Raw genomic sequence first — 139,918 nt, 5'->3', positions numbered from 1 at the left:
GGGATGTGACGACCGCTCGGGATATAAGGCTCCAACCCCAAGCGAGTTTAATTGAATTGTTCAGTGCAGAGAATGGACATGGTCGGCAGAAAACTCTTATAAGAAGGGATCAGGTTTGTCAGTTCCGGGGTTTCGGTTCTCGTCGGGTACACTAAGCGAGGCCGGCGTTTTGGAGCATGGTCGACTTCTGGCTCTGACCCAGTGTTAGGGGGGAAATGGAGAAGAAGGCTCTTGATTTTTGAATGAGGCTCCAAACCTCAATCGCATTCCTCCGTCGATTTCACTCGGAGCAGAACTCACTCACGAGGAGATATTTTCGTGGCCATCAATTGCCTTCAGATCCTTCTGTTTTTTTCTCGCCTCTGTTTTTTATCTCGTTCCTCTCAGTTTTTTTTTCACAGACAAAGCTCGTAAAGAGCGGAATTCACTGAGGAGGGAGGCACTCCGTGGGGAGCAAGAATTTCTCCGGGCCGGCGAAGTCTCTGTAGACGAAGTGCCAGTGGACGACGAAGAGCGGGACGGCGCGTCCTCGGGACGCCGGCGTACGAGCGAAGTCCGCCGACGGCTCTCCGGCGCTTGGTCGGGCGACGCTGAGATTTAATTCACACAGCGACGGCACGGGCGCCTCACGTTTCGACGACTGGCAGCTCCACTCGCTCTTGACCAGGCACGCCTTAGTCAAGCAGCCAACACACAAACAACTAGATTGTCGGCACCTCAGACAGAGCCTGCCTACCAATCATCATCATCATCATCGACACTAAAGGCATCGGTTCTTCTACTGATCTGCCGTTTATCGCCGTGAAAACGAGGATAGGAATTTCGCCGAGGTTGAGATTCCAGACAGAAAAGGCGGAGGACATGGAATCTCGAGGGGACTCCGGAAAAAAACAGGAGGAAAATGAATGAGCGGACCGAAAAGCAGCCGAATAAAAACGGACACCGACCCTTCACCGCCAGACGCCACAACGCAGGCGCCTACGACACCCGAGCATCACTAGCGCAATCGTCATAATCATATGGCATCCGAGGTGTTCTGTCGGTCTATCGTTCAAGGGTCACATTGGCCGTCAGCTTCAGTACACTTCCGGCAAGCCGAAAACGTCGATTATTTTCCCACTTCAGATCTTCATGATGACGCGACGCCGACATTGGACGCGACGACCCAAAGAAGATTTGGAAGATCTCTCGGCGGCTCCTGGGAACGTCCGACTGACTGGCTGAGCGAGAAATGCAGTACCATGACTGACGAAGATTGGGACGACAATGCATCGGCATGACGTTTGCAATCGTTGAGATGACGCTAAGCACGATTTTCAGTTAACGAATGCCGTGTGTTCCGACGCTTCTCAGTCAAATGTTTGACAAACGAATGGACACACGGCGAATTATCGGAAACTTCGGCAAAAGCGTCAACGGTGATGACGACTGGGGGAAATGGCTTTTCCGAGTTTCCGTGAGAAAATATTCCCCGATTTTTTCTCTCAACTGATCCACGCTCTCGACGCAAAGAACGCTTTTCACTGGATGTCCCGAGGGAGAATCAAGATGGAATTTCGAACCAACCGCTGATCAATGAATTCGACTCGGTCACGATCAATTAAGCATCGCTCCAACGAAGCTGTACAATGAGATGAATCGTTGGCAATTTCTGCGGAATCATGAATAATTGAGACCCCTATACCGATTCATTCATTTCACCACTGGGGCGATGAGGGAAGGATTGTTGTTATTACGGAGGAATTCAGCTTTTGAGGAGGGGCGTGGTCGATCCAAAGCGACTCAAGACGTCGACCCCGTTCATATCGATGGCCGAACAGATTATGTCCGATTGATGCCCATGACCGCGGTGCGTGAACCCCTCAAAGTGCCCCAAGCTACTGAGACCCATCAGGTCGCTTAGTTAGTATAAGCATTGTTCATATAATTATCGTAATTTCACAAAAACTCTTTGAAGAACTACCGATCGCGCTTCACATCGATCACTAGTCTCTCTCCTATCCCTGTTCTCATTTTTTTTCATGTTTTCGATATCGCAATGCTTGTATCGAGCTGCACTCGGCGGTCGACTTACTCGAACCCCTGAGGCTTTCATCCGCTGATGTTGTGGATATTCTAGTCGAAGAGCATGCTCGTCTACTTCCCGAGCCTCCATGAGCTGCCCGTTCGACAGAGACTGCTCGTAAGTTCGAGGCCGCCCGTCTATTTTTCCACTTTCCACGATAATGACACAGCGAGTTCTTCTTCGGGTGCTTCCTTGTGCCGACTGAGTCGTCCGAATTCGTTGGCGTTTCGGAATTGTCAATCCCAGCCGTATGCAGAGACCTCTCCCAGTTTTGAGGACGTGGACACCCGTCTTTCGACTCGGGTCGGATTGCTCGTGTGCTCGATACTGCCCCTTGATTAATTTCAAGCTCCCGAAAACCTGCTTCTCTGCGGGAGACTGCTCGTATGTTCGAAACCTCTCTTGGATAAAAATATTTTCGGTAATCTCATGGCCTGCTACCACGGTGTCTGGAGACTCCAAAATCGAAACGATCAGAACACAATCCGAGGAATCAATCTTCTGCGGTCATCGGTGATTTGCTCTGCTGCGGGCGAGACGCCCCTCGGGGTGAAGACTCGGCAACGTAGCAAAACGTCGAGAAGTTTGAAAATTAAATTCGAGAAGGCAGTGATCATTTCTCGCTTTCTCGAAGAGATGAACGCATGGATCTGTCAACGGAGCGGCATCGAGTCGTCTTCAGCGTCTGAACCTTCGTTCGAGCTATGCAAGTGACAGCGTACCGATTCAGTAATTCTCCAATTTTGAGGAGAATGCGTCTTTCTAAATTTCGACTCGATGACATCTTGGATGATAATGGTTCGGCAAGTACCTCATGCTCCGTCTCGAAGTCCCGTTGCGACCTGGTGGTCATCTCCCCAAAAATCGGGCCCATCGAGCAGATGGAGCCTTCATTGTATCCTTTGGCGATTGCCCATTCTTGACGAGCGAACCAAACTTGGATGCCCTGGCTCGACACCCGAAACAAAAAACGCTCCCCTGGTCACAATGAGAGGGTGCGTGTGCGTTTGTTCCGTCAGAAGTTGTACCGGAACTCTCAATGTTTCATTAGCTGACCCAGATTGCATTCATTGAGGGGCCGACGAATCCCGCCCGCCTCGCAGAAAGTGTCCCTTGGGACAGTCCCGCCCGGCGAGGAAACTCGTCAAGCATCAAACGTCAGCTTCCTTGAGAGCGGGAGCTCCTCAAACATCGAAGATTCCAAGCTCGCAGTCGAGGATAATGTTCTGAGTTCTTGATTCTAGCCTTCAGCTCAATTATAGATATTCCCGACTTCAGGCCTGAAGTCGGCAGAGCTCAAACATTGAATGAAGCTGTCCAGTCGGGCAATCGCGCATTTTCGAGCCCGGGAAAACCCTCATTCGCAGCACCTGTCGCACCGCATTCTAACGACCAGAAAGTCTGGTGGGGAGCTGCTCCCAGCGACCTGCTCTGGACCTGTAGAAATAGAGGTCACGAAATGCCTGACTGACTGTGTATGAATAGGTTCTGAGCGAGTGACCCCGTTTTCGGTGGAGAGCTCCTAATCTCACTTTCTGTTGTAAGCTGGACATGCCGTTACACGCTATGGCGGAGTTCAGGTCGTCTTGACCTCGATTCCACTTCACGGAAGATGTGTAGAAAGCTGACTGCCACCCTGGTGGGGAGGGAATCTGGGACTCTTCTCTTCAAGAAAAAAACCCTTCGCCGAGTCAACTGGGTTTTGGTCCATCGCAGAAGGAAGAGGCGGGAATGATGCTATCTGCGATATGCGTCACGGGTACCAGAACTCTTACGGACTCCTGCTTCCGGAAGGTCTTATCAGCTGTTTCCCAGTCTTTTCCCTGCAGTAATGCTCTGGAATATTTGCGAAACCCGGAAGACCAAACGACTCGAGAAAGAATATTCAGTGACTCCGTAAGCCCGTGGTTCAACTTTCCATGTTTGTCGCCCACGCGTTGCATAAGAGAAAAAAAAAGCAAAATTGGTGCAGGAGTTCTTCATCGTCGGGAAGGCACCACATAGCACCTTATCTTGTACATTCCAATCCTCGCGATCGAGCTAGAATGAACATGCGAATGATCTTTTTCCTCATACGACGAAAGGACCTGAGGCTTGCTTCCCGATTCCCCGTCGGATTTTGATATGATTACGCAAGGTTCGGCGCGGCGGCAAGGGATGAATGCGAGCAGAGAAGAACAATAACAAAATCAATAGCGTCCATCACAAAAATCCCATCATCATCAGCGATGGCAATAAGTCCAAGAAGACAAACACGAGAGTGCATTCACGGGACACGTATCGTGGGCTCGGTGCCGGCGGCGAGAAAAGACGTCGGATATGCAGCTTTCAATGAATATTGGAAGACTCGAAGAGCGGAAGGCCTTCGGCACTTTTCACGAATGTCTTTGAACCACCCAACCAACGAACCCCGCCACCATGGTTGGCTGGACCGATCTTTTTTCGTTTCTGAATCAGATAGGAAGACCGACAATAAAGCTAAGCAGCTCGCCCGCGCGGATAGACGATCGGTGGTCAAGCAGGTTCTGAGTCAGCGATTTTTTCGAGCATTGTTTCGCATCTCGGCTTCTTAGTTTTTTTCCCTCCTAGGAGGAAGCGCATCCGCCCCCCAAGATCGACGCTTCCGCTGATAAATCGGAGGTGAATCGACAATGAAATTAGACGCCTCGGGGAAGACTCGGAGCCTGCGGGAGGTCCGGGCAGTAGGATAAACACGAAGCGGCTAGAAATGAATTGATTACAATCTACGTATCGGCTTCAGTGTCGAGCTTCGGAAGATCAAGTCGGAAGCAGGGGCGCCGAGGCTCGCGCCACTGATTCACAGGAGTCGAAGGATTCGGCTCTCGCCGGAAACGTGTTCCGGGAATAATTTGTGATGGAACTCGGCTCCATCTTTTCAGATGCGAATGGAAAATAACCTCAATGCTCTGGAATTCAAGCCCAGAAACTTGGTGAGGCTCACCCGGGAAGTCTTCCAGCCGCATCGTGGGTCTGTAGCTTCCGATAGACTCGAGCATGAAGCTCGGTCGCTTGATCGACCGCTCGATGATACGATTCTCCGCGATGCAGACAATTGAGACGGGATATGTCCCGCATGATACAGCTCCCCCATATAGATTGCTTTCTCACCCGACGGGCCTCTTGGCGCCAATACTCAATCCTGGGCGTCTTCCTCTGAATGTGTCCCTTCGTTCTTGAACCGATAGCTCCCCAACGCTGAACTCGCAGCTCTGCTCTCCGCAGTTCTAGCCTCTCTAGCTACAAATGATAAATAATAATCATGATAAATAATAATCATCAGGCAGCTCGATTCGCGAGATCACAAATCCGAACCAGCCTAGGAGGACGGATCGAGGTGTGATTTCATCCTTTCTCCCAGAGCGACGCCGCGGAAGAAATACGGGAGATACCGTCGTGCTCTTCTCTCCGATCGACTTCCAAAACGTAGGGCTGAGGGACTCTGCGCAGTATTTCTTTTGTTGACTCAAATCGGTCGGGGAATTTTTCTGTGTTCATCAGCTCGAGAATTAAAAGATTCAGTCCGAAACGCTGGTGGTTCCGTCAAAACATCGCGTGGGCAGCCCCGGCTGCCGTCGCTACAGTTTAGCGCGTCTTACCCGCAGAGCGTGGCGTAAAAAAGTTGTTGATTCGCTTTCTATCTTCAAGTAGGCGATTAAAGACCGAGGAAACAGCGACGAGAGGGGTAAGAATACTTCAAGCATCAAAATTCAGAAATTCCAAGGGAATAGTACATCCTCTTCTACAAGATATTAGAACGAGGCTTCGCGTCAACGAGAGGGGACCGCAGTCAATGAGCAAGAACCGCTACGGTCGGAACCCGCCGAGAAGTCGTCGACGAATCGAAAAATCCACTACCGGTGGAATCAGCTCAGGAAATTTAAGCCTCACTTTTTCCTCGAGTTATGCTCTTGAGTGTAGTCCGAGACGAGAATCAAGCATCTCAACTTCAGTCTCCGGCAGGCGGGAGTGACTTTCTTCCCGGCGACTGCTCGAAAGCCTCAGACCCGATCATCGAAACCTTCCGTTCTCCGAGCAGGAAAGCCCGGAGTGATGGAGCTTCGGGATTTCTGCTGCGCTCACCTCGGCGATAAACACGGAGGACGAATCGGAAAAACGAAGAAAGCCTAATTCCACAGAGATGAGAGAGGAAACTCTCCGGAGTAGACAGTATATCTGAGGCTGATCGTGGTTCAGACGGTAATATCTGAGGCTGATCGTGGTTCTCCGATACTGGAGCCACCAATCGGATGAGCTGCGCGGAATCACCAAGTTTCGAGGAGTTGAAGTCGAGACGAATCGGTTGAGATACGTGACGGCTAATGACGTACGCGAATCGCTTTAACGGTGAAGCGAAGAATGAGGAAAAAGACGAGCCGTGTCCGAATCTCCTTTTAACGGTTGTACGGTACACCTGGCTGAAGGCACCTTGTTCGTGCGGTGGTTGGACGCCGGTGCCGATTCTGTCTTATCCTTCCCATCTACATACGAGTGGCTGAGCGTACGACTCGCGAATGGATTCCGAAAGACAAGAGGAGGAAAAAAAGGCTCTTCATTCGACAATATGTAGGTACATATGACGAGAATCCAATGACTACGGTGAGGGACAAGTCTACCGCCTGAGAAAAACCATCTTAGCACGCGGGGAATTCTCTGCAATGATCCCGGGGAGTAATTAAAGTATCCAGCAGATTCCTTCAGAGCATCCCGCGCGTAATTTCCTCTTTATATCCTGAGTGCCTTCCCGAATCCGCGATTTATCGCCCTCAAAGGCTGCTCGACTGTAGGAGCCGCTTGTGCCAGGCCCGACGTAATGCCCATCTCATTAAAACGACTTCATGCGTGCGGAGCAATCCTGAGAGGAAAGAGGAAACTGAGAAGTCGGAGAAAGGATCATTCACGGAAATCATTAGATCAAGGGATAGATAAACCGAATATACCGTTGCCCGGTTCCGACACACTCAACCTCCTTCAATTCGCGAGTACGGCTCTTCATTATCCTGGTCTCTAAACCACAACATTTGTTGATTAAAGCGCTCCCGATGGTGACGCTGACACATCTGATGATTGCGGTGCTGACAGAGCCAAAGTAGAGAACGATAATCAAACACCGACTGGAGCAGCTTTAGCATCATGGAAGTGTTTGGGTGGAAGCGATCGAGGAGAAAAGTTTTGAGATAATGATATTCACTCGCTTGCTCAGCGAGCTACGCGCGATCATTGGTCGCCATTTCTCTGCAAGGAATCTTCGCAAGAAAATACTAATTCCGCGCGCCCATAACATCAGTCTGAGTGGACAGTCGGGTACATTTGTTCGCGTTCTGTCGTCGGCATAGCTATCAGTTCGCTTCATCTGTGTCCATGGAATAGGGTCCCTTCCTCTGGATATCAGCGCTCGGCAAGCCCGGATCATCGTGTCATCGTTCGTTTACGTGAATCCCCTGATATCTATAGCACCTCCTTTCATCGAGCTTGGCCTCTACTGATGGAAGAAAAAAACCGCCGCCGACCACATCAGAAAAATCAGAGGCGACGCACAAGTAGAGATGATGCTTAAAAGCGCCACCGATAGTGGCTAGGGGCTTTGTTCTGAGGTCTCTCTCATCCATTTCTTACGTGTCATCGTCTTCGTCGTTCTCTACGGATGTCCGAAACCGACGAAGGTGCCACGAGGAAGAAAGTTCGTGAGACCTCGCGAGGTTCTAAACGGACTTCCGTCGACGAAGACGACAGCACGAAAGAGGGAAACAGCGAGTGCTGCAGTGAACGGAGTCGAGGAAACGCGAGCTAGCACACGAATCATTGTGTGAGACGAAGAGGCGCTGCCGCCGCACAAAGCAGCGATCTACAGAAAAGAGGAACGCAGTCACAACGGACCATGGACAACAAGAAGAGATCTCTTCCTTAAAGGTCACCGAGCTGCGTTTGACCAGAGGGCGCAGTGTTCGAGGGAGCTTATGTTTTCTCGCTCTTCATTTACGTTCCATCGTTTCCTCGAGTTTTTTCCTACAAAAACATTTTCCTCTTTGGATAGATCAGAAGTCAGAGGGAGATCCGATGTTCGAAACCAGGGACTTCTCCATTTGTTCGCGCCGGCACCATCTCAGAGGATAGAAGAACGCTCTCCGTCCCGGTACACCTGCTGATAGAATGGCGGGACAAAGATTCAGAATCAATGACGCCGTCGGAAGCCCCAAGTCAAACACCTGGCCGCCAGTCAACGGTTTCGTCGGAGTTTGACTCTCGGCACGTCATGCTTTCCAGAGAATCGATCCGGATCATATATACACAGAAAATAAACGAGCCTGTTTCACGAGGCCCCGTGCAGCACCGCGTTCGGAAGTGCTCCAACGATAGGGAAACGTCGACTCGATGCTCAAAAAGCTAGCTGGATTGCCACTTCCGAGCTCATCCATCGATTACTCGAAAATTATACCATTTGAAGGTACCATCGGCGAACGACCTGAATGTGTCAGGGATATTTATTCTAGGCGTTGTGTTCGTCGCTCCAGCTCGAGCTGTCCCTTCGTAGAGTCCCGCTTCACTTGGCATTGTTTTGCCTCCGCCGACGACGATGACAAAGAGATGTCTAGTGTCTACTGTTTTTTCAGCTGTCGGAAGGATGGAGAAGGGAAAGTTGAAAATAAAAATACTTCCATAAAGAACGCTGCATTGACAGCACGAGCTTTCAGTCGGAAAGACGTACGCACAAACAGACGTCACGGGAGGCCGGAACATCGGTCGACTAAGGCTCCAGCTCTAATACCGGCTCAAACAGACGCCCATAACCACGACACCAGCGACACCCAGATGCCGCTCCGGGATTTCTACACAATCGACGCTAATACGACGTCGGAGCAATTACCCCTGCCAGGCTAGCGCTCGCTTGTCGATCGGGCTCCACAGGTCTGACGAGCGCACTATCATTCTTTTTTTTAACCGTATTCTCGCCGATATTCGCAACTCCGTTTGTCTCCTAGGATTTCGCGACTCCGATCGATACAATCACGAAGAATGCTTCACTGGCTCCTACACGGCAGCGTTCGCCGTCTGACCATGCGACAGCATGAGATTACAAACTTTTACGCCGCTTGCGAATAATACTGTGGATCATCCGAAACGTCGAAAGTTCCTCTTGGAAAACATTTCGTTTCGCAACGCGTAATCAAAACTCACGACTCGCATTGAATCTCCATCGTTGAGCGACAGCTTGCGGAAGATTTCGGAAACTTCACAAATCAGGCCCTTGAACCCATCATCCTGATATCTTCCGTTCCTAGCACTTCTGAATATTTTCCTATGAAATCCATACGGAATCGATATGGAAATATTTTCTCATCGAATCTGTATGGAATCGATGTGGGAATATTTTGTCATCCCATCCGTACGGAGTACGGAATCGACATGGAAATATTTTCTCATCAAAATTGAAGTGATAGCTGATTTCAAGATCTCGAAGGAGAGATCATGAATCATGATCCAGGAACCGATATATGTACCTATGTATCTCTCGGGATGCCAGATGAAGCTAGTCCGGGATCGAACGACGCGCGGCGCCTTGCGTTGTGACGTGCCCCGGCAGTTCTCAGCTCGATCGACCACTATGTTCTTGACCGAAGCGCCTTCGGAAGCAACTCGTGCCGAAAATCACTTGTGAGACAAACGAATGCTTATCCTCTCGTCTCGCGTTTCATCACCGCCGATATCACCGCCTGTTCTACCCTTCGCACTAGGGTCGAAACTTTCTAAAAAGTTCTTGGCTCGCCTTCTTTGCTCTACCTTTGTTGCTCGGAAGAATGACGTTCGTTGTGCCTACCAGGACGAACTCCCGTCATCGCATTTTTAGAAAAAACGGCGGACTTACCTGCAAGAGGAAATATATAGTGAGCGAGAAGACTCGATGCTTGTTCCATTCAGCGCATTTAGATTGACGTGCGGCGTTGACTTCCACGACGGATCTCGCTACTGAGTAGAATCGAGGAATTTGGATCTAATCCCTGCCATCTCCACAGACATCATCGTATCCCGAGGCATGCCTCGGAACACGGCGGGCCCGAATGCCTACAAATCGAAGGCGTCTGCGACCGCGACCTCACAAGCGACGAGGATTCGACGCTGCCGCGCTGAAGCCGATTCCGAGCTTATGATATTTATTCTATCGCCCCGGCCCGTCGACTCAAAATATCTGGGTTCTTCTCATCGAATCCCGGATTGACCACCAGGATAGACCTCAATCGCTGCCGGCTCTATTTCAATCGGAGCGATCTTGCGGCTTCATTTCGGATTCTTGTGGATAATTTGACATCATCGGCTGATGCTCAGTACACCATGATACAGGGAAGGATCCGTGATGAGTTGAACTCTCCACGTTATGATAACTTCTCCTCACTGCTGGCGCGGCTTTCGCTGCATCATGGCAGCCATAACCTCGGTAGAGAAGTTGAGGGCCTCTCAAACACAGACTCTCGCGCATTCACACATGTCCGATTGAGAAAGAGTCCGCGACAGAGGAATCCGAAGGGAGAGATAGATAACTAAGCGGGCACGCGTCGCGCACTGCCGGTCGCTGACCAGATGTTCCGCTGTTAGCTTGGGTCGCCGAATCGTTCCTCCGTTCGATAGATGGGTGGATGGGAAGCCGGTCTAGAGGACAACAAGGCAATATGCCGGTCTACATGTACGCATTCAGGCCTGCACGCGCTTGGATGTGTGCCAAAGTCCTTCTGGTAGTTACGACATGCGGTGGGGGAACTCTCCGTTCGATAATGCGCGTCGCTCACGCAATAGTATACATCTATCCTCCACGATTCATTTGTTGGAACCCTGGGAGAACCTTCTCTCCCAGCTTCATCGGTGTAGCTGAATTCCCGATCTAAGCTCTATTCATCCATTCATTCGGTAGTCTGAGGAGACAGGGGAGCGAAAAACAGAAACGATGCGTCTGCAGCTCGGACCAAGGAAGAAAATCATTGATGCCGACGTATGCAATGGGAGAAATTCGATTTCGTTTCCGGAGTATGATTATAACCTCGAGGAAACGGCGCAACATGTCAGAAACCGAATCTTGACATGAGGAGGAGGATATGATCTCACCCCGCTACGCGGACCGCGGTCGATTGTTCGCCAGGCTCTTCATATGCTCTACGTCAAATCAGCTTAGCTTTCGCTCAGAGTGGAGTCTCATACTGGGAACATTCGTGATTCCGCACGCACATGTCTGAAGTAGGCCTTCGAGTAGCTTTATCAGGATTTCGGAGATCCCCGCACCAGCGACAGAGTCAACTCGAGATGGAGGCTAGCGACGGGACTCGTCACATACATCACTCTCATCATAGAAGACAATCGAGAGTCCAAACGGGGCCTCTTTCAACATCAGGGCCTCCCAGAGTTTCGGAGAATCAATTCGAGTCAGTCAGTCAGTCGGTCGCTCGGCGGGGAAATCGCTCTCACGATGTTCCTTCCACTTTATTCTACCACGTCCTCAGCGCTCGTGTGAGTTGAGCTGTTACTAATAATTTTTCCCGAGAAACCGCCCGTGGCGTATGTACTCAACGAGGCGCCCGGAGTGTCGAGACGGAGTACTTCCACGGAAAAGTCTCTTCGAATGCACATCCGGAAGAGGTTATCCCGATCCGCGCCTCGGGAGCTACTCCGCTTGCGCAACGTGAAGCGGAGATTCATTTCCATATTTTCCTCCATGTTGGGAAGACTCTCCGAACATGCGTCTTAAAGGGTATACGAATACTGGTTCCATGACGAAGGCGATGAAGACGGTATCGACATGACGCACAGCAGGGAGATGCCTTGAGGTGCTCGTTGGATGTACTTCTGAGCACAGCTAGATAAATTGCTTCAGCATGACTTGCGAATATTCATCGTCAGAACTTGTCAAGGGGTGCTTATGAGCTTGGGCGCTGATGCGTCAAACTCGACAGAACCCGGTAATTGACCTGCGCGTCACCGAGCTGGCGCTGCTATCAGATTCGTCGTACTTCGAGATCGAGACTCGAGACGAAAGTCATTATGGAATCGTGCTAGTTGAGGGACACAAACATTGTCGCCGACCTGCAGAGTGCAATCGAGGCGCGAAAGGAAGAGGTTTTGCGAAAATGTGACAGCTATCAGCGGTCGACTCTCGTAATAGTTTGATGGCGGACCGTTTCTCTTTATCGTAAGTCATTACGTTGATGCGGCTTTCCAGACAGAGAATTAGGATCCATTGAACGTCTTCCGAGTGAGTGTGTTCTCTTGCAGAGAATCGCTCTCATCTGACTGAGCTCGACCCGAATACAATTGACGACACCGCCTCCGACAAACTCCTCAGAGTGGACTCGCAGCTCTTGATGCGACGGTGCCTTGTCTCGGAATGGATTCACGGCGACAACACTCTACAGATGTAGGAACGTTCAGATTAGTATTAGATTGGTTTCGTCAAAGATTAGCCGGACCCGGTTACGTTCGCGCAGAGAAGCACAGGAAGGAAGAAGCGAACGCCGTGGCAGATCAACACGAACGACGGACCGATCATCTGATGGAAGTCCGATCGCACACTATCACGAACTGCTCGCAGTGAGGGACAGAATTTTTCGCCGGACCGATCAAAATACCGATTCCGTTCCTCGAGAGCCCGCTCGTTGGAGTCGAACACGCTAGCCATCTTGAAAATTGCTGCTTGGCGCGGCCGATGCAGACCCCTTTCGATTTGAACCGTTCAATCGAGCGGAGATATATTGGGAATCCTCAGAGATTCGAACTGCCGTAATTTGCTACAACGGTAAGTTCCAGATCGAGAGCTACGATCGGAGCTAAACCCACCCATCGTGAGACTCCTCGAGAATTCTGCGAGGCACTCGAGTGGAAGGCGCAATATCGCGATTTCCTCGTGCGTCGTCTAGAATCTTCAGCCGACCGCCGTATGAGTCTCGGTCGTTACTGTATAAGAATCGCTCTTATGGAGCCATCCACAGGCCTGAGAAAGCCGACGTAACAAAGACGAGCCACCTCCGCCGTTGCGTCTATGCTCTGCTTGTACGTAGGTAGGTACTGGGCATTGACATCGTATTAAAGATTTCATCAAAGATCAGAAGACCTGACGAACGAGAGAACGGCTTTCGATAGGTACTGCGATAAATTTTTCCAAGGTATCCCATCCGCTCTGCTGCGAATTCCCGTTCCTCACCGATTCGCGCTCGGATCAGAGCGGTCGGAAGACTCACGATGCCATTGAGTTCCAAATTAGCCGGGACATCTTTCAAAGAGACAGTTTAGGTTTCGTGACTCATTCAAAGCAAAACTCTGATGTATGTCTCGTAGACTATCGTGAGACGGCTCCTCTAGATAGAACACATGCTTCGTAGCCGACCATACGGGGCACCAATGGACCTCGACCGTCTTGAATGAGCGCTTGGAATAACAACACTGTAGACGATCCCCGCTGTGACAGTGAAACTCAATGACTATTTATGTCTCCTCGGTTTCCGATAGCTCAAATCCTATTCATGGAGATGAATGCCGTTTGGCGAGTCGCATGCATGTCCCTCCAGCGCGGGCGGACGCTGCTCGAGCGTCGTCGCCCATCCCATTAGGGAATATATGGGGTTCTCGACTTTCCGTCTCGTTCTCTATTGATCGTCTCGTCTATATAAATAGAGTATTCTAATCGACGACTCTCTTCACCAGACTCAGGATCCCTACGTGGGCGTCGAGCCTTAGACGAGGAGATACGGACAAGGCATCTGGCGCGTTTCTGCCAGGCGGAATTTATCGCCGCAGCGATGATGGCACCGGTTCCCGGCCGAAGCTGTTTCGGACACGTCCCGGCTACGGATTCTGTAGCCGGGACGCTTTTTTCGGCCCGGGCCGCTTCCGATTCGACGGAACCGACCGACGTCGATGCCGCCACCCGCTCATTTACATCGTGGGACCTGTCCGCTTTCCAATCGCTCGCACCCGTAAATTTCGAGGAGAGTCCGCGCTTGGATCGTCTCTGCAGGAATCGATTTGGAGCCCCTTGTACACGACTTCTGGTTTGAGGATTCCAGGGAACCTTCCCGAGGGAGCCTCTATTCGAGATTGTGGCATACTGTGGCTAATTCATTCTAGTTGCCATCAAGAGCTCACCAAGACCCAGGAAATTCTCGGAGAACTTATGAGACTTCATTATATTCTGATGGGTGCTGCCGATTGAATACATGAGGTGGACGGAAATTAAATGCAATGGAGCGATCAGATACCGCTTCTTATATCGCCCATCGTGATCAAGTTCGGCTGGTTGAGAAAGCAGGCTCTGACAAGGATTATATGATACAAACAGCTGTTTTTCTCTCCTTGATCTTCTTCTGAATTCTTCTCCGTCAGAATTCCGCCGCGTTTCCGAAGCTCCCAGCGAAGTACAATTTATGAGCTCATAACACACGCGCTCCCAGACTCACAAGCGGGATTTCGCTTTTTTTCCGTGAAATTATCGGTGTCAACGTTCGTTCAAGCAGTGAGCTCGTATATTTGTTTTATACTGAATGTATGTCAGCGCGGCATCGGAGCCCCGGACACCTATGGTATCGCGGATGTCTGCCTTTCCGACTTTGAAACTTCAGCTATGACGGTAGGGGACACTTCGAAGAAGAGAAAAACTAAAAAATGATGCTGCGATGTTTTGAGCAGACTTTCAAGGCGCTGTGTTTCGAGGAAGTCCACGAGAATCTCACAGCGACGATTTCTGTTTGGATGAACCGACGAATGAGGAACCGAACAGAAAAATGATACAAAAATAACGGAACATCAACGAACGCGACGCAGTGTCTTCAGTGCCGACTCTGTCCAGTCTTCCACAAAGAGACGTTCTCTTGAAGGAAGCAATCGAGGACCGTGAACGCTGTTTCCTAGTTCACACGTCGTTTGCATCGCGGAGGGGGAGGAGGGGTCACCAACTTCGTTAGTTCGATACCTGTCCCAGAAGTTCTCGAACGAGGTCACCTATTCACTGACTCTTCCAGGCAGCGATCCGCTCTTCCGCTCGTTCCTGAGATCCGAAAGGTATCCAATTCCTCAGATCCGGACACGGCTGATGTGCGGATACAAATGTGGCGAGAAACAGCATTGGGGAATATTTCCGGATCGACGCGACGTTGACTAGGGGCCGGATTTCGTGCTCGGCCTTCAGAATGTCACGAGTCTCTTTAGGTCACAATCCCAGACAGAATCCGATCGCTAGAGAAATCTCTGTTTGACACGGAATGTTGTCCAGAGAGAACTCGAGGCATGAAGGCATTCATGTGATAACCAGTGAATTATCCATCTTCGCTCGCCGACTCATTCGAGCCCGCGGCTGATTCGCCGGCGGAGAGGATAACGATGCTTGCCTCCGTAGGCATCACGCGCGTGAGGCGGACATCAGGCTGACTTTCGTGCGGAATAGATCAAGATGGAGAACTCGGCCTCTGGAATTCCGAACGAAATCCTCGGAGAAATAATAATCCAATCGCATCCGCGCATCACGAACGAGAATTTGCGGGAGTCTATCCTAATTCATATTAGGGAGCCGCAGTCCGTTATGAATATTTCACTGCGGGATCTTCTCAGAGCTCTTCTATATCCCTGGGAAATCGCGTCGGATAGTCGATCGAGATCGAGTAGCAGCAAAGGGGATGCTGTTATTTTTCTTAGATTCCTTCCCTGACTGAGACGAAAATTCGGCTCTGAAGGCAGCGCGGGTGTAAGGAAAACTGAACGCAGATGTTATTCGCTCGGGAAGTGCTTGACAAAGCGGAGGGCCGACCAAACGACGTTGGTTAAATGATGGTCGACGAAGGTTATTTACCTCCTTGAGCGGAATCATGTGGTGAGATTACCACGATCCACGGACGTATTTTCTCCTCTCTATCGGAACACTTCGAATCTAGGGATATTCTGGCGTCCCGTCTGCGACGACCGAGGCGAGGAGCGGTGGCCGGAGTGGATTTTGGAAAATCAAGAATATAGAATAGAGATGAAAACAATGAATCATGACGTCGGCGTGGCCAAAGGTTCCATTCCGCGAAATGCCTCGAATGAGCTGGCTATCGTTGCAAACTCTTTGAATTATCCATGTAAAATATCTATCCATTCTTCTGTACCGAGTCCCGACCCGATTATCGATTTCTCTTGCCGGCTCCATTTTTCTCTTCATCCTGATGGTATATTCCAACGGTAATCATGACGCCCACAATCATTGTCTTCGATACAGCTTGGGGACTTCGTTGCCAAGCTCATCAAGCAGCAAGCGCGGATATCGAAAAGGAAGCAGAGCTAACCTCAAGAGCCTCATGTTCCGGTCTACCCAGCTTTTCGGATGCTGTTGTGGGAGGATTCCCAAGTTTGAATTGTGTCTTTTATTTCATGATTCCAGTCAATTAAGTACCTATTTTCCGGAAACGAGCGAATCGACCATGCGGGTCAGAATGGCTCCAAGGCAAGCACCAGAGCTGATGGAGCGAAGTCCTCCCTTACCCGTCACGGAACACCGGACTTGGAAGGTTTTCCCCCATCCACGATCCTATGAGAGTGTGGGCGCTCGAACTAAGCTGACTGCTCCGAGGCTGATCCTCGGGGACCGTGTCCTTAATTCTCTCTTAGAGCTATAGTGAGAAGATGGCGGAGCTTTCGGCTTGCGATTTTATAATTCTCTTACGCGACTCAATTTCATGTTCCTTAAAATCGTGCAATAGAGAGGTGGAATGTCTGGCTCCACTTTGCGGGATTTTATGGCTGCACAAATAGAGAAATGGCTCGAGTCTTCTCCTCTTACGCCGTACCGTTCTGAATAACGGCTGAGGAAGCCATGCGAGAGGGATGAATGGGTGGACGGAGAAAAACTTAATGGGTGCCAAGTTCTCGGAACGAGTTCGCGACTCTTGGCGGTGGCCCCGCTGGAGAAAGAAAACTGCCCACAATGACAAACTCATGACATCGTTCCATGCGTCATCAGGGCGCAACAGTAGCCACTTGTTCTCCCTGGGCCAACTTGAATGGTTTCGCTTTTTCTTGAAAGCTCGTTTCCAGAGGTGATATTTTATCATCCGAATTGTAATGCCTCGGCACGGCACTGGCAACGATTTGTGAGTTCCGCGAACGCATTAAACGATCGGGTTACCTCCGAATTCGGTTCCTATTGACGCGGCGTATCAAACACGATTCGGAAACAACATTTTCAACCAAAGGAAAGGGGAGGAGATGAAACATGGACCACGACCGAGAAAATAATAAAAAGATGGGATCGACATGCGCCAAAGTCGAGAACTTCCGGGCTGAGCTGCCGGCGGTGTTTGCGGCGGCGGCGGCGGGGGCTTATCTCGAAGCAGATGAGCCGCGGCGGACTGTCTTCTTTTTTTCCGTCAAGATATCATACACATACGCCGGACAGACCTCCTATTTGACCCAAAAGTGCCAACTCCGCTTAGAAACCCGAGGAGCTGCCACAGCGGCAAGACGACAAGCATCTTACATCTAAACAGCAAACAAACCACTCCTAGTTTCTCCATTTTCAGAGCCAAATATCACCCAGGGATCCTAACGGATATCTACTGAAGGCATCACAAAACTGAAGGGACCGGGCTCCGTTCGAACGAAGTACAGATGAATAATCAGCGGGTGAAGACACGGGAGACGAGAAAAAAATATTCAATCAGGGTTCCGAAAAGAGGTCTCGGGACGATTTGTCCCCGCGGAAGAGTCACGAAGTAAGTTTTCCGATTCGATACCGCCGGGCTTCGGACAGCTCCGCTCCGACTCTCGGAAGCATCCGAAACGGACTCGGAACCTCCGAGACGGGAGCTCGGACCCACGCTCAGCGCATTCTATGCATTGTGTGGGATCCAAACTCACATCGGCTATGCTCAACCTCGCGTGGGTAGCACACCTCCCTGCATGAACGGTGCTCCGATACTTCGGTGGCCAGGAGCGTTTCAACGTATAGCCACGAACTTTCCTCAGACATTCGAAGGATACTCTTTCGAGACGCATCCGAGACGGAACCCGGGTGATTTCACTTTGTTTGATGATGAAAAATCAATGGCTGCTCAACTTCGACGAGAAATGGGAAATACTTTCGCTAGCACCCGATCCATTCTCTTGATTCTCCCTTCTTGAACAGCGACGAGCCCAGCCGGAGCCTTGGAAGGCTTGATTGAATTGTTCAGATCTCGAAGGAGGGACTGCATCCAGATATCTTCCAATGGCAAGACATCGAAGCTCGTCCGCTTCGAACTCCTCAACCTTGTCGTACCGTGCTAGCCCTTAACTTCTCCTCTCTTAGCTTTTCTATCCCCTCGACTTCTCATCCAATTTTCTTCTCCATCCACTCTCTTCTCCGCCTTTTGCCTCACTGCCGACCTCGCTCAAATTACCCAGCTCTCCAATAGGCAAGACGGAAAGAAAACATCGCTTCGGCAAAGGGCGACCCCACAACCGCTGAGTCATGAGGAGGCGAGGACGCCGACCAACTCGTCTCTTGGTCAACCCCGAACTAAGTTCTTTCTCTCATCGATGCTTTCGCGTGTCAAAGACGTAGTATCGCGATAGGGCGGAGACGTCTTTTGCATGTTTGCCGGTTTTCCGACCCGAGAGAACACGTGGAATCGCAACGGCTGGAAAGCCAAAGTCAGAATCGGATGTTTATTCACGGAGCTACTTCTCGGTAGTATTGTGTTATGGGCACTGTCTCCTGTCTCCCGACTCCCGACACTGGAGGCTGAATGAAGCGATCTTTCTTACTTGATCACTCAATCGCCAAGAAGAGCCTCCCCTGCTCGCGAGCGGATAAAGTTTCGGATCCGTCTGCTTGAAATCCTCCGAAGCCGCACTTGTCAATGGTGGCGCCCACGTGGTCGCTTGATACCGTTTGTCACGGTTTTAAGATACCGGAGAGAATCACAGTAATGAGATTCAGAAACGCTTCACGTCCGACATCGACGCGAGATCTTTAGTGTCGATATTATTCGGTGGGAAATAGGTTGTTCTTGTGTTGATCTTTCTTTTTCTCGCGGGTTCTCTCAACTATTTTGTTTCCGTTGGACACGGGACAGATATTCCTGTAGACCACTGTTGGGGGCGGACACTTTGTCCGGGCGAGACAAAAGCGACGCGACGTTCATCTGACGATGTAACTACGCTCTTACAGTCGATTCCTGTGGCTCGATCCGACGATCAGAATAATGAAGCGATGGGCGAAACTTAGAAGCCACTCGGGAGACTGCAGGATCCGACTTGAAGGTTGAAAATTCCGAATCCATTTCTCATTGATTCGACGGCTGATCATTCATCGACGTGTCGCCCAAAAGTTCGAACGGCGATACCGCTGCGGCCCTCGTGGCTGACGGCCACGGATAGTCGAGACGACTCTACTGTTTCATCTTTTTCCATCTTCCCTGTAGACTCAGAATGTATCGCGTACTGGCACCCAGACGATAACCAGAATCAATTTAGGTTATCGACCCACCAGATAGAGCACCAGATCATCCGACGCGGATATGCGATGCAAATTGACGCTCGCACTGCGATCTCTGCACCGAAAGAAAAGAAATGGGACGAGTTTCGAGTACATCTGATTAGGGAGAGCTTGATCCAAATAGTTCTTGCTCGCTCCTGTGATTAAAAACAGATGCTTAGTCAGATTAGGTGTTTCGTCCGAGAGTCCGTTTAGCGCCCCGATTGAGCCAACGGTAGTTGTCCACTAGACACTGACACGCGCTAATCCGTGGCGACAAATGATCTCTCGGGAGAGATTCCCAACTCACGTCTCTTTAAGGATTGCTCCCAGTCGGGCTCCTCGTGTTATTTTCGTCAACGAGCGCTCAACTTGGCGGACAAAGTCTTGTTGACGTCCGCTTACCGTTGCCAATGGATCAAAGGCTAATCCAACGGCTGACGTAAAACACTCGTAGGTCGAGTCTACTTGAGCCGAATGACTGCAGTCCGAGTAGTTTTGCTTGGGGTGACGCAGAAGGATCACTATTCAACTCACTTCCCGAATGAAACAGCTGAGCGAGATCGAGACCGGGGAAGGCGTCGATAGCTTCTCCTTTGCTCATTGTCAGTCAGGATCTAGATTCCATCCGGCATCGGATTTTTTGCTTTCCTTACTCTTCTGGAGCCGACGTTCCAAGGCATTGAACTCTGCGAGACTAATGGTCTCTCGATCAGCGTCTCTAAATTCAGACAAACTAAGTAAACATAGTCCCGCGGTATACGCCGACATCAAAGTCAGGAAACCGAATACCGGTCGACATGGATTTCAACGTCAGTGCGATTCTGACGATATATTTCCATACATGGATACTCCAATATGCCCGTCGTACATGGGAAGTGTTCGCTCCCGCCGTATTGGCAAGGAGAGTCGAGTTCACATTTCCGTTCGATACGAAGTCTATCAATCATCTACTTCTCTTCCCACTGGAATCCCTGCATATCTCTTCAACTTCGCCAACCCTCTGAAAGAACAGGGGGTATACGTCACTTCATTCTAGTGAGAACCTACGTCGGAGAGCCGACTCATGACATGACCGGGATGAGCCGCAGCTCTAGTGTGGATGAATTGAATGTGTTAGTAGTGTCACGAAATTAGCGAAAGCATCCGAAGGTGCACGAACAAGCATACTGACCAGGGCATGCGTTTACTCCACCCACCCACGGGTGAAGACGCGGATGTGCCCAGGCCGCCATTGGGAGGAGCGGGGTATCCCCGGAGGAAATCCACACGCCCCGAGGACCGATTGTCTGAACGAAGCTTTCCAAGTTTCTCTCGATCTGTATATGTGCAGGAATTCGTGTTGTGCTGTGCAAGGTCTATGTACGAGTAGATGAATTACAGTCAAGTGCCGCTAACTTGTAAAATTCGGGAGTAGGGTTTGAATATTTTTCTAACTTATAAGTTAGGGGAGGGTCAATCTAGACCGGATTAATTCGGACAGATGCGCGCTGATTATTATCTGCCTCCATGAATGTAGGCATAAAATTGACGATAGTGATCATGAACGGATATCTGCTTTAATTTATTCCATCTTCTCCATGCGGATTTACGTTTTTTAACTTATGGAGAGTCCTGACTATGTACCGTACTCAGTTTCTACTATCTACCGTTCCGAACAAAGTCAGTCCCCATCAATACAATTCTCGTCTTCAAAATACAACCAAACAACTAAGGCTTCGATTTCGAAAAATAATATCGAAGATCTGCCTGTCTTTTTTCCTGTAGAATGTCACAAATAACAAGATCTCGATACTGATGTAGAGCCCTGCTGATCCCTGGAACAATATTTTGTCTCTGAGAGCAATGGTTGACCAATGTAGCCAAGGCTCGGAGAGCCTCTTGGCCGGTCACGAAACCACAACTGGGCTCCTCGAAGGGGGACCCGGGTTCTTCATCCGAGGTTTCGCTGAGGACCTCATTGTGTTCAGGCTCGAAATCATCGGAAGTCACAAGTTGCCGATCAGCCTGAACGAAGTCCCCGAAAGTCATGGAAATGGGGAAACAGTCTCGGATAATCATTCGATCCGGTTCGTCTATGTCATCGCTGTTCTCACTTTGAGCGCTGGCATTCCGAACGTTCGGGAGGCATTTCTTGAAGCAGTTGAATATGGTGGAAGTTTTGACATCATCCCATGACTCTCTCAGGAACCGGATACCCTGGAGCAAATTTATTTCCTTCACTTGACCGTCCTGTGCCATGGCCCAGTAATGTTCGACCAGCTTTTTTTTGTACAACTGTTTCACGTTACAAATGATGCCCTGGTCCATGGGCTGCGATTTCGATGTGGTCCTCGGAGGAAGGAAGAGAATCTTGACGTGATTGAGTTCGATATCCACCTCATGACCTTTGAAGTTGTCCAGGAGCAGAAGTACTCGGCGTTTCTGCTTCCTGAAATCTCCCTCAATCTTCAAGAGCCACTCGGTGAAGATCGCTGTATCCATCCATGCCCTTTTCTGCGATCGATAGTGGCAACCCAGCTTCGCGCTGTCATGGAAGGCTTCGCGCTTCGCCAATTTCGGAAAACATCGGGGGTTTCTACTGTGACCAATCACCAAGGGCAGCAATTTTTCGGTGCCCGCGAAGTTTGCACAGAGCAAAACCGTGAACCGATCTTTCGCTTGTTCTCCACCATGACAGGCTTCTCCTTTGAAATGTACCGTCCGATTCGGCATCATTTTGTAGAAGAAACCTGTCTCGTCCGCGTTGAATATGTCTTCACAGGAGTAATCGTTCAGGATCCCTTCATTGTTCTCCAGCCATTGGTTCACGTCCTCTTGATTGACCTTGGCTGCCTCGCCACATGTTCGCTTTGACGATAAGCGGTGACGCTGCTTGAAACCCTCCAACCATTTGTTCGAAGCTTTGAAATCGGAGTCGCCTTGCTCTGCTGCTAGGGACTTAGCTTTCTCCTGGAGCCATGATGAAGAAATCGGCAGGGTAGGATTGGACGCACGAGCTTCTCTGAAGGTTTTGAAGAGAGCAGACTCGACATCTCCGAATTTCGACTTCCTGAACCGCTTGCATTTCGCGCTTCGTCTCAGAGCCGCTTGTGCTCGTATCGTCTCGGCATCTCGCTTGATATTGTATAGCGTAGCCTGGGAGATCTTCCAATCTCTTCTTACGTCGAGCTTACTTCTACCTGCTTCGAGTTCTCCCAGAACTTCCACTTTGTCTTTCAAACTTAAGTTCGTGTTGGTGGGCATGGTCCTCACTCCCTCCCTTCACCGAAACTGGCCACAAAAGTAGCTGACAGAAGCTCACGCACGACGAACATCAGACAGAAGCACGTGTGCATTGAGACGTCATAGTCATGTTGGTTGAACCGACGGGTGGTCGAGTGGTTAGCGCTTTTGTCGCTACTCGTGCGAACGTGCATAGCCGCAACGACGCCGCTCGCGCGGAAGGCGGTGTGGGTTCGATCCCTGCTGCCGGAAAAATATTCCTTACGGAAACGCAGGTACTCGGCCTCGATCCTCCTGGGTACATTTTTGCTCTATGGATCCGTCCTCGGAAGCAATGTGAATAACAGTACCCGGGACGTTAAACCTTGGCTGTGTGGATCATTTTTCCGCGCTTTACAACTTAGGGCGGCGAAATCGTTCCAAATTATGAGTTAGAGGAGGTTTTATAAGTTAGAGGAGAGAGTCAACACGGGGTCTATGCTTTTACTTAGCAAACCATGAGAAAAGCGACTCTAAATTATAAGTTAGAGGAGTTTTCCAACTTATAGGAGCTCCAACTTAGCGGCACTTGACTGTATATAAACAATGTGAGGCGACGGCGGCGGCAATGCCGGGTCGACTGGTCCACGGTTTGGAAGCACGCTTCGATCCAGATGGCCACTGAACGAATTTCCGTCGGCAACATCACGAAAGGGTCACGTATCCTCCAGCCAGATTACTTTTTCCTCCATGCGGGAAGATTAATTCGATGGAGTCATGATAATGACGAATAAGAGCAGACAGTGTCTCCATTCGAGGAATCTCAATTCAGGAGCTTCTATTCCAGCCAGTGTCGAACGAAAGTCTGGATGTCTGTCCCCAAAACGATGATCTCGTAAGAAATCTGCAGGTCACCGATATCCGCTGACTTATCACGGTTCATGTCAAAGCCGAGATGTCGCTTCCCGAGTCCAACGGACGATCCAGTCGATGAATAGCGGATAGTATCAATCTTGAAACGAGAGAAGATTGATGCTCCGAAAATCCCAAGAGATAAGGATAGTTCTCTAAAGATGAATTTCGAGTATCGGAATGGAGAGCGATTCACGTAATTCGGTCCTGCTCAGCGATGGGTGGAGGACCAAAGCAACTCAAGGAGAAAGATGGATCAGGTTGAATCGACGGAAGTCAGAGCAGCTGCTTTCGAATGTTGAGCGGAGAAACATCCTCCATGGAACATTCTCTCTACCTACTCAGATAGCTTCACGGATTCGATGATGATCGATTCCTTAGTTGTTTACTCTCTTCGACATTTGGACCGATTCGAACGTTCGTCAGCTGTATTGAAAATGCACTTCTCCATCATTCGCTGAATATTCCTCGAGCCGATCAGAAGGTAGAAATAAAAGCAAACTCGTTTGAAGAGTACGCCCAGAAAACGGAAAAGATGCGCGTCGCAGTTCCAATGTGTCATTAAGCAAAGGCCCAGCCAACAGATGTTAAGATCGAGCCGAAGGCACTCTCTGAACGCTGTCGGTCGAACGACATCAGATGTCGACTCTGCGACGATTCCGTGATTCGTCGGCCATCGGAACCTTTTCGTCTACAGATTTCCATTCAATGCCGTTCCGGTCGAGAGTCTGAAGCTGCAGCGCAGGTATTCTACGTAGGGTTCACGTCGAACTCACCGAATTGACCGAGAACGTGTTCATCCAGCTTCGGATTCCAGCAGGCCGCGGTCGGAATCCTCATGTTGATAAGTGAGCGTAATTGCTACGAACGCATACGATTGCGTGTGCTTGAACTGTGTAGACGACGCCCGAATACGAACTAAACTAGTGAAAACTCCAGTGTAGTTGACTTCACGAAAAGTTTATCCGTGGAGGACGAAGTTCACCAATGCACTGAACAACTCCGACACGACGGTGTCAGTCAATGACACCTCTTGGAACTTTTTGCAGAACTTGGAGTTCACGAACGTCGAGCACTTAGGGGTAAAACCATTCCGACACTTAACGTGAGCGGCTTTTGCTGGACAGCGGCAGCCAAACTATAAAAACATCGACTCCATAGCCACCCCGGCATCAGAGAACAAGAAGAACACACATCTGCGTGATTGTGGGAGAGGACATACCCAAACACTCACATAGACATCCACAGATGTGGAGAGGGCCTGGGAGCAGAGCCTCCTGGTGGTAGAATCTCGAAGCTCATCATACTGAAAAGCGCAACGTTCCTTCCGTCTTCGATGGATAAGAAATACATATATTGGCCCCTCCCTTCGATTCCTATTTCTTTCTCCAACTCTGATACTATCGGCAGCTCAGTGAATTCGTCATCGACGATTCAAGGTCGCTCAGACTCCTCAGAGATCGTGGAATGTCCGTGCCGAATGCTCTGTGGTCGCTTGCATCAGGGTACGAATTGGGCGGCAGGTCTTATCTCCCTATGCGGCTGATTTCCGAGTCGGAAGTCACCTCCGGGGAGGCATTGACCTCAATCTTGATAACATTCTGCACCAGATCAATTCTATCATCCTGCTCGGCGTTAGGATTTTGAGTCCTTCGGCTTGATTCTCCAATCCAACCGGTCCAACCTGAGCAAAGCCACGCAGTCCGATCTTTTTTTCGACTAGCCGGTTCCTGTGACCTTGTTATTTCCTCCTTTTGCGAACTTCATACCCAGAATCTTCCTTTGAACTTGGGAACACCCTACCGACGACCGATTCAAGGTAGGAGGCTTTGCTCGCTTCCAACCCTCATCATCATTGAAATTCAAATCCAATCGAAATCTCTTGTAATTCATCGACAGGTTGATTTCTCGGGATTCTCGAGCGTACCCAGCAAGAGAATCGTCTATGATTCTTGTTTTCGAATCGGTCCTTTGTAAGGCATCATTCGAGATGCGGAGACCATCGCGCATGTGATTAGTGTGACGGATATCCGATAATCGAACTTTGGCCATGTATCATCAGAGCTCGCAATACGGGCTCCAGGGATGCTGAGCCTCGAGATCGCCCGGGCCAGGATCTCAAGCATGGTCAAACTCTCACCACACTCGAGATAGGTTGGCGACCTTATTATTCTTATCGCTGTCGAGGGAACTGTTCGCTGTCGTTTCGGAAACTTCTATTGAAACCAATTCATTCAGGAAGACAGAGCCGCAACCTCTGCCTTCGATCATCTGTGTTGCTGAATAATCAATAAGTCTCGATTGACGCGCTTATCATCCGAACGATACCTCGAACGATACCTCCAGCATGCGAACGGACTCGGAGCAGGTACTCGACCGTGTGAGAGTCCGTGCGGAGGCGCAGTCGACGCGTCTTCTCGAGTCGAGATGACCGTAGGTTGATAACGGAGTTCCATGATCCGCCGAATGCCTCCTTCTTTCCGAGAAGGCTTCGCTCACCTTGCTCGTTTCTACTAAATAACTACAAGGCGCATTCTCTAGGCTCGGAATGGTTCTGCTTTTCAGTTTGTTGCTTCTCGCCCGCTCCTTCGTTTGATCAGAGGATTCGGATCCCGGGAGAGTCTCGCCCATAGTCATCCATGATCAGAAATCGAGGCCGGGAATCCGCAAAGCATGGAGCTCATCTCGAATTGGGGGTCGCCCCTTCCGTCGGCACTCCCTCCGATGGGGAACTTCGACCAGAAGTCGGTGAGATGGTGCGGGACTCACGGAGTGATACGACCCTCGATGTGACGTTGCTACTGCGGGGGAGGATTGAGAGCTATCAGGCGAGTGTCATTTTCCGGATGAGGCTCGCTTCAGACCTTCTTCGTCATCTCGTCTCCGTCCCCACTTACGATGGCATTTTCCACAGGGAAGCCTCCCTGACCCGAGATGATAGAACCGAAGCCATCCGAGAGCGAGACTAGACAGGACATTTTCCCTCAAAGAATCTCTACAAAGGGCAGGAATTCTCAGTCTTTCGGAGAGAAATCATAGCGAATCCCACGCAATAGACAGGAATTGTTATTGGGAACTGATCGAAAATGAGAGGAGCATGGCCGCCGCGTTCTGTCGTCGACGTCAAGGAAACGAATATATCGAAACCATATGGGCATCTCGTCTCATTTCTTCCTTGAAGAACCGGCGTCCGATAAAGGGGAAGAATTCGAGTCGGCCGTTGACACTCTTTCCGGTGATCGGGAATCCGATCATAGGAATCGATTCGTGGGAGATGCCGTTGAAATCCCCTAGAAAAGCTCGAATGAGCGACTCAAAGAATAACACGGTTGGTACTGTAAAGTGGTGGGAAGGTGAAACCTGATACCAAAAGGGAAGCTACAAGCGGAAAACACGAAGCTCATGGAGACTGCAGTGTCTACAAATCGTAAGAAATAGGCGAACTTTATTCGATACCGACTTCATTCATTCGTCGAGTATGTTATATTAGCAAACACATACTCGTACGGATATACACACTTGCATCCGATTCGTTGTTTTCTTACTTATTCATTTGCGTTGCTAGCACATCCTATCCGGTAAAGCACATGCCGTTCAGAATCACTGCAGGGATCTGAATCTCTGTGTAAACATTCATCAATCAATCATCATGAAACATCCCTGTATCATCCAAATAAGAAATGCATTCATTCAGAATCGAGGCCGAGCTCGGTGAGCTCATCTACCTACCATATCAAAATGATTCTTCTAAAAGTGTATCTCTCTGTTTCCACTGCTTGTAAGGCATAAACACTCCTGTCTCAAAATTTGATGCTTTGGCAAATAGCGTCAGATCCTTGGACCGACAGCCATTCGAACAGAAGGCTCCCCCACAACTTGAACAATCGTCACTTCGGACAAATTAATCCATCGCTCATAGAGCGTCTTCCGTCCTCCCCCGTTCAGTTTGATAGCGGGAGTAAATGCAGATGTAAATGATCCGGTCAGATCGAATAAACAGATCTGATTTGACTAGGCTTGAGAGTGAAGAGATGAATCGAGAGATGAAAAAAACTTACAATCGTATACTATTCTTTCTGCGAGAGAAGGGAATAACTCCGAGAATCCCTCTCTGGAGTTCTCCCATCCGTCCGAGCCTTCCAGCTCTCCGAGCACCCCATAGTACTGTCTCTACGACTCGGATTCCCTTCAGGACAGTGAGTGGGTGCTCATTTCGACATTCGTAATCTACATAGCTAGCTATGGATCATTGCTCAGCATTGTCGGCTCTGAGTATATCTAGAATTTCTTATGTACACTTCTTTCAGGCAGGTTTTCGTAGTAGTCCTCGTCCCCCTCGTCGATCATCGAAGTATTTTTGGCAGTTCAGCTCCGGCAACCTGACCACTTTCAAATTGGAAATCTTCTAGACGAGCGTGAAAATTCTCTCTCTCACTGTACATACTCTACATTGCCGTTTCTAGGGGTGCTGGTTTCAATGAACCCGACGATGCGTTGAGACTTCTCGATGGTAAGCGTCCTCCTTGAACTTCCTCACTCCTGAGAGGCTCGAGGCTCTTCGAGAGTTCTTTCGCTCTGAGAGCTTCCTCTCGACGCCGTAGAGCCGCCTCTGGTTTGGGCTGATCCGGACGTGGAGGCTCACGACTGAAAGCCATGGCAGGAGCGTTCTCGTAGCTGGGAGCGGGAGGTTGGGGCGGCCTCGCGGTCGGTCGAGGTGGGGCAACCCTCGTCGGCGAAGGATCTAGAAGAGCATTAATCCTTGAGCTGAGGACACCAGCTCCTTTGGCAAGGGCTCGCGATTTCGAGCGGATCAAAGTGCGACATTGTTCAATGGGGCTGATTATTATTGATACTCCGAACTCACGTAAGACTGAGCCGCTCGTCAGCGGCAATGTAGCCACGTCCTCCATCGGAGTCGGTGGCGTGGGAGGCGCAGGAGGGAGTTTCTGCGTGGACTCATGGATCGGTGGTTCTGTGAAGAGAACGATTCATGAGCATCCCGAAGCACATATCGTGTAAGTCGTCAGCATGATCATTCTCGTGACAGCGTGGAGAAGGCGCGGCTCATTGATTCGCCAATGATGCGATGGAAACATGGGGGATGAGGGATTTGAATTCTGAATTCGGTGAAAATTGGGCATGATCTTGCGAGGCCTCTGCGATTTCTGAGCCTCTCTGGACTCCATCAAAATTTCCGGATCCAATGACTCGATTGATTTTATCCCCTTCTCAAATGGTGCCCCTCCTAGAAAGATCGCGATCTTTTCTTGAATCTTCGTCGTCCGGATAAAGGACGACTCTGACTTCTGGATGGAATTCGACTCTCTTCTCGCTCTTTCGACGATTCTCTTGATTCCCTGTACATGTTTCGAAAATATTTTATCCGAATGATGCGCCAGCATGAATACATGGAGGACTTCTGCGTTTTGTCGTGTCGGCCTCGCTATCAGACAGATTCAATCTGCATGTTCTCGAAGGGGGATCAATCCTTCCAGAACTTACTGTGCACGGGAGTAGTCTTCATCTCGTAGGCGGGCGCCGTGAACGTATTGTGATCCCGTGAGATCTTGCCTCGTTCACCGGCTCGCGGCCTCTCTGCTTCTATCTCTCTTTTCATGTCCAACGTAGACCCAGTACCCTGTGACCAGTCCCTGCTGTCCCTCGACTGGTCGTGATAACTGCCGGGAGTAGTATTATCGTTAATTGTGCACCAGCAAGGGAGTGAACGAAGATCTTCCCTCCATCGAATCTTAACCCGTCGTCGGCTCGATCGCCAGCTCTTCGGAAGGCCCCGAGTGTTCCAGGATGCGGTCGAATAGAATCGGAACTCACCCCTGATTTTCGAAGGTCATGTTGAACGAAGGTTTGACCAGCTCATCGATGTTGGCGTTCTCTAGTTGGGGATCATGAGCAAACTTGTCATCTAACTCATCGACGTCGCTGTAGTCCAAAGTCTGTTGAGATCGGGTGCTGAAGGGGAGTTTCGTCACGGAATCCAAAGATCCCTGCAAAGCACATGAACGTGGATACCGTTAGAAAAAACGCTGATTCGGAGATGGCTCGAGGGTGTCCGCGTGCATGGTCTTCTGAGACTAATTCGCTGCTCACCTGGTACTCAAATCCTCGGTTAGAACGTATCGATGCCCTTATAGAGTTTCGCCGCTCCATCTTTTCCAAATGCCTCTCGTGTGATTTACAGCACCAGAACAGTGAGAACAGCGCGATACCGAGGAGCAAGATAAGCAGCACCGACATCGCGGCGATGGACAACGGGTCCACGTACCACTGGTCCCCCAGCGAAATGAAAATTTCTTGCGCTGTTGAGTCACAATGGTCAGTCAAATGCGGGCATATATATCGCAGGCTGGACTCTCCTTTTTCGTGATGGGTACGTTCATGTTTAGGTTGAGACCCTGATCCAATGACTCACTTCTTTCGCATAGGAATGGTAATCTTTCCTGACAATCGTATGTCGTGATCCTCTGTTTGTAGAGCACTGCGCATTCGTCCAACGGAACATCGATAGACTGGACCCAAACCTTGTCATAGAGAATATCGAAGTCATCCTGAATACTCAGGATATACTCTTCGATGATGTCATACCGGCCCTTGAGATACGGTAAAGATGCGGCATCAGCCTGAAAGAAATCGGTGCTCATTGGAAAAAACTCGACGGGAGATATCATGATAAGATGGTCTGAGCAGCCAGCGATCTTCCCGCCATCCGAGGACAATTAGAATGCTCGAATGATCACCTGACAGAATTTCTTCGCTTCTTGGTAATTCATACGGGCAGGAACGAAGAGGAAGCAAGTATTCCCGATTTTCTTCCAGCCCCCGACGCAGTGACCGTCTATCACAGATGCATTCGAAGACAGATATCTCTCGAATTGCACCTTCAACAGCTCCGGCTCGTCAAGGGAATCCTGGAATGCGAACGCAACACTTGTATCACCACCCAGAAACTATGCCATGAGCTTCTCCTAGTAAAAGAGAGGTTGTCTGGAGTGCTCACTTTGATCCGTCCTGACACCGAGACGAGCTCACTAAAGCCCCACCAATTATTGGTGGCATCAACAAAGATTGGATCCCTTCGGATCTCGTGGAGCGGCTGGTGCTGATAGATGTAGTCTCGACTTTCCTGATCCATGCTCCTGCAAGACGGCGAAAAGACAAAATGAACTTCTCCATCGGGAAAAGTTCGGAAGACGGGTGATTCGGACAAGATTACGAGTCAACACTTACACAGATCTATTGGCGACGACCAGCTCGAAATAATTCATCCTGTTGAAGAGGTAGTTGTGGCGGTAGATCTGACCGGGCGACATTGCCAGAATCGTAGCTTTTTCTTCCGGCAGCGTTGCTTCATTATCCCAGATATAGTTCATGTAGGCCAGTTGATCGCTTGAAAGTTGTTTCTTGAATCCGTACACAGCGAGCTGATGACGGCCTCTGTTCCCCACAACGAGGTTCTCGCTGAAGTTCATCGACACCTTGTAGAACACAATATTATCGAAAAACTCTGCTTGGTTCTTCGATATGTAATTGCGGAACATGTGGACGTGTTGCAGGGAGCCCGCTTTGCCTCCCAGGAAGGCGACCGTTTCCCGGTTGAAGTTCTTGAAGAACAGGTTGTTTCGAACAATAGCTTTCACAGCGGAAACCGAATGGTCCGAATCGATCCTTACGAAGAGTCCACCCTGATTCCCGAGCACCGTGTTCTCTATGACGTCGAGATGCAACACATTCTGGACGTCAAGGAACAGTGACCCCTCGACAGAGCTAAAGTTTCCGAACAGCTGTTGCCCGTTCTGCTCGACCCTGTTGTAACGAATTCCGATCGTGGGAGTGATCTCCCCGGCAGACCTGTAAGCGACCGCGCCACGTTCATTGTTCAGAAAGTGGCACGCGGTCACGTTGTGCATGATTTCTCTTCCGGCGAGAGTCCTTGCGGGCAACGGAAGAACTTCGGCGATGAAACCATTCTCGCCGCTGCCGCCTGTCGCATGGAGCCTGACGCTCAGAGTTCGACCGAGTCGAGTTTCGTAGAAAGCTCTCTGGTCGTGATTCGGATACAGGGTTCCGAGCAGGGGTGATGTGTAATTGAAGATATCTCCGTCGTACAGTTCGATATTATCGGGGTTCGGAGAGTAATTGGTCGCGTTGAAGAGATTGAACTGAAGAACCCGGAAACCGATTGTCGCCACGTCGGTCCGGAAGATCTTGATGCAATCTACCGGTTTCGAGTCGTACTTGTAGTACAACAAGATGCGACCTTTCAGGTGGAATTCTTTGTTGCTGTCACAAATGTCCACTAGACCGAATATATTGTAGGGTATATCGATCCGTTTCAGGGGTAGGAAGTTCGAGTCCCGGTCGTTTGTCTGACCGTGGAGAGTGAGAATATTCAGCGCGGGACCGAGGTTGTTCGTAAAGTTCACGCCGTGTACGAACTGGAATCCGGGAGAGGCGATGATCTCTAATCCCACGTGGGCGTTCTGGGTGATGTTGCACAGCTGCACCGTGACCTTGCGCTGTACCACCTGGAGAGCGGCCGCTTTCTCGTTGTGCAGGATACCCGCGCCCTGTATCACTGCGAACTGCACCGAGGATGAGCTTTGACTGAAACGCGCGAGATGGTCTTGCTGCAGTCGTTGGGACTCGGCAAGATTGTCGGGAACCGAGAATCGGATACCGCCCCAGTATTCTTCGTCGGGGAATCGGTTCAGATCGCCACAGTGAACGTAAACGAAGTCCTCCCCGAGGTAGGTACACGAATAGTCTTTCACACCGTATCCGTTGAGTCGCCACTCGCATTCGGAGAGACTGTTCTCTTCTCCCGTACATTCGAGTGGATGCGTCCACGAACGAACTCTCGAGATTTCGTTGATTCCCACATCCAGACGCGGTCCCCGGTGCAGTTGGACGTTCACTTGGTTGTGACCCAAAGCCGAGCAGACTACCTGAGCTGTGCGTTCGGTGAAACGCGGGTCACAGATCGGAACCCACTGCAGGGTGGTCTTATTGAAAACCTCGACAAAGCCGTCACGTCGCTTCAGATCGTCGCAAGCCTGATCCGTGCAGAGACGGACGGACAGATCGTCAAATTCGCGGAGGATCGATTGGCGTTTCTGGACGTAACGATTGGTCAAGAGGTTCCGAGCCGGCTGGAAGAACACAGGATTCCGATCGCGACCCATCACGTTGAGGTTGCCGAGGACCAGGATCCCGACGCTGGGATAGACCTAGGAGAGGTTCACAGAATTGAGACATGGCCATGCATTCTGAGCGAATATGCGAGTTATTGTCGAGGAATTTTGTGCTGAAAGGATCCCTCTCGAGACATTAGATCGCAATGCTTCCACGGAAACAGTCTCACCTCAACAACTACCCCATCGGTGACTGTCAGGGTAGCTCCGGGCATGATAGTCAGGTCGCTCTTGACAACATAAGGACGATCCCGTTCGGTCAGCGTCAGGTTCGTGTACAGGCGCCCGCCCAATGGCTTATTGATATCCACCACCAAACGAGTGAGATCTTCGTAGAGGAGGACAGCGGTCGCGCTAGCAGATCCTGACGGGGAAAATAACCCTCTTGTGATCTCTGGCACTTTGAAGGCTTGTACGAGGCCGCATGTGCCCCGGGAGAGAGGCTTTCCAAACTCTTCCAATACTGTCATCGAGTTTGTGCTTACCTAGGAAGGGCACGAAATCCGCGATGGCGTAACTGTTCCAATCGTCGAAATCGAAGATTCTTTCCTGGATTTTCGCAACACTCGGCGTCCCCCAGTAATTGGACTTCACGTTCAGCGTGTTCGTGATGGACGATGCGGTTATTCCAGCGACGAACTCGAATTCCATGAGAGGGTTCTCGAACACATTCCTCGAGATGTTGAATTGCTGGACGCCTTTCAGAGCGAGCGCGTAGCTCTTCGGTTGGTATGCGACGCCATCAGTCTGAATGGAGTATTTCCCCGTCGAGAAAGGCGCGGTGTCCCGGATGATATTCCCGAAGAAGTTTGCAGGCACCTACAAAAGATTTCCCGATCATTCAGAGTTTTCCCACGAGGAGTTCTGACCGTCAATTCCGGGCAATCCGAAAGAATGTCCAGGATTAGACGAGAGTTACGTCCACATTGTTCTGAAGTGCTTGCGTCCTGGGCAGGAATTCTCAGTTCTTACCTGACTGAATTCTTCCGAGTGGGATTGCATATTGATCTCGAAAGCATAGCGAGCGGTGTTTCGCTCCATGACGTTTTCTGCGATCAGTAATTCCTGGAATCCAAAGTTTGCGAGTCAGCTTTGTGGGAATCGCTCAAGTCATTCGTGGGCATGGAGAGGAGGGAGAGGAATTGAGACTCTTCACAGTGATCGAACCTTTTCCATGCCGCTGATGGTGAATACCCCCTTAGAGCATTCGTTCCCGGTCAGACTGTTGGAGGTGATATTGACTCGAGCGAAGTGTCCGTCAAGGTGGATTCCGCATCTGTGGATAGTTCAATTATTCGTCAAGGGATGACCACCGATAGGAAAATACCGAAATAGATGAAGCACACACAGTCAATTGAAATCTCTCGGTGCCTTCCTGTAGGGGGCTGGGATTCCGTCTCGCTTGGAAAATTTTGGAAGAATCCACGGCTGAACTCACTTATTGTCTCGATAATAGTTGTTCTCGAAGACGATCGAATGGGTAAAGTTCTCGTTGTACTGCAGAACGTAAGGCAAGCGCAGCTGGATACCGCCTTGGTTCTCGGTGATGGTGCAGTTTGCAAAGGTCCAGTGGTAGAGATTGTTCGATGAGCGGATGTCCCGTGAATATTGCGATATACCGCCGAAGTTCTTTGAAATGTTGTTGTCGATAAGGGTATAGTTGATTTCTGCCAGTTGATGCCTGCAGACGAATTCGCTTTCAGAAATTCCATCGTCTTTTTACTCCAGAGCTTTGGTCCCCTCTTCATGAAAATGAATTAAGACGGAACCCGCTGGGCGGAATACGGCCGAGATACTCACCTAAGGGGATCCCAGTGCGGTGTCGAAACGTAGACGCTCTGTTTTCTCGAGCCTTTGAGGATGTTCTTGGCGAAGTAAATCGTTTCGTTTGAGTATCGATTGTAGAACTCGCCATCCTGTCCTTGATCTCGGTTGAAATGCGAACTCCAGAACGCATGCAGGTTGTTTTCCAGAGTGTTCCCAAGGATTTGAATCGAGGGTATATACTCCAACCAGCCGTAGTACGTGGCCATACCTGATTTTGAATGGAGGAAAACCAGTCTTAGTCGACGCGAGATACCGGGGCTACCGTGCCGAGATATGGCGAACCATCGCCCAGAAAGGATACAGCGAAGGAAAAAGGTGAAGGAGGGGTACAGAAACGATAGTCTAGCAGGGAAGAGGTTTCGAGAGTGACTGATCCGATCAGTCGCAGATGCAGAAAGAGGTGATGGGATTCTGGCGGGGGTGAGTTTGAAATCTTCCGAAGAGTGTGTCTTGCGTGAGACAAGGAACCATTCGTGCCAAGCATTCGTGACTACATCTCTGTCATGTGTTGTTGAAGCATGGGAATTTCTTTTTGAATTCCCTGTCCGAGTTTGCTACCGAACTTCCAAAATATAACACGAGTCACTCTTCCAAGAAAGCTAATCTAGCTGGTTCGACCAACGAAGTCCTACATGCTCCCTACTCCATTAGAAGCCCATTTTATTATCGTGCAAGGCTTGACCATGAGAAATCTACCTGCACGATACGATCTCTGGATCAGGCTTTGCAAAATACGCTTTTTGTTCGGGTTGTTGTTGCGGGTGTTTCTACCTGACGTTGTCCTAGCTGCGGACGCGATATTTGTGTTTCTAGAAATGGAGCTGACATCTTCACGTTTCGACACACCTACACAAAAAACACGGCAGGAATCTTCATTAGACGCACACCAACACACACACACACACACGAATACTTTTACGTGAGGGCTAACATTGATCGACAGGTCGATGAACATAAGGATCTGCACCACGTTCTTCGGGGAGAATTGCGGTACCGTGGGAAGGTAATCGGGGACTGCGTTTTTCGCCGATAGGAGTTGACGACTATCTCATATTGGGGTAGGTTTCCTTGAGTACAGTGACTGGGGAATAAGGAAGAATAGGGAAAGCTCACCCAGAGGATTTGATGGATGCAGGTAGATAACAGCGCCCCCAACAGGGTTCGGACCGCTGGAGTATCTTGCAGCCACGACATAGCCGGCTTCACGCAGCGGGAACGAAGTCAAGTTGCGCTTCAGATCCCACGTCTCATGCCATTCCCTGATCGAGCCTCGACGTCCCTTGCTGAATGTCACGTTTTCTGTAGACTCCAGTTGGAACGGACTGATGACAAGAATCCCGATCGACAAGCTGTCTCTGCATTTGATCTCGAATTCGAATTCCACGTTGGGTTCGGTGGTTCCCAAAATTAAAAATTTCGCCTGGTCCTGCTCCAAGAACACTGTTTGAGGCCGTCGATCGGCGGGAGGGATCGAGACACTCAGCTCCGTCGGAGTCCACTGCCGCATCTCAAGATGTTCGCTTCTCGTGAGCACTGGGTTATAGAAGATTCCAGCGCCCTCATTGTTCTGGATTGTATTCTTCGACAACTCTACACCTTGAGCCCGGGTTTCGATTCCGTGTTTGTTGTTGCCCTCGATGGTGCACATCTGGATTGAGGGGTTCCTTTTCTGGGCGAAAATATTGTTCCAGGTAATACCGATACCAGACGCCATGTTGTTGTCGATGCGGACATTCTTGATTTCGTGGTTGTTCATATCGATCTGCAGGGCAGGCTTGAACTTGTGCGTGGAATAGTCGAGTTGTCCCGCCGACGAGATCTCCGCGAATTCGATGGCGGACCGACGGGCCGCGGGACCCAGTCGAATGCCGGACCAAGAGCTTCTGAAACACCGGATGCCGACAAGTTGCGTGCAAGCATTCGATTCGAAAACGTCGTCTAGGGCTCGGTGTCGACACAGGAAGAAGTTCCTGTCCTCCTCCCGACACCTGACATCGGAGACAACCGCGGGTATCGGAGTGTCGGGCATGTCGATTTCTTCGAGTTGCCAGTCTCGGTCGGACATGATGAAACCGAGCTGATGGCAGATGACCGCGGCCTCGCGTCTCCCGAATCCATGACTACAGACTCCACCCTTCCTGCCGTTCACGACGACTTCCACCCGGCCGTAGGTTCCCTGTGAGAGGCTTATCGGCGAGCCCAGCGGCAAAGATTCGTCGTAGGGAATCTCGTGAGCGACCGGGTCGGAGAATGCGGTGAAGTGAATTTTCTCCTGAGCGTGACCGATGGCTCTCAGTTCCCCCTGGACCATGAGACCGATCGATTGCTCGAATAGCAGTTTCGTCTGAGGATGAATTGTGAGCTTGGCGTTCGACTTCACGTAGATGTCCCGCCTGACCAGGTAGTCGCCGGGACCGATTTGGAAATCGCCTGCGATTTCACCCCCGATCTCGTTGGTGTTGCCCTGGGTGTCGAACGACATGACGCGTTCTCTATCGTACCGCGATGAGATTTGGTCTCTCGAGTTGAGATCGTACGGAACCAACAGGTACTGAAGGAACTCGACAGCCGCCAGATTGTAGCGGTCTTTCCTATCGAAGATCTTCAGGTAGACTTGTCTGGCGTGTTGTTCTCCCTCATCCCGACCGGGAGTGCTCCAATAGTTGAGGGTGGCGTTGATGATCTTGGAGCTGTCCTCGAGATGGACCCCCAGTTCGTATTTCGAATCCGGGTTGAACAATTTATTCCGGTAGATCATTGTGTTGTTCGATTCTACCGCCACCACGGCAGCGACTCGAGAGCGTGGTTTCAGTCCGGGGAAGAGTTCCGTGGCACGATTCCGTTCGAGGACGTTATTGATGAAGAGCAATTCTTGCACGGTGGAGTCCTGCATGACACCGACCTTGGCAATGAAACTTCCCTCATTGGAGCGGAACAAGTTTTCCTTGACGATCGCGTATGCAGACCGGTTCGCATAGCTCCAGTCGGAGTCCTGGTTCGAAATCAGAAGCGCCCCATTCAGATGGTCCTGGAACAGGTTGTTCTCTACGAAGGCGTAGACGTTGTAGATGGGCTTAATCTTGACGCCGAGATACTTCGAGGCGAAGAATTTGTTGTGGGTGATGTACAGCGAGATGTTCGAGCTGGTCAAATGGCAAGACTCGTAGAAAACACCAGCGTCGCCGTTTCCGCTGAACGTGGACATCGACACGTTCCAGAGCGCGTCCGCGAGACAGTTGTTCCCGAAGAAGAGTCCTGCGAACCCGTTGTCAAAAATTCTCGAACGAGTCACATGGACGGTGTGGTTGAACGAAAGGTACTGACTCGTGTAGTTCGTGTTCATAATGACACCGTTCATGGTGTTCTTTTCGACTACGCATTCTTCCACGTGACGATAGCCGCCGGCGTACGTCACGTTGACACCGTCGCCGATATTGTTCGCTACTGTGGTCTTGTTCAGGATAACGTCGCCCACCCCGTTGTGAACGTGGACGCCAGCGATGTGATCGTTGTTCGCTACGCGCGACTTGCGCAGGGCGAGTCCTGACACGATCTCGCGTGCCCAGACGCCTCGACCGTTATTGTTGGAGATATCGCAGTTGGTACAGTTGACGTCGTGGACTTTCCCCTGATCCAGATAAACTTCGAGGGAGAACGTAACGGCTACCAGAGATGCCGCTCTGTGCACCACCTGTGGAACGAGTTTCGGCGATTAGATCGCCTGATTGCCTTGCAGCTTAGAGCTCGGCACTAGTCCGGCGTTAATTCTCACCGTAAGCTCGTTGTAGCCTCGTTTCGAGGAAAAAGTATGGGGTCGGGTATCGTTGTTGATGACGAATGTTCCGAGAAGAAACTCTTCGTACTGACGTGGTCCATCATAAACGCTCACTGTAGGATCGGCGGACTCGGGACTGTGCCTGTTGGTGGAAGTATTTGAATAAGATTGGTTCCGTTTGAACAAGAATCGGGATAACGAGCGGGAATACCGAGGAGGACAAGAGTGCTCACCGGTTGAAATAGTCCTTTAGTTTTTCATCCCAATCCAGGGAAACTCTCCGGAAGTCTTTGAACAGCAAAGTCAATTCCTCATCTTTATTCCTTTGGAACTGAGGAATGGTGATCGTCTGCAAAGTCGAGTGTGTCAGTGATGGGAGTCACCGCGGTCCGATATCGATTTGCGCGACCAGACAAACTCTAAGTCGAGTCGACTGACAGCCGAAGATATTCCAAGAGTGAATGAGCGACACGTTCGCTTCTACCGGGCAGTCGGGCAGCACAGGAGGAGATCGCGAATAATACCATACAGGTCCATATATACTCGGTATATGGATCGATTTCCTCTTTTCATCCAGGACTTTCATCGTACGTATGTTTTTCTCAGCCAGACAACTCACCCGAGTGCAACCGTGCGACGCATCTGTGCTGGTCTGCACGAATTTCTGGGGAAAGACGGATCCCATGGGCGAAGAGCAAAACTGTTCAGAAGAAGAAACGGGAGCCTCGTGATACGTGTAATGAATTCCGTCAGCTCCATTAGACGACGCTTCGACGCCGCGCAGATGGACTTGCAGTCGACTCGAGTTCACGAAGATTCCGTAGCCTGAAAGCGAGCAGAGAAACTCATGTCGCGACGTCCATTAAAATCGAGTCGAATATCGAGAAAAATGAGTTAGCGCAAGATTGGCTTCTGAAATCCGCAGGAATATCCCAGTCATGATCCGCTGGACTCCGGACCCGGGGAAGAAACCGAATTTCTCGACTGATGGAGATCCGAGAGAAATTGCTCCTACTCTCTGATCGCTTGACAGAATATTCTGCCGACCGAGAATCGATCTTTGGACAGAAAATCGGGAGTGAGTCCCTCTGTGAGACTTCAGTGAGTCTTCCGCCTGTATTCACGAGAACCGCCGAAAATCACGATGTTCGGAATCAAGCTCAAATAATAATCATAGAAACTGCGAATCGCGAAAATTACCGATAGTTTCCCCCATTGATTCGGGGTAATCTTACCTCGATTGTTGACAAATTTTGAGTCTTGGACGACAAAGTAGTCGTCAGGCGTAGTCACGTTGAGGCCAGTGAACGCAGAGCCCTCAACGCGTAAGCCTTGCATGACCGGCGGGTTTCCTATGACTTGGAGCGCTGGAACAGCTTCCCCAAATCGATCGCGACCAGCGGAACGGATTGTCACGTTGCGAAGAATCTTCATGGAAGCGAATTCCAAATAATTTAGCTTAGATTAACATGGAGGAACATCCGAACCTCATGATGACAGGTCACGGAGGCATGAAGAACACCAGAAACTTCTACGATCGTAGCAATATCACAATCCAGTGAAGCGATTCCTTGAACTCCGGAGCGAATCCAGAGAGGCGAAGGATAAGGGAAGAAATTTCTCACAACAACGCCTCACCGATTTTGAGATGAGTCTTTCGACTCGGTTGGAGAATCTCTTGCGTCTCGATGCTCGAGCTCTGAGGAAAGAAATCCCGCGCCAGTTTTTCGCCGCTTCGACGCCCAGTTTCAAAGAGCATTGGATACCGATGTCGAGGTGATAATCTGCAAGGACAGTTTCCGGAGCCATGAGGGAAGTATTTTCCTGTTCGAGTTGCGATCGAATCCTTTGTCGAGGCTCGGCGCAAGATCAACTACGGAGGTCACCTACCACAAATCCCGCTGCCGAGGAGGCGATTATCCCAGCCACCGCACGACTGCAGCTGAGGCTCGTCTCCCCTGCAGTTCGGTTGCCACAGGGAAAGCTGCTCCGTGTGATTATACTTTTCGAACCATCGATATATTTGGCCGCCCCCGCCGAATCCTATCTGTCGGCATACTACTCCGAGATCGACTTGGGTCCAGCTGTGGAGGATGGAATATTTTAGCAACGGACGTGTCGGAAAGATCATCATCAGAGGAAAATTATCAGCTCCGGACGAGCCGCGAACTCACTTTCGAGAATTCGTGCAAACGGATCTCCACTCGTTTTTGTATCTTATCTGCAATCGACCTTCGTTCGGTCGATCGCCGTCGACAAGTCGAAGATCGGACCAGCGTTTCGTCTCTAAAGATGAAAACGCCGTCAGTGGGTCCGACTGCGTCGTGAAGAGAATGGGATCCTCGTGAGTTCCCTGAAAAGAAAATAGGCAGCATGAGAACCCCGGATGAGATCGAAGCATTTGAATATACGACCGATAAGACCCTCCCGTTTTCGTTTCAGACGGATGCTCTCACAGAATCGAGGGACTCGCTGAGGGGTATCCCTGTCGACTGCGTAGCTCGTCCAACGATGCTCACGACCCTTGTGAACTTGGGGAAAATCTTTCCCCTTTCGAATGCGTTTTTTTCCCGCCCTCGTTTCGAAACGGGTGCAGGGGTGAAGGGGAGGGAAAACTCGATGCTCTACAACAAACAAATCTTCGACATGGGCTCTTCCCGAGGGCTTTTCTTTTATGTCCCCGATATATTGTCAGCGTCGTCATCGCTTCGGATCTGGCCTCATTTTTTCTTTTCGCTTCAGAAGCGAATTTCATGTTTTCTTGTTGTCAATGACTTCCCCAATCTAAGCCGAAATCGAACGGAACTTCTCTTTCGACGCCACCGTCTTCATGGCGACGAACATCTTTTCACCGCCGCCGTGTAGAATGGAAGGAAACGATGATGTAGATTCGGCAAGGGACGCCACCGTTCAATCAACGGACTTCTGTTCGACCAGAACACCTTTCGATATACTTTCTGATTCTAATCGATCGGGCATTCTCGTCACGTGATCGGAGCTCGCCGAAACGACGCGACGCAAACGAGACAAGGAAGGAAGGAGTCAGAAACAATTGCGATTTTCCGTCATTTTTTCGAGCCTGTGCGTGGAAGAAACTGCGGCGCACTTCGACTAGTCGTCAGGAACAAAGCGCAGATGAGATCTAAAATCATCGTCGGGGCGAGTGAAGCATCATCTGGCAGCGCCGCATCTTTTAATTTGATATTCCTTTAATATTCCCGTGCTCAGCCTGGAAACTCGAAGGGAAGGCTGGAGTTTGCGAAACCGGAACCGCTGCGAATGTCCGATGGGGAGAGTCTTGAGCGAAGATTAGCAGGTCACCGATTGGGCGAATCGGCAACGAGACCGGCGCGTCCGTCAAGATGTGCTGTATCGGAGGTCCAAACCATGATCGCCAGTCCTGATCGTCGTTGTCCGAGAAGTGTCGTAGTTGTCGCTCGATCACGCTGCGACAAGATGAATCTTCGGTACCCGAGAGGCACGACTCGAGGAGCTTCGGACGATTGAGGGAATTGTCACGCCGCATGCTTGCATTTGCTGCGATTTCATTCGGATCGGACCAATGCAGCGGGAATTCCAGTCTCCGGAGTTCCTGTGCCGAAGGACGACGCACCCCGCAGGTCTTGGCTTCGATGATAGCTCCGTCGTACCTATGATGAGTCCGCTTTCTTTCATTCATGATCAGTGATCAGATTGATTCGAATGATCATGACAGGGATTTCGCTCATGGAGTCATCAAGCCGGGCATCAAGCCTCGCTCTTCTTTTTTCCCTTGGCTTATCGGATCGTTTGGAGTATCAGCCGGCTGTCATCCCACATGCTTGGAAATCGATTCAGCCTCCGCGACTCCTTGATTCTTTCTCCTTTTTCATTTCTTAGGTATGGAGTGGGATTGACTCTCGATATCAAAGGAGGACGAGAAGTTGGGGCGGCTACCCGGTACAACCCCGGAATCCGAGCGACAGCTTCGGCGTTGACGGAAAGATGGAATCAGCCCGAGACAGCGGAAGAATATTGAGGGATCGTCGAGTCGGACGATGCTTGAGAGGTGATCAGAAATTACCACCATTTAGGAAAATATGTAGTCCGATGGCAAATCATCACTACTGGCTCTACTCTATTTCTTCCTCTCAATCATGAGGGGTGGTCTGAATCGGCTGACCGACACGGTGACAACGAGGCTGATTGTCGCAATCACAAGTAGCTCTCGCAGCGAGTGGCATCGGCTCCACACTCCGACGGAATCTTCCAGTTGATGTCCATGATAATGAGCGCCGATCATCGTGGACACGATGGAAATCAGTGTCGAGCTCATGCAGCGCTAATGTTGTTGGACAACCCTTCGCCGAGATTCCACGGGTCGTAGAACGAACGTTCTTTCCAGCATTAAGCAGCATGGGCAATCTTCGCGCGGAACGATGGAAAATGATCGGCAGTGTGTGTAGACGGAACAAAAAGATGAGGTTGAACAGTATGCCCGAGGAGATATGACTGATATGCGGATGGGATGACTTATATTGATGGAATCCGAAGGCGGATGGTCGATGTCGAGGACAGAAATTCGTCTTCCGTCACAGAGACCGAAGTTTGGACCCGGAGGATAAAATAAATGGCAAATCGAGCGTGTATTTGTGGTGTTCGCTGCGAAGCTCACGATGATTCTCCGTGAATGACATCACTAGTGCCGAAAAAAATCCATCGCCGAAATTGTGTCGAACGCTCGTGGGAAATTCTGTCATTTCTCGAGGCATCGATGGAAAAAATGAAAATAAAATAAAGAAAAAATTGAATTCACAAGAGTCTCTTTGAAGTGCGTGACCCATATCGGAGCCATATCCGTGGAGGGTATTCCGTCCCCAATTGAAATAGATTTACCCTACAAGACGAAGATCCCACGAATCCGTAGTTTGATTGATGAATCGAACGAACTGGACTGATAGCTCGATCGAACAATGGGATTCGCAGCGATTCTTCTATCGATCCGCAATTGGAATCCGGTCGGATAATCGTCTCGTAGTAACATAAGACGTGAATGGCGCGATTCGAAAGACCCTTTCGAACAGTCGATGGATGTATGTACAAGATGTCAGTCCGCAAGGTGGGATCTCCACCGTTTCAAAAGGTCCTCCGACATTATTCCAACGTTTGCCGATGGCACGAGGTAACTCCTTATGTCGCACTGGTATAAACCTCTCAGTGAGGTCAGAAAGAATCCGCTCGGTAAGTCTATGGTAATCGTGGAGCCGGCCAAAACAATGATGACGACAAAACTTGCCACGGTGATTAACGTATGACTAACCGGAAACGTTTGGACATGACTCATAAGCGTAGTCGTAGTTTCGCGTAGCTCGAGGGTGAATAGACAGAGCTGTCCGACTTGCGTTCCAAGAAATACATAGTTAGGATTATTCATCGTCAAATACGTCCATCACGGAATTTCGCTCTCCGGTCACCCGCTCGGACGCAGCGACCAGGAAGCAAGGATTCATATAGGTAACCTTGTATGTATATCCCGAAATCGCTGAGGTGGGCTCCCTGAGCGAAGCTCTTCGCTAACGAAATTCCAATTGATCGAGTCAGGACATTACGATTATCCCTGCTAGACATCAAGCTGAGAGCTTTCTCTCTTCCCGGGCTACGCTTTCGTGCGAATCGCCAAAATAAGAGGGTACGCGGACGAGACATGATAGATGTCGCGCTGCCGAGTGAATTTGGTTTTTCTTCCATTTTCATGATCAGCGAGCGGTGTTTTCTCTGGTCTTCAGTTCACCTCTGACACGCGTGAACTCGTTTAGTTTCGGCCGTTTTCAGCCCTCAGGCTGACTAACTCGCCACGGTGTTGACTTGCGTTTCCCGTCGGCAAGAATTTCTGTTGAATGACCGCAGTCGAGCAAAAGACAGCTCGTCCCCGGATCTCGGCGACACCGCCAGCTGACTGCTCTTATACAGAAGTTATGGAGTAGACATCAATGTCTAGCTAAGATTGGGAGGCATTCCCTCAATATGCGATCTCCGGGCGCAGCGAGGGAATCGCAATTCCGCAACTGGGAGCAGAAAATGCTGAGAACTCCCCTCCCTTGTTCCCCTTTCTGAGAGTCTCCGGGTCGTCCTTCGCTTCCGCCAGCTGCTTAGGAGCTCGGCGAATTGCGCCAAACGGAACCGATTCGTCGGAAAGGGTCCATCGATGATCAAATTTCAATTTGTGTATACAAAGCGGTCTCCGGGTGAGCTCACGAATAATTATGACAGTCATTGAGTGAATTCCCCGGGTGCATCATGAATTCATGAATAATCCAGCGCCCATTAACCAGATCTTTTCGCAGGAGATAAATTGATTAAGAGGTTCATCTTCGAGCTGACTACTCGGGCAGCATCAGTCAGCAACCGACGTCGGTCCGGTCAGCCGATTGACGCATAGAAATGATTAACCTTTGACTCCTATGCGGTGAAAAATTACTCTGAAATCTGTTCTGTTCCACGATCATTCTTCCCTTTTGTAGGGCTCCGATCGTTCCTCCTCTTATGGTTTGCGACCGTTCATCCCGGTGGTGAGCCCGATCTTATTAGCATCACTATTTGCCGTCCGGCGCTTATCTTGTTACCGGCAGTAGAAAACTCCCGGGAGAAGTCATAAAATTCTCGAGAAGAAAAAAAGAGAAAAAATCATGCGGCCGACAGCTTCTGCGCCTAGTACCTTGACCCACACACCTGTCAGTGGAATGGCGGTGCGACTGCAGCAGCAACGGACGCCACTGTTAGTAATGATGATGGAAAAACATCGTTCGGTAAACCACTGCTTCCTGTTGAAGTCAAAACACCGGAACTGGACTGCTACTGGTTTCATCATCCTGTCAGCTAGGGCTGTGACCATCGACAGATGTTCGAAGTTCACGGCGATACGAGGGGATCGTTGTCGCGAGACTTTGTCCCGAAAATCGCGGGACGCTTCGCTTCCAGTCTGTTGAACATCGAGTGCGCTAGCATCAAAACGAGGTGATAAGTAAAAGGCCCTCTCGAGCACACCGAAAAGTATGAGCGAACGAGATACGTGAACTACTGATTTTCTTGATGAAGCACAAGAGCATCGTGATGGATCCTGTGGCGCTGCACCGACCGGAAAGAAGAGCGAAGATGGGTAATTACGGCGAAGTTTCCCCCTAGGGAGAGTTTCCGGCTCAAGGTGCGACGCAATACTTCAAACTCGAGGCCCGAAAATTACTGACTTCGGCATTCCCCCGCATTCAAAAAAGAACCATCATTTTTCAGATGATTACCGAAACACTAGAAAGGGAAACCTAGTACAAGAGCCGTCGTGGATCCGATCGGAGCTGCAAACGAGCCGACTCAGAAGGAAGCGTTTCATAACAGAAAGTGTTACTCCCACGGAAGCCGGAGAGGAGAGGAAGATCTCGCGAGCGAGCAGGAACGTCGGGAATCGTCTTCTACCTTAGAAATGGATGCTGCCGTTCAATCTGGGCGCGGTCGTCCCCGATGAGTACCACGGGCATTCCGAGGGAAATCGCTTGCGATTTCCAAGGATCCGGAGCTTTCGGATACGGATCATCGATTTTGCTTCGGGTCCCGCATTCGCACAAGTCTTTCGTTGAGAAAAAAAACTTCGTCTTTTCCGCTTTAAGAACATAAAGGGACCCCAATCAGCCTAATAAGAGCTTCCTCAGGATTCTCGTCCCCACTATGAATCTCGAAAAGTCTTCATGACCTCTATGCGATAGTCCCACTTCGCCGACGAGTTGTCGACGGTGGATAACGTCATCGAGAGGAGACGTCCATTCACCGATTCTGTTCCACTACAAAACCTGTTCCAAGACGATCATAGGAGCTGCGAAAACATCGTACAGCAGAAAGCGATGTGGGATAGATGTCCGATAACCGATGCTGGCAGCGAGAAACGGCGGGCTCATGGAACATATCGCTCAAAAATTCCGAGCTTTCCGCGGAGCGGTCAATAAAAATAGGCTCGGTATTAACGCAACGTGACAGCGTGATTCGTTTCCCGGATCGCAATTATTGGTTCTCCGGGTCAGAATAGCCGCATGATTTTAGGGCCGGATCGCTTCGGAATTCATTGGACACGGTCCTCGAGAATGCTCGGGCTCCTATATCCGTTCAATCTTGTGGGAAGAGCGAGCAGTATTCGACAAGATTTCCCCGAATTTCCTCGGAGCCCTCTCGTGAAACATGGACACCGCCGCAACAAACCCGACGCCGGCGTTGATCCGATGAAGTGAGTCTAGGCGCCATATCGCAGTGGAATTGTCCATGATTCTGACAGCGGATTTTTCTCGCCTCTCGGATATTCTCGGATAGAATGACGTCTATTCAACCGAAATGAAATTCCTTCGGTCGGCACGTTCTGTGCGAAAATCGAGTGCAGGCAACCGGGAAGGAATCCCTGGTCCATTGTTCCCTGACCTCGCGAAATCCCTCTCCTATCTGTTTTTCCCCGTGCCGAGCTTATTTTCAGCTCTCTGCGGACGAACCTGCGCTCCCTTATCTTGTTCCATTTCCCGCTTCCTTTCATTTCAATTCTCTCGGAGTCTCTCATCAGATATAGAACTTCTGGGCGATAATTTCCGAAGGCGACCGTCGGGAAACGCGTTCCGGAATCCATGGGAATGACTTCCACGCGTCACTGAAAACTGGGAATTGACGGCGTACAGATAAGCAGCGATGTAAGCAAGACTCATGAGTCATTCCAGAGTAATTTCGGTGCACTATATAATTCGCCTCTGTATTACATTGGTAGGAGCACGGACACGCAACATAAATTCATCAGACGAAAACTCGATTGCCGGCTGTCCGCTGTCATTACAGTGCGATGCCATCGACAAGAGCAATTTCCGTCGCCGAGCTCGTCCCCGTTTCCGCCGATACAAGAATATTCTCAGCTTCCAATATTGGCAATTAGATCTTTCTTCTCTACACTTTCTTCTCACAGGAGCCGGGTGCGTGGAACTGGCATCACGGCAAAGAAGCTCCGGGATCGAACCACAGAGAACAAAACCTCGCCGAGGAGCACTCCGAGAATCGTGCGCCCGGAGCACTAGGCTTCAGCAGAACGTCAGACCTGACGTATACCATATTAACTAATCGGTTCGCTCGGAAGTGTCTACGGCAACACTGCGATCGTTTCGCGTCAGCGTCGAAATGAGGATGCGGATAAAACAATTTTTCTTTTTCTTCATTCAGGCACACTATGTGAAGCCCGCCGGAGCGGGCCCGGTCGGGAAACCCAACAATGATCCTGCGTAATTGTTCGAGCCCGAATAGACAAAGATCACGATCGGAATCGATTTTCCTGTGCCAGATATTCTGCTGGTTGGATCCATTTGTGACGGATTTATCGCTCATTTCACCTTTCTTCTTCAGGATCATCCGCACATTGAACATCGATCTCCGCTCCCATCTGTCAGTCTTCCGATAATTTCGGCCGACAAGTTTCAATACAGTACTCCCCATTGGGAAAATCTCGATGGGCATCCGATACAAATGGGTCGGAGGCGAACGCAATTGTTGTGGCTTCGCGACCTGTCCGGCCGAGGCGATCGAGAAGAATTTGGGCCACCGTGAGGGGTTTCGAAACAGGGCAAAAAACGGACAGCGCCTACACTGACTGAGGGAGGCCCTCGTTATTTTCTTGTTTCGCTCCTTTTAATCTCGGTGTTCTTCTTCGCACAGGCCTAGTCGGGAATTCACTCAAGTCATGAGATGCGATTCGACGGGAGTGTCACCCGATCGCTTGTCCGGAGCTCATCATTGTGGAGGAAAAACAAAGACGGGTTGGGAGAGTCTTGATCGAGGCGGAGAAGAGAAGAAACCAAATCTGGACGCCCAACAAAAATTCATTCAAGTGGAGTGGAAACCCGATTCGATCGCGACCCGCCGGACACAGGCTGGAGGAATCTGTTTTTTGTCGGGTGTCATTTCTCCTCCGCCCTCCTACAGATCGATCTTCCCCGGGTCAACCGTGAATTTCTGAACGAGATTCTCCTTGGGTGACGGTCAATAGTCGAATCGTAGGAATAATCACTTCAGGTTGTGCCTGTCTCAAAGCAGAACCAATCGATCGCCGTGAACGCAGCACTCTACCCGAGCAGTTCTCGCTCCCTTAAGGCTCTTCGAGAGCTACTCTTCTCCCGACGGAGTTTCTGCGGAGCTAGAAGGATACCGACCCTAAGATGTTCCATTGAGCTGAACTCGACTTCAAGAACCTCGGTCAGCCTAGAATCAGGAGAATGCGGTAGGTGGACGGACCTCCTACAGAGCAATGCTCGGACCTCCCGAGCACATCAGGTCCCTGCAAATGCCGAACAAGATTCTCAAAATCCTCCTGAAGAGCCCGCAAGGCGACAGAAATTGCTTTCCGACCCCGGAGACAACGAGGGTCGGAGAGCAGGGATCGATGTCGTCCGGGAATATTCGACCAGCTATGCGTCGTGATGCATGCTTATTGTTCTGTTGGCCGTCCGCTGCTTGCTCCAATCGGGGAAAACATCAGCTCGACGCTTTCTCTGTCTATTGTGATCGTCGAGAGATCATCGCTCGTTCTCAATAGAATACCACGAAGCAGCCAAGAAATAGAGCGGAAACTACCCTCCGGCAACTGAACGTACAACGAAGAAGGCAGCAACGAGATGGAAGAGAATTGAATCAATGCTGTTCTCACGGATAAACGAACCGTCTTGAGATTTTGTTTCCAGGGAATACTATGGGTCGTGGATCATCGAACGCCTCGCCGACCGAGCATTCAGGATGAAGACCTTGTGCTCTCGGAGCAGCTTCGGAAACGAACCTAATGCCTCTTATAAACGAATGAAACATTCACTCCTCGATCACTGTTCCTCCTGATGAGCGTGAATAGAGCGTCCAAGCTCAGTCATCGTACCCCCGATCAAATCTCAACTCGAAGGGTGATAGCGAAACTGTATCATCGAGTCGAGAAAAGGGGATCCGGTTGAAGAGTTTTTCGGTTAGCGTAGGCTTACGCGGAACGGATCACCTCCTTGACGAGGTACTCACTGACCTTCTCAGGAGAAAGACCAGTGTCTCCGCTAAGGAATTTTCGCGAAGCACCATTTCCTTCTTCATCGTACCGTAGCGAACAGAACCATGTCCAAGTGACCGAAAGAATTCCGATAAGAGATCGGCAAGGGAAGGAATTTGACGTTCATCAGTTGACACCATCTCGACTGAAGGAAGTCCTGGCTCACCATTTGGTGCCAGAATCTCATTCAGCTCACAACAACCGAAGCGTTTTGTTGTGCATTCTTCTCATTTCCGTGACTGATTTTCGGAGTTTTTGCTCCTCTATCGATTCTTGAGAATTTCGAGGGAACTTGCTCGCCTCTCCGAAGGGAATCGGGGTCGCCTTCGACCACATTGACATAGATACCCGGAAGCTTTCGGATCTTCATGCCTGATTGCATCGACGGATGACAAGAATTTGAATTCTTGATACTGTTTGTGTAGGTGGTCGGAGCCTGATTCAATCACGCTTGGCTCCTTCAGCGCTCCATCTCACGGAACCGGGGACCGGGCTGCCTGCTAAAAAGGAAGACGAGGCAGTCGAAGAGCACCTCATGAACGTTGCTTCGGTCCCCGATAATCTCCCATTGTTCTGGAGGGCACCGTTCGTTCCATTTTCTCGTCGTCAATCGTTCCCTCCACGAATTCCTGATTCTGACGTGGTAAGACTGGAGCCATTACGAAGCGTGAGGTCGAATATGATTTTGACTTACCTGGAAAAGGAAAGTAAATATATTTAGAGGATACTATTCGGAAGGCGAAGCCGGGGACGTCTCGAGTATATCCGACTAAGGATGAGTGCTCATGTTAGAACCTGGCACTCATTTTTCGGTTTTGATCTCATTCGAAAAAGCTTTCACGCGATGACCGGTCAATCCATGTATTTATCTCCATCGTGGGGCTGGAGCTTTCCACGCTTCAAGGTTTAACACCTCTAATAATAATCGCGATTCATCGGATGGTGATCGTGATCACGCAGAACAAAACAATTACTAATGAATCTTATCGTTATCACGGCTGGAGCGGTCTTCACCATTTTTTTGTTCTTCATCGGAGGAGCACCGCGAACATCAGCGAAAGTCATCCTTCACGTCGACGGATTATTAGTCTGCTGGTCGGTGGTGCACCCTCTTCGGTGGAATGTATTCTCGGCAGAATCATTGACTAGGCGGTGACGAGAGCTTCAGCCAGGTCTCGGCCACGATACCACCCCAACACGTATAATATTATAAAGAAATAATATAAATAATTCGCGATGTACGTAGAATGAGCACTGTGGATTGGGGCTCGCAGATGAGCTCACTTTTGTATCTCAAGATAGTTCAATCGTGGTCTCCAGCTCCGTATATCGCTCATCTCATTGACTTTGTGCGTCGGTTCAGTCCTTCCGATTTTGGGATAGTCGGCCGTTGGGGGAGCGGTACGCTCCGGAATGGAGTGTATGCATCGCCAAACAATTGGAAGCTTTAAAACACGAGAGCAACAATGTGGACGGACACGAAGTTTCGCATATTACCCTCACCGCCCCCTGATTGTTCCGAAGAATGCGAGCGACGTTCGTTTACCCGTTTGTATAGGGCTCGAGTGTTTGTCTGCGAGTCTGTCTACCGGCTTTGTGTTTCTGCCCGTGTCGAAGTCCGTAGAGAAGCAGAACGTCGTATCTCTTGTTTTTTGTCTTTGTGCGCTGGTCGCCCAGTTCTCACAGAACATTCCGTTTTTCTGCAGCACAAGCAGCCGCGGCTCGCAGTCTGTTGCTTTCCGTTGCTTAGAGACCGGCGAGGAGCTGGACGAACGCTCGTATAAACGGTCGCTCGGACACACGGACGAACGGACGGACGGACAAATGAAGGGGATGGACAGATGCCGACCGGACAACAACACTGCGTGTAGGGAGTAGTCACAGTGAGGAGCATCTTCTGGGGTTTCCGTTCGGCGTCCGGACTCACGGAAAGCCGGCGTAGATTCTTCGCACAGGGCAGAAGCCAACCTGGCAGAAACGAGCCGAGAAGGAAACATCCGAGGCGATACATAGAGAAAATAAACGATTTTTCCCGTTCCGATCCGATCCGCTTGCGTAATCGCCAAGAAGTGCTCGACAAAACACTGTTTGAGAAGCAGAGAAATTTTTGTCGGAGGAAGAATTGAATCCCAAAGCACAAATGATATTGACGGATAATCACGGCCGGGTAAAGCATTTGAGATGATCGTGGAGGATTCTCAAGCGGAAGGGTTGGGATATTCCAGGGAGGGAGGTGAAATTAGCGGACGAGCCTTGGGAGCAAAGCTCTCCGCGATGCATGGCGACTTAATCAGGGGACTCATGGAATATATCGAGAAGACCAGACCCACGGTGAATACGCATCGAGTCATCTTCGCTTACCCCTGTTGACTGAATGCTAATTAATAAAATTATTTCGAGGCTCCCAGACTCTCATTTGCATATTTCTCACTGATCAGGAGTCCTCAATTACGCCTTGGTGAGAATATCGAGGGAACCTCGTGTCCCGAGTGGAATCAATTCAGAGCCGGTGATTGACTCTGTTGCTTCTGAAGAAAGTGCTGCCCGCGGAGCCCCAGAGACCCAGAAAGCTTCGTCAGCGATCCCCAGCTCACACAATTTCCAAGCTGACGATGGCATTGTCGATGCTTCGGGATGACGACGACGGTGATGATGATGGTAATCGTTCTCAACTGTTGTTGCGACCGGCAGACTCGCTGACAATAAAGAAGACGACAACGACGACCCTAACGACGACCAGATTGACGACACCCGTCCGGACCGATCACAGTATGGCAAGGGGCTTTCAGTGAAGCCGAAAACGGAGACGGCAGCGTTTGGGGAAGACAGAGAAAAAACGAAAACAGATCCACCTCGATGCGTCCCGGGGTATTCCCATGATGACCCCGACGAACCTGTTCTATCAGATAATTCAATTTGGGATTTTCACGAAACATATACTCCTTCGATCCGGAGATATCCGGGCGGAGCTTTCGATACCGCTATGGAATTTCTTCGAGGAACAAGTACTGGACATCATTGCCAATGCTCTCGGATCATTCAGACTTTGGTAGCAGGAACAGGGGCGCTTATCGAGGGTCTGGATTTCGGTTATTCCAAGCGGGAACCCGCCATACTGATCCGACATTCTTTCAGATGGTGACAGCGGATCGAAACAAGCGCGAGTCAACTTTTCTCAAGCCAGGCGCCATCATAGAATGTATTTTCTGGGCTCTTGAGCGCATGACTCCGACGGCGTATGACGAGGAAGCCCACGGAGCATCGGGTGAGAGCCGAAAGGCTTTTGCGACTCGAGTCGGTCGGACCAAGGTCGGTCTTCAGTCTCTTCGCTCTTCCATTCGTGCTACTTCATCTTCCGTTTTCTCGATCTCCTCCATTCTCACTGTTCGCTGGGTTTGGAGCGGATATTCTGTCTGCTCGTCTTCTGGAATGACGTTACGCTTCTCGGAACTTAGGGCGGTCAGTCGGAGCTGCCCGTTACCTTCCGGCTTCCGAATCCTCGCAGACCAATGAACTCAATGATGGAGATTCGGGTCGATTTCCAAAAGAGGAGTGAAGCCCAGCATGCTTCAACGAAGCGAGTTCGTAAACCCGGCGAGAAGTCCTCTTGAGTTTTGGCGCAAATCACCGATTCAGAATCAGCGGCTGTCGGAGCCGCACGGGGTTCCCTTATGGCAGATCCAACTTTTTTGGAGAACATTCCAACGGCTTCGCCAACGGTTTCCCCTCAAGGACACGACGTTCTGTCTCATTTGACCTAAGCCGGCGTTCAATATTCGGCTCCTGCGTAGGGCAGAAAAAGCATCGACGTTGTTTCATCATCGGCGACTCTCTGACCAGGTCGATGCTTTCGAGTTTTTATTCATTCAAAGGTGGTACTGATTCATACGCTAGAGAAAGAGCTTCGGAGACAGAAAATCGGCGCGACTCGGAGTGGGGCGCGACTCGGAGTGGGGCGCGAAGGTCCAGCATGTGAAGCTCATTGAATTTGCAGCCAACTTGCGACCCACGCTCATGCATAGTAGGTCTGAGTCACCGATTTTCCGACCGATAGACAGGCCCATTGGAGGGAACTTTCGAATTCCGGAAGAGAATATCCGAGCTGCCTGTTCTATGGTGAGTGATCTCCCGATGAATACGCGCACGATTCAAAATGGGGAGACGGATTGAGGACGACACGTAAAGTTACGTGATTCACGAAGTAGCACGACTGGGCTGACTTACATGAATTGTTTCCTCAAGTCAACCTTGTTTTGGTAGTCAAAGGGATTGAATTAAAGAGTTCGGCCGGAATTCAGCAAGCGCTCCCTGAAGCAATTCCTGCTTCTGTAACTTTTCGTCTCTTTCTCCATCAACGCCTACCAAGGCGAGAGCTCTTTTTATCTTCCTCACAAAGTGGACGAGGTTCGTTCTGTGGAATCGTAATGGGACTCTTTCAGAGGCACATGCTCGTTTCCGAAATTCCTTTCGAAGGAACAAGCCTCACGATTGAGGAATATCATACGGTTCACAGCGAAAAAACGCCTTCGTGGACAATCCCGAGCTCTACGGACTCATTTCACATCCGACGAGAGTAAGTCCCTATCCCCTCATTCCCGATCTCTGCTCTCAAACTCACACTCAACAACGAGTCTGGATCTCGTTCCCAGGAAGGGCAATCCCAGATTAGGACTGCGTCCTCGTTCGCACAGGACGATTCTAGGATTTCCCGGAAAGACATGACCGGCGGCGGGCAGCGTCTCGCCATACGACCGGTGTTACGAACGCGCGTAGCGGAGTCAAATGGCAAGTCTTGCAGAGAATAGGCGAACGGGCGTGGAAATGAAAGTAAGCTTCCGCTGCAAGTGGAGCATATTCAGGCAATCACAAGCGAGTTTCACTTGTCGCAGTGACTCAGCGACTTGAGCTTTCGGCTTGCTTGCAGGCTAGCTCGCTGGATATCCTGACTGCTTGGATGCCTATTTAGATGCGGTCCAATCAACGTGAGTGGTCGAGACGGAGAAGCGTTTTAAACAATACGCATTGTCGCCCGGCGACACGAGCAAAACAGAAAACCCGGCCAGCCAGCCGGTCGACCGACTGACTGACAGAGAGGATCAAGCGAACTAGATAGTCGAGTGCTCGAATTCTATGTGGCTTTCCTTGTTCCAGGAGCGAATTCGGAGATCTTCAGGAAGCTGAAGTCTTCCGGGAGAGCCCTCCGAGGCGCCCCGCGAAGATTCCTGGGAAATCCAACGCACACGAACATTCCGAATTCGACATATTCCCGCTCTGAAATGTCCGAATTCGCCCGGAACATCTGCGGCTCACAGGACGCTTCCAGGAATGCTTGGTTTTCCGACAAAAATCATTCTCCGTTGGTATTTTGGATGACACCTCTCGACCCAGCTTCGCTTGACTTCGATTGCGAATTCTGATAACCATGATTATCGGGGATTCCTCGACGCAATTGCTGCATTCGCGAAGAATCGATCGATTTCTGTCGTTCATGCTTCGAACAAGCGGTGATTTCCAAGATTCGACCAAGACAATCATCGTCCTCAGTGGCGCAAGGATACAACTGCGGTCTCATTCGTTTACTATTTCCTTCTGTGCTCGATTTTCAATGCGGCTCACAGAAACAAAAACATCATGGCAAGAACCAACTCGAGTCACCAGCTACGGTTTACGCTTCTATAGCAAAACAATCGAGACTATATTGTTGAGGACCGTCTCCCTGATGATCCGATCGATGATGATTCGGTCAGGGACGAGTTGGGAGAGTTTTTCAAACAAACATGTCTCTCCCTAAGCCCGTGATGGCGCAACCCGAGTCAATTGGACGAGTACGAACTTCTGGTTTGCGTCGATACTTTCCGCCTAACGTTCGGGACGCTCCACTCGAATCATCCAGGCTCAAGTGTTTGTAAGCCGTTCGCGCTAATCCAGACGTCTCACGCAAATTCTCGCATCAGAACAATTTCCCTCGGGTAAGAATCATCGGCTTTTCTAGAGGATATTCCCTGGATGCACCAATTCTCCCGAGAGCTAAATCTCCCGTGGGTTCCAAAATTCGGGCTGGAAGTTCGGATTCCATTCTCTTGACTGTCGGTCATGCAGAAATTCTTGTCTAGACCATGGCGATCGATTGTACCTGATTCCTCGCCCTCCTATTCGATGTTTCCCGTTCAGGCTGGTGAGCTAGGCAAAATCAGTTAGCTCTGGATGCGTCTCCTCACAAGCCTTCCGATGTCTACTTCAATACGTCTTTCGCGAGGAATCACACCGTCGGCGTCGTACCCACTAGTCTTTCCTTCCGCTCCTGATCCGCACTCGTGCCGGACGGACGAAAATCTGCTAAACTCGCATCGGGACAAAATTTTCTAGAAACCTCCCGACTGTATGAGCTGGGCTCCGATCGAGTCGGGAAGATGGTCTTTGGTGGTCGAATCGGCTTGACTACAAAGGCGGAATTATTCTCTGCATTCATTCAATCTTCGGATTTTCGGGCTGAGTATCCCTTGTTTCGATCCGGAGCCAGATATGAGAATGATTGATCCATGAACGGATTTGGAATTTCTTGATTGTGTTTGCTCGACGCGGTTTCTTCGGACTTATAGGCCTTCCGTCGTGTCCCAAGCTTCGCCCACAGTCCCCGTGTGAGAAGAGAAGCCGAGACTTAGGAATGAACGAACGACTTGACTGGCCAACTGACGGCTGGCCTACATCAGATTCTCGCGAATGACGTTTCCAACAACAGCATTCGCTGAGAAAAAAATCTATTGGCAACGTTTTTAGGAATTCGCATTCCCAACTCGATTGGACGCCAGCGCTCCGGCGCCCTCGAAGGACCCCTCCCTGTTCCCCTATTCCGAACGAGGGAACCGAATTGCTGGTAAAATGATCATGGGAAATGATGGCAAATGCTGATCGGCGTAGAGGAGCAGGGAAAACTCTCGTCAGTTTCGAAGTTTGGTATTTTCGGTGAGGGACTGAACACAGTCTTCTCACACGGCGGCACGCACGCATGCGAACGCAACGGCCCGACGCTGTATCCGTTAGGTTTCGGGCTAGACAGTTAGGATCACCAGGTCGAGCGTTAACGCAGGACCTGCCCAGTACGGAATTTCGGAGCCAGGATTTCGAGCGTGTCCGACCAGTCACGCTAAGACACGAGAGTTTCTCGGGTCGTGGTCCGGCCCGCGTGCACCTGCGGGATTCGAAGAGCGCTTCCATATTCGCAACTCCGCCAGAAGATCGGCTGACTGTCAACTTCTTTGACTTTATTCATGAGGGATCTTCCTGACTCAGTAGTCGAAAATCGAAATATGTTCCCTTTGTCTAACGTCGGCCGCAGAATGGATCGTTTGATCCATGGTAACGATTGTGAGGCCTGCGAGCGGGCGCAGGGAAAGTTCGCAGGCTCCGCAACCTTGCCGACGGACCACGATTGAGGTCAGTGAGTGTTTTGATTCGGGATCGTTTTTGAAACGGAGAAGGAAAAACTGTCGAACGAACTGACGGTCGGCCGGCGGTCTTCGGAAAAAATTGAAGCTGTGGTCGAGACTAAGCTTTCAAGGGACAAGGTGGAATTTCTCCGAATTTCGCGGCTTTCGACTTCTCCATTACTTCGTGGAATTAAGTCTCCGAGAATCGATTAGAAGGGAAATATTCTGGCTGCCTACATTCCGGGACACGCTCAGCTGTTTGGGTTTTCTCTCCGGGGCCTTTAATATACGGTATATATGTAGTCCCCCCTGAGAAGAAGTCGAACCTCATGAATTATTTCAAAACTCTACGGATGTTGCAGAGTGCTTGAAAGAGCCGTTCCCCGATTAGGGCACCGAGGAAGCATGAGATATTTCTGAATTTCCCTCTAGCTTACGTAATGAGGTATTCAACAGATGTCGGGGATTTCGTACCGATGAGTCACTGTTTTCGGGCACAACCCACGTCATCCTCTTGCCGCCGATCTGAATACAGCAGAGAAGACTCCCGACGGAAATCCTGCGAGACTGATTCGATTTCTGTCCGAATTTCCTCTTACTTGGAACTATCGGTGAGAAAACGAGACAACAGATTATCAATCGCCCGTCGCCTAGCTAATCCAAATCTTCCAATACCTTGGTGATTCACTTCCCCGTTTCTCTTCCTAGATCCCGAGTCAGAGCCGCTCGTCGAACTTGGCCGCAGGAATCCCTCTCACCTCTTATAAACCCGCTCATTCACTCATCGCTACGCTTCCGTAAGAGGCTAAGATCGTTCTTCATTCCGTTGTCAATTATCTATTATATTCAAGGGGACTTGTGATGATATAATTGGGAAGCACGATTACTGGCTCCGTAAGAGGCGATCAGCGCAGAATATTTCAAGCGCTTCAACCACGTGGTATACCGCCACCAAAAGGCGCCAGGCGGCAGAAGCACACAGACACCGACTTTCTGGACGTGCGTTGAAGCAGATAACACGTTGGGAAGTGACGCCTAACAGGGCAGGTACGACAGATGAGCTCTATTATTTTACTGACTGACTAAGCTTAAGGCCTCTTATCAGGACCGGCCCTTGCGAGTAGAGAACTTTGATTCCGCTTATCATACATGGAATTATCTCTTGAGCGTCGAAACGAGGAATTCGGTTCTTCTATGGAATTCCTTTCTCGGATGGTCCGAGATTGCCATCGGAGCGAAGCTCGGAGAGGATTGCCGTAAACTATCCAAGGCCCAGACTCCCTGAGCTCCACACATCCAAGAGACGACTCTAGGAGGATTGGGGAGGAGGGAGGCAAGCCATGAATGAAAAAGATGATCTTCTTTGCGTATCAGGAAATCGAGCTCTGTGTTTGAATGGGACAGACACAGCAGCTCATAAGCATCGGGTCTCGGTTACCATAAGAGTTCGGAATCGATGAATTCGGAGAATCCGTTCCCTGCAGGAGGGAAGATCGGAGAATCAAAATCGATTCTCTACTCTACGATGATGCAAGAAACGATTCGAAGAATCGAAGGGGTCGATCGTCCCTCCAGGGAGTTATCCCTTATCACTAGTCCAACACTATAATGGATGTCCCCCCCTGCCTCGGTCAGAAAATAATCACATCGGCTAATCTCTTCAATCCGCCTCGAGCTCGCCGGCTGCATTCCTATGGGACATTCCGGTGGGCTAAACAATACGGACCACGTGGCTGCCGAGCGATCCCGACCGTTGCTCGTTTGAAGCTGTCCGAAAACCGGCGTCGTATGGCGTCAGAAGCTTTCGGTAAAAGGAACCCGTGTCAAGGTGTCCTTATGGAACTCCGGCGGACCTGAGTTCACGAATAATGCAAGCGTTCACGGACGCGGCGTTCGGGCACGGGATGATGTCTCGAGCCCCGAGGAACGTCGTCCGTCATTAGTCCTCTACAGAGAGGGCGCACATCGAAGCTCTCACCTAGGCACCTTAGACCTATGTTTTTTGAGCCCCCTGGTTAAGGAGACCGAGAGCAGCCGCGACGTCGGCGCCCTTTCCCTATGTCTAATGCATTCCGCGCAATCGCAAACAAATCGTTTTTACCGCAAGAGCGAGTCTATTCGCAGCTTTTTCGGAAAAGATGTCACGAAGAGATTGAACGGTGTGAACATCGGAATTTTATTCCTGCTTATCCGGAACGGCTCTCGACGGGTCGGTGTTTGTTGGAAGATGACAAAAAAAGGTGGAATAGTGGTCGTCATCTGTGAACGGAACATCCATTGAAGCTGAGCAATGACGGTATTCAACGCCGATTTCCCGATTTTTTTTTGTTAGGGACTCCAATGGTGTCAAGACTTTCCGTTTAGGGCGTTCCTGCCTGAGTTTGACCGTGCCTGCCGCTAAGCTCAGCGGTTCGCCGGGCGGTCGAACCATCGGGTAGACCCTCCACCCGAGCCGACAATCTGTGGTTGGATCGTGAGACTCTTCAGCGACACTCCGAGCTGCGTCTATCGAGGAGATCGAGCTCCGAGGGCTCTCCTCCGAGGCTCCGCGTCAGGCTGAAGAGGGCCTGTTCTAACCTCCACCTCGATCTTCTAGAGGAGCTCGCGGTCGACGCGGATAGGCCATAGGAGTCTGCGCTGCCCTCGATCCGGTTACGGCGTCGCTTTCGGTACCCTGTTATCTCCAACACGTGGCTCCGCTCGGCGGAGAATTGCCTCCTGGAGAAACTCATGACTCTATTTCACCTGTTCTCGGTCGTCGTCTTTTTATCGGGACTCGTTCACGGAGTCCATTCGTTCGCACGTCCCTTTGTTTATTCGCTCTTACGTTCGTTTGTCCGGTGTATCCATGCACCGCTACAGAAAGTTGTTTATTTGTAGGTCTCTTGAGTTTTCAAACAGTCTGACGGCCTCCCATAACATGGTTATGGAGCGAGAGGAAGCTCGCTCATGACAATATTCACCCAGTTCAGAGGAAGAATCCGGCCGGGCGGCGGCGGGCAGTCAGTCAGGGCAGCCAACGGACGAACGAACGAACATTGTGGCCACAAAGTGATCTTTCCGTCCGCTGCCGGGATTTCTGTCAGCAGCGAGTGCGACAGTCGACGCAGGGTTCAACGACTCCTGCGCTTCAGTTCCGAAGAGCGGCACACGGCTTCAACGAAAACCTTAGCTCCGTCGGATTACTCCGGTGAACGCCGCGAATAAATACACCTGAAATCTCGATACGGGAGTTTTTCTAAGGAGAAGACGAAATATCCCTCGGAGCCGTTTCTCGAAATCGAGGATCATCGGGACTCGGGACAATCCGGAATTTCGAATGAGGGATGAGGCAAAAAGAGTGCTTCGACCCGTCAGCGGAAAATAATCACGGTCCTCTGACAATATTAGGCGTCATGGTTCGAAGAGCCTCATGGCCGGAGCATTTACTCGAACGGGTCGACCACATGGAAATCGTATTCGCGTCTACCGCGTCGGAGCAAACACTCGATCGATGGCACCGGGCTTCCCGTTATTTCTTCGAATCACTCTATGGCGAAACAATTCGAGCATTCGGATGATTGCCCAACCTTGACAAACACGTGACACATTCACAGATTATGCTCTCCTTACGCGGAATTCGATGCAGAGCCCGGAGATGACGCCTAAGAGCTCAACCGAAGAAATAATAATTGATGTCGCGAGATGATAATCATTAATGTCATCATGATCGGTGATTCATCTCCATTCGTGAATTTCACCTGTCACTCATCTTGCGAGCCACAACCCCTGCATCTCGCGAAGCGAGCACGTCTTTTGACCTAGCTGCTCGTCCAGCTACGCGGTCCACATAGATGCGACCGTATATGCCCACAGTTAACATGGAGATAAGGATTACGATCGAAGGACTTGGTCCGCAAATCGAACACGGTTTGGATTTTATGGGTGGCATACCGAAATCAGAACACTAATCGAATCCGACCAAAAGTCCTTGCTTTGATGGAACACGTTCCGAGGGCCTCACCCTAAGACGGCCACACCGACCCCGGCTATGCGTTCGTACCGCCTCACGGCGAGAAAAAAACGCTCCTCAGTTGGCTCGCGAACAATCCATTCAGGCAGGGAGTGTCAGAACAGCAACCGTCTGCCTACTATATTCGCCTTGAAGAGTCGAAAACATATATGCCGCGAGCTCATGCGAGGATCTGGTGGTTACTCGAGAGCATTCTGTTTCCAGGGAACGAGGCCGTCATGTCGTCCGACTGACCAATCCCGCTCCGACATGGCGAGCTACAGCTGAACAGAAGTTCGCTGATTCCGGTATCCTCTGCCATGCAATCGCGGACGCCTCCGTCTACTCGGCGAGCCTATCTGGATGGTTGCAGGAGCTCATGTGAAAGTTTGTGGGAGTGAAGGGGCTTCCGGGCCTTTGAATCTCGGCCAGGGGCGGATCCAGCTTTTTTCGTCGGGAGGGGGGGGGCGAAGTCTTATTTTCATGGGGGAAAGAGCCGAAAATGCCCCCTGGATCCGCCATTGATCTCGGCTAACCTATGTCAGACTTCATTCAGATTAGAGCCATCCAGAACTGCGGGATCAATGCGGTCATCAACTGAGGGGATTCACAAACGTGCACTTTGCTGCGGCACCGATCTGTTATCTCTCGTGGAGGCCCTCCATTGACTTGTCGATGTCAATTGTCGGAGGTTCCCATGAGACAACGCCGCCACTGCCGCGAGCGTCACCCCGAAAAAGGATCCGATCGATAACCCGAAGTTGGCGCGCGGACGAGAATTGTCCGACCGTCCGAATTCGTCTGTTTACTGTCTTTCTGCCTCCCTGCTCTTATCTGCGTAGGAGAACGCATGCGATGCGTTTCAAATAGTCGAACACGTTAAAGCTGCAACAGGGATTCGCCAATCCTTCAAAAAGAAGAACAGACCAGTGTTGTGGAGCCATCGCGTCGCACGTTCAGTGGCCCGTGCTGATGACCAGGGCCCCTCGGGGCATCGGTTGCCTCTATGGGCATGGCGCGGCGTACCGAACGGGTAAGAGAAGACCTGTCGTGTTCATCCACCGCTTTGAAAGTTATCGGTTCTCGCTCACCCAGCGTAAGTTCTGTTCTCTTCGGTTCGAAATGATGCGAGAAGAACACGGTTTTACTTGGGATTGGAAGCATCCAGGTACCAGTGAAAAATATCGGGAGTCCGGAATAATTCTCAGAAAATCTGAAGTCCGGTCGGCTTCAAAAGGACTCGGATTCTTCTCAATCTTGTACTCAGGGAATTCGGCTTCGAACCGACGCCGACGTTCTAAGCCCGAGGGCTCTCTTGGGAAAGCATTCCACGATTTGGCCGAATGATAGCGTATACTTAGGCTTAACGTTATCTCAAATGCATTGTTTTAGATACGATGGGTTACGCCCTTTCGTTCCAGACGTCGAAGTGGCTCTAGCTATTCGAAGAAGGCTTCGTGCTCCCCGCCAAGTTCGAGAAACATGTCTGCCACGTTTCGACTACGAATAATGGACAGAATCCCTCCCGGACGCCGAATATTTCCTCTACTACGAACAGTATCTCCCATCCGAAAATCGAGCTCTATCAGGCTTCGGTCATCATCAAGCGTACTTCGCATTCAACGGCTCGATTAAGCGGTGCCTAGGGACTGAAAGCCGATGTCAGGTGGTTGGTTCCACATTCCTGAGCCGTGTTCACATATTGTTCCATTCGGATCCATGTGTTGCCGAAACCTGACTATTTTTAAGCTCACATGTGTTCCCACTCGGGATCATATGCTCACGCGTTCTCGTTCGGCTCTCACGAATGAATTGCAAGACAGCGATCCTTTAGAGAGGGGGCGCTGAGACCTGAGAGGACGAGCATGTCGAAATCGGATCTACAAAACATCCGCGATCCGGGTGATTTCGTTATCATGTGAAAATTCTGTCAGCGGAGCTGTGATTGCCGGGCTGTAGGTATAGACGGTATCGGTGGAACAACGAGCCTTCGCTCGCTCGTTCGCGATGAACAATGAACGAACGAGAACAGTCGACCGCCTGACTAGCGAGTCGACGGCATTTTGCCGTCACCACCCATTCCAAGTGTTTTCAGGCCAGCTTTGCGTGACGCCGAGATTGCTGAAAGGCACCTGGCGTGCACGGCTGACTCATCTCTCTTTGGTTCTCTCACGGAATTCCCTTGGATTTTCTCTCTCCCATTCATTCCCGAACCTGCATTTGACATCATCGCGGACTCCGAAAATTTTCGTTCCGTCTCATATTGAGAATTCTATGGGCGCCTCGGAGCCGAAGATTTCGTCTGTGTGCGCCGAGAGAAAATTGAGTAGAAGATCAATAAGCCTCGAGAATCTTCAAAGGTGTCCATCGGATAAGATTACCGGGAATGTCGCTGAAATGAGGAGAATGTCCTTTTCCTCCTTCCCCGGCTCCCGGATCGATTTTGCCTCTTACTTCTCTTCGCGACTCGGGTTGTTGGTCCTAGGCGGCTTGAGACTCTCCCGGATGGAGCACCCGAAAGTTGGAGATCGTCAACAGGGACTCGGTCGCGGGGAACTCGATGCTAGAGAAATCGGAGCAGTTCGATCTCGACCACTGCGATTTTTGTTCACGGGCCGCGCAGGCGATCGGCATTTTTTCCCATTGTTTCTCCGCAGGAATCGACGTCCATCCCGAAAATGAAGGAACAAACATCTCGAGAATGTGCTTTCAGATTTTCACCTCGATTTGAAGAATCCGTATGAGGAAATCAAATCCGTCGTTGACTTTCTACGTAACGGACAATGCAGATCAGCTGTCAGACTAGCTGTGCGGTACTGGAGCACCAATGGATGTTCTGCGGCTCCCGACGTTTTGTGCCAACAGAAGAAAAACGTCAGACGAGTCTTCCACAAAAGTTTTCTGTGAGTTTACAACTTGCGAGTCGAACACATTTGTGTGTCACTGAGGCGAAGCTTTCCAGACAAAAATAATGTAGCGGTTTCGCTCCGGACACTGACTCACGGACCTTGAACACGGAAAGGCATCAGCTGACGTCCGGAAATCTTCCAAGCTCCCAATCGGATATCCCTTTGATGCGGCCAGTTCATGTGTGGTTGGGCCATGAGACGGGGTCTATAGGGGGGAATAGTTCCTGACACATCTCCAGTGTGATTTCAACCCTTACGATTCAGGCCTGCATTCGAAGGGAGATACAGGACTCTCGGGAAAGATTGACGATGCGAGCGACGTGGGTTCCGCTTCAGTTTGTTCTGTGAAATTTTCAGAAATGGAGAAGTTTTAAAGAGAAAAACGACAAGGTGATTGACGGGCCAGAGCTCCGCATTTGAACGTTCTGCGGGGGTGAACAAACTCTTGACGGACGCTCTAAGTAGAAGGCTTTTTCCGTGGTCTTTCCTTGTTAGTTTCAGAGCGCCCGATCCCGATTCCTCCAAGTATCGAGAACCGGTATGTCTATTAAAGTGGCTGCTGATCATCGACTCTGATGCGGCTTTCCGTGATTTTCACTCGGGAAAGTCGGAAGGGTTGACTTGCGGTCTCCATCTATGGTGATCTATCTCCCTCATCGGAGCCTCTCGGGGGAAAACTATTGCATCGAAAAGAGAAGTGAGCTGACTCAGCTCGGAACGATGGTACATGACGCAGATCCGAAGACAGAATAACTACGATGGAATAGTTGACTATTCTCAACGAGACGTATGAGTGAAATGGACAGTAGCCAACTCAGCACACGGAAACAGCCGCGCAACGCAGCGTCGTTCCAACATAGAGGGGAATCCGACCTACCGAGTCCTGGCGAGAATATTCCGAATGCTCCAGAAGCGCAGTTCCATGATTTCGCCATTATCGATTCCTCTCGATATTATCTCTACGCGTTCAAATTTTCGCGGGAGATGGACGATCATGGTCCCAACGGTTTCGTCCCTCCCGCTATCCGCCGGCAAGACGGGCCGGGAACATCTTGGCCTGGGAAGCTTTCGCGGTGTCTGATAAGGATTCTTGCCGTTCTCGGCGGTCACTGGCCCGCATCTGCTCGGAGCGAGACTCTGAGAGAGATAAACATATCTCTTCGCGACAGCCAAAATGTGTGACAGACTTGGAAAACTCCGAGACAGATAACTGCGACTCGATGCGCTCTCGATGATTGGGTATCGCTTGCAAATCCAATACCCTCCCCGTCACAACAAGAGATTCCGAATGATTGCGGACATACGAAATGTCAAGAGTGGCGTGTCGTCTACAAATCTGGAACCAATCAGAGCCGGCTGTAGAACGGATTTCCTACACTGTTCCCGTCCGCATTCCCTCGCTAGAGGAGCTAGAATCAGACGGGTGAAGGTTTTTCGGAAATTTCTGGGATCGCTAGTCTGCTGTCCCACCTGAGAATCATCCCATCTCGACCGGCGAAGAAGCGTTGGGACGATTTTCTCAAAAGAATCCACAGCTTCAGACGCTTATAAGTGAAGCGCCGCCGATGTCTCCACCGGGTGTTCTGGGTCGAAGCCCCCCACGGATGAGCACAAGTGATTTTAAACTATTGTCAGCAACGATTGTCGAGTCTGGCCAACGATGTCGCTTGCCAACGTGCTTCGAGTCGGATCGCTTCCTTCCTCTCTTGGCGTTTTTTTTCTTGCCAAGTAACGATATTCGACGGCGCAAACAAAAGAACGAATCAACTATTCAAAAGACATCTTCCACGACGCCAGGCTGTCGTCTCTACGTGCTCGGTCTTCGCGACGAGCCGGCGGAGTGATTTACGGTTTCTGTCGAGAGGTCGCTCTCCTGCTCAAGTTTGAAATTCAAATACTCCTCGATCCTGAGGTGAGCGGGAATCTGGACTCCATAGGATAGCCGGCTGTCAGTTTGGCAGTTTGGACATTCAATTCTCGGCCTTAACGTTAGGCTATGAATACTCGACGCGTGAATAGTCTCGTTCGGGTCTAGCCACAATTGGAATTTCAGTTTTCTGAGGAAATGCCATCAGGAACGATCTTAGGAACAATTGGACATCAGCAACACCCTTCCCGGACCTTTAAACACCTCACGTCACCGGCCGTCCTTATTGCAAACGTGACGGGAAACGATACAGCGAAAGACGAGAAATAGCGTGCAAGGACAGAGCTCGAATCAAAATTTACTCCAGAAATGACAGCCGCTGCTGTCGGTCGACATTCGTTGCTTAGTTCTCATGAGCTGAGGGCGTGAGTTTGGAAGGACAAAAAGAGTGGAGAACCTCGCCCGGTCATGGCTTCGTGATGTAGTTCAATCAAGGTTCGCGGACGACAACAGTGGACTGAAGGGAGAATTACATTTGCAGCCGACAAACTGGGCCGACATCTGAGCCGAGAAGATGAAAATCACAGGCGGGCGCGGATTCAGACGCGATGCCTCACGACGCGGGAAACAATTCATCTCTGGAGTGATTCTCCCATGCTCTGCCTGGATTTCCACGGCTCTGAGTTCGACTTCGGAGCTCGATTCATCGCTGATGCGATCTTCCCGTTCCTCACGTCATCGTCAAACGGCAGATTCCTGCAGTCTCTCTAATCTGTTCACGCTGGAGGGGGGTGGGAGGTTCACTCCAAGAATATGCCGGGAAGAAATTAAATGAATGCGTGCATGGTCGTTGGTCGGAACACAATGTGAGACCGAAATTCGTGTGCCGACACGACTTCAGCGGAATGTGGTGACCCGTCTGAGCCGCCCGAGTCGACTAGCCGCTTGACCGGGCGGTCAATGAAAATCTTGATGTACGCTTTGTCGTGCGGGCTGCCATATAGCAAATCAGATACTAGCTGTACACTTAATCTGATTCAACCCCACAGACATGATTTGGGCATGATCGATTTTCTCCGGCAAACTTATACGGAGCGAAAGGTGAACTGCGATGAGGAGGTCATTCCGTGGAAGGAAGACTAAAGAATCGGCGAAGGGATACGGACTTTCGGATCGCGGTATCTATGTGCAGGCACGCTGTGCTTCGCCCTGAGCTGCTCATCCAGGCCGAAAATCCGACAATGTCGCTCCTTCCGGTGGGGAAAATGATCCATCGAATGGAATGGGGAGAGATGCGAATACTATGGAGTTGGTATCACTCCAGAATAATTCTTCTATGTATTGAATCTTCCCGAGAAGCTACGCTTCGTGGTTCTTGGAATGCCGAATTCGATCTCGATTGATAAATGTTAAAAACGTGTTCCGCCTTTCAGAGCTCTTCCGAGTTCTCGGAAGCCTCTAACGGTCCGGAGTTCGCCAGAATTGAGGATCGATCCATGACTCGCGCTTGACTTTTCGCTCTCTGCTATTTGCTAGGTTCAAGTCCTCTGAGATTGATGAAGGGATGGAATCTCCCTCGGGAGACCGGGAGACTTCCATGATTTTCGTAGACAGTCATGGGTTACGCCATCCTCTCGAAATTATGAAATAGCGTTTAGAAATTTTTAAATCGCGTCGTCGACTTTTCGCCCCCAAATCGGAATTCGACCCGCAGACTCTCGACAGCCGTCTCTCGATGGCTCGAGTTTCCGACTTCGGCGAGAGTCGAAACGTTTTGAGGACTGTATTCCGCGTGCCACTGCAATATTCGACTCCCTGTCAGCTGTCTGCGGAATATTCACGCCCGCCGGAGTCGCCTCTCGGCCAGGAGAGCTCGGTACGGGGAAGACAATCGAGTCTTAGACGGAAACCTGAGCGTCAACGTTAAGGTCGTGAATGACTAAGCTATGTTCGTCAGTTCGAAACCGCTTACTCGCCGGCAACCTGCCTGTCGGGCCGATGGACCGACGGACGGACAAACGGGCGGAAAGGCGGCTGGGTGGCTGACTAGCGACTGACTGAACGAGGCAAGCCAGCCCGCTTACCAAGAAGGAAGGTAGGTAGACAAAATTCCCTCGGGCCATAAACAATGCTGCCAGCTTGGACTTGTGGCGGCTAAACACGTGTCTCGAGGGACTGCCTCATCTTCCATACAAAATTGTTTTCCTCGCTGTACTATAACTCATGGTGACCTCTCGGTATTATCTACAAAATCTATTCCGAAATCGTTCAGGTGTGGCGCGAGACAAGAGAACTCGGCCAGCGCGATGTAGTCCGATCCTCTCGATTGGAACCTCGCGTTCGGTGCCTTCGATAACGGACGGATCCGGGAAATTCCGATTATCTGGTGCGAAAATGTCTCTTCAGGTCCTTTCCGATGTGAAAATGGATGGGGCCTTTGACGAGTCCTGATGGAACATCAGCGAAACGACGAAGAGAATGAGCAGGAGCCTCCAATCATTGTACGTGACTGTTTCTGCTGACGTCTCCACATACGAGCGCAGACTACGTGAGACCCTCGACTAAGAGAACTGTTCAATGACACAGAGATCTCTCTAATTCGCCATGGGAATCGGCCATCCGCATGTAGTTGACGAGAGTGGAAGACTCCCACTGAAAAAAACCTTCCGTTCGGGCCTCGAGCTCGTAATGGAACGGGAGCGATCTAAACCATAATTGGGGGATTTCAAAGAGGCTCCAACACCGTTATCCCACGGAAAGAAATACAGAGTTTGACAGCGGGTCATTGGCGGCGAATAAGCTCTACCGAAGTTCCGATGTGGCAGCTTCCTGCGAGAACTATTCAATTGAGCCACGACAAGAAAGACCGTATTACGGCTCTGCTGGAGGAGGTGAAAAGTTCCCGTGGAAATTCGCAGTGGCGAGCAATCAATGATCCTTCAGCGTACGGACCATAAGACGTAGCGGTTGTCGTCGTCTCTCTCCCTCCGGCAAACGAAAATCGTCACCAATGCCGACTCGGACTTCCCGGCTTGTTGGAGCCACAGCGGCTGGCTTGCAGATTTTCCGTAGTGAGGGATAACGGATTTTCAGCGTAAAAAAAGTCCAAGAAGTAGACGAAGACGCTTTTCCAAAAAGTTCCCTCGTTTTCCCAATGTGAGAAAAGCAGTAGCCGTTTCTTTTTCGGGTCAACGCGAGAAGTCTCTCACGATGGGAATCTTGTTATGAGTTTCTTCAGCAGGCGAAAGCTTCAAAATCCCCCAAGTTTGCAACTACGATTTCCTAATACGATATCCCAACGCGGGACCGAGTCCCATCGATCACTTGATCCCGTGAAAAATTCTCAAGATTTTCTCCGCTCCGAGAATAGCTATCAGTCATCAGCTCCTAATTGGCGCGGCACCGCCTCAGAATGTGCAGTTGAATCCGGTATCAGGTTCCTTCGCTCTACATTCGAGCGCGGATTTCCAATTTTATTTCGGAATCTATGATACAGTCGAAGAAGTCTCGTCAAGTCGTGATGGTTTCGAACAAGTGTCGCATTCAATGGCAGTTCGCGCAAAACTCAATGAATGAGTCGATGTGCAGCTTCTAGAAACGACCGAAGGGTTCGCATGAAGATGACACCCCTCGTTTCTCCATGATAATCGATCAGATACGCATTGGAAAGTCGCCGAATACGCGACCCCCTCCATTCATCTCAGTACCGAGGGCTTTCCAGATCCGAGAAGTCAAACAATATGGATAACCTTTTCCCCGATATCTCATTCTTCTGGTAGATGTGGATGAAAATGTGACACGGACGGCGATTCTCGCCATTCGCGACAGGGATCAAGGCAAGATTTCTTTGCAATCATTTTTGGAGACTCGTTTCACTCGCTTCTCCTTCTCCCATTATGCCGGGATATTCCGATTCTGATTCCCGGCAGGGATCCCGAAAACGCCGCGCATCATTTGACTCGGTAACCGAACTTACGTTTGCGATGAGTACTCCGCCTTCCTTAACGGTGATTCCGATGCCCGGCTCGAAGCGCAGCGTTACTCCGGGATGCACTATAACGATTCCACCCGCTCCGACCAGAATATCGTCTTGAATCCGATACTCGGTCTCGGATTTGTAGTATTCCACCGTTTGATTCCGAATATCCACAGCTACAGTGAGCTCCGGGATGAAAGCACAGACAACTAGCAATAGTACGGGGAGTCTTCCACAGAACTTAGAAGATGAGGGTGCCGAACCCCCTGAGAACGTCGTATCCATTGTGAACCCACTAAGACATTGAGCACTGAATTTCCCTATGGCTCAGCGAGTGTGTTCGTGTGAAACTCGTAACTTGTGATCGGTAAAATTTTACACTACGCCATTCCACCACGGAGAACGTTGACGTCTTCGGCAGATTTGTGCTTCACCTGTTGTCTGTCGGTGTGTCGTGAACGCAATCCCTCTCACGGCAGAACATTGAGAGAGACTTTAAGGCAAGGGAAACACCACGATGACGACTACCATCACCACCGCCACCATCAGCAGCACGACGACGACGACGGTCACTATTAGCGCTGCTCGCTCGATTCCGCCACAGCGCTCTTATCCTCACGAACAGCTCGCTCCATGCACCACCACCCGAAAACACAGCGTTGCTATGGGAACTCCGCACAATCTACCTCATTGCTTGCCGAAGGATTTGTTGGAAAGTTTGAAAACTCAATCGAATTCAGGAAGAAACCTGGGGGAGGCTAGCTACAGATTTCGGGCTGTACGCTCCGTTGCCTGGGCTTTTCTGTCTCCCGGGGAATATATTATTCATTCAAGAGCACGCTGGCGGTTCAACTCCGAAGAGGTGGACCTCAGAGAGGAAATTCTCCGTCCTCACTGTGGAAATGGGATACGACACGAATATCCTAAGTCACCCTGAAATTTAGGGACTTTCTTTGCCGCATCGGTTTGCAGGAATTCTGCCCCGAATCTTTAGTGATATTCGTCCTCCCATCCGAGGCCGTGCAGGACCGGTCAATCACCCTAGAATCAGAAACATTTAGGAAAGATGAGAGGGAAAGAAAGCCGAAAGTTCACGTGCATGTTGAGCTGGTGAAAGAAAAATCCGACGGAATACCCGGGGAGTCAAAGGTGATAAATAGAGCATTGTTTGTGCTCTTGTTGTCCGAAAAGTATAGAAACCAGGAAGACTCCAGAAAGATTCGTCCCTTGTTATTTCCACAATTCATCCACTTTCCGAAGCTCGAGTCGGAGAATCCTTGTTCTGTAGTCATCTCCGCTTCACGAATGCCGATTAAATATAGTCGAAGCGACCGAGTTCGTCCTACGATTCCGATTTTTCTCCCATTTTGACGAACACTGCGAATGGTGAATGGTCCCGCGCCGTTGAGAGCGGGGTCCGGAACGCCCAAAGGGTCGATCAAAAAAATCATTCTAGAAACCACTACAGATTTTTCCACTGAGAAAGCTCGCTCAGTTCTTTCACGGCATCGTCGGGCATCCAGTGTAAATATAGGCTGTCGTGATTGATGTCCTCCCCTAGCTTTCTCCGTGATGAGGTGGCGAATGAACATTGAGATGCCCTACAGAGTCCAATCTCTCCCCCAGAATCCGCGGGAACCGATACTGTTAGTGTTCTGCGCCCGCTCTAAATCACTGCGCCTGCGCGCCTGAAATCTCGTCGACAAGAGGTCAATGCTGACGGACATCGGTCTGAACAAAAGTTTCTGGGCAGAAGCCGTACTGACAGCTTGCAACTTGAAAAATGTCAGCCCGACGGCAGCACTCCGAGATCTGTGTCCGGGAGAAGCGTGAACCGGGCGGTAACCTGATCTGCGTTTCCCACGAGTATTCGGCTGCTTAGCTTACGCCCAAATACCGGAGGAAAAAAGAAAGAAATGGGATGAGAAGACCAAGAAATGTATATTCGTTGGCTACTGTCGGGAGTCAAAAGGGTACCGATTGATGCAGGAGGCAAGGATTGAGGTGACAGGGCCAGAACCGGCAAGTTGTCCGCCCAAGTCGAGAGAGGTTGTGTCGGAACAACTTGCAATCTGAACTCATGTGGACAGGGGAGTGAGTGACAGCAGCGTTCCACGCGCCGGACTTGGAATTTCCACTGAGGGATCGCTGCTCCATTACTCCAGCTCTTCACGAACGTGTGGGAGAAACTCATGCGGAAGGGACAATCTCAGAGAGTTTCTTCGGCCCGGTCGACGGCTCCAATGAGGAAGGGTTGGAAACGCCTCCTCAAAGTTGGCAAGCGTACATCGACAGACAGCGTGCCGAAAGTATCTTTCTGCGGCCGGGGGGAAGATGCGCTTTTTACATCGTCGAGAGCTGCTTCTATTTCGCGACGTTCGCTCCTCGTACTGATTGGATGCTGACCGAGCGAGCGGCCGGATTTGAGCTTGGATCCACGCGCTCACCGAGTATTCCGGTCTGAGCTATGGGAATTTCGGCGACAGTCTGCCGAGCGTCAGAGAAGCAGGATCAAGGTCTGACTCTAGTCCGTCGGCACCTTCCTCTTGTCGCGACTGATTGAGTTCACGAGCTAACCGGGAAGAAATGGCCGGCCCCATCACTGTGAGGCCGCATAGGCTCGCATCCCGAGTCCAAATCTTGAGGACTCCACAATGAGTGGGAGCGCATAAACTTTGAGCTGGGGTTCTCCCGTGATTTTCCCGGACCAACAGGTGAGGAAGAAGGCGATTTCCGATCATTCAACAGCGGTCTCATGCGATCCTTAGATTATGCATCGGAAAAAAAAGCGCGGTCCCCGGCTGGATACCTCTTCCGGAAAGACCAACCCGAAGTCTCCCGAGCGCCGAATGAGGAACAACGATTTAGAATGAGTTTCAGCATGAGTTTCTCAAGATCAATGAAGGCTTTCTCTGATGCCACCCCTGGATACAGGTTTTATTGATTGTCGACGATTCAGCCATCACATCCCTCCAACAAAATGAGCTCCATCTTGGTCCAGCCTTTAGTGATTCGGTCGTATCGCTTGACTAGCTGGACGTCATTGCGCTCGATCACGAGAAGTAGTTCGCTCTCAGAATGGAACACCCGGACGAAGTCTTGGATTATCGTCTGTCTGTCGAAGAACGGGGGATATTCCTCTCAATAGGGAATCTTATCCTTGAGGCGGAATGATGCGGATACCTAGTGAAATGTTTGCGATGACATGGTTCCGGATCGAGGTGGGGACTCAAATTTGATGGATGCTCATTCCCTTCTTCCCTGATATCTCCAGCGTATCCTCACCGTGAATAAGTGACAGATATGTGACCGACCTCGTGGATATGAGGCTCCTCATTCTTGATAGAGAAACAGGTGATGCGATTTTTCCGCAAGTAAAGGTGCTGTCCATAATATATTGTGGAGCGTCCTTCGCTTTCGCGAATCTGGGAAGAGCCAGTCAGTTTGGGTGTTATGTAGGGAGTTTTGGAGTCCCCGGTGAGGATTACGTCGAAATAGCAGTGAGCCAGATCATTGAGGCAAGGAGCTGCTCTCCGGCATTACATTCCTAAAAGACTCACCAGCTCTCTCAGAGATCTCTCATCGATCAAAGTTTTCTTTTCCTTCGTGAACACGAGCATTGGACTTCCATGATCGTCTGTTTTACCAAGAACTGCCGAGACATCATCGAAGACGTCGTAAACCTACGTCGGGCAACGGAATCATTGAGCAAAAGAGGTGACAGGCAGATGGAGATCCCGGATCGAATATTCGGAGAGTATATCGTCTTGATCGTCTCGAGATCCATCCTTCATCTATTAGTTCAGCAGAAGATGGTTGAAAGCAAGCATGACAATGGAGGGCTTCTCGTGGACGTTAGACATACCTTGAATATATCCTTCGGGATTTTCATCTTTAATTCGACAAGTGGGATTTTCTTCGTCGGCTCTATCCGGAAAATCCGTCCACAACGAGATATCACGAGATTCCTGGAACATTGCTCAATCGTCGCTTATGATGATCTAGAACAGTCTCTGGGAGTTATGAGCTATGACAGAAAACTCGCACCCATGAATTCGTTCAATCTATTGGGGTCGATCCTCGTCCTGAATCGTTGATGTGATACTACCAATGTGACAAGAGTCATGAGCGAATTAAGGAGGAACCCGGCCCCCTTCCCCAGTATGGGACACGGCATTCGGTTCCCTGATCTTTTCCCTTCGTCAATCCCTTCGCTCGTCGTCCCCGAAGGCGGAACATTCCCGTTGAGCTTCGGTGAGCTACTCTCACTCATCGAGACGTCTTAGAGATTCTTGATGGACCTCGTAAAATCTCGAGATATGTATCTCAAGAATTTCCCGTTCGAAAAATCCCATGAGCCCCCAAGGATCGAGACATAGACGTGACGACGTATTACTGTTCCCAATCTGATGTCGACGCCATGAATATTACGGCTTTGATTGGAGTTCCCTCAGGGTGCATCATTCGCTCCTCAAGGTTCGAGACTCTCCGAGGTGAGATATCGTTCAAGAACATCGCTACATCAGGGTACGACTGCAGAACCGCGAGTTACGAGACCACGAAGAGCACTTGGCATCTTTGAACCTTTCGCTCGAAATCCGGTGTCTGACTTTGCACGCTGGTCGCATTCCTCTCTCGGGAGGATCAATTTCCCCCGCGGAATTCATGTTTCTAGTTCGCGCGTAAAATGAATTTCTTCGTTCACCTTATAATGAGGTCGACGGAGAAGTCTTCTACGACTCGAATTCGACCCCGGTGATGGATCACTAGCTTGTCCCGTACGTCTCCTTCTCCCGCCACCGTGAGGAACCTGCGGAAGTAATCAGCTCCCGCATTCCATTCCGATGCATCTTCTCGTATCAAGTCGAACCTTGGCTTGATATGATCTATGACGTATGACATTATGACGTAGAAATTCACCTCTGAAGTTTGTAGCAGAGAGGAATGACATGAGCAACGCTGTCACTCCCGATGAGATTTTCAACTTCGGGCCACGATATCTGAACGAGGCTGTGTCGACTGATCTGCAAAGTCGCTGCAAGAAGTTATCGGTCATACTCTTCCTCGGGAGAAAACCCCTTCATGTTCCCACAGGGTGAGCTTTCCGGCCCAGTCATCGGCTTCATGATTCGAAATGGGTGAATCAGGAAACTAAGTATTTCGAGTATCCTAGCGAGCGCCTTATAGCGCTTTGCGCGATCTACTCGAAGAAACGAAATCTTCGGCTTAGAAACACTAAATTCGGACCACGGGATCACCGGAAGTCTCGAATACAAGGGGAGATTTGCTAGGTACCGGATCCCATATTTTTGTATAGCGCACGCAGGTTCCTCGGGAGAATGCTTCCGAGAAGGGGCGGGGGTTCCTCGGATGCGCAAAAGAATTTATCGAAAAAACCTCACCTGAAAGAGTTTATTATCGATGAAGGTGTAAAGCTCGAACGGAATGTCCTTGCTCGGCGAATTGACTTCGTAGATGCCACTCCTCGAGGGAAAGAAGTTCCGTCGAGTTTTCTTCTCCCTCTCTATCCCACCTTGTAGGAAAACTCTCGACATATCTCTTCGGCATGAGAATTTATCCTCTTCTAGGAAGGGTCACTGTGGTCACTGACTCCTTTCGGAATTGACGGAGACTTCGAGGGACTGATAGGGGCATGGCTCATCCTGGATCACGCCATGGGGAAACGTTTTCGTTCCAAATGTCGACTACTGCAGATCCTTCCGTTGATATTCCGTCGATGCTCGGTCCAAACTCAGACTGACTAAAGGATATTGGCACTCTCCGGGAGTTCGGGCGGTCGTCGTACTTCGCCGGCTATCGGTTCGGGTTTGAGCCAAGCAGGATTCGTGGAGAGCAGACTTTGGAAGCGAGAGCTTTTCCGATCCTCTCATCCTCTCATAAGACCCAAGATTAAAACTTATCCCGAGCGGGTCAAATTGTTTGCATCGAGCGGCTCGTCTCAGTACTCGGTACATTATGTTGAGTTACCGGCCAGCTGGACCGCGGGTCTTATGCGGGAGTAGAGCATGATCCGGATTATACCTTCTTGACTGTCCAAAATCGATATGTGTGTCCGACGATAACCTCAGCCACTCTGAGATTGAGTCCCGGCGGCGGGTGACGACACTGCGAGCATTCACTGTGAGCTCCAGACGACATGCTATTAGCCGGGGATATTCACGGCTCTTCTCGAACCACTTGCCGACCTCGGTCTCGCTCGAACTAATCCTTCCAGACCAATTACCCAATCTCTCGAGCTGAAGCCCATGTTTATACGCGCGTGATTCCCTCGCTATACGACTCGCGTCTTGTTACCCGGGTTCGGATCCAGGGTGATTCCGTCCTTGTGACCGTCCACGAGGTTCAATCGTCGTCAGAGGAATATCAAACCTCCCGCATAATTCGTACCGACTTTCCGGAATCACTGGGATTGGGCTCGTCTGACAGGTTTGAGAGTCAGACAGCTGTTCTCTGCCGTAAGTGAAATAGCATTCGGTAGCCGGGTTTGATACCCATAGACGTAGACCGTCCCCCGCGGATTTTGAGAAGATTGCAGCGATCTCCATGGCATTGCACCAAAAACTTCAAGTTCAGGCTCGAACGCCTCACCGACGAGATGGGAGATGTGTTTGCGTGTCGAGCTTGTCTGTAGCTGGGTGCGTGGGATTAGGGAAATTGGTAGAAGATTGCCCTCCAAAAAACTGCGTATATGGCGGATCGAGGAGCCCACGTCCCTTCTCGGAGTCAAGGATGAGGCATCTTCCATCTTTTTGGAGTTTTTATTATGTTAAATATATATTTGTAGAATCATATCATATGATAAAGTTACAATGTTCCACCAGCAGAGAATTCCCTTCTCAGCCAACACGATATATGTAGCTCTGACCTATACGAAATTTAAGTATTCATATATAAATATATGTATATATTTATAAATAAATTCGGACGTGGAGTCCGCGAATTCCTGATCTCAAGCGATGCCGGCGAGCCTTCCCCCATCCATTGGTCAGGCAGCTGACATCGCCGAGTTCGAAATTTCGGAGATAAATCACTCGTTAAGCCACCGAAGTTCTATGCGCTTTGAATTGTTGCTTGTTATACCTTAATATTCGCCTTGTCATGTAGATAGACAGAACATTGCATATAAATTCTTCTCCTGCATCATGATGAAGTGTGCAACGAGTCCCTTCACGGCTTCCCTGGTGGCATCGATTATAAACATTCGGACTCGGCGAAACGACACGTCTCATTCAGAGCGGAGTCGAATCCGATAAATAAAATATCGGTGATAAATGTGCTAAAACTCATTTGCGAAGAATGTCTGTCATACGGAACGAATGGGAATGAATGGCGATCGGATAAAAAAAACTCTCAGGCAATGATCTAAGAACCAAAAACGGAAAACAAGCATTCTTAAACGAATGTCGTAAAGACAATTGGCATTCAACATTGGTTTGGGTGTGTGTGTTTCGGTTTGTCTCGCTCTTCATATCTTTGTTTCTACAGTCCCAGGGTGAGCGCTCCCGGGATTCTGCTCTTGCTCCTCGAGAACGCCATCTCGAGCAGTCGAAGTAGAGACGGTTCTGCCCGCAGAACGAAAACGGACTAGAATCTGCGATCAACTGGCAGTCCTCCTTCTCTGATTGGCTTCGAACGTCGAGCTTATCTAATATCTGCAAATGATAATCATGACGGGAATCGGTGAGTGATGAAATGGTCGCATAGACGTACAGAAAAACACGTTCAAGCGGTAGAAATGTCGATTCGAGGTACAAACTAGCATCCGAGAGCGCGATAAATTAATTATAGTTCATTGGAGAGGAATCTTGGAACACAAAGCAGTATGCGATTTTCGAAGATATTAAAACAATGGGAGGAAACGAACATCAGCTAGAGCTCGGAGGCTTCTGCGGCCCGTCGATCTTGTTCCTTCTGTCAGTCCTCTCAATCATTCGGAGCTGAGACTTTTCTCGACGTCGTCGATCAATAATCTTCGATTTTCATGATTGATATTCCTCATACTCTATAATGGTCTCTGAATCTATCGCTGGACGCACGAAGCGATGCCCTTCCCTATGACTATTCGCTCAGTATCGATGTTTTCCATGAAACCATAGAAGTTTTTTGTACCTGGTAGTAGGCTTTCCACGCCGCGCACTCGCCGATGCGTCAGATTACGCTACCATAGCAAGGCCTTATATACAGTGAAAGGCGTATGATGGTGAGTCCCTAAGAAATGGGCGGAGCTGTAATGCCGACTTGTTGCGACAGTTGGGAATTATCTAGAATCCGCAGAATCAGCTGTTTTCCATTCATTTATATCACCGAGAATCCGAAACGGAGTCGCGTCAGAATGTCAGGATACGAATCGGCACTGTATTCGGAACCTCCGCGTAGCAGGATCCGATTGAGAGCGTTATCGACAACTGCATATGCACATCCTTTCAATTTTCTATATATATTATTCTTCCCTTTCTCAGCAGGAAATCTGGGCGTGTTGCACTTCTACGCGGGTATATCCTGGAGTCAGATCGAGGAGGACTCACTCAGGGACGGGGGACTCTGCTCTAAGAATATCAGAGTTTTCGAAACTCATCCCTGAATTCCTGCTACTATTTTTCTCGGACTTTTCCACGGTACTTATTGTTCGGTGGAACTGTTCGTCAGAGGGAACCATCATTCTTACTCCTATATAATGCCTTGATTGTTTTCGTTTCTGCACATTTTGGTCTCCCCAATCGCCGACTCAGCACTAAGTTTAGTCCGACTCAAGAAGCCTCCTCCAAACCCCCCAATCGACGTAGAGTCCATGAGCGACTTGGAGGAGTCTAATGAGCTATTCTTGAGATCTTGTGTGCTCTTCAAGAGGAGCTCAGCGGATTTTACAGTGTGACGAGCTTGCGTGGGGTTGTGTCCGGGGTGGAAACATCGCCGTTTGAGTTGCGTTGCTGCAAGTTACAAAGGAGCATTCAGAAGCTGTCATGATGGAGGAACCATTTGATTACGTATTCCTTCCTTATGGACAGATAAGACGATCGGCGGTCTCGATCGCGATTTTTTTCTCTAGCGGCATATTCACCTGTAGGGTACAAGTAGGTGAGAATCCGAGCGGGGTCAAACCTGGGGTCAGCCCTGTGCCTTCGACCAGACCTTCGAAACTATACAACACTGCGGAGGAGAGATTAGGGGTTTTAGAGCTAGAGGACAAACGCGAGGATTCCACTCACGAGGAATGTATTCATACGAATGACAATATATGGTCTTCCTCTTTCCTATCCTATCCGATTGGATTTGTGAGGAATCTTACCTGCTGACGGTGTCTGTATGGGGACTCCAGTCTGTTCGAACATGCTCATGGGCAGTGTCGATGGCCGTGGGCGTTTTTCTGCGGATAATTCCAGTTATGTATTTAGTATTCTTTACTTATTTATTTAGTATTCTCATGAAACTTGAAACGCGGCTTCAGGGAGAACTGAACTCTGAGCCGCTGGGTCAGCGGCTCACGAAATTGACGGGATAGCTCTCTTACCAGTCTGCTGTGGCATAGCCGCGACAGTAGTGGGTACGATTTCTGCCAGACGCGAATCGAGTGAGTCTCGGCGCACGATCACGTTCACTTGACTCGGACTCGAAACGCTAGTCTGACTCAGTGAGATATTCGGAAGCCCTGTGACGACGGAACCCATCGGTGCATGTACTGAGGATTGAGAGGTGACCGGCACGGACGCGGATCTCGAGACGTCGTTATGCACGCAGCTGTGTTGATCAAGCGAAATCTGAAGTCGTTTCTTCTGCTTCTGGAGTTCTTCGTATTGGTTTCGGAGTTCTTTCTGACGATCCTCGAGAAGGTCAACTTCGTTTTGTAAACCATTCGTTTGATCAACGCGACGTTGTCTGAAAGGACGTATGTCTTCGTGAGGAACTTTTCGATCCCTGCGTTTGTGCATGTATGTGGAGAGCGAGGACGGAAAACTTCGAGGAATAATTCTGACCTGCATCGAGCAGCTGCCAATTTGTTGCGTTCGCGACGTTGTCGTTTGCGGATTTCGTCTTCGTCCGCTGCGGGCCCTTCTTCCTTGATACGGCGTTTAGTTGGGGTTTCTCGCTGAGGTGGAGAGTTCGTCTGGTTTCGCCTGCGTGGGCTGGGGGTCGCCGTGATTTGTGGTCTGACGTCCGATGCAGTCGTGTACGGCAACGACGTCTGATATACAGACATGTCGACGTTCTGCTGGTTCACCGGATCCGAATTCCAGGGCGTCGGTACGTAGCCAGCGTCTTCTTCGGTGATTTCGCGCTTGATCTGTTTGCGAGGATTGAAGTTTAAATTGTTGCATTCGTTTGAGGGAATTGCGTAGGAATCATACGTTTTTTCCTCGTCAGGAAAATACGAGCTGTTCTCCCCACGGGTGCTAAATAACTCACCTCGACATCATCTTGCATCCTTTGAGTATTGTTGTTGAATTGTTGCGCGACAATGACAGTGGGCGGGGCGAAACCTGCGGCGAGTTGGTGTTCCAAGGGTGGCGGAACGTCGGCGGAATATTCGAAAGCATCTCCAATCGTTCGAAGGGTCGTCGGGGTAAGGGTCGATGTCGTGCAGGTGGAGTTCGTGAAATTGCCCGGATACTGAAAGGAAGTCGATACCTGATGTCCTCGTTCCCTCAAAATTCATCTGCAGTCTCCCTGCAGAATTCCTGTCACCTCTCTTCGGACTCGGTCGCTCTACTCTACAACTTGAGCCACCCGGTCGCTTTCCTTCCCGCAGGGAATTGACTCTTCATCTGGTGCTTTGCGGAGAAAACAGAGCGGCACTTATTTGAGGACGAGAACGTCCTGTCCGTTCAACATCATGCTTCGATTCACCGGACGTCGCGTGGCAATGTTCATTGAATTTCCGAATCATGCTCCGATCATGGAATGAACTGGGAATCTCGCTAATTGGTGGCCCTGATTTGCTCCGTGATTGAGTCCTCGTGCAAACAAAGAACCGAGCGTACACGATGGGACTCGATTAACAGTATCGCAGGATTAGGCATTCCTCGGCGAATACGACAATCAACCTCGGGATCCTTCGCAACTATCCGACGCAGCTCGTTGTGGTAGGTCGTGTCGCCGCGCCTTGAGAGTCGAGCTCTCCAAAGTGTGTGACTGACGAGAGGAGCAAATCGTCGACTCTGAGCTCTGTTTTGGATCCGGACATGACTCTCCGGCTAGCCATCGAATCAGTCCGGGACGAGTGTGAAGAGGATCGAATGCGGCTCGGAGCACTCTCACATTTGAAAACACGCTCACTAAGAGAAGACGAATATACAAACAGCTCGTTGCCATTTTGATGGAACTCGAAACCGATGTTTGGCCGATTCATTTCGAATCGGTGCGGTAAAATCGGAGCGCATGCTGGATTCGTCCAGAGGAATATTTTCATCGCGCTCGCTTTCCGTCTGATTCTGGATTATCGGAATTTGGGGTTCATGCTTTCGGAAATACCTCCGTGGAATAAACTATCGGCCAACTCTTGTCGGAAGGCATCCAAGAGATTGAGGCTTGTCGACTGATGGAAACAACACTATGTTCGATCGCGTATTTTCTTGTGGATCGACGTATTTCCCCTGTCGATAAGCGTATCGTGACCGAAAACTGAGCTATTGAACCTGTAGAACCGAACGACCACGCCAAAACAACACATTCACACTCGCCTTTTCTCTCGTTCTCGGTCAATCATCCAGCAGGCGGGTGGACGGGCGGGCAGAGAGACGTACGGACTTACGCTCGGTCGAGCAAACGGTTCGGTAACGTCAGATAAGCAAACGACCGACGAGGGTAAGTGAGTTTGCCTCGATAGCAGGGTAGGTAATGTTTGGCCGGCATTTGCTGTCGGCTAGCTTAGAACTAAAGCTGAATCGTCACTCAGCGAGCGAGCGAACGAGTGAGGCAGCTCACTAGAAGGGTGGGCACACGGGCCTCACAAACGCCGCACAACTTCTACGGACCCTTTTCCGGACGCCAGGAATGGATGGATGGACCGACCGACCGACCGAATAACGGAAGAACATTCCGCGCACCATTTCCTCAGAGATTCCCTGCAAAAACCGAAACCGGTTTCCAAAGGGGAACGTCGATTGGGATCTTAGGGCGGCGGTTTTGGCGAAAAAATGCGGAGAAATTGGCTATTCACGTACAGAGGGAATTCCTTCCTGCCGCCACGGACTCTCCGCAAAATGAGCTTGCAGCGGAAATTTCAGTCACCCATAGCCCATAGCATTCCTCTCCGAGTGTCTGCGGAAATAATTTTCGCAAAAACCGCCGACTTCGAGGCTGACTCCATGGGATATTTCTTCGAGTGCGAATTCAGATTGTTTGGGTGATACCTCAAGGGAGTCGGAGCGCCACAGAGACACCAACCAACGATGGGAAAAACCTTGTTTCGAACTCATCCGTACTACAATTTCCGGAAGGCGTCCGAAAAATACCTCGGCGAATAAGAACCCACCTGCCGCTGCGAGAGAACGCGAGTCGCCTGATTCCAATACCAGCACCATTGATACCAATAGTGACGTTGCAGTTGTTGCGATATGACCGCGTCCGCAGAAGTGGTATCGACAACCGAGGACGTTGGGCTGCCGACCGTATATAGATCTTTGGGCGAAAACGAGCTCGATGTCGATGGCATTTCACTTGTTCCTCTTTCAACCTCTCTAGCAATGAGCGGTTAAGAGCGACAGCGGTAGCAGTATCCCCCGAAAGTTTAGCGTCATGATCACAATCAAGAGCACAATACGGAGAACTGCGAGCACGGGTCTCTTGGGATCAACAACAACAGCAACAACAACAACAACGACGGCGACGCTGACAAGAGGGAACCACCACCGTCAGAAAACACCGAGAATTTGCCGAAAGCCGTTGATGACGCTTGTGTTCGTGGAAATTCCTCCATTTACAGCGTGATTTGATTCAGTCTTAACGAGTCCATGAGAGCGAGCCGGCCGGCCAGCAGGCGAGTGATCGAAAATTTCGCGAGAGAAAGTGAGTGATTCTTTAAGTCCGTACGTCGCTGCTGTTGTGATTTTCTAAGCGGTTTCGCTGGAGTATAGGCGATTGCTTTTGATTCGGTGGTCGGCTCCGGGAAAGTCGAGGGGGATCAATTGATAAGATTGGTCAAATCTTGCCAATTATCGAGCGTTCTGTCTCCGTACGACAAGCCCGCGGAGCGAGCTCCCCAGAATGGTTTCTCCGAACAGAATCGAATAATAAAACAGAAGACCATCGATTTGGCAACCTCACTCGTGGCTCCGGCGTTAACGGGAAACGCGGGTCCGGCAGGCTTCCACTGAAACCCCGGAGATCTCCGCCGAAGCAGCAGCAATAACCGACGGATACGAACATCGAGAATTGAACGACGAACGAGAAGACCTGTCCGGAGAGCTTATGTTTGTTCTACCCCTCGAATGGTTGATTCTGCTTGATATCCCGGAAAGTACGCCCCTCGCTCACTGAGGTATGACCGTGACGATACGCACTGAAGAGGATTGAGGCGGAAATCCCGAACTTCCAACATTGGAAATCCATGGGTGTATTGCGGTCGAGAGAGAAACGGTATTACGCGGTGCTCACTCCCTGAACGTCAACGCTAATCCGAGATATCTAAAACAATCGTCATAGTTCAAAACCGACGGGGGAATATTTCTGTCTCAGACGAGGTGAGTGCTCTGCCGTCGACTACATAGCTCCTCCACATTTTTCTTTCCGTGTACAGATTCCCGAGAGTGCTCGAAGGGACGAAACTCCGTGACTTCAGCTCTTCAATTTTTTCCCGATCGGAGCTCGAACCCAAAGCAGCGGATATCGGCCTTGTACAACCATCATATACCGTCATGACAGGTGGCGGGAGTAGAATCGAAACTCATGCGAGTCCGGAATCGGCTCCTCTCCTTTCTAATTTCGACCGTTACACCCATCGGGATGTCACCCGAATTGTCGATTTCTGGTGAGGGATATTCTCCATGGCTTCCCGAGAGGCTGGATCGAGTTCGAGGCCATCGACCACGCCAGAAATGTGACGAGATCTAATCGAGAGGGAATTACCGAATTTCCAAGGCTCATCCCGATGTTCATCGTGAGAGACGGGAGTGAGCCTCAAGCAACAACTTGAACCAGAACCGATAGATAGAACGAGGCAGAGTCTTCGAAGGTACAAGCATTCTGGATTTTCCTTGAAGTCGAGTCGGTCGTATTTCCGACCGAAAGACACATAAATATGTCAATCCTCGAGGAACAATGACAATAACCCTCGACTGGCTTATGTGAGACCGAGCAAGAGAGAGGCAAGGGGAGGATAGAGCTTGAGAAGATGCAGGCGAGCCGATAGGCAGATGATCAGTAGATCCTAATCACTTGAAGATCATCCGTTGCGTCGACGCTTTCGCCAAAAAAAAATCGCCAATCAGTCGAGTACCTCAGTGGAAGCGAGCGGAATGAAGTATCTGGCAAGGAATGATCAAGATGTGTTATTCCCAGTGGAGGGCGGGGAAGTCGGCGGCCGAGATAAGCCAAGTCGGAATTGATCAATCTAGCTCTGACCTTCCGTTATGAATAATAGATCCAGGGCGTCTGCTGAGACGACTCGGATCCAGAGAACGAAAGCCGAGGCGAACGAGGAGCAGACATCAACACTTCCTGACAGTCGTTTGTTTCGCTTGTCAGGTACGACGACGCGAGAAAGCCACCACCGTGGATCTCCAAGCATACCTCATCTTCGAAGAGAGCGGGCTTCAAATCATCGGTGAGCAAGGGTTGTCCCAAAGCGATCTCGTCCAGGACCGCCACAAGGTTTTCATCACATCGAGATCCGGCAGTGCTCGACGGCGACGGCATACGTCTCCGCATTTTCGTGATCATTTTTCCGCGAGCTCCGAGAGGGCTTCAAGTCACTGGGGGCGGGAGCACCCGGAGCTCCGACTCTAACACAAGACTCTCCAAAGGGTCACAACTCCTGGGGTCCACCGCAGACTTCGTGAGGGAGGACCCTCTCCCTTCGCGGGACACCAAGAAACTCTTGGACTCCGGGAACGACGTCCTCTGGAGACTGAACCCTCGAAGCACTTGACAGTCCTCCTGGGGATCGGGATGAGAAGCACGACCGCTCCTAGCGCGGAACACCGACGAGGGACCACACACAAACAGTTGACAGCCCAGTCGGAGTCTTCATTGGGGAGCCTCCTGGACGGGTCGTGTGTTCGGGAGCAGGGACTTCGCCAGAGGATCTCTGTTCGAGTCTCTGAGTGAGATGAGATGCGTGCGGGTAAGCGTGATTGTTGGTGTGAAACAAGCTCTACCGCCACCAGTCGTAGAAGAGCTCGTCGTAGACTCCCTTAACATTGAATCCTCTCCGCGTGTCTCTCTCTCCCTTTCACATTTCTCTCTTGCCCATCGTGGCCGCTGTTGCCGTCGCGAACCATCGCGAATCCGACAAGTTAGCTAGGGTAGCGACCAAAGCTAGGCAGCCATATCCTACAGCCGTTAGCTGGCGGATAAGTGGGCGTTGTTGTTGACGTCGGCCGCTTTGGATTGCCGAGGCTCTCTCTAATCTCAAACGCTCCGCCTCACTCACCCTGTCCGATCACAAATCCCAAGCGATCGTTCGCTCCGTGAAGCTTCGACTGTACCCGTGGACTAGCGGGTTTCGGTGGAGGCGGTGTCGCCCCCGACAAGTTTTCAGACCTGATCAGATCGGGAGATCTGATGAGATCTGTGATCCCATGCCGAAAAACCTGGACCGCCATGGACTAAGAACGCAGCGATGTACCTTTCGTCTCTTCCGATGATTTTTTTCCACGAGCCTCCATCCCTGGTTCTCAGTGTCCCCAATCAGGGAATAGTCCGTCTGCCCCTTTTCTGCCGGTCGAGGGTTTCCGAGTAAAGTTCTCGGTTTCAACTTTGAACTGTCATCTTTGGCTCTGGTCTCCATCTCGTAGGTTCTCCGCTTCTCTCTCCCTCTCTTTCTGGTCTCTCTCCGGTAGACGTGTCGTCAGGTCTCGAGTGATCTCTCCGTCCTGCGATATACACGCCCGATCTGTCTGAACGGAGCGGGAAAACGAGATCGTTCTTCTGTCCGCGAGTCGAGTGTAGCATCGCGATAAACACAGCGTGGCCGCAAAGAACGTGACGGAACGTCGAAACTTGTTTTCAGTGCCTCAAAGTTAAAACACGACCGCTGAGCGCTCATCGTGATTCGAGTCCAAAGCTCTTTCGGAAATCTAAACAAGTCCGTCACTGCGGCGGCCGCAGAGGAAAACGGGGATGTCTGCGCGAGTGACAGCAGCGTGGTGATTCCAAACACTGAATTGGTTCTCGGAAACCCAAGTGTGAGCGACTCTAGCTGACACAACTCACGCGACAAGAATATTCAACGGGAAAAATCGCCATGAGGGCGAGAAAAAAACTAAGCGTTCTTTGCGTTCGAACAACGCAGGCTGTCTCGAATCGCTAGATATCTGACTCTAAACCGAAACTAAACAGAGCGGATGATTGCGATGCGATCCAAGCAGTTTCGAGCGGAAGCGGCCGTGGCGGCGAGGGAGGTTCTCTCAGTTTTATAGGTCTATAACTTATGTCTTGCGATCACTTCGATCGGTTGTTTCAAGAAAGTCAGCATGATGTAGGGGTGAAATAGTTTCGTCCAAAGTAAATAGAATCAAAATCAGTTTTTCCAACGGCACAGTCTCGTCCAGGAAGCTCGTTGGGATGCTACGCTCGGCGATGTCATTTAGAGGAAAAATAATCCAAACATATTTTTCTGTAGAGCTGTTCAGAGTCGAATGGAAACTCGATCCCGCGGAAGACTCCGCGTCAGATCTCGGGTCCGATTCCCCGGAAGTTCTTCAACAAACCCACGCATCATTGAAAAAAATTAATCTAGATGGCCGGTGATTTTCGCGCAAGAACTCAAGAGCCACTGCTGATTCGGTGGACCTACCAAGGAATTTTCATGAATGGCCCTCATAAGTCTGAAGTCATAAAGTTCGGACGTGATTATCGATGCTCTATAACGTCCGAATTTCCCTAACCGCGAGTCGGCGTGCAGAACGAGTCACTCGACCGCTGTCGGAGTCGCGCGTTCGGATCAACAATGAGAAGTTCGGTCCATGCGCATTGGACGCACGACGCTTCTGTCGCAAAACTCATGATGTATCGTTGCGCCAGAGACTCCGAACCAAGGTGAATCTCAGAGGACATTCCCGTTGCTGGATTCTAGCCAACTCAAAAGCGATCTTGGGCCTTCCGGCGACTTCCAGCTCCTGTTGAAATCGGAGGCGATGCTGAGCAGGGGACACATCCGTAATTCATGCGATTCAGACTCGCTCTGCGATATCGATTGGAATCCATACTCGGGCTCGGCGAAACTGAATTTTCACTCAGTCAGTATCAAGTGGTTTCAATGAGACTCTATGCTCGAACATTCTCAGCGCCTCGAATATAATGAGTTCAAGCGTCGACGCGGAATCAATTCAGGGTCGAATGAATTCGAACGTCGAAGATGCAAATCTGATTTCGCCAGAACAGTTTGAGAGCCCTGCGTGCTCAAGGCTGGTCCTGTAGAGCGTATGGAAATGCCTCGAAACAATCGAACGTTCGAATTGGGATTCCGCCCCGGCTCGAAATGAACATCTCAGGATCTGAGGGAGCGCATGAATGTTCGAACATTCCATTTATTTTGTCGCCCACGAGGCATGTGGTATTTGTGTTGTTTTCGGTTGAAAGCCTCAGTCTGATCAGATTGAGATAAATCTTGGCTTGATGTCTCTTGTAGACATGCCTAGTGAACATTTGAAAATATATTGTCGCTTCTCAGAGTTAACTGCGGTCTAAAGGAAAGACAGGAGACGTCAAATGAGGTGATTTTAAGAACGAGCAGGGCTGCATGTCGAAGCATTCGAAGGAGCCCTTCTCGGAATCACTCTACCGTCTAAGGTTTTCTTCAGTATGTTTCCGGAGTTGATCGATTTTTTTCGTTCACTCTATTCCTGAACTCTGCATCCGCGACAGGCCGTATTTTTTGATCCTGATAGCCTGGAACATCGCTCAGGAACTTCTCCAACCAGTCCCGAACGGCGCCGGCGCAGCGGTCCGTCATAAATCAAGCGATCGAGGGTTCTTCCGACAAAGAGTATCCATATCCAATCGACCCGGTAGGACTTGCGGGCATAGGTGTCAACATTTACGGGGATGGAGAATGAGACTCGGAAGCAGACAGGGGATGTCACAGCGTAAACCCACTGGACGATTATTGGATGCGACGAATGTCAGACGGAGGAAGTCAATGCGCTTGAAACTATCTCAGTCGGTTATCCACTCCAACTCGAATAGAACTGCAAATGCCTGATGAATATTCCCGAGGGAAAACTGAGCCCTGAGATGACCAGGAATCGTCGCGTAGAGACCCGGAGCGAGCTCTTCGAATAATATTTTTCCACAAGCTTCTAAACGGGAGAAGAACCTCGGACCATTCCAGACAGTGAAATTCACTTTCGCAGTCTTCCGCCCGAGCTGTCGGCAAGATAGCCGAGTCGTGTTAGAGCCAACCGTGTTGGTAATGGCAAAAACTGTTGCCGAGCCACGCGGAGAAGATGACGTCATAGTCCGGACGACGATTCCAGCAAGAACAACAGCGCCGCGAACGAACTGCAGCTCTGCACACGTAAACACGGCGAAGGCCAGCCGACACGTTCTGTGGAATTCCGTGTTCAAAACTCGACTTTTTCGCGCTTACCTACTCTTTTCATACCGTACCCGCTCCTGAGATGAATTTTTCTCAGCGACGTAGATCTCATTCAGAGCTCTACGGAGTGATCTCCTTTAAAAGGCTCGAAACTTCACCACCCCAGTTCCTTAATTCAGCCAGGCACTCCCAAGTCAAACATATAGATCCGATCATGACGTTAACTTTCGTCCACATTAATCTTGGGAATGACTGATCCCTCCTTATCCGACCGGGCGGAGCTCAGAATCGCTTCGTCGGAGGGCTGGCGATAAGGGAAAGGAACTGATTTCCGATTTCATATCGAGCGAAATTAAGAGAGCAGAAAAAACGACCGGCAGCCCGAAAGCCGAAGAGACTACAATCAGAGCTGTCCGTATATTGCGTATCAGGTCGACACCGCTGCCCGAGTCCAATACGAAAACCAAAACCGATCTCATAGAAATCGTCGTGTGACGCCCATTGTACCGGCTCTGTTTGCAACGTTCCAGAATATTCCTCAAAAGGCACTCTCGTCTACATATTACATCAGATGTGGAAGCCAGGCTGTCGCGCAGCGAAGTTCATTCAAAACAAATGTCGTCTGTCTCGCATCGCCTTGACGTAAATAACGCTACGGCATCAAAGGTCTCTAAACTCTTCTATCCGCGAACTATACGCACACATGTTCGATTCACAAGTCGAGAGCAGTGCGAAAAGAATCCGAGAAATTCGCTTCCCACCACCGACCACGCTTGCAAAATTCGGCCGACAACGTTCGTTTATGCAACGTTGCCAAAGCTTGAGTGATTCGATGCTGACGCTCACGAACGACCGAAAGACCGAATGGGAACGTCCAAAGAGCAACAGCTCCTTCCACCATGCACCTTCCAGGGTAGACTGATAAACTGATCCTCAAATAAGAATTGTTATGATATGCGTCGCGTAGCCTCCCTGAAAAATGTCGAGACCAACCTGGAACATTTTGCCGCTCTTTTTGCACTTGATCTCTTGGGTGGGCACGGCACGAGAATCGGATGACACCGACGACGTTTTCACTGCAGCTGCTGTCAGAACCTCGCGCACGTCAGTGTCAAGCACAGCTCTCGACTTCTTCGCCACTGTTCGAGGGCACTCGGAAGAGTTCAATGTTTCCGAGGCACGGGAACTTTCCAAAAACTCTTTCGGAATCGTCTTGCCTCGGTTACGGCGACGATGATAGCTTCTACGGGACGTAGAATTGCTGCCAGCGTCGTCAGCCTGTTTCGCGGTCTTGATTTGGCGATTGTTGTTGCAAGCTCTAGTCTGGACTGCCATTTCGAAGAGTAGTAGACCTTCTCCAGCACAAGGAATCCACTGAACGAATGAGTCACAACTTCCAGGAAGACCCCGTCGGCCCGACGGCAGCCACTATGACTCATCGGAACGCATTGGAGAGGGTGGCCCGACCAAGGGAGAGGGTATGCCTTACTGCTTGCTTTTCTGCTCGCCTGGGCTGCTTCGGTGAAAGGAAAGGGACACACAAGGCCCCGGCGATGACTCATGGGAGCTCCCCACGAGCAGCTGCGGCTGTGATCATCATCACAATCGTTGCAGTATCCCATTCCTTGGGCGCAGACTGCATCTTCGAGGCAAAGTGGAACATTTTCTCAGAGCCCGAGGGGAAATCGGATCTCCCATAACTCATCTCGTTGGCTAAATATCGACAGAGAGAACTCCGCGGCGATGAGCCCAGAACCGAACACATTTAGGTCTTGCGACAGCGGTATAACGGTTACGGTCGTCTCCTCTGCCTCCTTCAGTATATATGACGTCATAATCTCACACTTCAGTCTGGAGAGTTCCATCCCGTGAAAATTTCGTCCTTGTCTCCTCCCCGAAGCAGTCGGAAATACCTACGATTGACTACCCCGAGAATTGCGGGTCGCAGTGAAATTAGGGCCCTGATGGCTCTTGCATGACTCACATGAGGCAGAGCGACGCAACTTTGGATCGTCATGCTGACGGATGCTATTCAAGTCTTTCGCTTGCCAGTGTAGGTAGTCGATACTAACTTCAACAGACAGCGCTCAGCAGACCTCAAGGTCGTCTCGGTGAGCTCCCGATTCGTACTAGTAGATGTTTATTTCTAGGCTGCTCGAAATACTCAGACTCTCAACGACACACTATTTCAACGAATGTTACGCTTTCCGGAACCAAATGAAATACGGCGAAGCCCTTGAAGAAACGCCGCTGACTCATTAATAGCATCTATGATCTACCCGCGTCCCAGGCGAGAAGAGGAATGCATACACTCTATTAGGTCATGTCAATCGTCCCCCTTTGGGAAATCGGATCTTTGCGTTGTGAAACCGAGAATCGTATTCGTCTGCCGCGGCTGGAACCCGTCGCCAGCAAAGTTGATCCCGGATAATTCCGATCGTCAACTTCACTCAGTTCCAGTTGTTATCACATCACGCTGTCGCTTGGCTCCTTCATGCATGATTGATCGCTCTGAGTTCGTTCGAACGAGTGCTTCTTCTGGCGGAATCTTTGTTTATTTCTTCATTCGAACAATAGATAGAGATATTGCTTGTAAAAGGATCCGATACTTCTGCGGCGACTCCATGCTTCACAGTTGCGGACTTCTCGGAACTAGTGAAGGTTGCATTGGGAATCGAGACTCGCTCAGATCTTTTCCGAGAAAATCGTGTATGGCTTTCGGAGCGCATGCATGAACCTTCGCAAGTGAAGTGCGAGACGATTACGTTTTGCAATAAGAGCAACTCTTCGATTCGAACCCTCGATATGCGCCTCAGGGGATTCATGCATCAACCAGAGTAGAGGATAGAAATTTTATTATGCAGAAACCTATCGCGGACTTCGTTAGTGAGTGGCTCGAGAGCGAATCCAATAATGGTATGGGATGTTCCAGTCTAAATTCACAGTCGTAATCAAAAGGGTCGAAGAGCCCGAAAGGCAAGCAGATCGAAACTAATGCCATGGATTGATGATTCCCGCGCAAAGTCCTGCTCTCGGGTTTCAAGATGGTACTTCCCCCATGATGGTCGGACATGGCCATGGCCCATGGCACGAGGATGGTCGGAACAGTTTATGCGAAAACGAATGTTCGAGCCGAGCGAGCACCCTGATCCGAGTCCAGATATGGGTTACTTTGGATTTTCCCGTAGATGGAAATTCGCTGGAACGAGATAAGCTTTCTGACCGATGTTCTAGGAGCCGGCGGGTTCTCCATCGACGTGATTCCCGGTTTCTCCACGAGAAAATGTCAGGTAAACTAGCCGAAATGACATTTCTAAGACCTCCTTCCAGCCAGAACAAGACGTCGCGTCGGAGGCAGCGTAGTGGTCGGGGAAACTTGATATTCACCTCGGTGCGCCTAACACTTGTCCGTGAATTCCAGCCCACGTCAACGCAAATATGTATATCGCCGTAGTCGTTTCCCTTAGGCTCACGATGATTCGGTGAAAACATCAACGCCACTGCACCAAGGATGATTGGGGAGCCTCTATTCCTTCTCGAATTTTTTTTCGGGAATCTGACTGAGATCTTACAATTAATACTAGTGGCTTCGAGTGAGAAAGGCATGTCGGCTCTACTCCAAGAAGCGGCCAAGCCAGACTCGTCAGAGCGAATCGACACAGCATACATACACTGTACAATATATGAATCTAAAGAGGATCGAGGCCTCCCCTGATAACAGCCACGTGATCTACTCCGTAGGCCTCCTCCTTAATTCGAATTCGCGTCCAAGATCAATAGGAATTACCGAATCGGACCTCCAGCGATTTTTATGCGATTAGACTCACTCGCACACATGCATCAAGCTGTTCGTTCGCATATGTACAAGTCGACTGACAGCTCGACCGACGGACGGACAGCCGGATTGACCGATGCCAGCCCGACTCGGGACGAGTTGAGGACTGGAGACGACTGGGAAGACGTACGGACGTGCTTTCTCTCGGAACGCCTTTCAAAACGTCCTCTTCTCTCTCCCGAGAAAGCTCGATAATCGGAGACGAGGATTCCCGACGACTCCGAAAGCTCTCGAGATCGCTTCGCTTTGGTTCGAACGTGATTGGCGCGGTCAGGGACCGATCACATCGCAACTAATTCCAATCATGAGGATTTCTTTAGAATCACCTCGATTCACGATTCGGCGTCCGGCGTGAAGGTGGACCGTGGATGCTAGATTAGGAGGTGAACCAGAATAAATCGGATAGGTTACAGTGCATGGATCGAATGCGAATATCTTCTCCGACTGATATTATATCTTTGCGTCCCACTAAATATGAATGGCCCGTGGGAAATGCCCAAAGCTCAACGCCTGTAGCCTCTCCTCGTCTCGGTGCGAGCGTCGAGCGACTGCGAGGGTGGCCGATGCAGAGGCAACGACGAAAAGAAACTACGCGACCTGCGGCGACCCGTGCCTGGTTCGGGGAAGAATTCGAGCGATATAGCTAGCTAACAAGAAACACCTTCGACACCCGAAGTGACACAGCGACCCGGCACCCGCCTAGGAACTTTTCAAGCTCGTGAAATGATTGACTCAGCAGTAGGCCGAAATCGATTTTGCCGTGATACCGCACGAGCAAGGATTGGGAACGAGCTCGTTTCCCTAGACCACGGCATTCACAAAGTTCGAGAATTTGACGAGCATGGCTTGTCTCTGTCCCCGAGAGAATCCTTCCTCCGCTCGTATCGTCCCTCGGATTCCTTCACAGGGGTCAGTCATGGGTCATGGCATAGTGAATATACGGCGGCGATTTCCCGAACAGAGCGAGTACCTCCACATACGTGGAGGAAGTCTCACGCCCGCGCAGAATCTCCAAGGGGAAGACCCCGCCGCCTGATCCGAGTTCGCGACCATCTTCACGAAACAGCGTCGAGCGGAGCGATGCGAATCCGCGGTAGATGTGCACAGTCGCTTATAGAACGGGAGGCGTACCCCGCGGTAACATTGCCTCCGTACATTGAGCTCTCTGGGGATCACTATCATCATTCTGCCCCCCCTCCCCCAAAAACGTTGCTGGTCACTCCCGAGAAAGTTCTATATACGACCCTCGATGTGCAGGGCAACTCCGACAACTCGGCCATCGGACGGTCGAACAATTGGAAGTTCCCGTCTTTGAGGCCCTCGTCAGATGAGAAAGCCCCGCATTTTAACTCATGAGTTCAAAGTTTTCTTTCAACTCGAGCCGTTTGGAGAATCGATGAGCCGAGATGCTTGAGGTTTCAGAGCGTATTCAGTAAAAATTTTTTGAACGAAAACGATGGGTGACGCCTCGAAGACGACCCCTGAAAATTCAAATTCTGGAACCGCGGAATCCGCGGGAGTATTGCGTAAGGATAAAGCAAAGCTGTGACGCGATATAACGCAGTGTGGTCATAAAGACATCATGGCTCCAAGATGTACAGCGTTGTGTGTCGGCACGACCTAAATGTGTGAACAGCAATGGACAGTCGACCGTAGCCATATACGGTTATCAGCGTCGCCGAACGCAGCGAGCGTCCGCCTTGAATGCGTAGACGTTCGCGGTGAATAATCCGATTTGACCGACCTAACACCACGCCACAGTAAACCAATCCCAAAACCACACAAGCTCAGTAGCTCGAGGCAACAAAGCGTGAACGCAGGATGGTTATCCGCTCTTCGGAAACCGCTGCTTGACAGAGATTGGCATCCGAGCTTCGTAGATTTTCCCGCTTACCGTCAATTCGACCGACGACACTACTCCCTCGGCGTTCCAATTTCATATCGCTCATGTTATTCTCGGAATGTTTCTGCCGCTGGCGTCCTTACGACCCATTGTCGTCGCGGCAACGTCGCTCGTGTAATGATATGTCGGCGTGCCACTTGCGAGTATTGTCAAAATCAATATCAAAGATCAAGGTCGACGGATAGCAATGCAACGCTTGCGCCCACAGGCCGTTCCCATGATTCGTGAGAATTGCGATTTGCGTTGGTAGCTCACTCTACAAATCAAGCTCTCCGTTGTCTGTCTAAACCGGCTCAGTGGTCTTGGTTCTTCGTTCGAACGTTCGTTCGTTCACTCGCTAGCTCAGCGTTTCTTTTGGGAACTTCAATCGAGACGATCTCGAGGGGACTTGAAGAGCAGGGAGAAACGCGGGATCAGCATGGAGTAGTTTCTTCCCATATTGTTATCTGGGAACAATGGATTCCGTGTCGGTCACATCAACAGGGTGGAATACAAAGTCGCGAAAGCGGAGAGGAAAACACTACGGGATGGGGATGAGTGCCGCTTCAATGAGATTTTCTAGGAACACGGATCGACTAGTGCAAAGCTGGGCAGGGCCATCTTTGTTTTCGGCGAGATAACATTGTTTCTAGGACGCAATAATCGCACGTCAGTCGGCGACGACGCTCGCGGAGTAAGCCAATATTCTTTCGGATCTCGCCAATATAGCTAAGACTGAGAGATTTGGTGAGCAGACCTTATCTGAGGGTGGTAGATAAAATTGACGTAAGCTTACGTCTTCACGATGCCTGACCGGTCATTCGACCACATCGACGAATGGTGATGATCAGTTATAGATAATTGAGCTCGCCGTCGTTCGAAATCAATCCACAGGATAGGACGAGCTTCGCTCGCAAAATTAGCACCATCGGAATAGGGACGAGAAGAATAATATAAAGACGTCGAGTCTGAGACGGGAGATTCTCCTCGGCAATTAGCTCTTCGAACGCCGAGATAATCTCCAAAATCAAAAACGGCATGCGTTCCAGAGTGGGTAAATTTGATGCCGAGTAGACAATTTGTTCATCAGCCGAAGCGGAAGCGAGAGGATCCCGGGGATAGGAAACTTTTTGGCTCGAGCACTAGCTGAAGTTTTGGATGATGTCCACATGGCTCTCTTCATGTGTGTCATTTCTTTCAATAGAAGCTAGCTCGACTCAATACGAAATTTCTGGCACAGTCTTCCGCGACGCAGAAGACCGGAATAAGCTCGACCGCACGTTGGAACATTCCCCGGATGAGTCGATGGAAAGCATCCGTGACTTTCACTATGGGATTGTCCGACGGGAGGGACTCCTCATATCCCTAGAATCCTTCGGAATCCGAGACGATCAAATACATTCGAGGAGGTGGGGACGATAAGATCTCCGATTCGGAGGTGAACGGGATGAAAGCGACGGATCAGCGATTGGGAAGTCTCAAAAATTCAATTAATCTGCCGGGAGATAGAAAAAACGAGTCAATGACGAGCTTTCGCGCTCTCGAATGAGCCTTGAGCCCTCCGAGCGTCATCCAAGATGTGGTTTACTTTACGCTCTCTCCCCTCTCCTACCTTTCAATTGAACTTGGATCGGAGAGTCCATCGAGTCATCCAAAGGTCTCATCTAGGCGCGTTCTCCACAGTTCCGTCATCACAGTTTCCGAGACACGAATCGGCGGGGCGAACGGAGGAAGGAACGAACGAAAGAACGAACGATAGGATGGACGAGCGGGCGGGCGCGGCCGATGTCGCGTCGCATTGCCATTGGATCGCATCTCCGCGCGCGTCCCACCCGTAACCGGACGCCAGAAATATTGTCGCCCTTGTCATAGTTTGATTTTTCGTCTTTGATTTGAGACTCGCACTCGGGGCTACAACCGTCCGGCTGATTGTGGGACAGCGAACTAGCAACGTCTCGACCCTCTCGCACACATTCTCGCGGAAGCTCAGACCGAAGTTGCGGCGCGCTCCATCTTGAGCGCGCGGACTTTCCGCCGGTGGTGCCACGCCCGGAGCAGGCGCTCCACCAGGAATGATCGGATCGTTCGAAGAAGCTCTACCCGCAGTCGAAATTTGATTCTCAAGTAATGAGGAAATCCATGCACTCTTTGGTAATGGAAATCCGATCAATCGCTGCCATTTCGCTCCTTTTCGGCAGAATAATTTCTTCATTCAATCGCGTGTTGATCATGGCGGGTACTCGTAGAACGTGGCTGTTTGATGAGCTGGACGCGGAGGGTACGACACATTAGATGTAGATCGACGTTCTCACCCTGTAGATAAGGAGGATCCCCTTGTGAAGTCACGTCCAGGGCAGCATCGGCTCGACCGCGGGCGTGTAGAAGCATCTACAGTTCTTCTCACTTGAACATTCCGAGCTTCGGAGCTCCTCGCGAATGATTCCGTCAACCATAAGGGGGGAATTCCCGAATTTCCCCTTTTCCCATTTCTTCAATTTTCCCCTTTTATCCCTCCCTCAAAACGGTACTGGACAGGTCGTACGGAGCTTGGATGGGACACGCGCTCAATTGGTAAATGATGAAATGAGCGAGGTCTGCCCAATTCGAAAGGACATGCTCAGACATTGTCTGTTCAGACTGCTTCGTCGCGAGGGGCGAATCTGGGCACGTCTCTTCAAAGCGTCAGCTGTTCCGGAACGCTGTTTATGGTCCACCAGCGGGGATCCCATAACGTTAACGCTCCGAAGGCATGGAATGGTTCTCATCGACAGAAATAGCGGGAATTCCATTCGGGACAATCACTTTGTCGCTCGCCTCGCACTCGTTTACCTCGAGTTGTCTGAAGTTTCAAGGACAAGCTCGACGCGCGACCATATTTAGTTCAAGTGAACCCAGCCCACGACAGAGCTCATTCCAAACAATTGTCTCGTAACACTGTACGCGGTGTTCGGATCCTTCCAGAAAACCGGCACGGCGATCCTCGAAGTCAAAATCAGTTGGGGTCTTATCTCAACCGAGCATATGTTCGAGTCCCTCATCACGAAGAGAACGCATTCGGGAACGATTAGCACGCGGCGCTGCTCTCCACCCATTGTTTCGATATTCGTGTCCCGCACAGAGCGAATATCCTCGGAGCGTTGACAGAATCCACTACGACTAGGAACGAGTTCCCCTGCCAGAAATAAAATACTCACCGATACCGAGATGTTGACGGAGATGTTACCGGCGGACGTCACGGTCGCCGAGGATGCCGATGCCATGCTCGAGAGGATATCCACGACCATGCGGTCCTGTTGCATCGGAGCACCGGCAGGAAGCATGATGACATCGTGAGGGGCACCGTACATTTCTTGCTTCGTCTTCTAGCTACTCTCCCGATCTCCTGCACAACACCATCACATACACGGCACAGGACCACGGCAGCAGAACCGGAAAGAGCTCGTCAGAGCCACCGTTCTTGACAGCGGTCCGGATTCTTCCCCGGTGTCGCTTTCCCAAGAGCTGGAGCGGCACACCGACAGCACGCAGGACGGGCGAAGACAAGGAGTCCAGAAGTCAACCTTATCGCTTTAGAGGTTGTCAACTGGACATTCAGGCACACGGGAATCTACTGACTGACAGCTGATGACACTCGCAGAGGAAGCAAGTCCGATCCACTGGGCTACTCGACCAGAGCTGCGAATCGCGGAATTTCGATGGGATTACGCCGAATTCGAACGTGCGAGACTACTACTGTCGCTGTTCTCTACTGCCACTAGCGGTGTTGGCGGCGGCGGGCGTTGTTGTGATCGCCTGCCGCTCGCTCGTTCGCTCCTTTCGTAGATGCTGCTGCCGCCGCGGCCGCGTGCTTTGTACACTGGATGGGTCTCTACAAAGCCTGGCAAGCAAGCTGGCACGCTCGCTCGGCGAGCTGGTCGACCAGGCGGGCGGACTGCTGGCGGTCCTCGCTCACTCTTTTCCACTCGCCCCTGGTGGTAGTAGCAGCGGCGGCAGCTACGACGATGGTAGTATGTACAGCGAACTCTTCGCCTGCCGTCTGCTAGGTCTACTCGAACTAAGCGCTGGCTCGTTCGCTCGCTCGCTCGCGCGCAACCCAGGGGAGACGACGACCACCACCGCGGCGCTCTCGGCAGACCATCGCTCGCTAGCCGCATCAATACAAGGAAAGCTCAACGACACCCACCCAAAGAGAGCAGTCGCTCTGGCGACGGCCCATATAGACAACGGAGATCTAGAGTCGCCGGCAGCAGCTCAGGACAACAGCAGCTTCACGGCCGCTGACGAAAGGCGAGGGAAACTTCGAGCAACGATGAAGAGCAGCGCAGAGCTGAAGTTTCGGCTCTTCGAGCTCGATCCCAGAGAGGAGCGGAGAGATGCAACGAAGAAAGATGATAACGGGAAAGAAGAAGAAACGGAGAAGAAATGTAGAAGATTTCTAGGAGCGATCCCGATGAGTCCAATCCGGAAGAGCAATACGGAGAACAATGAGCGACGTACTCGCTATTGTTGTCGCCGTCGTGGTGATGCTCATTGTGGTGTTCTCTGCTACATATGTACGATGAGTCATCGCGAAGCCCGATCGCTGGTTCGACTGCCGCTCGCTTGCTCGCTTACTCGGTCGCGCGTCGAGAACACTCCAATGGTGTCATATGCTGTAAGGAAAGGTTCGAGACGCGCGACTGACGCAGTGTCTCTCAAACACGACTTCAGCTGCCATTATCTTCGACGACTCCGCCCATCTTGTTTTCTGTCGCCGAGGCGGCAAGTTATCCTGACTCACTTATTCGTACATTCTGGGCTGGATATTCGGATTATCTCCGAACTTGGTCATTATCCATGCGCTCTGTTTGAATATTGTCCCGACGAGATGACGCTTTCGAGGGATAAGCGTCCTGAACTTCATGACATCTTCATGACATCAAAGACGACCACCGAGGCTAAAACTGCATCATCGCTATGGAAATGACTTCCGCTTCAAGAATTCGCTTCCATTGGGGTGTATGCATCTCTCGTGTCATTCGAGAGTCTCTCCACCGGCTCGCCCCTAGTCTGCTATCGTCTACTGGAATGAAGGGGCTCTCTACGTTGTGGGGTCACGAACTGAAATTCAAGTCGTCACACTTGCAGGCCGCGCCGACCTACGGCCTACAGAAAAGCTTCCCATGCCTTCTATTGACGGAAAGCTTGATCTATAGCGGAAGATCCACTTCGAGACTTGGGGAAGTCGGGTTTGATCTGGATCACCTCGATAGGAGATCAAAGTTCCTACTTGGTGCTACAGGCGTACAACGATCAGGGCAATGAGTTTCTGCCGTGAACATGCTCATTAAAGAGCAGTCTCGAACGTACGAGCACTTTTGAGAGAGAAGCAGGTTCTGGGGATAATTCAAAGGGCAGTCTCAAACATACTAGCAGTCTCTAGCAAACGGGCACCTTCTCGAGCCGAAAATCAGGCATCCATATCCGAAGAGAGAACGAAGAAAAAAAGAAAACATCTGAGAAGACCCGCGGGAAGCTTATGGATAGAGTAATCCGTATGGCTTAAGCACGACAGATCCCGCGGTGATCGCACTCAGGAAAACCTCACTCCGCCCCCAGCTTGAGGGACGGGAAAAATAGAAGGGCAGCCTCTAATATACGAGCAGTCCCCAACATACGGGGAAGTTTCAAACGCTCGAAAAAACAGACGTGCATGCTCTCCTTCAGACTGTTTCCGGTATTCATATCCAAGTTCGTCAAGGTCAGTCTGATTGGCTGATCAAGGTGATGTGTTGAATCAGCGGAAGAAAATTGCGTTAGCATGGAGGGAGCGACTCGAAATACCTCTTGCTCACCAGCTCGGATAAGTCTACTGTATTCTTGGAAGATGATGATGGAAGTTGTCGCGTTTTGTGGATTCTACGCTCCTCCGCGCAGGTCTCGTCACGGGAGTTCGGCCCCCCTGTTACCCACCGAGCTCCGGAAAGTCGTGAAGTTCCTGATTGAGTGGCCATGTGTTTCGTTGCCATTCCCCTTCCCGCTTCAGTAGTACGGCGCCGGAGAGCCGGAGTGTGTTCTCCCTAGAATCCCTTCAGCCCTTGACGCGGTCCTCTAGAAGGCGAATACGCAATATCAGAAGCACTGAGGAATTTCCTGGGCTTTCGGACGGTGAAATTCAAATGATTTGTGTCACTTGAATATTTACTGAATCAGAATGGCAAACAATCAGGCACGAGTCTGATTCCAATGAGTATGGTAACCTTGCGCACAAGTCGAGAGTCGTCGGATTCTGCTCGCGCGGAGACTTCGGGAGTCGAGCTATGACCCGTGATTATATTCTCATTGTCTGCCTCTTTGCCTTGATAGCTACTCGGGCAAGTAATGCTCAACCAGAACTGAAGGAGATGAACTTCTGCCGTAAGGAATTTTGCCGATGCTGAAAAATTTCGAGAGATCCGATCGACTTTGATCGAGTTGTCGATGGGAGCAGATTTCTCGAGCCAGCTGCGAATATCGCTTTTACAGTCACAACAGAGGAGAATTTCGGCGTTTTTTGGGGCTGTGTTCAAGGATCCACCGCATCGAGTGACGTAAGTTGGTTCACGAATGAGGTATATACATATACCAGTCGACGGTCTCGGTCCAGCAATGGTGGCGCGGCGTACCGAGCGGATATGCAGGAAGAGCAGAAGAATTAGAAGGATTGTTCCGTTTCAAGATGAAAGCTTCGATATCGGAAGTCACGGATAAGTTTCCGGGAATGTCAATTTACGAAGTTACCAGACTGGTCTGCGACGCGAGCGGAGACAATGGAGAAGGAATCTTTGGAGAATTCCTGAATGCTCTCCCTGAAGACGTTATCAAAGAAGCATACGAGCTATCCAATAAATGCATGCCTCTTCTCTTCAACTGATTATAACTGAAGCATCTATCGATGTTTTATCGTCGATTCGGCGCCGATTTCTGATTTTTTTCGGTTTCTACATCATGCATTTCGTAGCGTCATATTTTCGAGAACTTGTGCAACTAATTAACTTGTACTGGTAATTAATCGGAGGTATTCCCTCCCGTCGCTCCCTTATCGTCCTTCTTAGAGACGCCTTCCTTCCTAGTTTTCCCATCATTGATCTCAGGCGGTCCTTCGGAAGCGCTCTCCGCTCTGCTTCCCTTCCTCTTTCCCTTCGGCTCCTTGACGAATCTTTGGCCTCCCTTCTCATCCTTGCTGTCCCTGCCCGGCTTCTCATTTTTCTTCGATTTCTTCTTCTGTCGCTTCTGCAGCGATCTCTTGCCGAGTCCTGCACTTCCTGTGCGATTCGAAGCGGGGAACGTGGAAAAAGTACAAGAAGGACAAATGAGTCGAGTTGAACGAAGAGCGATGGCCCTTGGAACACATTTCACAGAAATTTCCGATCGTAGCGGACCCCATCGAGGGACAGATGTGTGTAAAAGCAGTTATGGCGATGCACATCGGAAAATGGGATAATTACCTTGAGCACTGGCGCTAGTCTCCGCGCCTACATTGACGGGAACTGATGAGATTCGACCAGGCCTACTCGGAATCGGAGACCTCGGGCAGTCTGAAGCCCCAACGTCTTCTCCGAGAACCGGCCCTGGAATGTCGACGCTTATCGAAAGACCCTTCCTCTAGGCTAGTGTTTCATCCTCCGATGCCTTCCATTAATCTCGAAGCCGGAATTACGAGAGGAAATTGGCGAACCTGAGCCTTCGCGTATCTCCCACTCACCTGGACCGCCACGGGGGCTGCCCGAAGATCTAACGCCGCCAGCAGCGGAAGCTCCAACGTCACCTCCAGAGGAAGCCACGGCGCCATCCGCAGCAGAAGCTCCAGCGCTACCCGCAACTGTTGCTCGGGGGCTACTCGCAGCGGAAGCTCCACCGCCACCCGCAGCGGAAGTTGCAGTGCCACCTGCAGCGGAAGCTCCAGCGCCGCCTGCAGCGGAAGCCCCAGAGCCGCCTGCAGCGGAAACCCCGGCGCCGCCCGCAGCGGAAGCTCCTGCATCACCCGCAGCCGAGGCCGCGCTCCCACCGGCAGCGGACCCGGCATTCAGGGATTTTGATCCACTCAAACTTCCCAATGGGCCACTTATCGAGAGCGCTCCGGATGCCTTCAGTGAGCGGAACTTCGGTCTCGACTTACCAGTCACTCTCGAAGATCCCTTCGCTCCGGCGATGGATCCGACAGCTCCTGACGATGATCCCGACGAGAGGCTAGCTGCGCTTCCTCTGATTACCCCACCAGGTCCCGCATTAGTGCTAGCTGCAGCAATCCCCCCGCCACCTGACCCTCCTCCGGAAACGACGCCCGTCGAGATGCCCCTCGTACCCCCCGAGACAGTGCCTTCCGCAATCGATCCCGAAGCGACGCTCTTCACGGAAGATCTTGAGCCTCCGCTACCACCGGACGATGCAGCATCCGATGATGCTCCGGCGCTCACTGAGCCCCCAGAAATCCCGTCTTCCGATGCGCTCGATGCTTTCGCGACACTGGATGATCCGACTCCCGTCCGCCGGGCCCGTTGGGTTTCAGAGGGAAGACCATCTGCATTGAGGAAATACGAGTCTGAAGATAGTTGAAGAAGGGATCGTCGCCGGCCCCCTTCCCCGAGAGTGAAGGGTCTTGCGAAAGGTTTCGCTCCAAAACTCCTTCTTCCTCAGGCAAGCTTCGTCATTCGGAACGCATGCGAGCCCGTTCAGCGGTCGAAGGCACTCACGTGCGTAATCAAGAGTATTGGTGACCAAGAGGGAAATCGCCAAAATCCTGGCGAGGCTCTTCATGTTCGAATGTGGATGAGCACACGTCCGTCGCTGTTTTGAGATCGTGGACAAAGTGGAACGGCCCGATCTTTCCGATATGTCAACGCGATCGCGGCGTCACTCGGCAAGCTAAACTCAGTGGAAATATATGCTGTCAAAAAATTCCATGGTGGTACCACGGGCTCTTCATGACTTTCTCGAATGCCGACTGGAGAGAATAAATCCATGGTGGCGGACCTCCCCGCCGCTCTGGAGGAACTGATTGGAACATCGCTAGCGGATTGTTATTGTTGCATTCCTCATCCAAGCTGATCTCGGTGATACGTTCCGATTCTCCACACGAGAGCTCGGATTCGGGGGAACGGCTCGAGAATGGGCTTAGAGTGAGTTTCGACGTCAAATCAACAGACAACTTTATTTCAGGATCAGTCGTGGTTCTCATTGGACGGCTTTCTCTCTTTTTGCCTTTTCATAAGCTTCTCTGCTTAGCTTCAGTTGGACTTGCGACAGTGTTCTTCCTGCGAGGCAATACACATAAAATAGTAGATATCTTCTTATGACGACAGTCAGGCTCGATTCGCTCGATGTCAGATGATACTAAGGGAACTCCACAGAGGTGGCCGCTCGTCGGTCTATCTGGTCCCTCCTTCCACCCCATGAGCACAGGATCGGACGAGGGGAAGTGTCGTATGAGCCCGTCCGTGCTGATGACGAATAGACGACGAAGAAGGGGACAGATGAGAATTGCCTCGACCGGGCTCCACGAATGACGACTGATGCGATCGAGAGCGGTCATCGTCGCCGAACATACGCGCGTAACTCGGAATCGATGTCTGGCGCTCATCGCGGCGAGCTAGACCAAAATCACGAGGCTCCAAGAAGAAAATGATTGAAGCTTACCTCCGATTGTTGAATCATCGGTGCCATTGTTGGTGCCGTTTCTTTCCACTTGTTCGATTGGTATTCGGGTATCGTTGAAGCTGAAGACAGATCTATTCAGAGATCTGAATCCCTGATCATAGTCGGGTCTTGTGGTCGGGTAGTCCTCCAAGACTGGAAGTAATGAAGCCTCTCAGCATACTCTCCGTGGTTACGAGGCTCTCTTGATTGCTCGCATCAAACGGTGGGACTTGCTTACTTCAGGCGTTCAGGAGAACACCTGCTCGAAATTCATCCTCTCCATGGTATTCTTTAGGATCTCCTCAAGAGAAGAACGATACGATCAAACCTCAGATACAAGTTTCCCGGAATGAATCTCCATGGAGCAGATCATTACGACCGGAATGACTCCTCAGAATCGGTGTTGTGTCTTGGGAAGACCCGAAGATTCGAAAAGCCCAACGTCACACGGGGCATATCAAAACCCTCCCCAAAAGCCTATGCGAGCCAACCTAGGTGTCCGGCGGACATTGAGTCGAGCCGTGATGATCATGTCAGAAGTTTCCGTGATGCAGACTCCAACTCCCTCTAGACAAACATATTGTAGGAGGACTCCTCCGGGGGGAAGAGCAGTGACTGCGTCTCGTTGTCGAAATCTGGGGCATCGAACAGTTTTTCACGAAAACCGGCCCAGCTCACCTTTCGCTTTGAGGCAGCCGAGCACTAAACAACAGATGATAATTCGAGGAACCGCCATCATTTTCGGTAAATGCAGTGATTTGTTGCAAAACAGACGAAGGGAAGTGAATGACACGAGAGCGTGATCTGCGAGAAAGGGGAGAAATCGCAATAAGATGCTAGGCTCCCTCTTCTCCTTCTTGAGTGCTCTTGGCTAGTTCCAAAGTCCAACCGGAGATACTTTGTTCACGTTTCTGGACGCAGTTTCCAGGTCTCGCGGAGAAGACACGTCTCCTGGAGCATCGTTCGCCAAGCTGGTAAGGACGGGTGCGACTTAAATCATATGACATCTATGGAGCTCGGTCCATCTCTATGGCTGGCTCTCCAACTCTTCATGAGCATAACCTGCCGTTAAGCCCCCTTTATTCCATGCATGGCCGACAACGAAGCTCCATTGAGGACTGCTGATCGCTGATTCACTGAGAAGCAATGGAAGATTGCAACAATCTTGGGAAAATCATCGAACTCATTGATAAAGCTGTTTTCGAAGCCAGCCAACAGCAGGACTTGCTGCAGAACACCGCGGCTGATGTTTGTAATTTGATGTCTCGACTCTTCCCCAAATGGAATTGGACGGTCTTGTGCGGGGACCAGTTCGACGTATGCTCCGGAAGTCGTCGGAACAGTGATGTGATGCTGTCGAAGAGGTATCCGAATAATCTCCGGGTCATAATTCTGCGAGGGTCCTCCCTCGAGCCGTACACCGGGGGTCCAGCGGTCATGTCAGTCCGGAAAAATGACCTGCTTAATAGCGACGTAGATCTAGCTGCAATCAAATCCGCGATCGAGTCTTCCCCAAAAGATATGGCCTCGATGGTTGAAAATATCAGGAAGTATCTAAAGGATCAGTATGCATCGATAAACTGGGTGGTCATCGCTGGAGACGATTTCGCTCTGAACCCTGATTTCGAACAGATGGCGAGCGTAATTTTCTGCGGCACCGTCGGCCATATTAGCATTGTGATCGTGAAAGCCGATCAGCAGAAACCCTGAGTCATCGATCTAAGAATTCCCCTCACAGAAGGATGATCATAAGTGGAGGGCGCAAACGGACTTCTTTAAAAGATCATTAACGGTTCTCAGGACCTGATTGAGGAAACATCCGAGATGTTCCTCAATTCTAACTTTCATTCTATAAAGAGACGATCCTGGACGCGAACTCATTTTTTATTGATATGTCCACGGCAGTGAGATAGGGCCCGCGAGAGGACGAAGAAAGGAGGTGGTGCCTGCGAAAGTGGGAGGTGTAGACTTCTGTTTCTGAACTTATGTCTACCAGAAGAGACTGAAAGCTCTCATCCGGGACAAGGGTCTATTCGAAGCTGATTCTTCTAGCGGGACTGATTTTTTCCGGCAGCGATCCGGAAAAAACATCAATTTGATTTCAAACGCTTCCTGCGAATTCGACGCGACCGGTTCAACAAAGGCTCGCCCGCGTGCCCTGAGAGCGAATAATACCCAGGCTGAGCTCCGTGCTTAAGAGAGTGAGAAATATCGTCGAGACGAGATAATACGACGCTCGTCACGGGCCGTGGATGGAGGAGTTCTCGGAAGCGGAGTTCTCCATACGAAAATCGGATTATAGATCCATGGTTCCCGACGGAATCTGGGAAATCCGTGGAGACTCCAATATGGGAGCGCCACCATAACGACTGTGGATCCGATCCGCCAAGTCTCATCCGTGACTCGGAATGAGACTTGTTCGACTTTTTCGACCATCTGGATGTGGATCACGATTTCGAAAGAAGAAGACTGACCTTATCTCTGATTCTTGAAATATTGCCCTCCGAGTCCTCCACTGCTGGTTTTATGAAGCTTATTCACATATTCACATCTCTACGGCCGGATCGATTCGGTGGCTTCGCATTTCGCTCTGTATCACGAACATCCCGCTCGACGCCGCTGAGGGGAGAGCTCTTCGTCTAGCCGGGTTGTTCCCACGTGCGCCTCACGTGACATTCCTCTACGGAGAGCCTCGAGCATCTCATATGCGCTAAGAAATGTTCAATCACGAAAGTAAGACTTGGTGATCGAACCAAGCGCTCATCTTATGGACCAAGTCAGAAGTGTCACCGGTCTGAATGACCTCAGGAGACCTGGACTCTCGCGGATCATGTAGCAAAACGCAAGCTTCGCTCACCTCAGCGAAGAACGTCCGAGAGAGCCTGACCGACCAACGACCCCCAGAGGCGCTCGTAATACCATTTCCCGAGGGGAGATAAAAGTTCCCTCCTCCAGAGCAAATTCATCGATTTCGATGGATTGCGGAGTACACTTGGATACATTCAACAGCGGAGCTCAAGGAGCTTTGAAGTTGCCCTCCTGAGCTTTGCTTTCATCTTCTAATCATCGGCAGCAGCTCGTCAGATCGAATGATATGAATTACCCGGTCTGGACTCTCTGAACAGCTCACGAATGAATCGGTGTACATAATTGATCGCCAACGGCACGGCACCGGTGTCGGGAGGCCGTATAAAATTCCAATGGTGCACTGTGGCCCTAGTTCTTCGGTCTGCCGAAATTCTCGCTTCCGAGCTGGATGAAATTCACTCGACCGAATGCTCTGCCGCAGGAATTCCCGAACTGATCTCGAAAATGAATCATGGTTGTCACTTAAGACAGGGATGCCGAAATTTCGCAATTTAGATGATGTCAAATAAAAGTGTTGGGGATTTCGGAGATCTCCGTTAACACGATCCGAACATTTGTCGTGAGTTTCGGGCCCGTTATCGGAACCTTGATATTTTTTTCGGATGTTCTCAGCGCCGCTCGAGTTTATGAAGCAGCGACGGATCATGATGCAGATTTTTCTCTCCGACTCGAGACTGTCTAGTGACATATCTTTCGGGCGGATCGCCACAAAAAAATCCTCCTCGTCTAAGTTGTAGGCTGTCCGCGTCATCTGTCTCAATTCGGTCGGAGACGCTCGCCATTACGGACCACGAGAGGATGGCAAGCATCAAGTTCCTGATAGTGCTCGTAACCCTCGGCTACCTCAGCACCTTGGGTGAGTTGAGTTATCGACGTCACTGACCATATTTTTAAGGATGAGGCTTGACTCGATCGAATTGTCTTCCAGCCGATGTTTCGGTGAACGCACAGAAATCACCGAACCCCATATCTGGTCTCAAGAAGAGGTCTGATGATTCGGCTACAGACGCGGGTGAGGCGGCAGCAACTCCGGAAGCAGATGCGGGTAGTGAAAAGGAGCCAGCCGAGGATGGAGAGGAAGCCTCGACTGCTTCACCGGATGACGCCGCGGACGACGAAACTACGACCGTCTCTCCGGATGACGGCGCAGACGACTCAACGACGACAGACTCCGATGCCGAAGACGGCTCATCTACGACCTCGCCAGATGAGGAGACTTCTGACGGCAGCGAGGCTCCAGGTGAGTTTCCGATAGCGGGCGGTGAACTCCTTCGGGCTTACCTCATCTGCATCGTCGACCGTTGCCACGTTGGCGTCACACGACGGTGGCTTGTTCGGCGAGCATATGTTTCCCGGAAGCGGAGCTCGGCATAGCTCCCGCGACTCTGACGAGAGCATCCAGACTTCGATGTTCATGTCTGATACGTACTTTTTCACTTGTGGAAGAACTTTACATGGATTATATGGGAAACAAGGTCTTTGGATTCTCCCTCCATGATGCTCCTCGGAAGCAGCCCATTCATAGATCGCAATAATGGCAAAGGGTCCTCCAATGATTGGAGATGAAGGATTTATGAATGCCAGGATATTTTCGTTTCAGAAGATGATTCTTCCACATCCGCATCGGTCCGCCGCAGATCTTCCCTGAAAAGTGAGGCTTGCTTCTCGCTCCCATGATAACGTCTGACGGCTTCTAGATATTCCGACTGAGTTGGTTGATTCAACTTTAACATCGAATAATTTACAGAGCGAAGCGACGAGGTGACCACGACCACGGAAGGCGGAGACGCTTCCTCGACCACTCGTGAGTGTGAATCGTGTTAACGGAAATCAGTGGAACACACTGACCGGGACTCGCATCGGTATTGTTAGCTCCCAACTGAAAAGTTCCAAACCCAATAAATCCCAGGTCCCATCGACCGGTCAAAGAGTTTGAGACTTTTCTGAGCTACACGTTGAGCGAATTAGTATCTTTCCCATGGAAGTTCTGAGTGCTAGGGAAATCATGTGGAGGATCCAGCTCCGTTTTTTCTTTAGCGGCTGAGGGAGGAGACGACGCGAGCACCACGCCAGAGTCGACGACGGAAGGTTCGACGGCAGAGTCGACACCTGAGTCGGCGCCAGAAACCACGCCAGCGCCGCCTCCGGTCGCGGCAGCTGTTGCGGGGGTAGCTGCAGTCCCTTCTCCTGCACCAGCTGATTCGCCAGCACCGCCACCGGTTGCGCCTGTGCCCATTGCAACGAAAAACATCACGATCACTAGTGAGTTGAATTATCAACAATTTCCATCAGGATTCTTGTAGAAGCGTCAGCTCTCCCGATGGACGAAAGATGGTTGGATCGACCTATATCAGAAATTCGACGAACCGAGGCTCTGACGAGTGGAAGACTCGATCAGGCATCCCTAATCTTACTATCAACTTCGTTCCTGATCCACAGAGCGGAGCTCAAACGCGAGTTCTCCCATAGCGGGTAAGGGGCCTAGCATGAAGTCGGCGTCAGATGCAGGTGAGCTGGTCGTCGACTGACGTCCACGCGAGGATTCGGGGAGCTCCTTTGAAGTTCCAGGAGGACTACCTAGTCCAGGAACAGGGGCTCGAATTCAATTCCTGGGAACTCTTGACGATCGGGCCGAATAATAGGTCTCAATCTAAGCCTTGTTCCAGCAATGTCGAAGAGGTCAGAGAAAATGAGGGTAAAGATCGGAGATAAAGCATCTGAGAAAGATCTCGGGAGCAAGCTCAGTGATTCAGGTGGGAGTATTTCATTCTGAGCACTGATATCATCAGGTAGCTGCGAATCGCGGATCACCTCCCCCCTCTCCTTTCCCACCCATGCTCATTGTCGGTAGAACACGATCCCATCTAAGCATGCCCATAGAGTAATCCCTGACGAAAAAAGATGATACAGTCAAAATCCATTGACTCGAGCCCGTAGTTTGGATTTTGATCTCATGCGAGAGAACTCGATCCCGGGATGGAGCAAAAAAAATTCGCGGCGAGACAATAGGCTGCGATTCCTTCATTATAGTGACTGATATAAGGAATGATAAGGTGTGAAGGAAATATAGGGCGGGCGGCATTCGAACATGTTAGGGCAAAACTCATAATTTTTCTTACATGTTTAGGCTAATGGAAGGAAAGAATCCCGCATGCTCTTGAGCTTTTTGAATCGTAAGGCCCGGTTATGACTACATTATCTTGGATGCTCAATTCCCGCCCAGATATCCAGCTGGGAATACCGAGGAATCTGTCTAATTGCGTACTGTTCAGAGCTCAATCTCACCCTTTCCTACCCGACAGAGCAATCTCCGGAGAAAAACGTCAAACAATGTTCACCGATCCCGAGTCCAAGGCGAAGACGGATTCGAAAGGAGCAAGAAAAGACTGATTGCAAAAGCGAAGAACTTGTACTGCGAGCCTAATAAATACGTACGTCTAAAGATCCCTTTATCAAATGAAGATTCCCTTCATTCGCCCCGCCGATCTCGATCACGAGGGAATCTCCATCCGGAGCATACTCTGTCGCGGAAGATCCGAAGATATATCGCTCCTCGGGAGTCATGATAATAAAACTATTCTGTACTCGAGATTCTCATAAATCGAACGAACAGGATACAATGAGCGTTTTTGACTCGACATCATCGTGAGTTTTCCTCCACGAGTATCGATCCTCGAGCACCCGGAGGCTCTCCGCGCTCATCAACAAGCGGATCGCTTAGTAAGGAACGAAATCGATATCAGTGAATACTGGGCCAGCTTTGTGGCAGCCACGCATCAACGGTGACCAGAATGAGCTCCACAAAAATCGCAGTTTTGATCATTTTGATTCTCTTCTCGCTGCGCGGGGACCTCCTGACGAATGGTGAGCTTCACGAAAACATCCAGCAGACTCAAGCTCAAGGAGAATATCGAGAATATTATACAGCGCGTCCTAGAGATGATTGGATCTGCGGGGATTGCAGTCAATGGCCTCACCGTGCACGATCGTATTCTCATTAACGCCAACATGTTCAGCCGACCCGCGCGCAGACTCTGGGCTCATAAGGTCTATCCCAGACGTTTCTTGTGAGTTCAGTTCCCGATAGCACTTGTCAAGCCTTACGGCGTGACTCTGTATTTCTGGATACGATCGAAATTTCTTTCATGACTCGCGACGTGAATGAGAACGTCGCATGACATGATGGGAGGATTCAGTGTGACGGAGGAATCACTACTATTGATCCAAAATTCAAGCACGAACTCGTGGTGGGGCAAATGTCATTTCAAGGATACGCTGTCCTTCTCCGAAATTCTGACACAGCTAGGCAACCTGCCGAAGTTCGACGCCCTGGACGTCTCAGGTGAGTCCTGTGTGGAACATGGAATGACATCGGAGGGACGGGGTTCAGGGTACTGAGGGGCTCATGAACCAATGGATGAGATCAACGTCGGGGGAGGATCAGTGTGGGAAGAATCAATCAATCTCGTGGAATTTCATGTCATACAGACTCTGTTGAATGAAATTCGGTCCTTTTATCAGTTGGATTTCGTTTGACCCTTCGAACTTCTTAGACGATCCAGTGACAGCGACCTCAGTTCATGCGAGTTACCATTCCAGTTTGCGGAAGATTGTCTTCGGTACCTCGCATCATCAATGGAACCGAAGCTGAACGTCAGATCTTCAAATACAATGTATGTAGATGTCATGCCGAAATCAACCGGAGTTCATCCACACCGATAACACTCAATAAGAAGGAGCCGCTTGCGCGTATAATATCGTGATCAATGCCGAAGGAGAATAACGAACAGAATCTCGAACATTGTCGTTCAAACTTTGCTACAGGCCGCCTTGGTGGACATGTCTAGGAGCGGAAACAAGGTCTTTTGCGGGTCGAGTATTTTATCATCGAGATTCGTGCTCACCGCAGCCCACTGTATCGAACCGTTCGTATGCTTCCGCGGTGCTGCGCGACGCAAGGCACAATATCTCAATTTAAACCAAACGGGAAAAAAAATCAGTCTGTCTCTTCGCCCGAGCTATTCGGAAAATAGACCCGGAACTGAACGATTGACGTATGGGCCCATGTCTCCACTTTCTGTTGCAGCTACGCGAAAAGTATCCACAAGCTCCGGGTCTCGATCGGTGAGTACGATCTGGCGGTGCGAAGCGACAAGTGGAGGAAAATCATGAAGATCGCGGACTGCCAGATGCACAAGGAATACACGGGCAAAAGCCCATTCCGCAACGATATCGCGCTCATCAAAACCTCGGACGAAGTGAATAATTGGCACTGCACAGAGACCCTGATCCTGAACAGATATCGTCAGATGTCAGAAAGGTTCCCTCCCTTCCCTCCTCGAGACCCGCTCTCGTCAATTCTTGACCACACGATTTTCAGATTGTTTTCAATGAATTCATCGGCCCGATATGTTTGCCTCCCGTCGCGCAGCGGCCCGATTTTTTCGAAGAACAAGCGATCGTCTCCGGCTGGGGACTCACCAACGGGAGTTTGTGAGTATGATTGCTCTGGCCCACAATTGCGATTCGCCTCTCGAGAGTAACATATCAAGCATTCGATAGTAGGGGATGAGGAACGGGAAGAACTTCTCCCCAGGACTTCCGTGAGCTCGAAACTGCTTCGAACTTGGGTCCCTGTGGTGACTCCTGAAGCTTGCTGGAAAGAGCTCAAGCGGAACGAGAGTTTCTTCGGAGGCCATCTATGTGCAGGCGGAGACGACTCGAGTGATTCATGTCAGGTATGTATGACTTCCCTCTCCAAAAGTTCCTCCTGCGAACATTTACGGTGCTTTTCCGTGCCTACCATTTCTCGCTTGCTATCCCCGGAATATCGCACTGTTCGATGCGTTGCAGGGTGACTCGGGCGGACCGCTAGTCATAATCGATCGCCGACAGCTCCGAGTCGTTCAGGTAACGTCACTTCCGAACGCAAGATTGATTAGAGGATCCATCTCAGTCAGATGACTTCGATGGTATCAAGGAGAGCAAATTCAGTAATTCAACAACAAAACCCGCAGATCGGGATTGTGTCCTTCTCGTTCGTTCCCGAATGCGGGTTCGGGAAACCAGCTATCTACGTGAATCTCGAGCAGTACACGCCGTGGATTTTGGAGAACGTCGGAATTCTCGGTGGTCTTGCTGGATGAGATACGATTCTCGGCCATGGAGGTTGGGGCTGCGACCAGGAGGGAATCCTATGCCATGTGACGCTTCACGACCGACGGCGATGGCCGAGAATAATGTCTCGGCTGTCGGGCGATTCGCGGTATCAACGATCCGAGCTCTCCCCATGAAAATCTTAATCAGAGCATCCAAGGGAATAAGAACGGGGCGAAATTAGAGGTTGAACGTTTTCCCCTTGAAGCCCGGGGGCTCGAATTCCCGAAAGAATAAAAAACATTTCATCATGGTAACAACAAGTGGAGTCAGTTTCGCAATTTATTAGACAATCAAGTTCAGGGGGCTTTCCTCGAGTCAATCCTCACTCATTGTCAAATTGGCCCTTTCTCCTCGTGGTGCAGCAACTCGTGATTTGCGTTCTCAGGAGCAGTCCTACCGACCATCTGTAGGGAGCACGGAAAAAATACGATGTGAGGTTGCTGTAGATCGGACAAGGTTCCGCGATTCCCTCCACGAAGAACAATCATTCCAGGGAGATAAGGCGCTCCGTCATTACAGAGAAGAAATCCTCGCTCTCTTTCTGCCTTGGTATGCTGTCGCTGATAGAATCCCGCATTGGTTCAACGAGAAATATCAGGAAAACCTACCTGCTTATACCTCAACAATTCATCATTAGTGTCAAAAATCTTGATGAGGAATGGCGATTTCGGGACGTGAACACCAGACCATTTCACCTGAGGGAAAATCGTGGAAACTGACGGGATGTCTCGAATCCATATATTTTGTCTCGATAGCCATATGCGTGTCTTTCCGTATATAATTACATGCAGCAAAGGTAGCCGAAACCTACCTCAATGCGATAATCTCCAGTTTCTGTGGGGCTATACTTACAGAATATGGCTCTATCTTTCGAGTTTTCCCTCGCCATCTCTACTCGGAAGGCTCCTACATATGAATGGATAGAGAATTTATTAAGTCAAGCTGAGCGGAGATACCTGAAATCCTTCGTCTCGGACGCATGTCTCCGGATATATCCCCAATACTTGGTCTCGTTCCCGATTTACGGAGACATCGGGCAGGAGAATCCTTACCCTTCGGACCCCGCACGCGAACGGTGAGTTGGCCAGGACCAGCACCGGCGGTATTGCAGATGAACCGGCTCTGGAAACATGCCAAGATCCCGTTCTCGACACCCGGGCCGTAGACTCGCACTTTGCTTGCGTCTGGGGGGCTGACTATTTTGATTGTGAACGGCGAACCTGGAGAAGGAAGTCGCTCGATGAAATCGACATCCGGAAGACTGGGTGAGATTGATGGAAGAGGAATGATGAGAGAGAGGAATTCCCATTCCGATGGAAAGTGTTCCACTTACCCATTACGTGTTCTTGGCCGTATTTAACAGTGAGTAAGTGCTTTCCGTTCTCCTCGGCGTGGACCAGCAACGTGCTCGTTGAATTCCCGTGATCAATGAGCTCACACTGAGCCATTTTCGAGGGACCCAAACACACTGCCGACAAACTCAACCCAGACTTGGCTTTCCTTGTGTCGAGGAAAACCTTCAGTGGCTGACCTGCAACAAGGACGATGCATGAGTTCCTCAGTTTCTACATCGAGTCCCGCAGCTACGGATTCGGAGAAGTAAGTGAGGGAATACATGTGCCCCTGATTCACCGAAGACAAGATCAGGCTCGCGGTCGCAATGTGAACAGCCCGGAATAAAAACATTCCTTCACTGACCTACGACGCCGCTCTTCAGGTTCTCCCCCGAACAGATGACGCCCACAGCGTGTGAAGCCTCCGCTCGGAACTCCATCGGACTACCCGTGACGTGTTGGTTCTCGCACTTGACGTGTAATTCATTCAGACCCGGACTCTGTGGTCGAAATTTCCCGTGGAACGTGTCTCCTTCTTGGATTATCTGCAATTCCACGATTAGTAACTGTGCATGGTTTCATTCCGAAATCCATGGTCTGGAACTCGTGCTCCTCTCGAGGCTCCACACAAACCTCCAAGGGTGTATCACCATCAGCCGAGCGGCAGAATGCTAAGATTTTCTTCTGCCCTCCGTCTGTCGTATGGACCGTGAAGTCGATGACGTCATGAACTTTCACTTCAGCGGGAGATTTACACTTCAGGACGATGTTCTTCGTTTTCTCTTCGCTCACTCGCGAAGACGGTCGATGAACATTCAGACTTATGGGGGAATGCCGCAATGGGAGGTTGTTGAAGCTCAGATGGATGTTGTGCTCTCCGGAAACCTTGATCGGGAGGTGAAATACTCAGAACCAAGGTTCAGGGAAATTGCTTCGTTCCATTACTTAAAGTCTAGTCTGAAAGTCAGCTGATCGCAGGCAAACCGACCTTGGGAGTGTATCTAATGAGCCATCCGCTCCGAGAACGCTCCAGGAGGAAATTCGACGTTCGCCCGTCGGGCAACTGGACTCTCCCCGAGAGTTCACCAACGGCAGAGTTGACGTTGCTCGGCATCTCGAATGCGAGCTTTATTTCCCGATTTATCTCGGCTGAGAGGTCCAGAACGCTCTCCCAGCCGTCAACGGGGAGAGGCTGTGAGAAGGTAAAAATTGAATTTAGCAGAATCCTCAGCTCGCGGGGAAGGGTTCTCTGTAATCGAGCTTGAATCCGAGCGCAGTAAGCCCGAGCAACCCGACATCGATCAGACCCCCACCTGATTTCCGTCGATAACGCTGACTTTCAAGGGCTCGTTAACTTGCTTCCCGTCGACCGTCATGAGAATGGTGTAGTCGCCCACATCGATCGGTAAGTACGAAACGTTGTAGGTTTTTTGTTCTCCTTATCTACAGTGTAGTCGGCTTCCTGGTTGTTGGGGCCCATGACTCTTATCTCGGGGCGGACCTCCTCGCTCGTTGTCTCCACGCGAAATGAAGCCATTTGATTCTTGAAAGCTTCAACCGCCCCACTGCCACTGATTTTGAGCTGACAGCCGTTCGTGGGACTTTGATCCTGCGCAGTGAACGTGGCGGGAGAATTCGGTACTGGATAACCTCCGTAAAGGACAGCTATCCGATATTTCCCTAGAATGAGAAAATCATGCTTTGGATTACAGATGACCAATCAGGTTTTCATGCCTGAATTCGGATTCGAGAAGATCTGAGCCTCGAGCCTCACCGGCCACGGCTGGTATGAGTTCGATGACCTCTCCGTTCTTCGATGATTTAACTTCAATTGGTAAGTTCTTGCCGAGGGGGCTGATGGCAGTGACGTCTAGCTCCGCAGTACCTGCGTCCCGCCGATCCACTGCGGAAATTCGGAAATAATATTAAACACGGACCGGAACGAACCCAAACCGCTTATTCGGCTCCTGCTACGGAAGAAGTCACGCCAGATAAGAATGGAAAGCTCCGCGAGCCGTCAACGGGGGGCTTTGTGCAAGGAAAGGGTAAAGCTCTCACAGCTGAAGCGAATCTTCTCGTTGACTTTGCAGACGGCTCTCTTGAGATTCTCGTTCTGGAATTTAACACGAGTCGCATCGAAGACTTCGCAAACGAACGGTGACCCCTCCACGTGAGTGCCTTTGTGGTAGATCTCGATGTTGTGCTTCCCGATGGTCTTCGGGCTCCTGGATAAATCGATGTGTATTTCTGTTAGCCGATGTGTCCCAAGACTTCTTGGCATGAAGAGGATCGCGGCCACGGCAATGGCGAACGGCGGGAGAAATAGACTCCCGAGTTATTCTCCTCGCTCAATGAATGCACATTACCATTCTACGAGCAGAGATTTGTTCTTCTGGAGGAAACATTTCACTGGCAGGGGCGACTGTTCATTCGCGACGATAATGTCGAAATCCTTGGCCTGACTGGAACCAGCGGTCTCGATCGTGAAACGCGCGGCTCGACCAACTTGAGCGGATCTCAGAACGGTTCCATGAACAATTAAACTTTGGCACGGATCACGGACCCGTAGGGTCTGTGAGCCTCCTGGCACGATGTGTCCGCCGAAGCGGATTTCGACTCTATGAGCAGCGGCGGATTTTGGGGTGAAGGAAACTTTGTACAGGCCCACGGCGACTTCTTCGGTTTGCACCGGCACCTTCTTCTTATTGTGGCTCTCAATGATCTGAACATCCAGGCTGCTTTGACCGGCTTTCGTGACATCAACTGTAATGGAGCACGTTCCCATGAGCATTGTTCCCATCGCTGCCTCAAGACTCGGAACGTATAATCTGGAGCCAGAGCCGGAGGGTCTCTCACCGCGGAACGCTGTGAGGCGGTCCAAGATTGCGTCTTCCAAATCCATGACCTTGACTTTTGTGACGTCGATGATCTGTACATTTTGCGTGATCAGAACTTGAGCTCCAGCCAGGATCTCAAGCAGGTAACCTCCGACCTCCTTTGGCAAATACTCAGCTCTGCAACGCAAGAACATCTCATTTGAGACTGCCGTCGATCCGCCTTCATCCGTAAATTGGGAAACTGCGCGAGACTACTATTTTAGACTTTCGAATTCCGTGGTCTCCTCGCTCCTGGACTTACTTGTAGTGTCTCTCCGAAATTTTCGTCACGACGCATTGAGCCTCAGCGAAGCCTTTACTCAGTCGGATACTGACAGGCTTGTCGAAATCGATGAGTTCGAATGAGTTCCTCTGGTTCGCAATCCCAGTTTGAGCAGCGCTCCCCATGATTCGACCAGTCCGTTTCGATGAGAGATGCTTCTCGTCGACAACTTCGATACGGAAGGGGTTCCCAGGAATCTCCAGATCATTGAACGTGACGTTGACGTAGTGTTCCGTCGCATCGATTGGCACAAATGATACGTCGTAAACACCTCGAGTTTGCGTGGCAACCTCAGCGCGGACGGAGCTTTTCTTCGTGGTCACGACCTGGGAGATATTGAAGAATGTACTCAGGGGTGGATGTGATCGAGTAAATGAGAAAAGATCGATTCGAATTGAGGCGAACCGGCGGGACTTCCCAGAATCATCGGTCTCCGGGAGAGCGTATGAATATGCAAAAACTTTGAGAAGCGGAAGAATCAAAACTTCGCACCAATTCAAGGGTTCCTTCGCCGCAATTAGAGGCATCGACGCAGAAAGTCACCATTCTTCCCACGTAACCCCGATGCAAGCCCGTGATTTTCACCCGTTGGACATCGAACACGTTCGAGATGAAGGGACTTCCAGGAATCTGGGAACATTGCAGACACGATAAATTCCAGAGACCTTCCAAGTTCAGCTGAGAAATTCCTCCTGACCGGAAGGAGCCGCGTCATATCGATGGACCACGATCACCATACCTGACTACCGTCGAGGTAAACGAAAATTTTTGTCCGACCAATATCGGTCGGGGCGTAGCTGGCGACGAAGCCCTTCTCCGACTTCTCGACTTTCGCGGCATATTCAGTCCCGTCGACAGCTAGAACACGTAATATTCCTCAGACCTTCGCTAGAAATGCGTCATTCTCTCATCGAGCCTGTCGCTTGAGTCTTTCACCGACGAAGTGGATCCTCGATCGCCTTCTCACCTTGTATTCGTACGTTGCAGTCCTTCGGTGTCGAGCCTCCGGTGTCGATCGAGAATGTCAACGGGGTGTTGATCGCGACAGATTTGAACACAGCTGGATTCACGATCGCGTATGCCTCAGAAATGGCGGACGAGCCTGGCGGTTTCTTGACAGCCACGCTGAAAGGGCTTCCTTTGACGGGTACCGAGTTGAACCTGATGCTAATCTGATGGACGTCGGCCTCACTGTGAAACGCATCATGGATCAGGACGACATTCCTCTCTTCGATTCTCATCTCATTCTCAGACCGGAGTCCCTTGATTCGTATCCTGAGATTCAGAGTCAGCAAACTCTTGACGGAACTAACTTCGGCTTGAAGTTGACTTTGAAGCTGGCATTGCTCTTGCTCTCGACGTAGTTGGGAACATTCCTCCCAGAACTGTCGCACACGATGATCTCCAAGTCCCCGTGGCCGGCAGAGTTGGCGTCGATGTTGAAGGAGACTTGATCATCCGTTGTTCCCGAGGTTATGTCACTGACCTGGATTAATGTCAAAAAAAGTTCCTAGAGCTGTAGCTGAAAAATCGATCAAGCCGAGCCTGATTGGAAACCTCTGAAAGCCTCGTACCTTGACCTTCGACGCATCGAAGACTTTCACAATCAGCGGAGCCTTCAGGAGTGAAGTATCCTCGATGCAGAAATCCACCGCGTAGTCGCCGACCGATTCGGGTCGGAACTCGAGGTTGTACAAGTCGCCATTCCGCGTCATCTGATAATTGTTCTCGAGGTTGCCATTCGGCTCGACAATGTTGGCCTTCAGATCGATGAGTTGCTGCCCACCAGCGGACAGCGCGAAGTTGCATTTCCCCCCGATCTGCACGCGATCCACGACTTCCCCGGAGAGTTTCACTGCCCCCAAGTCCAAAACAGGACAGTTGAAGCAGCTCCCAGGAACGTGGATTCCATTGAAACGTACGTCGATGACATGATCGACGAGCTGTTCCGGTGTGAAGTGTATGGAGTACAGAGTCGCGCTTTCTGCTCGTGAGCTCGTAGATATCTGGCCGTTGTTTATCGATATTTCCAGACTACCCGGCCCACCGCCTGCGGTTTGTACGAGGAACGATGCAGGTACACCGAGTATCGCGGGTTTCGGGATATTCGAGACCTTGATGCGGTTGATGTCGAAGATTTTGCAAACAAACGGACTGCCTTCGACGACCTGATCGCGGTATTTGACCTCGACGTGATATTGACCGACGGTACTGGGTTTGAACTCAACCGCCAACGTGTCCGGCTCTAGGGCTTTCAAGGTGAAGGGCACCAGGCCGCCGTCCGGGTCGAGGACGCGAGCGAAAAAGTCCTGAACGTTGATATCACCCTGGAAGATTCCGATCCGTAAGCTCTCGCGCACTAGAGATCCGATGACAAGGACGTTAAAATTCCTAGTCAGCTGCGTTCGGAAGAATCGTGCCCACCGACCTGGAGTGGAAGTGACGCCAGGCTATCGACGCCTGAGAAAATCGGTCCCGGTTTCAAGGGTAGTATCTTCGACATCGTCTTCTTGACTTGAATGAGGAAGGGACTCTGGGGAATGCTCTTGTGATTGAAGGCGATCTTTATCGTGTGAGGCTTCTCTACTTGCGGCACGAAGCTCACGGCGAATCGAGCGGCCTTGATAGCTTGTACCTTGAATACAGCGGAAAACGCGCGGTCGGAATACGTCAATTTCTTCAGGAATATTTCGATGGCGACCTCAAGCTTTCTCCCTTGATCCGAGAATTCCGGCTTGTAAGTGGAACTCCCGGCAACTACCTTGGTTGGGACATTCTGCTCCTCGCTGCTCACGGCGATCTCCAGGTTTCCCTCTCCGCAAGAGTTTGCATCAACTGGAAGAAGAGTTGTGAGCGAAGTGAGCAGGGATTCCTCCACGGCTGCTTGTTCCTGACATGATTCAGCTTTCGATATCCCGGGCGATTCCGGGGCCTCACCGATGAAGTTCACAGGTTCACCGAGTTGGACAGCGCCGTTCCCGAGGTTTTCCACGATCAGGGCTTCCGGATCGAAACATTTTACGGTAGATGGCGAGCCTCTCATCGGTTTCCCGGCGTAGTCCACGGATATCACGTAGCTCCCAGCCTGTGAGAGACAGCAGCTTCAGGAAGGATGCGAATCACAGGTGTGACAAAACATGCCTAGATATTTATCACTCCTTGAAAAAGGACTAACCCGAATCGGGGTGAATTGCACATTGATATTATCCGACGTCAGCGGCTTCACACTGACAGGCACCTGATCGTTGTTGAGGTCTTGAAGATCGGGGAAAAAAACGAGAATCATGAACTGAGACCGATACGGAAGGAATGAATAGACAATCTTCGCCCAGGATCCCTTTGCTAGGTTCTTCCCAACCAAATTACCGATGACGCCGACGTTGAGCAGATCCCGTCGCCCTCCGGGCAGATGAAGATCGAACTGGAACGGTTCGTTCGCACATATGGCCGGAGCGTCTTGCAAGTCGAACTCGTAAGGCTCGTGTGCGTTAACCACGAAAGGACAACCGGGGATCATCTCGCCGTTGAACCTAGGGAATTGGGAAACAATTAGGTGAGGAAAAAGGAGTCGATCTTCCACGGAGGCTCCGACGATGCGAAATCCCCGCTCTCACATCAGCGCACTCTCCAATCCAGGAGGAGCAATTTATTAAGGTCTCACTTGATTTCGACAAGATATTCCCCTTCCGTTTCGGGCGAAAACTCTATGATGCATTTTCCTCGGTCCAGAACGGTCACGTCATTCGCGATTTCACCTTTGTTTATCGATATCTGCAGAGATCCTTCGCCGGCCAACGAAGCGTCGACTGAAAATGCAGAAACACATGTTATCGAGAATATTGAGGAGCGAGATGAGCGAATGAGCGTGGGAGCCTGACGCCTCGTTCATTCGGGGGCGTTCGCATCAGGGGAGAGTTCTGCCCGGGAGCTGCGAACATGCTGCGAATGAAACGAACCTTCGAACTGGACGCGTGAGCCAACTTCCACGTGCTGGGAGACCCCACACATTGTGATCTTCTGCGCGTCGTAACTTTTGAAGATCACGGGACAGCCCTGAACCTTGGAATTCCTGAATTTCGCGTCGAAAATCCAAGATCCGACATCATTGACGGAAAACTGCACGAGACAGACCGAGAGCGATTTCCGAATCACCTCGTACGATTGCGAAGCTGCTGCGTTCGGCACTGAGAAAATTCAAAACTATTTAGAAGTCATAAGGAATTTTGGCGAAGAAACGTCTCACTAATAATCTCCATTTTTAATGGGTCTACTCTCGGGATGAAGTGGTATTCGGTGCAGACATGACCTTGATGCCGTCTCTAGGCTCACCATTTTTCAGGAGATATATCTGCAGGTCTTTTTCTTTAGCATCTGGACTGACTTCGATCTGCAAAATCTGCATTTGTCGACATGGCACCGATTGTAGAGACTGGCCGTCAGTTAGCACAGCCAAAAACTTCTGTATGGCTAGACGTCCGCTCCTATCGACGTGCTGCAAAACGGGACCGTGCGTCAGTTGCCGGATCACATCGGGAAATGGTCACTGATTCGGAAATCCTAGGACTTCAGACTTTAAGAATATGGCCGTATATGCTCGTCCTGGCTCACGTTCGTCGTTTGTCCTTCGAACACGGAACATTCCCAGGGCGATCCGCGGAGCGCGATGCCATTGAACTTTATGTCGATCTGCAGATTAACACATCAAAAGTTTGAATCACTGTTTGTGCGAATCGAATGGATAGTTCAACGGAATCTCTAACTCGACCGATTTTATGCGAATCTAGAATCACCTTGTGAACGACCGGACGCTCGGGAACGAACTGCGCCTCATACAGTTGGTCGTGGAGTTTTTGCAGCGTGGAAATCACGGTCCCGTTGTTGATCTTGAGCTCTAAATGACCGCTACCGGCTTGGTTGCCATCAACTGCAAACGCAAATAATTGTGGCTACGACTTCCTCGTGCAACACGGCATTGGCTCGAATCGAGTTGAATGAGAACGGTCGACTTTCAATATCCGCTTTTTCAATCTTTTTTTATTAAATCCCCCGTGCGCAGGGATCAACTCACTCTGAAATCTGATCGGACGTCCCACGAAGCCGTCGGAAATCTTTCCCACTCTGATAGCGTCCGGGTTGAAACCGTTCGCGAGGACTTCCAAGAATTTCTGTTGGTCATAGATGAAACTGAAGATGTGCTCGCCCACTTCGAAAACTTCTATGAGGACCTGGACGAGTTTCGGAATGATTGGGTCGACTCTACCGGGGATGAGACGGCCGGAGGGGTCGCGAACTAGAACCTGAGAGAGGGAGGGTCAATTGGATGGAGAGATTCGATTTTCCCCCCTCGCTTTCTGGCAAAGATAGGAAGTTTCTGTTGAGCGACGGGAACAGTTCTTCATCGTACCTGGAGTTTGTCGACGCTGAACGGAATCGTTTCTGTCATGATTTCGAACATCAGCGGTTGATTGATCGGGAACAGCTCTATTCTCTCGAGCTGCACAATCTTCAGTTCAGAGATAATTTGTTCTTTCGCTGTCCTGGCCGGAGAGTTACGCAACGATGTTGGCGCGTGACTCGGCATTCTGGGTGCCCTGGGAAGAAATTCGTGAGCATGAGGATGTTCGGCTGATGACATCATATGAATAACTGGAGCCGAAAGAGAAAGTTCTACCTTGGCACCTCCGGTGAGAGGGCTTTGGGTGGCGGCAGCGGAGCCGTCTGATTGACGTCGGACCTCTGACGATGATGCGAGGTTTTTCTTAACGAATCCAAATCCGAGGACTGGTCGCTCCTAACGCGCTGGCCTGACTCATCGAGAATGGATGATTCTTTACGAGTCACGTTGGAAGTCACGTAATTTTGAGTAGGCGACAGGGTACGTGAAACGTTATGCGTCACCGGGGAGCTTCGGAATATCTCCGTTCGATGATTCGAGCTCGACTGAAGCAGTGGGGGCGTATTTTCCGAGGAATCAACTCGGGTCTTGGCGACGCCCGAAGGATTCTGGGCGTTTCGGATGAACTGGAGACGCATGTTCTGCGCTTTATCGCCTGGCGCGTCAATGACAGTCGTTTCGTTTGTACGTGGAGCCGTACCTATCCGAGAGCTGACGTGCTGCTTGACGGCGTCTGCGGAAGTGTCGAAGAACGAATCCATTTTTTCGAAGATCGACGAAGTCTGCGGCGGAGTCGGACTCGAATATTCTCTCTTGCCACCAAAGTCTCGCATTTTGTCCAATGGACTCCGCGTCCTGATTTCATCCAAGCGGGTCGGAGAGAGTCGATCGTTGTGCTCGAAGACTCCACCGGTGTACGTGGCTTTGAAAATTCCGTTTGGAGTTGCGGCGATCTCCGGTGCTGGCCTAGGGGGGCTTGAAGTCGAGAAGGTGCTCACCGAGGATTCGTGACGATGGTCGTGGCTCGAGATGAGGTCCGGAGTGTTCATTCGCGTCGAGTGGACGCTTCGCGATACGTTGCTGAACGACTGGTTCGAGGCTGTTCTTGTTCTCTCGCTGGAACGAAAACAATTGTTCGGTGTCGGACGCATTCCCCTTAATCATAACCCGGAATCATAATCCGGAAGTGGATTTCCTCTGAGGCTCTCGACTCACCTGAGGTCAGGTCCGCGGAAACCCGTCACAGAGTGCCTCCCATCGAAGCTCAATGACGAAGAACTTCTACCGTCGACGAAATCGTCGGACATCGCCCCCAGAGAGTGACTAGAGTTCATGTTCGAAGAATGCATCTGCGCCTCCTGCAATCCAATGGGTCAGGAATGAAACGTCATGTGGAGCGTGAGCGAAGCTCAATCAGCGCATCTATCGCTCATGCTTTCGATCAGCTCCCGAATTTCATGGAGACTTCCGGGCAATCTCATATCCGAATAATACCTTCAGTTTGGACGGGTCATATACGAGGCATGTGAAGGGAGAGCTGGCGATATGGTCACCGTTGTATGTTATGTTGATCATCCATTCTCCGATTTGCTTTGGAATGAAGGAACCGTGGAAGGAGTTTCCTTGGTGAGTGACTTCACACGGAATCACAACTCCGAAAGGAGACACCGCCTCAATGCGAACTCCACGACTATTGGCGCCGTTGGAATTGATCTGCGTGCATGGAGTGCAATTTTAATGAGTGATCCACAGGAGCATTTGAACGATCAGCTCTCCCGGTTCAGCGGTACGCACCATGATGTCGACGAGTGAATTCAGAGAGCAGGGGCCTATCCCCGCTTGGGACAGCCCGGCGAAATCGGGAGAAACTTCGACGATCAGCGGGCAGTTCTCAACTAATTGGCCTTTTATTTGAACCTTTATTTCGTGAGGTAAGGACTGGGTCGGGATGAAGGTGCCGGTCAATTGTCTCCCGTTCCGGTCCAGACTGATAGAAGAGAAATTGCCGTCAAGATCAACCCTGATGGATACAATAATAGGAGACACTTCCATCTAATCTGGCATACACACCGGACGGGAACCCGTGTAGAGTTCTTCAACAGCATCACCTCCACGGACAGATCATTCTCGATGCTCACGGTGGAGTTGACGCCGACGATTTCGAACGTCACCTGGCAAAACAGACCCAAGTTACTGGGAAGCGCTCTCGACGGAATTTCTCGTTCAACACGAAGGATTTCAGGTGCACCTCGGCAGGGAAACATCTGTCCGAAAGTACCCACCGGCTTGTTTGCCTGCACGTTGCTGATGTCTAGGATTCGAATGTGGGGTTTTTCATTCTGTTCGGTTAGTTTTTGGAGTTTGGCAAGATATTTCATGATCGTCAGCGCTTGAACTTCGGGATCGGACATTTCTTTCGCTGAAATCATCCTGGAAACATCGGGAGTTATTTCGAATCCGTATTTCCGGACCACTATTCACTTTCTCACACTAAGACGAAACCTCCTCTACGGCAGGCCTGCATCTATAGATAATTTTCTACTAACTTCGGAATTTTCAATTGTGAGTGGGCTGCGGTTATCCCTCTCAGGCAGTTCGTCTCGAACTCGTGAGGCATCCTCGACAGATCCCTCATGTCGACGGTTCCTCCGAGTTTGTTGATCAGCTCATATAGTGCGCTCCCGTCATTCCAATCGGTCTGCGGCATGGACGAAATCCATCTTATAATACGTAACTCAACAGTGTTAACGAACATTGTCGACAAATCGATTTCGAACTTACAGTGAGGTTGCTCACGTAGGGTAGATACTTCTTCACCCAATCGAGGATTCTCCTATGCCCCGGGGAATCTTCATTCATGTAGTACGACAGATACGTCATGCCTAGAAATAATGAATTGGAGTCTGATGCTCGAGAGCCTCTTCACGGCCGACCGGCCTCTGGAATCCTCATTCCGAACCAACTCGTGATTCCATAGCTCTTCCCAGGACAACAGAAAATAAATGCGCAGTTCAAGCTCATAAAACAGAGAAGTCATTGGCTTATCTCGATTTTCAAATTTTTGCCGTGGGGCGGATCGTCGTCACTCGAGATCCTTAGATAACTCGAAGAGCTTCACTGATCCGAAGTGAGAATCCAAGCGGATGGCTAGGCTCCTCAAAGGCTTGAGGGAAAAAACTTTTCCAAGACAAAGCCGCGATACAATTTAGTGCGACCAAGGGATTTCTCATTGTGGCTACTGGAGTCGATGCTCCACCGAAGCAGGCGGAACAACTCACCTGAAAGCTCATCTAGTTTCTCCGAACACAAATCTTCGGGCCGCAGAACGATCGGGATCCCCAGTCGATCGCGGGCGGTTTCCATAGCGAGTCGGCAGTTCTCGAACCTGAGGAGGGAAAAGATTATATGAATATTATTCGGGATCGACGACGATTCCCAAAACTTAAAAATCAAGTAACTCGAGGAAAAGACGGGTCGCGACAGGGCTCTTACCCATTATTAGGGTTTAAGTTCCTCCAGTCAGGTATGAGCTCGGGGTCGCAATAGTTGACTAGTGCGCTCAATACAACACCGGAATTCCAGTCGGTCGAGAAGTTAGAGACTTCCAGATCTGTTAGATGAAGAATCATTACCTCCTCATTACGGATGCCGGATTCGAATTGTGGGATGAATTTCGAATTCTCGAGAACCCATTTGTGATAGGTTGCAACGTCTCCTTCGATGGACAAACAGAGATGTCGGGCTAATGAGGCCCGAAGTCCCGCGCGAAACACTGACCTGGCGGCAGAACATTACGGAGCCACCCAATCATCGACTTCCTCGCTGGAGCGTTCGATCTTCCGATTTGATACCGAACGATGAGAGACCAGACGAGACCCAGGATCAGCTTCAGGTTCCCTTCGACGACATCGGTGTTCCCTGGAAATCAGGAGGAACAATTATCATTCTAGACCTGTTGAGGATATAATTTCCCTATGAGCATTCGACCGGTTTTTGCACGTGCCGTATCCGTTAGAGGGCTTCGTCAGAAAAAAACGGCACGAACGGGAGAGTTCTGCCCTTCTGTGATGGAGCTCGGTAGGCTAAGCGATGTTGAAGAGGGGAAATAGATGTTATATTAGTCATGTTTTCGTCATGTTGCACGGAGATCGATCATTAGGTCTATAGCGGAGGGATTCTGCTCGTATGGTAAATAAAGTTTCGCGTGATTCAAGTATTCCAGGCTTCCCGCGGGAGGCACCCGCAGGGAACTCCACGGTTCTCGCGACGTCCAGTCCGGATCGAATTCGATGATTCGGGGAAAGTTTCTCGAGTCAAAATATCATCGAAGAACATCATGACACGTTGCGGCTCTCTCGTTTAAGAGAAACTGGCATTCAATGTCAAATCGGAGCGTCGATTAAGTGGAAATCATCGATCCACGATTTTATATCTCCGGAGCGTAAGCGTCTAGACACACGAGGGGCTGACGATAATTAGGGATGGAAACACTTCATATAAATTTGACGGGAGCAAGTGGTACAATGAGGTCACGCTCCCGCACGACGGTGTATGCACCCACGAACGTTATACCAAGTCGTTCAAATCGCCTAACGGGAATGTTATCTCCCCGCTCCGCCGCCAGATGCCGAAATTACAGAAGCAGAATCACGATCGGCGGTCGTGGTCGCCGACTTTGTCGTAGTAATAGTGAAATAATTACAAAACAGAACTTCTCAATGACGTCTCCCAGCACATGGGTTCTCGATAGAATGATCCTATTGAAGGCCGTTCTCGAAAAACCGCACCTTTGTTGGCGAGCTGTCCGCAATCCAAGCCATCCGGTCTATCCGATGAGGGGAGGATAGAATGATTCCCCTAAGAGCGATTTGAGTTGATCCGGTTCCAACATGGATATTTTTCTTTTCCATTAGGATCAATCATCGATACCTCGAGGCCACGCAGTCCCGACTTCCCGGAATCAGCTTGGGAGAACGAAAAACAATGTTCCTGATGAATGCCACTTTTTGGGCGTGGCCTCGTCAATTATCGGAGATCGGAGGGAGAGAGGAGTCAGAGGGATCCTAATCGCATCTCTCCGGATTGTCCGTGCTCAGATCGCAGGAAAGATTGTTGAACATAACTTTCTCTTCTTCAGCTAGATCTTCGCGACACCGATCTTCTCCATCAGCGGCGATAGTCGTCACGATTCGTGTCCCATTCCCACGAGCCGCGTTCTAGACAGCGAAAATGAGGAGTACCGCCTCCCACAACGAAGCTAAGCCATTACAGTACGGAAGGAATACCGGGCTAACCCTGCTTCCGTCACATTCAATAGTTAACGAACACCAACCACTCACGGTACTTCTTCGGAATTATTCTGTCGAAACTCGCAAGGAACTCTTCCGCCTCCTAGTTCGGGACATCCCGCCTGATCACAAATGGATTTCTCAGGGAAGCGGATCGCTAATGAATACACAGCTCTACAGTCGAGTCATATCTGAGGCATCGGAAGAATGAAGAAGATAAGAAGAGGAGCCACACGTAACTGCAGACTGCGACACTCATCGGAGCTCGGCGTAGACTTCAGGCTTTCGGTCGAACTGTCACCGTCAAATCGACATCCGCGTTTGACAGAGATACAGGTACACATATTCTAATCTTTGTTTCCCTTCTGACGGTGTCACCGCGTCCCGCTGATCGACACGTACCCTACAGGCGCCCGACGAAGTTCCTTGAACCTCGAGGCGAGAAGAATTTATTTATTCTCGGGTCGGAACAAAATTTTATCGATCGGAGCCAATCGTTGCCGGAGCTTAATCGAGTGAGGATTGATATCCCGTTCCGGAAAAGTCGCCGAAGGAAGTGCATGGCGAAGTTTGAAAAATGTAGCTCTTCGATCCGATAATGATTGTTTTATAATAATGAAGCTTATCTGAGCGATTCTGAATCATCGAATCCACAATGCTAAGCGTGATTGGATTATAGGTTGAACGCGATGGGCAACTCGGGTTCGATCAAGATTGCGTCTCGTTCTAATCCGCGCACGTTGTGAACGCGGACTCCATTCCCAGGATTGGGGCTCTTGAGAAAGTATTCAGGATGCTCGGCCATCGTCTAATTCGCCTCCAAGTACAGATTTCCGCCGACGAGTAAGCGAGCGTGATTCTGTCCAGAGAATCGCCCCTGAACCACCGGCTACGTCCTCAGACTAATATAACATTCCACCTTCACTGATCACTCTGAACGATTGAGAGAAGTTCATGTGATATAATCATCCTCCGGAACTGTGCAGTACTCGACGGATAAGTATCGATCGATCCGTGCAAGAGAGAGGCCATTGCCGGTATCAAGGAGCCACGCATTCCACCGCAAACAAAGGCGTTGCTCGCCTTGTCGCTGAATGAGACTGTGTATCAGAGACAGAATGGTTCTAGCCGTAGTAAAGCCGCGGCTTGTTTACCACAGTTTCGCTTATCGCAGTTGATAAACTCGTGCTTTCGCTATTGTGTATAAAATACCACGGGAAAATCTCCGTAGCCTGACGCGGAAGGCGACAGCGATCGACAGAATAATCGGCACGTCGGATTCCGCCTGTCCATCAATGAACGTCCAAATACGAGCTTTTTTGACACAACGATACGTTCGATCCGTATATAGCGAAAAAAATTAAGGGAGGTGCCCTCAACGGTTTTCAGAGACCTGTAAATGTCTTGCTTACCACTGCTCTGCCCCGTTCGTCCTTTGTCCAATTATGTATGAGAGACGGAAGCCCGAAGCCGGCCCACAAACGAGGCGTTAGCTTTGACCATGACGACGCCTGGGAGCGTTCACCACGTTTGTCTTTGAAATCTTCGGACAGCTTGATCTGTAAGCCGCGCACACCTATCCGAAAGTTATAACTTCCCGGTGTCTGAAATAGTTTCTATCGAGTATAATAGTAACCTTAACACAAGACGCCCTCTGCGGGGCTCTGCAGTTATTACAGAAGTTTTTCTGTCGCGCATCCCACTGACTGAGATGGATCAGGCTGACTGTGCGCGCGGCACAAGGGCCCATCGGAAATGTGGGGGATCTCATAGCAAGAAACGGCTCCTCGGTTAGCAAGTACGGTCGAAACAATGGGCGCATGCTCTAAATGCACACGAGTTTGGGACAGATGGACACCGCGCCAGTTCCTGTTCCATACCTAGATTGATGCTCAATAAAAATGAGATGAATTTATCACAGCCAGTTACGATGCATCGATGAGGCAAGTGGCTAACGTGGAGCGACAACGCTCGCATCACTGCTTACACTCTCCCCGCAGAATTTGAATGACATCGCATCTGTTCAACAACGAGTCATTGATCGTGATCGGTGGGCAGAGGATTCACCGTTGTATGACCAACATACCAGTGCGAGAACCATTCGACATTGGAGCCGCTCCGTGGGACTTCGCTCATGGATTTATCGGTTTACAATGTAAATGGAATTTCGCGACACGCACCATCCCCCGATCATTGTCGGTAAATCTCTTTTATCATCAAGAAGAATAAAATTAATGTCCGTAAACGAGTTATTACCCCAGTGAACGACTTCTCCCAATATTGACTAGAATATAAAAAGACGGAATACGCGAGTTTGCCTTTGGATTTTACATTTGCAAGATGTTTTCAAAATAGGTGGCATACTTCATTGACTTGGAAAAGGACGGCCTCGGGCTCACACTCAGCGTCACCCTGCCTAGCTAGCACTGTCGAATTACCGTGCATCGGGTCTGCGCCGAACTTGCGTGAAATTCGATAACAGATGATGGGATCCATCATTTTCTTGTCGCTTCGTCACTGCCGCCGATGAAGTCGATGCGATCGAGAAAATTCAGAGTGACCGGAGGTGGCGTTAATAATCGGTGGCAAACACGTAAGTAGGCGTCCGTCATTCGATTTTCTTGGTGAAACGACCGCGGCGCGTGTATTTTTTTTCCAGAAGACGGAATTTGCCGGAGAACGTTTCTATCCAACTTCCCCGGCTCTTCTCTCAATTGGTTCATCTGTCGGTCTGTCTCTCCATCCGACTGCCGGTATCTATCGCTGCGCGATATTCGCCACGCTGCTGTCTCATTCGTGGGTGCCCGCCCGTTCGTTGACCTGGCTTTGCCGTTCAAGAACAAGCGAAAAAACTGAACAAGAAAACGTAGCAGCAGAAGATGGAGCGAACGAGTGAGTGACTGAGCCTCCATCACCGCGCCACTGGCAAACGGAGTGGCGGGCGGGCAGGCTCGGGCGGTCGGTCGGGCGACCACTCCACGCTATCATCCAGCAACCCCAAAATCCGGGACCAGAACTGGATAGATCCGAGCACGTTTTCTTCAATTTGATCTCCAGCTAACTCATCCGCCGTCTCCGTGATTTCCAACCGCTAAACTTGTACCGAAGGGGCGGAGACGTACGGCAAGGAATGCCACTGTATCGATCCTCTCTGATCTCATTTAATTCCGCTCCTATGAAATATTCCTCTCCGCTATCACCAGGATGCAGAAACTCCCTCGTCGTCCACAGGTCTTAAGAATTAGGCACACGTCAAGCCTCCGACTGGCCCGATTTCGTTAACAAATTGACCAACGATCGCAGCTGTGTTTGCGGATTGACGGACAAACGGAGATCCGGATTGTCAGATCCAGAACAAGGAAGAACGTCGCAGTTTCTCCAACTCTGTAGGGAACCAGCACTTTCGCGTAACGAATTTTTTTCATGGCGCCTCCCATTCGAGTGCCGAGATGTCATTAAAATTGCAAACGACCAAGACTCGATATTCCGTACATTGTGATAGGGTTCCCCATTTGGACCAACTCTGCAAGCGAATTCCTCCTCTCGGAGTAATTGACTCCACATTCCAGGCAATATCTGGAATTGTTCTGCTTCTTTCGCCACACCTCATGCGGACTGAGTCTTTTTTTTTGTACTAGAGGCTAAGTTGGGAGCAGTTACCCGCGAGCGATTAGCATTAGTCAGTGTTCTTCCGCGCCAGCCTCGGAACGAAGTACGTTTCCCTCTCTCAATGCCAGCCCCGTCGTTTCTCAAATTGTTCACGTTCCATTTTTTTTCTATTCACTCAAGAAGCAAGAATCTTGAGAATGCGCTGTCACAAATTGAAAAACAAATCATGGCAATTCCTGAAATGCCGAACTGCGCTGCCAATCTTCAACGGTGACATTTTTTCTGCGTCGTCGGAGTAGAGCCTTCTTACTCCGCCTGTCGTTAGTCCAGAATCGTGGAAACGTCGATGACGACGGGGACGGAGGAACCAGAACTGCCGTGCCTTCTTCGACTTTGAATCTAGGTGACAGATTTCGCACTAACTCCGGCGCTAGCGGTGCAGACACAACTCTGTAGGAGTACGACGTGTCGAACGGTCTCACCAAGACACGACGATCACTCGGCGTTTTCGGCAACTTCACGTGAGCCATGGGATTCTTCATCATCAAGCCGGAGGGCTGGTCGAATCATTCCAGTCGATAAGCGTCACAGAGCTGAATTCTGTAAACTTGGAGCGTAGCGAGCCGGGCTTTTGTTCTTTGGTTATGCTATGCTCAAGATATTCCTTTGTGTCGTTTTTTTCGCTATTCTTAGCTTCCGCGTCCAGCGACGTGTTCCTCTCTTCCTGCCTGTCCACCTCTGACGGTCGCTTCAGGCATCGGAAACCCTCACCGAGGGTCGTCGATAATGGCGACGAGTGTTGATGCGGATCCATCGCTTTAATATATCAAGTCTCCATGAAATGTCTCTCAGAGCTTGTGCCGGAAGTTACCCTCAAAGGTACGTTCGATGTAGTTCTTGGCGCCCACTCCCTTTGTTTTCGGAGGGATCGTTCCCGCGGGAGTCCCCCCATCCACTTCGACTATTTATTCTTCATCTCGACGGCTCGAGAGTAGAGGTAGAGCTACCTCACCGCTGAGGATTAGCTTGAGACTGACAAATGCGGGGAAGTTCCTCTCGGCCAGTGAGAGGTCCCGCAGGAGACCTGGTGCAGCTCCAAGAAATGGAAATGCATAATTCATCAGCTTAGTGGTTATGCAAATCGATTGGCGGAGCGGTGCAACGGAGAACAAACTTTCCTCGCGGAGTCATTGTGTGCCCGGAACGATCCAGTGTCTGCGAACCTATGAATGGAATCGTCACCCAGAAAGCGACCACACGGGAAAAAAACACTTTGTCTCAATGCCCGTCGTCAATGCTCTTTCGACGGACGATTGCATTCGATTACGTCCAACAGCAGACCTCACAATCGAGATCACGTTGTGTTTCAGTTTCTTATAGTGTACTGTGGAACCCCGCCTATATCAACTCGTGCCTGCCACAACGGGTGATATAATCTAGGTTCAATGGGAAAACTCAGGAGCCTCAATCATTTCAAAAAATTTTCCACAAAGGTCGATATAATCGAAAAGAATATTCGGGAAGCTCGTAGAATCGGGGTTCCATCGTATGATAGAAGAAATGCGGATCGTGTCCCGGAAAGCGTGAGAACGAAGCTCCGAGAGACAGAGGGAAGAAGCAAGCGCCGGCTCTTCCACATCATTTGAATAATCCTTCTCTGACATTGACAGCTGAGAGTTTCGAAATGGCCGTCATTCGCATTCTCAATGCAGTGGGCTCGAGCCGCGGGTCTCTGCTTGAGAGCGAGCCATCGCTCATATTGCCTCGTAGAGACGAAGTCTCCGACGAGCTGCGGAATTCGAGGAATTCGCGAATAATTTTCGGTGACAAAGCGCAGTGTGTTCGATGCGAAGCTCCATGCTACATCCTCCGCTTGTAACAGTCGACTCTGGCAGAATCTCTATGTTTTTACGGTGAGAGCTCATAGTATTTCACTCAGAGGGTTCCAATTCCGCACACTTCCTGAGATCCATGCGGACCCATTCGCCATAGAATACAATGTATACACGTCTTGATGGACGTCAATTGACAATGCGACGGGGAACATTTAGTTCTCAAGCCAGAAGTGTTTACTTGTCTTTCTGGTTGTTCATCCGTTTCTGATGTTTATCGTTAGCCTAAGTACTTCCTCCATCGGTGCCATTCAGCCGACACCTCCATCCAGGGCCGAACAGCCGATGGAGCGGGGGACATCCAGTCGGGAGAACAACAGCAACACACTAAGAGAGGCAATTGGCATTTGATGATCACTTGGTGATTGACGGTTCTCGGTTGGGCGTCTCCTCATCGGATACCAATCATTTGATCGTTTTGTCTATGAGCGGAGCTCTAAACGAATTAGCACAGAATAACGGGACGCGTTCCAGCGAAGTCGCTCACAATGAGTGCCCTTTCTCTGCGATCTCATATTTCTTTCGCATTGACTTCATTCAATCGCTCACCCGGTGCTGAAACCAAAGTCGTTTTTACTCACCGATATTGACGAGTTTCACTTGGTCGGCCGCAATCGCGTTCAAGGCCACCTGCACGTTCTCTAAGAATTGATGCTGGTTCACTGGGTTGCGAATGCGCTTGATCTTCTTCGGGGATTTCTGCAAGATCTCGACGAGGGAGATGAGCTTGAGTCCGTTGCAGAAATCATGTCGAAGATCCACAACCTGGAAATCGGAAGAAGAATTCGATCGAAAATCTTTGCATTGTATCACGGCGAATCCAGACAGAAATCAGATCACGGAAAGTCAAGTTTACTGCGTGGCGTAGAAAGCAACGATCGATTGGAATCGTCATTCCAAGAATCTCCGGTGACAGACGGGAATCCGCCTGGTTCGAGTGATGTGGATTCCGCCAAAGTAAATCGAGGTACCGCGTATTCCCGGGAGGTGAAAGAAACCTCTTCCATATCTTCTCCGTGCGGGACGGAAGCACTAAAATGTCATTTCGGAAATCTACGTCTCGAGCTTGCTCTAAGGACTTCCGTAAAGTGGGTGCGCCTCGAGACGAATCACTGAAACCGTCCCGCCATTTAGGGGAAATTTGCCGCTCCGCGTTTTCCTACACCGCACGTCGAGGTGTGAAAATCTTCCACCTGATTGGGTTTTCTTGTCAAAAAGTTCCACATCAGTGACTGCTCTCCCGGTGCGGTCACGGAGCAGAGTTTCTCGTAAGTGCGCAGAGCACTCGTTGACAGTGAATTCTCTGCGGATGACCACGCGAAGAATTTCAAAAACTCCGAATGTCAGGCGAGCCATTGTTGGAAGCACGGTGCGCCGACTCTTGGTTTCCGCCGCAATGATATGAGGACATCTTCGGCAGTGGTCTTTCACTCCCTTCCAAAATGACCGCGGTGATATTGCTCACGAAAATCGCTGACGGAGTCGTCTATTGAAGAGCTTCGGAATTTATTTCGGGTCGGAACTCGACTCACGAAATCTTCGACGGAATCGAAAGGTGAGATATTTCTTGATCCAATAGTTCTCTACCCACCCATCGCTTGGTAGTAATTCAAACTCGAATTCTACTCATGATAGCACGATTTGAAACTGTAGCTCTCGGATATCGAGCGATGAACTTTGAAAAATCCTCAGCAGTAAATGAGCCCTCAGAAATTCATGGAACCTCTTGATGGCACCATTGAAACACTGAAGCACTCCGTTAGGATAGTGAGGTGCCGCGTCCCCGGTATTCTCCTTTGTGGGGACGACTAGAGAAGAAACTCGTGATCGATGATCGCAACTGGAGTGGTCACCAGACACCGGGGAAATGGGGAAAGCGGAGCGCTCCCAGACATAAACTCATCCATGTCTAGATATACAGCACGGCGCCGGAGAAAAAGTCTTAATCACCTGGTGACACTTCTTTGGACACTTCGCTCAGGAGGGTCCGAGCTTCTCGGTAGTTCATAAGCCATTGTGGCGCATATTTCTCATACTGAACCGGGCGAGAGCTGAGCGTCGAGTATTTGTTCGTCATTGTTTTCGCTCTGGAATTTCTGGGCTATCGTCCGGCCTGGAGAAGATCTTCGTCGCGGAACCACCACCGCATCTTTGACTTTGTAACAGCTTTGACGACGAGCGCGACAGTAACCCGTGTTGCCGATGAACAGATCTAAGCGGAGATAACTTGCAGACTTACGTATTCTTCAGTGGGTTTCAGTTGTTCGTTCACCCAGTTTGTGAAGGTCTTCTGCTGGATGTCCACCCACTTGGCGGAGGGGGGCCGCGGATCTCCATCCGATGAATCCATGGTCAGTCAAGCGGTCGCTTCCTCACCGATTCGTATCACTCATCGCATCTTGCGGGATGTCCAACCTCGGCTCGACTGGGGACAATTCAGTGTGAGATTCGAGTCGAGCTCCTCGACTAGTTCGAACAGCTACCACGCTATCACATGTACCGAGATCGAAGGAGTAGTCTCCTCATGAATCTCAACAATTCAGGCTCAATCGTGATCAGCTTCTAAATGTGCAATGATTGAAAATGGAATCGGTTTGAGAATCGAGACCAGTCGTCGTGCCGTATGCACGAGGAAACTTCGTGTATTCGGGGGATCACCGTCTTCCCCAACATTGTTGCGATTTCTATAAGAGGGAGCGATTTACATGAGACGGCCGACCGGTCGCCAGACATTAAGCATCGGCGATTCTCGAGGGGACTAGGCGATCATTGATCGAGATTCTCACGTCCATCGAGTGATGGCGACTCCAGAGGAGGGATCACTCTCACATCCGCTATCTTCCAACTCTCTTTCGAGCATCGCTGTCCAGAGGCTGTCCGCACTCGAAGACTTCTGTCCGGATGCCATCGTCGTGAATACTCTAGCATTGGCATCGACGGAAGACACCGAGCTGAAGGGAGAAAGAAACCACGGGATCCGGATGGGACGAGGAATTCACGCAGAAAATTCCGGAGATTCACCCCAATGGAATCAAATATTCAAAACTGAGCATTCTATCCTGTGAGAAGAACGTTCGAACTGTATTTGCTACGCCATTTCAAACACGACACCAGACCGCCTAAAATGGAGGAGTCAAAATTTCGTTCAAGCAGCATCTCAAAATCGGGCAGGGCCGGTCGAGCGAGCGAGGGATGCTAATACTATCTCGGCGTTTTTGTCCATGAATCAATATTCATCGAGTTAACCTTAGTCATCGAAATGATGTCAAGGCATCCGGGCCTGTCCTCGGTTTACGACTACGTAAGAGCGTGGAAACTGTTGTCAAACACAGCAACGCTGGCCGACGTCCACGTTCTTGCGTACGATTTCCCATGATGGAAGAGGGCGCTCGTGGTCCGATTCACGCAGTAGCTTCTCCGTTCCCCAACTACGACCTCTCAGAGTAAAATTATTCTCTAACGCTCAGCGTCATCGAGAAGATCCTGTATGTCAAAGAGAATTCCCATCCGAGGCCTGAACATCGAGAACTGGTATCTCAATCAGCGCGACGAAGAGGTCGAAGTGCTCACTTAATCCTTGGGCAGTGAAGAGCGTACACTCGACAGAAGACGGGGGCGACACCGGCAGTGGGAAACTCAGAGTTTTATCCGATGGCACACCACAAGACGAAATCGAACACAACACACCACAGTGCTTCTGAGACGGAGCGTTTCTGCTAGCTAGCGAGCGAACGAGCTTCGGAGCTTCAGCGGCAGCAACCTTCGTCTGACAGCAGCAGAACATTCAGCACCAGCAGTTCGGCGCGGGCAGCGGGCGGGCGGGCAGACAGGCGGTTGGTCGGCCGACCAGCCGGGGAGGCAAGCCAGACGCACAGACTGACAACTGCACGAATGTCAGTCGCTCGGAGCGACAAACCGGCGGACGTATGGTCTTGGTTGCGAGTCAGAACAGCCAACCAGCCAGCCAGTCTGGTTGCTTCAAAGGCCCCATGGAACCGGGAGCGCCACCCGACGGACGTCACTGAAAACCGGCGCGTCACCGTACAATGTTGATCGTCGCGCCCCCTCGCGGCAGACGTCATCGGTTTCGGTCGGCCACGGGAATATGGAGCCACAGGCAGACGAAGATCATAGACGCGGGTGAACAATCGAACTAATGCGGAGCGCGTCTTCCATGGAAGGGTTTCGAATATTCATGGTCGGACATGGCTCTCGGAGAGATCGACAATATTCGAACACCGTCTTTCGATCGTCTCGAGCGATCGCCCGATCGCGGGAAATCGATCCCCAGGCTCCTCCCCCGTCCTTGTAAGCATGCTGGCTTGTTCCAGGGAACTCGACGATCGTTGCTGTGATCCTCTCGAGCCGGCTCGACGACTTCCATGGAGGGATAGCAACGGGACGGGTTCTGGCGGAGTAATCTCAAGATCAGAGTATTCGTCTCCCTTGGTTCGGCCTCCTAGGACCTCCCGTGATTTTCTCTCCTGTGGAACCACAACGCGAGCTTCGCTGTTCAATGGTTGCGTCTTCGCTAGGTATGAAGCGCACAAAATCGACGAGAAGTAGTACCGCGCAAGCATCGCCAATCAAGAGTTTTGAGTCGCGGTGGAGCCTCGTCACGGAAGAAAAAATCGTGTTTTTGTGCAAAGTAGGAACAGCTTGCTCGAAAGATCGCAATAGCCCCGAACCGGCGCTGATCTGCCCGAAGAATCCCAATATGTCCTAGAATAGTTGACCGACACAAACCACTGTCGCTTTGAATTCGTGAGCGGAATCACTTGTCAAGCTTTTTGTTTGGTCACTTCAACGTCCGAGGAGCTTTCTTCGGATGAGGGAAGTTTTTAGACTAATGGCGGAGCTAAACGACCAAACTGTGGAAGCGGCGGACGAGCACGCATTCCTACCGCGCTAGACTCTGACGAGCAGAGAATGTAACTTCGATGACTATTCAAAGAGGCAATCAGACCTCTTGCCGAGCTAAGAAAGCTCGATCCGGTGGACTTCGTCGACGGCGGCGTTGACCCTCCAGCTTGGACAGCGTGCGAAGCACCGGTCAAGCTATTACCATCGAGCGAGAAATGTTCATACGTCCTGCTCCAGAGACTTGAATCATGCTTGACTTCCGGAGAGATAATTGAGGGGGGGCAGGCCCGATTAGTAGACAAGCCGATTTCCCGTTGATGAGGGACTCGCTCCATCCTCGGTCGATCCTTTCGATCATGCGAATTCCGTTGCTTATAGCCGATTTATCTTCTGAGGACCTCCCTGGCTAGACTCAGCGATTCGCTACCTTTGTGTCCTTAGATAATTCCCTCTCTATCGTTGGGGTGTGGGGTGTAGGTCATTAGGATAATCCCCTGAAAACGCCATTCCCAATAAGAGCTCGCTGACGTTCGGATCCGCGCATATAAATTGCAGCGGGTGCGTCCTACCCAGTGCTGTGCGCCATCTGATTTTTCGCGGCGGCGGCGACAGGCGAAAAAAGAGATGGCGGCGGCGGACGCCGCGGCGTTTTTCGGCGGAATTGAGACTCACGGCGCGCCGCGGTTCCCTCCTTCCCAGAGCGAGCTCCACAGGGAAAGTAGATTCCAAGGAGTGAGCTAAGGCACCAAAGAGGGAGTAAGCTTCGGAATGGCGAAAGTAGGAATCGAAGAGCGAGCACAAGTTAGGTTCATTTATTCTCAAGTCACTTATTCCGCAAGAACTCTCGATTATCGTGTATGAAAGGACGAGACGGCAGGCTCGTCATTCTCATTTTGTCTCTTGATGAGCGGCGAGGAGTCGACAGAAAAACATATGAATTGTCTCGATTCTCGGATGAGATAAGGTGTCGTCTACCATTCTCATCATCGAGCGAGCGCATCGAGCTCGGCCCAGGTTCTCTTTCTTTGACTTTGATGAACATTTTCTTCTGTATTCCCTCGATTCGCTCCGAAAGTCTTCCGAAATCTTTTAAAAGGGCTCTTGACTATTAACCATGGGGACCATGACGGCGCGCCGTTCCGCCGCAGGACGCCGTGCTCAGAGCTCGGCGGCGGCGGCGGAGCTCAGAGCTCGGCGGCGGCGATCGCCGGCGATCTCGGGGCGCGGCGCACAGCTCTGGTCCTACCGCACCTGTCTGCGCCCTTACTGCGGTAACTGATTTCAGATATAGAATTCGTTCCCCTATAGCGATCTCCCATCATTCGATCTCGTGAGAATGAACTCCCATAGGCGGGAAGGATTCGCCCAACGTTGTTCACAATATCCGCCCAATAAGGACATGCACCGAAGATTTTTCGCAGCCACACGTACATCTCTTATTCCATCTTACATCGGCTCATTGATTGAGATGGACAACAACAAAGATCTCCAAATAATAGGACGAAGTCTCTCCAGAGGTTTGCCGCGAGGAGGTTCTGCCTCTCTCGAGGACGAGTGAACAC

The 139,918-nt window shown here is 50.5% G+C and overlaps 7 protein-coding genes and 1 long non-coding RNA gene across 8 annotated transcripts; 2 read left to right on the top strand and 6 right to left on the bottom strand.

The window, feature by feature from the left end:
- Window positions 1-21,251: 21,251 nt before the first annotated feature.
- On the bottom strand, window positions 21,252-22,787 carry LOC100899433 (tigger transposable element-derived protein 6-like). Its single transcript, XM_003746535.3, has one exon. The coding sequence runs from the start codon at window positions 22,785-22,787 to the stop codon at window positions 21,252-21,254; it is 1,536 nt and encodes a 511-aa protein (XP_003746583.1).
- Window positions 22,788-27,635: 4,848 nt separating this feature from the next.
- bark (C-type lectin domain-containing protein bark beetle) lies at window positions 27,636-69,988 on the bottom strand. The gene is given in 24 exon segments (XM_029112381.1): window positions 27,636-28,398; window positions 28,522-28,629; window positions 29,160-29,335; window positions 29,490-29,701; window positions 29,766-29,974; window positions 30,088-30,295; window positions 30,413-30,583; window positions 30,673-30,811; window positions 30,903-32,902; window positions 33,037-33,230; window positions 33,352-33,685; window positions 33,839-33,931; window positions 34,034-34,142; window positions 34,305-34,547; window positions 34,667-34,901; window positions 35,807-38,384; window positions 38,466-38,610; window positions 38,702-38,817; window positions 39,088-39,293; window positions 39,704-39,896; window positions 40,107-40,252; window positions 40,359-40,552; window positions 40,643-40,821; window positions 69,704-69,988. Coding segments are annotated over 24 exon segments (8,769 nt in total). The 3' UTR covers window positions 27,636-28,102.
- Window positions 69,989-72,619: 2,631 nt separating this feature from the next.
- On the bottom strand, window positions 72,620-75,499 carry LOC100899150 (uncharacterized). Its single transcript, XM_003746533.3, has 7 exons — window positions 75,106-75,499; window positions 74,624-74,727; window positions 74,409-74,513; window positions 73,569-73,671; window positions 73,264-73,386; window positions 72,989-73,128; window positions 72,620-72,818 (listed from the first exon to the last, which is right to left on the bottom strand). The coding sequence occupies exons 1-7, from the start codon at window positions 75,256-75,258 to the stop codon at window positions 72,659-72,661; spliced, it is 888 nt and encodes a 295-aa protein (XP_003746581.1). The 5' UTR covers window positions 75,259-75,499; the 3' UTR covers window positions 72,620-72,658.
- A 1,077-nt stretch (window positions 75,500-76,576) lies between these two features.
- Window positions 76,577-84,598, bottom strand: LOC100899006 (fos-related antigen 2). The gene is made up of 7 exons (XM_018640725.1): window positions 84,449-84,598; window positions 80,126-80,329; window positions 79,696-80,003; window positions 79,233-79,597; window positions 79,011-79,088; window positions 78,783-78,871; window positions 76,577-78,651 (listed from the first exon to the last, which is right to left on the bottom strand). The coding sequence occupies exons 1-7, from the start codon at window positions 84,596-84,598 to the stop codon at window positions 78,586-78,588; spliced, it is 1,260 nt and encodes a 419-aa protein (XP_018496241.1). The 3' UTR covers window positions 76,577-78,585.
- An 18,686-nt stretch (window positions 84,599-103,284) lies between these two features.
- On the bottom strand, window positions 103,285-104,567 carry LOC100898368 (uncharacterized). The gene is made up of 3 exons (XR_145605.1): window positions 104,468-104,567; window positions 103,790-103,942; window positions 103,285-103,407 (listed from the first exon to the last, which is right to left on the bottom strand). It is a non-coding gene; the product is annotated as an uncharacterized LOC100898368 (long non-coding RNA).
- Window positions 104,568-107,455: 2,888 nt separating this feature from the next.
- LOC100898220 (flocculation protein FLO11) lies at window positions 107,456-109,430 on the top strand. Its single transcript, XM_018640724.1, has 6 exons — window positions 107,456-107,513; window positions 107,586-107,897; window positions 108,405-108,461; window positions 108,695-108,919; window positions 109,097-109,165; window positions 109,324-109,430. The coding sequence occupies exons 1-6, from the start codon at window positions 107,456-107,458 to the stop codon at window positions 109,428-109,430; spliced, it is 828 nt and encodes a 275-aa protein (XP_018496240.1).
- A 976-nt stretch (window positions 109,431-110,406) lies between these two features.
- Window positions 110,407-112,154, top strand: LOC100898715 (vitamin K-dependent protein C). Its single transcript, XM_018640723.1, has 7 exons — window positions 110,407-110,521; window positions 110,622-110,724; window positions 110,893-110,999; window positions 111,257-111,330; window positions 111,482-111,582; window positions 111,744-111,915; window positions 112,038-112,154. The coding sequence occupies exons 1-7, from the start codon at window positions 110,449-110,451 to the stop codon at window positions 112,152-112,154; spliced, it is 747 nt and encodes a 248-aa protein (XP_018496239.1). The 5' UTR covers window positions 110,407-110,448.
- Window positions 112,155-113,397: 1,243 nt separating this feature from the next.
- On the bottom strand, window positions 113,398-135,843 carry LOC100898573 (filamin-B). Its single transcript, XM_029112380.1, is given in 44 exon segments — window positions 113,398-113,511; window positions 113,628-113,722; window positions 113,869-114,036; window positions 114,150-114,347; window positions 114,515-114,695; window positions 114,784-115,035; window positions 115,139-115,342; window positions 115,464-115,579; window positions 115,582-115,830; window positions 115,925-116,053; window positions 116,209-116,375; window positions 116,517-116,913; window positions 117,007-117,164; window positions 117,289-117,635; window positions 117,802-117,939; window positions 118,049-118,167; window positions 118,277-118,500; window positions 118,623-118,795; window positions 118,884-119,636; window positions 119,738-119,944; window positions 120,071-120,144; window positions 120,247-120,394; window positions 120,485-120,564; window positions 120,676-120,839; window positions 120,971-121,115; window positions 121,266-121,493; window positions 121,639-121,902; window positions 121,947-121,995; window positions 122,100-122,233; window positions 122,378-122,606; window positions 122,714-122,900; window positions 122,981-123,820; window positions 123,920-124,062; window positions 124,199-124,417; window positions 124,499-124,691; window positions 124,775-124,875; window positions 124,987-125,134; window positions 125,251-125,402; window positions 125,486-125,586; window positions 125,983-126,089; window positions 126,197-126,314; window positions 126,482-126,622; window positions 134,075-134,258; window positions 135,733-135,843. Coding segments are annotated over 44 exon segments (8,649 nt in total).
- Between the last annotated feature and the right edge of the window lie 4,075 nt (window positions 135,844-139,918).

This window comes from Galendromus occidentalis, unplaced genomic scaffold, assembly GCF_000255335.2.
Source record: "Galendromus occidentalis unplaced genomic scaffold, Mocc_1.1 scf7180000077497, whole genome shotgun sequence".
NCBI lineage: Eukaryota > Metazoa > Arthropoda > Arachnida > Mesostigmata > Phytoseiidae > Galendromus > Galendromus occidentalis.
This window is presented reverse-complemented; position numbering and strand designations above follow the sequence as displayed.

Coding starts and splice junctions, on each gene's coding strand:
- LOC100898220 (XM_018640724.1), top strand. CDS start 107,456: ATGGCAAGCATCAAGTTCCTGATAGTGCTCGTAACCCTCGGCTACCTC. Junction 107,514..107,585: donor CGGCTACCTCAGCACCTTGG/GTGAGTTGAGTT, acceptor ATTGTCTTCCAG/CCGATGTTTCGGTGAACGCA. Junction 108,462..108,694: donor AGACGCTTCCTCGACCACTC/GTGAGTGTGAAT, acceptor TTTTTTCTTTAG/CGGCTGAGGGAGGAGACGAC.
- LOC100899150 (XM_003746533.3), bottom strand. CDS start 75,258: ATGTCGAGAGTTTTCCTACAAGGTGGGATAGAGAGGGAGAAGAAAACT. Junction 74,728..75,105: donor TCGATAATAAACTCTTTCAG/GTGAGGTTTTTT, acceptor GCGACTTTGCAG/ATCAGTCGACACAGCCTCGT. Junction 73,387..73,568: donor TCCCGAAGGATATATTCAAG/GTATGTCTAACG, acceptor TGCCCGACGTAG/GTTTACGACGTCTTCGATGA.
- LOC100898715 (XM_018640723.1), top strand. CDS start 110,449: ATGAGCTCCACAAAAATCGCAGTTTTGATCATTTTGATTCTCTTCTCG. Junction 110,522..110,621: donor CGGGGACCTCCTGACGAATG/GTGAGCTTCACG, acceptor CGGGGATTGCAG/TCAATGGCCTCACCGTGCAC. Junction 110,725..110,892: donor GTCTATCCCAGACGTTTCTT/GTGAGTTCAGTT, acceptor CCAAAATTCAAG/CACGAACTCGTGGTGGGGCA.
- LOC100899006 (XM_018640725.1), bottom strand. CDS start 84,598: ATGATCACGAAAATGCGGAGACGTATGCCGTCGCCGTCGAGCACTGCC. Junction 80,330..84,448: donor CCGCTCTCTTCGAAGATGAG/GTATGCTTGGAG, acceptor ACTTCCTTTCAG/TATCCGGGCAATTTCACGAA. Junction 79,089..79,232: donor GGCTATGCCACAGCAGACTG/GTAAGAGAGCTA, acceptor AATTATCCGCAG/AAAAACGCCCACGGCCATCG.
- LOC100899433 (XM_003746535.3), bottom strand. CDS start 22,787: ATGCCCACCAACACGAACTTAAGTTTGAAAGACAAAGTGGAAGTTCTG.